Source organism: Sinohyriopsis cumingii, chromosome 10 (assembly GCF_028554795.1).
Source record: "Sinohyriopsis cumingii isolate HCF-2022 chromosome 10, ASM2855479v2, whole genome shotgun sequence".
Taxonomy (NCBI): Eukaryota; Metazoa; Mollusca; class Bivalvia; order Unionida; family Unionidae; genus Sinohyriopsis; species Sinohyriopsis cumingii.
Window position 1 is genome coordinate 124,276,132 of NC_142970.1, and position 144,179 is coordinate 124,420,310.

The 144,179-nt window shown below is 37.8% G+C and overlaps 1 protein-coding gene across 3 annotated transcripts; it reads right to left on the reverse strand.

Annotated features, from left to right (window-relative positions):
* Positions 1–9,308: 9,308 nt before the first annotated feature.
* LOC149791147 (zinc finger C2HC domain-containing protein 1B-like) lies at positions 9,309–93,513 on the reverse strand. Of its 3 annotated transcripts, none has more exons than XM_089973068.1 (9): positions 93,448–93,513; positions 73,740–73,801; positions 68,461–68,583; positions 65,600–65,738; positions 55,433–55,581; positions 51,041–51,203; positions 31,113–31,246; positions 23,568–23,740; positions 9,309–19,280 (listed from the first exon to the last, which is right to left on the reverse strand). In XM_089973068.1, exons 1-9 carry the CDS (start codon positions 93,461–93,463, stop codon positions 19,007–19,009), a joined length of 1,233 nt encoding a protein of 410 aa, XP_089829194.1. In that variant the 5' UTR covers positions 93,464–93,513; the 3' UTR covers positions 9,309–19,006. The 3 variants fall into 3 exon arrangements, with proteins under 3 accessions (XP_089829194.1, XP_089829193.1, XP_089829195.1); XM_089973067.1 differs by lacking the exon at positions 93,448–93,513 and adding an exon at positions 78,354–78,434; XM_089973069.1 differs by lacking the exons at positions 23,568–23,740; positions 93,448–93,513 and adding an exon at positions 78,354–78,431 and having other exon boundaries at positions 19,113–19,280.
* Between the last annotated feature and the right edge of the window lie 50,666 nt (positions 93,514–144,179).

Sequence of the window (144,179 nt, forward strand, 5' to 3'; positions counted from 1 at the left end):
CACGTAACATTGATGTTCCAAGTCCACGATGTGGTGACAAATGTGACATTTTTTCTTTCCTCGACATACGTGTGCCTTGGCAGTATTGGTACATATGCCTTGTCCACAGGTAGGGCACAATCTCAGCAGTTGACAAGCGCATTTCTTCTGTGAACCTTGCGTTTTCAAATGTTGTTGGTAACAGGTAGGGCTGACAAACGTGCGCAGACAAGTTGAACAAGGCACTGGTTCTTCGCTCAAACAGGGTGGAGAGGCCAAACATCCTGGGCATTTCATTCCACAATGCTTGTGTTGCTCTCAATTGTTATAACCATAATCACATTTCTCACAATAATAACTGTATCCCAGGAATCCAGTGATACTGGTAATGGTATCGAAATGTTCATCGTGATGATAAACATGAATGTATTTTCCGTCCTTAAAATCTTGGCCTCGAAACAACAGAGGCCCGCGCATTTCTTGAGGGTGCACTTTTAAGGTGTAGCGTGGAGCTAGGACATCTTGCAATTTTTGCATCTCAGGAATGCCACAGGGTGTGTCTTTGGACAGGCCAGCTTGTTGCAACAAGAGTTCTGCTTCGTTTCGTTGTTTGGCTCGATAGGAACGTTGAATAGTGTTCCAGGTTCTTTTCCATTCTACCGTGTCGTTCTTGTTGGCATAGGTTCGTCCCACCACGATGGCACGGGCTAAACACATCTGGTCATGAGTGTTGTTAATTCGGACGAGACTCGTTTTGGTGCTGCGAGGATCGTCCACCAATAACATCCTTTTGCGTCCAGTCCCTTGAGGAGGAGAGACGTGGGCCATTTTCAGTGTGGCTTTACCATCGGTGATGTCAAACTGGTCATTAGATTGTTGTACGTGTTGAATCTTGTCCATGACTTTGGAAGGGGTTAGTTCTGCGGGTCTGCTAAACTCGATCCAAACAGGGGATTTCAAGCTGTCGTGATCTATGGATAGTGTCAAGCGATCGTCTTCTTTGGCTTGACATTGTCGCTTGAGTGAGCTGAGCAAAGAATCCCACATCTCGGTGATGAACCCTTCTGCTTTCTCCAATGGTACGTCGGACTTGAAATCTTTAAACTTCACCGTGTAGGTGTAAGCCGTGGTTCTAAATTTTCTAAAGGAGCGCTTTTCCGTCTCTCGAATGGAATAGTATTTTTCAGGGTTGACTAAAGGTGACGAACTTGGTTTAGAGGGTTCGGATTCTGGTTCACTCATGTCCTCTTCAAAATCACTGGCATGAATTTGTGCCAAGATTTCAGCTCTGGTACGAGGCGATAGATCACGTTTCTGCCTCTTACTTTCTTCTTCTTTCTTCTCGAATGAATAGGATCGTTTCATCTTGAGTGCAAAACGTCAAATGACTCAAGTTTAAACACCATGGACTAATTTATAGTCATGGCAAACCAGCGTATATAAAAGGGTGTGCGTCTTATCCTTTCACTATTCATTTCACTCTCAAGCCGAGCACAACGATGGAAGAGACTAACCAAATCGAACGTTTCGTCAGAGCTTTGCGAGGGGTCATTAGAAAATTCTCTTCAGACCAGCCCACGGACTACTCTCCTTCCTTTAGAGATAAAAGTCAAGATACTTGCTATATCTGTCAGAAGAAAGGGCATTGGTCTTCAGAGTGCCCAGACCGTCAAAAAAGAAAAAAAAAAACAGGGGCTAAAAAAGACAAAAGTCAAGATACCTGTTATTATTGTAAAGAAAAAGGACATTGGTCTCCAGATTGCCCAAAAAAGAAACAAGAGGAGTCAGAAGAAAGGAGGAATTCTTCAGAAGAAGAGAGGGATTCTTCGGAAGAAGAGAGGGATTTTTCAGAGGAAGAAAGCAGACAGGTGAAGAAAAAGAAACAGGAGAAGAAAAGAAGAAGGGAAGAAAGTGAGGAGGAAGAAGAGGAAAAGAGTGTGACGGTGAAGAAATTCAAAAAACAGAGAGACTAAACAAGGAGGCAGAAGAAGTCAATGAACTTTTTATTAAAGTGTTGTGTTGTGAATTGTGAATTGGATTGTAAAAAATGGATAAAAGAATAAATTAATGATATAAGGTAAGTGTCTTTGAGTTTTGATTTTAAAATAAGAAGCTACACTCACGCACTCATACAAAGACACGTACTACAGGGGTAAAATGGGTTGTTGTGTTTTTTTTTTTTTTTTTTTTTTTTTTTTGAGTTTTGGCAAATTGAAAGGCTATCTCTTTTCGAGAAATGTGGGTGGCCCTGAAAAGGGCCTTTTTCTCTTTATGGTGTAGGGGTGAGTTTAAGCAATCAACTTTAACTGCCTTAAGCCTTTGCCACGGCCAAGGCCTACTTCTGGACTGCGTAATGTTGATGATGATTGGGTTGAAATCACTAAGGGTGGTACGGTAGGCTTAGTCACAGGGTTGACGTGTTTAGCTCGGGAAGGTCGTATTCTCTTCGGTCGTAATAAAGAAGTCTGATACATTTGTTTCAGACTCCTTAACTCCGCTAAAATGTCCAACAGTACCGTGACCGTTTGATTTTCACCCTCTTGTTTCTTTGCTGTTGCTGCTACTTCTTCTTGCTGTTGTTGCTGTTGTTTTTTTCTTACCTCTTCTTCTTGCTGCTGTTGCTGTAGGAGAAAAGCTTGTTCCGCTTCCTTTTGTCGTTGTATAAATTTCTCCAATTCTTCTTTTTGTCTCTGTCTAAAATTCTCCACTTGCGGTAATGAAGAAGGTAACGAAGGTTCCGGAACAAATTCTTGCGAGGAGAGAAAATCCACAAAATCCCAATTCACCTCTTCTGAAAGTAAGTCCGGGATCCCTTGGGTGGTCTCCCCTGTTGGTGCACCCCAATGGATCGTTTTCTGAATTTCCATGTTGAATCACTGTCGCATAGATTGACTGCACACAAGCGCTAGCGAATCTATATAGACCAACTGACGTCACAGACTACTCTCTTCGGATTGGATGCGCGCTGACTGAATTTTGTAACGCGTGTTCGGATTGGTCAACAAACTCAATCCGTTTCAATCCTTTCTCCACCTATAAATAAGCGCAGTTCACTGCATTGATTCACCTGTTCTCGTCGCTTCAAGATGTGGACCGATGTGCAATCTTCTACGCTTGTGTCTTCCATGATGTTCCAGACGGACATGCTCATGTATGTCCGATCCAAGTGGACCGTTGTCCACAGGACAAACACCAGTCTGTGGATACGTAGGATCTACGTAGAAAGACAAGGATGCCTCAAAAGAGTGCTGATTTACGGGCCAACAGTGAGACGCAGCCTAAGGACAAGAAGAAGACCAATGCAGTGCCCTTTATGTTAATGGATACATTAACATAAACCCAAAGGCCCTTTTCAGGGCCAGCCATATTTCTCGAAAAGAGAATGACTTTTCAATTGCCTACCCCTTTTTTTCTAACAAAAATTTTAAAAGAAATAAAAAAAAATCCCATATTCAATTCCCCTTGTCCCTAAACAAGCCCAAACTCTATTCCCCATGTTAAATTCCCCTTGTACGTAAAGTGGCCCACGATTTATTCCCATGTTAAATTCCCCTTGTACGAAGATTTGCCCACGATTTTTCGCCATGTTAAATTTCCATTGTACGTAGATTTGCCCAGGGGGGTCTGTAATGCTAATTTCCATTGTACGTAGGGTGCCCCTATTTACTACTCCCGCTGCAGCGACCCTAGCAGGATTGGTTATAACTTCTACATAACCCTGCTGAGAAAAATATTTAGTTTTTAATTCTGGTTTAGATAGATCCTCGACAATATTTTTAACGTCTTGAATCTCAGTACGTGTTTTATCAGCAGACTCCATTGCTTCGCTGATCTGTTTTGGTAATTCCGCGATAACTTGCTGTGTTGCTGTTGTGGCTTCAACGATCTTTTTTGTTGGCTCAGTAATTGGTTTAAGTAACTGTTCTGCACCTGTTGCAAATTCAACTTGTGCTTGCTGACGTGCTTGTAATTTTTCTCTAACACTATCTCGTACAGGAAGAAATTTTTTGATTGCTTCTAGTCGTTCTCGAGCTAGTCTAGCAGAATGTGCTTCTCCGATATTGGCCATTATTATTAACTTAAATTTTTCATTCCACTGATACACTATTTAGTTAAAAAAAATTCCCCAGGAGAGCAGCAGGGAGGCCGGAATATACCTAGCGGTTTTAGCGCGGAACCAACGTAGCAATAAAAATAATAATAAGATGAGTTTTATGCGATAAACCCTTATTTTTAGTAAATTGACACCTTTATTGTCATATTTACTAAAAAATAAGGGTTTGTTTTCCAAAATAAGAGTTATTTTTGTGAATATTATTGATAGAATGGTTGTTTCACGAAAATAATGTGTATGATTCGTCCTCCCTGCTGCTAAAGGTTTTAACATAGGCCCCTTAAATGTACAAGGTATAGTGGGAAAGATAGACCAGATTAAGTTAATGTTGTCTTCCATGGAAAATAATATACATGTTTTAGGACTCACTGAAACCAAATTAAATGCTAACCACAATGATGATCTATTTCACTGTCAAGGCTACAATAAACCATTTCGTAGGGACAGAGAGACAGCGGGGGGGGGGGGGGGGGGTCTTGTTGTATACATTAGGGAAGATGTAAATGTAAAAAGGCGACTTGACTTGGAGTCACATGAAATTGAGAGTATCTGGGTGGAAATTTTTCAAAATAATGCAAAATCTTTCCTAGCTGGTTTCATTTATAGACCACCTTCCTCCAAAGCATTTTGGAATGATAACTTTTTGAAACAAATAGAAAATGTTCTAGCACAGGAGAAAGAAACATATATACTCGGAGATATAAATAAGGACCTTCTCAATACTCAAATAAGGAACAACTGGATGGAATTTATTGAATCATTAGGCCTAGACCAGCTGGTAAATGAGCCTACAAGAGTAACAGAAAAATCAACCACTCTTATTGATCACATTTATACTAACCTACCAGACAATGTGGCTTGTGTTAATGTACCAAATGTTGGTCTTAGTGACCACTATCCTACTTTTTTGACAAGAAAGGTTAAATGCAAGAAAAATAAGAAAAATACACATAAAACGATCACTTACAGATCGTTCAAAACTTTTAATGAAGAACAATTTCTCAGTGACCAATATGAAGCCATGAGGGTGTGGACTGACTTATTTATGGATGTAGTATCTAAGCATGCACCACTGAAAGTACATCGAGTGAAGACTGATATTCAACCTAATTGGCTTACTACTGAAATCCTAGATGCTATGAAAACACAAGACAAATTCAAGGCTATGGAAAACCATGCACAATATAAAGTATGGAGAAATAAAATAACAAGTATGATCAAAAAAGCTAAAAAAACTTATTATCAATCATTGCTTGAAAACAAAAAGAGCAACACAAACTCCATTTGGAAAGTCTTCAATGAACTCACTGGAGGAACGCACAAAAAACAGACAAATAAAATTCACTCACTTCTAGTAAATGACACCATAGTCACTGATGAAACTGACATTGCAAATGTTTTCAATGATTTTTTCATCAACATTACCACAACTTTAAAAGAGCCAGTGATAGAAAACAACTTTAATGAACTGAAAAAGTTCTGCAGCAGTAAAATCTCAAAGGAGGTATGTTTCTCTATCCCACCAGTGTCAAAAAACTTTGTTAAAAAATGTCTCAGTGGACTTGATACCAAGAAAGCTACAGGACTTGATCAGATTGGTCCATGACTCATTAAATCTTCTGCCTTTGCTATTGTAGATAGCATAACATTCATAATTAATTTAAGTATTGCAACCTCATCTGTCCCCAAAATATGGAAAACTGCAAAAGTAACTCCTATTCACAAATCTGGTTCTAAGGATGATGCTGATAACTACCGACCAATCTCAATACTACCAAACTTGTCAAAATTGATTGAAAAACATGTCCATGACTCATTCATGTCATATTAAACCGAACACTTGCTGTTACACCCTAATCAATCTGGCTTTAGACAGAACCATTCCTGTGAGACTGCCTTGATCTCCCTAACCGATAAATGGCTTCAAGCACTTGACCAAGGTAGAATAATAGGAACTGTATTTGTAGATTTCAGGAAAGCTTTTGACATGGTGGATCATGAAATCCTTTTGAAGAAACTGAAAATCTACCAGTGTGATGAAAGAACAATTAGATGGTTTACTTCGTACTTAAATGAGAGAACACAACATGTTTACATAAATAATGTTCTGTCTGAACCTGAAACAATTAGATATGGAGTACCACAAGGCTCAATTCTAGGTCCACTACTATTCATTTTATTTATTAATGACCTACCACTTTTACTAAGAGACTCAATATCATCTACAGATCTCTATGCAGATGACACAACATTGTCAGACATCCAAAACACAAAGCATGAGCTCGAAATTTCTTTACAGAATGCACTAAACAAACTGGAAAACGGGTGCACATGTAATGGCATGGTGGTAAATACTGGTAAAACTAAAATATTACTTATCTCAACACGGCAAAGAAGGACAAATCTTGATAGTGATGAACTATGTCTGACATGAAGGATACAAATCTGCAAATAGTCTGTCATGATAGGCTACTTGGTGTTCTGGTAGATAATAACCTATCATGGACTGAACATATCAAACATACCAGTAAAAAAGTCAATTCAAGTTTATGGCTTCTCAGTAGGATAAGACATTTTCTCCCTGAAAGGTACAGGAAACTATTTTATAACAGTAACATACAACCCTATTTGGACTATTGTAGTACAGCATGGGGTAATTCAAATGATAAAAACATAGCAAAGCTGGCACATCTTCAAAAAAGAGCATTTGGGCTAATATCAATCCAGAAAGAAAGCAAGGAAAGTTTAGCTGGTAGGTTAAAACTATTACCTATTAAAGACCAAATCTGTTTGAGAAAAGCCAAATTAATGTACAGGATATCTCAGAATAGTGCTCCTGAATATTTACAATCACTATTCCAGTATAGGCTACCTGGTAATACTCCCCACCTGCGATCCATGTCTACCAAACAGTATAAAATTCCCAAACCAAATAAGGAGTTATTTAAAAAAAAGTTTCCAATACTCTGGAACTCTGCTCTGGAATAGTATTCCAGCTGAGATTAGAAATGCCCACTCTATTTCCTTCTTCTAAACCCAATATATCCAGTGGCTTCAGAGATGCAGCTTAAATAAATGAATTCCTTTGTATGAGGGCCTCAAGGTAGATTAGTTTTTAGCTAATTGTGTTACCCACTTTAAATAAGGTCATTATTATTAAATACTCTCTCAAATTATATCTGAACCCAGCTGCAAACTCTGATAACAAATGAATTCCAGAGACTAAAGAAAGAATTATTTATCAAGTCCTTTTCTATACACATTTTCATTTTACCTAGATGTTGGTCATTTGAATGCAAAATTTCAATCAAATTGTCAACAAGTCTATTTCTAGAATATTCTGAATTAAAAAAGCTATGATGTCAACATCTTACTTACAACTGACAATCATGGACAGACATTAGCTAAGTAAAGACATTTAAAGTGCAATCTGAAATAATGGACAAAAGTTAAGCACACATTATAGATAAACGTGTCACATGACATCTGAATTTACCATATTAAATACAAGCTTGAAATTGGTGGTTTGGCATGATGTACTTCCACACTTGAAATGTCAATGTCAGATGTGTGCTGCAAAATATTTATGGGACTGGAATTTTTGCTGCTGACAAATTTATATCTGTTACATGACTATGACATGGTTCATGAAGCTTAATGTACAATGGCATTATGGGTGTCCAATAAATTAGCAAGAATCTGCATTTTACTTGACCATACATTAAACGCCTTCATAGTATTACAAGAGTCAGCATTTGGCAATATTATGACAGGTATAAGCATCTGAACAAGACACACAATGCAACACTTTGGACATATCATTGCTTTGTCATTGACAGGTATAAGCATCTGAACAAGGCACACAATGCAACACTTTGGACATATCATTGCTTTGTCATTGACAGGTATAAGCATCTGAACAAGACACACAATGCAACACTTTGGACATATCATTGCTTTGTCATTGACAGGTATAAGCATCTGAACAAGACACACAATGCAACACTTTGGACATATCATTGCTTTGTCATTGACAAGTATAAACATCTGAACAAGACACACAATGCAACACTTTGGACATATCATTGCTTTGTCATTGACAAGTATAAACATCTGAACAAGACACACAATGCAACACTTTGGACATATCATTGCTTTGTCATTGACAGGTATAAGCATCTGAACAAGACACACAAAATGCAACACTTTGGACATATCATTGCTTTAAGCATCTAAATAGCAAAGTCATTGACAGCTTTAAGCAGCTGATGCCATGCTGATCACTGGGATGAATGCAGTATTTTGGCATCTGGCAAGTCATTGACAAGTTTAAGCATGCTGATCACAGGGATGAATGCAGTATTTTGGCATCTGGCAAGTCACTGGCAAGTTTAAGCATGCTGATCACAGGGACGAAAGCAGTATTTTGGCAACTGGCAAGTCACTGACAAGTTTAAGCATCAAATGACATGTTTTATGATAAGGATCACTGTCATATTTTGGCATCTGTCAACCAGTTTAATCATATGATGACTGCAGTAACAGGTTGTTCTTTCATTAAGTATGTATGGATAAGTAAACACAAGTGGACATCTAAAAGTGGACATTTGGTTGTAGAATACATATTGTTAAGAATCTGCAACTGTCTCTCATATTCTGTTGGAGCTGTGGTGGCTCAGTGGTTAGTGTTCCAGACTCACAACTGAATGGGAGCAGGTTTGAATCCTGCCAATGGATCAGCTTGTGTCAGTTATCATGGCGAGTCCTGGGGTAATGCACTTTACTCCAGTTGCATTGGCACTAAATAACCTGATTGTATTGCTGTATCATATAACACCAAACCAAACAGTCCTTTTCTGTATGGCATTATGTACAAGTGACAGTCCTTTTCTGTATGGCATTATGTACAAGTGACAGTCATTTTCTGTACAGCATTATGTGCAAGTGACAGAAAAGTTATTTGCTTATCAAAATTTAAAACTTGTTCCAGGCTGCACGACAATTGATTTTCTTCACCAAAGATGAAGGGTGGGGGTCAAATTGTCTTTACTGATAGTTTATCAACTTTTAGGTCATTCAATTCAATGTTTTGTACTGAAAACATGATCCTAAAACACTTTTACTCCACATGAAGAAAGAGCCCAATAAGAGACATTCTCCATATGAAGAAAGAATTCATACTGAAACAATTATTAATCAATGAAAAAAGATAAGCTTAAAGAAGAACAATCTTTATTGGTTCTGTGTAAATATTTGGTGCAGATAACATCAAGCCAAAATTAAAAGAAACAGAAGCTATGCAAAGCTCAAATTTTCAATAAAAGTTTGTGAACTGAAATAAACTACATACAGACACATAATACATCTCTCTTTTACCAAGTGTGTGACTAACCCTTCCCTAGATAAGTATGCACTCAATACCATACTACTGACATCTTTAGCTCCTGTAAGACAAATATTTTTTCAAGTTGCTTAAGTTTATATTTTGCTGAATTATAATAAATCCTGTTGTTAGTTGAACCAAATCCTGGTGTTGGCTTATAATAAATCCTATTGGTCAACATTTTAGTGACTTAGTTATCCTAAAGAGTGCTCGTAATGACATTTTAGTGACTTGTCTGTCTTAGAGTGTGTTCGTGTTGACACTATTGATTTAGATGTCTTAGTGTTTGTGTTGACACTTTATTGATTTAGATGTCTTAGAGTGTGTTTGTGTTGACACTTTATTGATTTAGATGTCTTAGAGTGTTGACACTTTATTGATTTAGATGTCTTAGAGTGTGTTTGTGTTGACACTTTACTGCTTTAGATGTCTTAGAGTGTTGACACTTTACTGATTTAGATGTCTTAGAGTGTGTTTGTGTTGACACTTTACTGATTTAGATGTCTTAGAGTGTGTTTGTGTTGACACTTTATTGATTCAGATGTCTTAGAGTGTGTTTGTGAAAGCAAATACAACCTTACATATCATCACTGTTCAGACCCCAGTCTCTACATTATTACTTACAAAAATTAAAATCCAATCTGTAACAAAATGGTCTAATTTTATTTACCATAGAGTACATTACCATTTGGTCTAATTTAAAAAAATACCATATGGTACATTACCATTCAGTCTAATTTAAAAAAATACCATAGGGTACATTACCATTCAGTCTAATTTAAAAAAATACCATATGGTACATTACCATTCAGTCTAATTTAAAAAAATACCATAGGGTACATTACCATTTGGTCTAAGTTTTAAAAAATACCATAGGGTACATAACAGTAACACAAGTTTACAGTCCAATAAAGAATTACAGTAATTTATAGAAGGTAGAGCATGTACAGGGGACATATCTGATAATGTGTGACACATTACAATAAACTTTTTGCTGAAACTGCCTTTTTTTAAGGCACAACCTAAATGTCTTTAAGACAGAGATTAATCTAAAAACACATGAACACTGACCTTAATCACTGGTGTGGATGAAGGTACAGACACAGATACCTACACGGATGCCAAAGATGTCTTGCTTCCACTAAGTCAGACTTAAGGTGTGGATGAAGGTACACACATACAGATACCCACACATATGCCAAAGAGATCAATATATCTTGCTTCTGCAAAGTTTATCTTATACTGGAAAAGAACAGCTGGTCCTCAAAAGTACAAACATTAATTTGCATATAAATTAGCAAAACAAAAACTCTCCTCTAATATAAACCATCACCATTATGTTGCATTTATCTTTGTATACCACTGCTAACAGACATGATATCCCACAATACAATGCTCCTGATTTGTTGGTACACTATGTAATAACAAATGTGACATCCCATAATGCACTGACCATGATGTTTGATACACTATGTGATAACAAATGTGACATCCCATAATGCACTGATCCTGTTTTGTTGGCATGCTATGTGATAACAAATGTGTCATCCCATAATGCATTGATCATATGCTTAATACACTATGTGATAACCGATGTGATATCCCATGATGCACTGACCATGATGATACAATATGTGATAACAAATGTGTCATCCCATAATGCATTGATCATATGCTTAATACACTATGTGATAACAGATGTGATATCCCATGATGCATTGATCCTGTTTTGTTTGGTACACATGTCCACCTGAATCTGTGGGCAGTATATTCATACTAATATGTGGGTTCTTGTTGTTCAATTATTAATTTTTCGTGCATAGAAACAAAAAGAATGATGACTGTTCCCAATCTCTCAATAACTAATGACATGTAAATGATGACAGTATAAAGATGTGGCATCACTATAATGTGCCAAATAAAACAGTAAAGATAAACTTGATCAAACAAAAACAAATACTATACTAAAGATATACAGGACAAAATAAAAAATACTAAAAATATACTGGACGGACTACAAAATCACTGTCTGTGGTTACCCAATAAGGTGATGGTAGTCATACAAAAATCACTGTCTGTGGTTACCCAATAAGGTGATGGCAGTCATACAAAAATCAATTGTGTGTATGGGTGAGGGGTTGCTCTCATAAAGTGTGAAAAGTGTATCAGGATATTGTATCTCTCTGACAGTTTTAGCCGTCACTCTACAAAGTATAAGTGAAAAATAATGGTAAAAAATAATTACTGATCCATTTTTCGCTTTGGATATTGTAAAAATAAACGATTTTTACCATGTCAAAAATAAAATCAAAGAAAAACTAATGTCACATGCAAAACAAACCATGTTTTACATATAATTTGAAATAAAACCCCGACTGACATAATTTGAAATAAAAAAAAAGAATGATTTCTAATTTTTGAAAATAAAAAAATCTTTATTATTTTGTCATGGTGAACAACAATCACAGCACAAAAACTGTACATGGACTTTAAAATGTTACTTTTATTTCTTTAAAACTGGACAGTACAAAAATGTTCTTGTTAATTATGTTGGTGTTTTCTTCAAAACTGGACTACAACATTGTTTCTGTTGATTAAATTAGATTACAACATTATTTCTGTTGATTATGCTTGTGTTTTCTTCAAAACTAGACAGTACAAGATTGTTTCTGTAAATTATGATGGTGTTTTCTTCAAAACTAGACAGTACAGGATTGTTTCTGTTAATTATGCTGGTGTTTTCTTCAAAACTAGACAGTACAAGATTGTTTCTGTTAATCATGCTGGTGTTTTCTTCAAAACTAGACAGTACAATATTGTTTCTGTTAATTATGATGGTGTTTTCTTCAAAACTAGACAGTACAAGAGTGTTTCTGTTAATTATGCTTGTGTTTTCTTCAAAACTAGACAGTACAAGATTATTTCTGTTAATTATGACGGTGTTTCCTTCAAAACTAGACAGTACAAGATTGTTTCTGTTAATTATGCTGGTGTTTTCTCATAAAGAGGCCTCATTCTAAGTAAAACTAGTTGTCTGTTTCTTTTGTTTTTGTTTATACTGTTTAACTATCCAGTTATTGACTTCAGTATTGTGTGCAACTACTGTTTAGCCATGCTTAATTACTCTATGACTACCTGTGGGGCACTGTTACTCTATGACTACCTGTGGGGCATTGTTACTCTACGACTGCCTGTGGGGCATTGTTACTCTATGACTACCTGTGGAGCATTGTTACTCTACGACTGCCTGTGGGGCATTGTTACTCTCCGACTGCCTGTGGGGAATTGTTACTCTACGACTGCCTGTGGGGCATTGTTACTCTCCGACTGCCTGTGGGGCATTGTTACTCTATGATTGCCTGTGGGGCATTGTTACTCTATGATTGCCTGTGGGGCATTGTTACTCTACAGTTGCCTGTGGGGCACTGTTACTCTATGACTGCCTGTGGGGCACCACATAGAGAAAATAGCTTCTCAGTTGTTTGCCAAAGTTTTCACCAAGTTTGATTTTTATTCCACTTTCAATAACAAAGTATGCAAACTGAAATCCCAGTGTGTGTACTTATAGTGAGACATCTTGATTAAATGGAATGTACACAAAAGTCAATCAGAAGTTTTCAATTATTTCTGTATCAGTGAGTTCTTTGAAGAATCGGTTTGTCTGGCAGCACATGAACACATTAAAGATCACTAAGTGCTGAGTTAATGAGAGCAAAGTGCTATACCAAGAGAAATACTATAGACACTGTCAACCCAGGCTGATCTAGACATGATTACATGACCTTTGACCTGCAAGTCCTGGATGCTAACCACAGACACAGTCAACCCAGGCTGATTTAGACATGATTACATGACCTCTGACTTGCAAGTCCTGGATGCTAACCACTAAGCCAATGCAGTTCAACATTTGGTTAATTCATCAGAAGAACATATATTTTAATCAAGTAAAAGTAGAAACTGCGCCTCACTTTTAAAAACACATCTCATAAATATGTACCTCTTTACAATCCCCCAGTGGAACAAAAATTAAAAACATTTTTCTTTATATATGAAAACTACTATAACATAAAATATGGAATATGCGATTATTTCATCCCTTTCTGTATTTCATCCAATAATCCACATTGGTTCCTGGATTTCATCCACACTGGTTCCTGGATTTGATCCCATTAGAACATGCATATTATCGAATCCAGACTGATTCCTGGATTTTAGTTTGACTATTCATCACCTTATGCAATTGATATAAATCCCTAGCCCACACATTAAATATATCCATATGTGAACATAAATAAAAATCTATCCGTATACAATAAATATAAAAATCACATCATATGCTTACATCAAAAATCTTAACTGAACTTGGGTACTAATAATATCAGATCTTAACTGCCATCAGAACATGGGTACTATTAATATCACATCTGAATTGCCCTTGTGACATGGGTACTTCTAACATAAAATCTTAATTGCCCTTGCGACATGGTTACTAATAACATCAAATCGCAATTGCCCATGGGACATGAGTACACTAACATCAAATCGTACTTGCCCTTGGGACATGGGTACTAACATCAAATCTTAATTGCCCTTGGAACATGGGTACTACTAACATCAAACCTTAATTGCCCTCAGGAGATGGTATCACAGCAGTATCCAAGAAAATAAGAGACTTTTTCTAGTCAGAAAATATACATATACATCTTTTAGTAAGGATTGTTGTGGTGAAAAAAGCCACAAATAAACAAAACTTTTATGTACATGCAAAATTCAATTGTCTCCACATGATGATATAATTATTTAAAATATTTTAATGAACATTTTCAAAAAACAGTTGAATGATACTGACAACACTGTATAGGTTGATTTATACTGATTCATTAGGAAATTACCTAATAAATGAGGTGTAAGTTGGAAACCCAAAGCATTAAAATGTGATTTAACTGCCGTGTAAGGTGGAAACACAACACATTAAACTGACTTATCTGCTCTGTACAAAGAAAACCCAAAACACTGAACTCTGACTTAACTGTAGTGTAAGATGGAAACACAAATTTAATTTGATTTTATTAAAGGAAACAAAGTACTGAACTGATTTAGCTGTAAGAAAATCCAAAGCACTAAACTCTAATTTAAAAAACAACAAACAATAAATAATACTACAAATTTCACGTCATACTCTTTCAAAATTATCTCCCTTGAAAAAACAGACGCCTCCCTCTAGACTAATAATTTCTAGCTTATTTTCCAAAATGCAAGGGACCATGTAAACAGATACCTTGAAAAATTACATAACTGGCTAAGAAGCTTTATGTCCTGTTCACCTTCTTCAAGACAATATATGGTGTGTATCTAAATGAATTAGGTAAAATACATTGAATTTATGCTGCTGTTCCTACTAGTAACAATTAACCTATCACCAAATGTAGAAATCATCATGTGGTAATACCCTTGGTTTGCTGATAGATCATAGCCTACCAGAGTGATATCCTTTGATTATTGATAAATATTAGCCTACCAGTGCTGATACCCATGGATTATTGATAAATCTTAGCCAACCAGTGCTGATACACTTCGACTGCTGATAAGCATTAGCCTACCAGTGATGATACCCATGGGTTGTTAATAATTACTAATGCTAGGAAATGTTGTAGGCCTTATGTGTTTGTCATGAGTGAGTGAGCAAGTGAGTAATTGATCACGGTGCATGATTCCCGTGCCTCATGAATATTAAAGTCAGTTCCCCACCAGACTAACAAAAACTTCTGGCATTCCTACTCTAGTTCTTGACATGGACAACACCTCCAGTAGTAAGAGTGGTGAAGAAGAAGAGCACTTGTCTTTCATGCAAGTGAAAGACCAGGGATTGAATATAATTGGGAAAAAATATACCCTTCAAGTCTGGTAAGGTATGATTTATATTTTTCTGTGATAAAATTATAAATGCCGATGGGTGGGTTGTACACTGTCTATTGTATCTGTGTTGGTTATATTCTGTATTGTATTTGTCTTGTATTCTAAGTAAGCACTTTGTCTTGTATTCTAAGTATGCACTTTGTATTGTTTTAGGTTTATTTCATACCATTTCATCTCATAATAAATCCCACAATCGACACTGAGTGTTATCATTTCAACCCGATATTAGAGACAGCTCACACTTATGTTATCTAAGGTACAACATTAAGCTTGATGGATATTCTCATCCAATGCCTATAACCAAGGTGACTTAAATTATATAGCATGTACAAATTTCAAATAGTAAAACAAAATTGTAATGAATTTGCAAAGAATTAATGTAAATCCAAACTGGTATAATCAAATGAAACAAATCTGACTTTTGCATTTTTTGGAATGCTAATTAGTCGGCATAGTTAGCTCTGCATTTATGATAGGTTAATTGTATGCCAATAGTAGGCAATTCTTACTGTAACTAACAAAACACTATACGGAGACTGAGCCATGAGATCTGTCATTATGCATTATACCTTGAAGACAGTGAGCTTATGTAGTACATCGGCTGACAGACATCAGATCATGGGTTATGTAGCACATCTGCCGACAGACAGACATCAGATCAAGGGTTATGTAGTACATCTGCTGACAGATAGACATCAGATCAAGGGTTATTTAGTACACCTGCCGACAGACAAACAATCAGATCAAGGGTTACGTAGTATATCTGCCGAAAGATAGACATCACATCAAGGTTTATGTAGTACATCTGCCGACAGATAGACATCAGATCAAGGGTTATGTAGTACACCTGCCGACAAACAAACGATCAGATCAAGGGTTATGTAGTATATCTGCCAACAGACAGACATCAGATCATGGGTTATGTAGTACATCTGCCAACAGACAGACCTCAGATCATGGGTTATGTAGTACACCTTGCAGACAGACAGACATCAGATCAAGGATTATGTAGTACACCTGTCGACATACAAACATCAGATCAAGGGTTATGTAGTACACCTGCCAACAGACAGACATCAGATCAAGGGTTATGTATTACACCTGCCGACAGACAAACATCAGATCAAGGGTTATGTAGTACACCTGCCAACAGACAGTCATCAAGGGTTATGTAGTACACCTGCCAACAGACAGTCATCAGATCAAGGGTTATGTAGTACACCTGCCAACAGACAGTCATCAGATCAAGGGTTATGTAGTACACCTGCCGACAGTCATCAGATCAAGGGTTATGTAGTACACCTGCCAACAGACAGTCATCAGATCAAGGGTTATGTAGTACACCTGCCAACAGACAGACAATCAGATCAAGGGTTATGTAGTACACCTGCCAACAGACAGTCATCAGATCAAGGGTTATGTAGTACACCTGCCAACAGACAGACATCAGATCAAAGGTTATGTATTACACCTTGCAGACAGACAATCAGATCAAGGGTTATGTAGTACACCTTGCAGACAGACATCAGATCAAGGGTTATGTAGTACATCTGCCGACAGACAGATGTCAGATCAAGGGTTATGTAGTACACCTTGCAGACAGACAATCAGATCAAGGGTTATGTAGTACACCTGCCAACAGACAGACATCAGATCAAGGGTTATGTATTACACCTTGCCGACAAACAATCAGATCAAGGGTTATGTAGTACATCTGCCGACAGACAGACAATCAGATCAAGGGTTATGCAGTACACCTGCCGACAGACAGACATCAGATCAAGGGTTATGTTTTACACCTTGAAGATAGTCAATCATTGGATCATGGCTATGTATCAAGCAGAATTTACACTTTACTCCTTGCTGGCTGTCAAATCATATTACAGACTTTAAATAATGTGGACAACAAATGAATCAGAAATTGGAGACAAAAACACAATCAATATGTAATGCTCACATGTGTGGGTACACAGAGGAGGCTTTTAGGGGAGTGGGCGGCAAAGAACATGTGTGTAGATTCCAAATGTATAAAGTGATATTTTCATAAAGTCGATACAGGTATAAATATATTATTCATTATCATAAAGAAGTGAGATCAAGTCTTAATTGCATCACACAAAAAAGCAATACTTCATGTATACACTGAACATAGATATGCAAATTACATGATATTATCTTAACTCAAACTAATGTAACCTAAGATGTGAAGAAAATCTGTAATTTATAGAAGCAATAGATGTAAAAATATTAAAATATGATAAAAATTGATGTAACAAAATTCTGTAACCCAATGTGGAAATGTGAATATTGTAACCCAATGTGGAAATGTGTAACAATATATTGTAACCCATGACAGAAACAGATGTAATAAAAGTTTGAGACATTAAGTCTAAGACACACATGATACACTGTGTGATGATTTTCATATGACATGTACACATCCAAATTTATACCTTTCATAAAAGATAGACATAGCATTATCACTAATGCTTTACCGCAACAAAAGAATATCAAAGGGATTTATAAAAAATTGATGATACAAGAATAAACAGCTTTTGTGTTATTCAGAACAAAAATTAAAACTTTTCAGGATCCTTTATCGAATCAATATACAATATTTCTGACATGATAAGACATTACATTTTGTCAATTTGAGTACAATGAATAGTGCATTATATACCCACCCACTGCATTTTTAACAAATCACAAAGTTTGGGCATGGTTTGTGACACATAACTGTTATTTTGTAGAAAAAGGTTTCTTCTTTTACTGAAAGTGACTAGGTAGATCTTTTGACCTTGAAATTGCCAGGATTCTTCTTACATCAAGTGCAAACCATCCACAAAATTGAGTCCAGATACATGATACACTGAGTCCAGGTACATGATACATTGAGTCCAGGTACATGATACATTGAGTCCAGGTACATGATACATTTAGTCCAGGGACATGATACATTGAGTCCAGGTACATGAAAGAGAACTAATGTTATTGTGCAGAAGCCAAGTTTTCTCTTTTTATTCACAGTGACCTTGACCCCCAAATCAATAGTTCTTCCTTATCTCATCCAGTCTCATAACCGCTTTCTGTGAAGAACTTAATTTACTATGCAGAAAAAATATTGGTGTACAGACAGGCAGACAACATCATGACACAATAAGATGTGCCTCATAGCAAGCATTCATAAAGTAGGGGTTGGTGTTATTGTCAGACAAAGATATCCACTGTAATAAAATTTCTAACATTTTGTAAAATAGGATTATCAATGAATTAATATAAAAATGGGATATTATATTTTGGTCTCTTCTTAACATGTAGGATATTTCTATGTGAACACTATAAATTATGACTAATTGGTAAAAATCATTTTTGTAAAAGATGTATATATTTCTATGACTAAAATGGGAAGCAAGCATCTCAATTAAATTTGGCAAAATAAATCTTGTGCAGTCGTGATCAATTATAGGAATCCACAGTTTTCTGACAAGTCAGATTGTTTTGTTTTTAACTACAGTAGTCTGGGATCAGAGACACTCTGTGTCCATATTAAATAGGTTACATATGTCAGATGTCCATATTAAATAGGTTACATGCTGAGTTTGACGTTTGGTTTTCTATGATATCCTCATCCTTTGGATTCCACACTCACAACAAAACTTAGCTCTGGCTACTGGAAACTTTGTGCCACACTTGTGACATAACCTGGATGCAAGGCTAGATGATAAATGGGACTGAGTGATTTCAGTCTCAGAGTTACTGCTGTAGTACCCAGATCTGGACTCCTTCTGCATGGTGCTGGTAGTACCCCTAGTCTTATTTTTCTTAATATGATGAGATGATGTGGCAGGAATGTGATGGGGTCTACTGCTAGTGCCTTGACCCCCTCCCCTGAAATATGTAGTAAAAATTATTATTAGCAATCTAGTCAAGTTCTTTTGAAAGGATATGTAGTCTTTACTAATTCTAAGATAGTGTATTTACTGTCCTCCTGTCTTTACTTGTATTCTGTGACTGTATACTTACCGTCCTCCAGTATTTACTAGTGCTATAAAACAGTATACTTACCATCCTCCTGACTTTACTAGTGTTATATAAGTGTACTTACCATCGTCCAGTCATCACTAGTGTTATATACCAGTGTACTTACCATCGTCCAGTCATTACTAGTGTTATATACCAGTGTACTTACCATCCTCCAGTCATTACTAGTGTTATATACCAGTGTACTTACCATCCTCCAGTCATTACTAGTGTCTTCACTCCTGTCATTACCGGTATTCTTGTCATCCACATCTCTCTCTTGTGAGTACAAGATAACTGTTCATTCAAATCAGAACTTAGGTAAATACTGTAAACACTGTTACATATCTAGTTTAATATAGATATCTACCATACTTATATAATATACAGATATAATTATTTTATAAAAAGTTTGATGGTCAAATGAAACACAAGTCACCTGGATACAAAATATAAGCATAAATAAACTATGTAATTTCCAACTATCCCCACCCCGACATCTCTCTAAGTGATCTTTCTCAAAGTTGTACATGAAACCCTTATATAATTTACCAAACAAACACAATGTTGAAATCTTCATTTTGAAAATATAAACATTTTTCATTTAGAATTCTTTTATTAAATGATGAAATATAGATTTTTAATGGAATTTATTTTCCTCCTTGTAACTGTTATGCCTTTTCTTTATGTTATTTTGATATTAAATGATGAAATACACATTTTAATGGAGTTTCTGCCTTATAACTTTTAAGTTTTTTTTATTATGACATTATATTTGTATTGCTCCAATCAAATCTAATTAACATGAAATTCAAAATAAATATCAAAATTCCAATAAAATACCAAAATGCACTTAAAATAGCCAATAAAACAAAAAGAACAATCCAAAATTTAAGTACTCAAGAAAACAAAAAGTAAAATCTAAACAAAAAGCTGAGGACTTGTAATGGTCTTCTTTCTAAAAATAAAAGATGACTTGTTAGAGTTCTTTTTCTAAGTCCAAAACATATGACACATTACAGTCCTCTTGTTAAAAATCCCAGACCACTTGTTAAAGTTTTGTTCCATACACAACAGAAGACTTATTTGAGACATCATCTTAAAATAAAAACAGTGGACTAATTTGAGTCTCTTTTTCTAAATCAAAGAAAAAATGTTAAAGTCCTCATCTTAAGATTAAAAAGAAACCTTGTTAGTGCCCTCTTGCTAATGCAAAGCAGAGGACTTGATAGAGTTCATTAAAATGAAACCTTGTTAGTGCCCTCATGCTAACGCAAAGCAGAGGACTTGATAGAGTTCATTTAGGTCAGAAACAACAGATTATTTTATGAACAATGTAACCAGACTATGTTTTGTATTTTATGAACTATGTGACCAGTCTATGTTTTGTATTTTATGAACTATGTGACCAGTCTCTGTTTTGCATTTTATGAACTATGTTTTGTATTTTATGAACTATGTGACCAGTCTATGTTTTGTATTTTATGAACTATGTGACTAGTCTATGTTTTGTATTTTATGAACTATGTGACCAGTCTATGTTTTGTATTTTATGAACTATGTGACCAGTCTATATTTTGTATTTTATGAACTATGTGACCAGTCTATGTTTTGTTTAACAACACATTTAACAAAATAAAAGTTGCTACCTGGCTGAAAATAATTACTGGACAGAAGTTAACATAATTTTGCAGAAGAAGCCTATATATTGGAAAAATTGTAAAAAAAAGAATACTTGAACCTAAAACTATTATTTCACTGTCGATGCACAGGTACTACTGGATGAAAATTGTGAGAACTTATAATGAACATGCACAAGGGAGTTTTGTTTCTCCAAAAGCCTGGTTCTTGAATGCCACCTTGAATGCAAATTATCAGTTGTCTCCCTTTCTTTATGGAGCATTGGTGCAAAAGTGCATCAATCCTTTGCACACAATTCAATCCTACAAGTATAACAATACTGAATTAAGTAAATGTAGAAAAACAATTCAATACCAAGATAGTCACAATCATGAAATAGTGTTGTTCCCAGATTAGTGAGTGTAGAGTGCAGGTTGGCTGTCAAGACAGTGTTGTTCCCAGAGCAGTGAGTGTAGAGCACAGGTTGGCTGTCAAGACAGTGTTGGTTGCCTATCAGGGCAGGATGCTCATTGCTTGTCAATGCAGTGTTCATGTTGCTTCTCAGGGAATGGTTGCCTGTCATGGCAGGATGCTGTCTGTCTGACAGGGCACTTTCTGTGTGGCAAATGGTACTTGAATGGTATGAGACTACATTAAAAAGACCTGGGTTAATTTTATTTTCATCATGTTTGATAAAATTAAATTAAGGTATGGCTTCTTCTTTGCTTACAACTCTTCCCTTTAGTTATATTAAATTAACAAGGCATGACATATTGGTAGCCAGGGCCATTTATGTCATATTGGTAGCCAGGGGCATTCATGTCATATGGGTAGCCAGGGGCATTCATGTCATATATGTAAATGTGTGTGTGTGTGTGTGTGATTTGGATTTGTAAAGCAGCTATAACAATTTTTCAGTCATATTGCTAAAATGTCTGCAGCGTGACAGTTTGTAGTAATATTTAGAACTGGTGGATCATGCCGCTGACATGTAGCATCATGTTCTCCCTAGTCACATATTCCTGACACCAGATCAACCATTCCTAACACTTACCTCTTAATGATGAGTGCCAAGCGTGGCAGCTGCTACTATTATTTTTATATGTCTGTGATATGATTCTGCTGTGGTTTCAACCTGCAACTTTGTGCATCTGCTCTCATGTTAATGAGCAGCCAGAGGCATTCTTGTCATATGCATAGCCAGAGGCATTCTTGCCATATGCATAGCCAGAGGTATTGTTGTGATATGCAAAGTCAGAGGTATTCTTGTCATATGCACAGCCAGAGGCATTCTTGTCATATGCATAGCCAGAAGCATTCTTGTCATATACATAGCCAGAGGTATTGTTGTGATATGCATAGCCAGAGGCATTCTTGCCATATGCATAGCCAGAGGCATTCTTGTCATATGCATAGCCAGAGGTATTGCTGTGATATGCATAGCCAGAGGCATTCTTGTCATTCCTTCATATGCATAGCCAGAGGTATTGTTGTGATATGCAAAGACATTCTTGTCATTCTTTCATATGCATAGCCAGATGCATTCTTGTCATATGCATAACCAGAGGTATTGTTGTGATATGCAAAGCCAGAGGTATTCTTGTCATATGCATAGCCAGAGGCATTCTTGTGATATGCATAGCCAGAGGCATTCTTGTCATATGCATAGCCAGAGGTATTGTTATGATATGCATAACCAGAGGTATTGTTATGATATGCATAACCAGAGGTATTGTTATGATATGCATAACCAGAGGTATTGTTGTGATATGCATAGCCAGAGGCATTATTGTCATATGCATAGCCAGAGGCAATCTTTCATATGCAAAACCAGAGGTATTCTTGTCATATGCATAGCCAGAGGCATTCTTGTGATATGCATAGCCAAAGGCATTCTTGCCATATGCATAGCCAGAGGCCTTCTTGACATATGCATAGCCAGAGGTATTGTTGTCATATGCATAGCCAGAGGCATTCTTGTGATATGCATAGCCAGAGGCATTCTTGTGATATGCATAGCCAGAGGCATTCTTGCCAGATGCATAGCCAGAGGCATTCTTCTCATATGCATAGCCAGAGGCATTCTTTCATATGCATAGCCAGATGCATTCTTGTCATATGCATAGCCAGAGGCATTCTTATCATATGCATAGCCAGAGGCATTCTTGCCATATGCATAGCCAGAGGCATTCTTGTCATATGCACAGCCAGAGGCATTCTTGTCATATGCATAGCAAGAGGCTTTTTGTGATATGCATAGCCAGAGGTATTGTTGTCATATGCATAGCCAGAGGCATTCTTGTCATATGCATAGCCAGAGGCATTCTTGCCATATGCATAGCCAGAAGAACAAGCTGAGGCTCAAGAGCTTAGTAAAGAAATTAAAACCTTTTTTTCCATTTTTAAAATATCTATAAAGAACAAAACAATAATTCAGGAAAAAACAAAAATAAAGCAAAACAAATTAAAAGGATTATCCTCATGCACATAACCAAAACATGCAGTGAATACAAGAACAAGCCAACTAGAAAATACCTCATGGGTGAGGTTTTCTGTCTGAAAGCAGTTGTCGCTATGTTAGAGTTCAAGGTCTGAGCATCCCGGTGATTTTCCACAGTTTGTTGTCTCCTGGTTTGACCTCTGTGAAGGACATGACCTGATTCAACAAGGGTCATGTTGAGATCATCTGCCTCATCATACTTATTGGCCTGGGTTAAGAAAAGGGCCATGATGGCATGTAGTGGTAGAATTATGCTTTACTGGAAGAAGTACACAGATCATGACATCTATTCCATGTTGATATATTGTAACAGTCATTACAGCTGTATATATTTATATAATGTGGCAATTATTACAGTTGTACATATTGATATACTGTAATCATCAATTCATCTGTATATGTTGATATATACTGCAACCACCATTACTGCTGTACATGCTGATATACTGTTACAATCATTACAGCTATATAAACTGATAAACAATAACTATCACTAAAGTTGTACAGATTGATATATTGTTGTTGTTGTTGTTGTTGTTGTGGGGTTTAACGCCATTTTTCAGCACGATAGGCTATACATGGCGGCCAGTATTAATGGTGGAGGAAGAACCCGGAAAACCCCGGAAAGAACCACCGACCCACGAGAAGCTACTGGCAGGCTTTCTCACATGCCCACATTGGCTGAATCTTAGACTCGAACCGCCGCAGACAGAGTGATATATTGTAACTAGGACATTGTAAAGATTGATATACTGTAACTAGGACATTGTAAAGATTGATATACTGTGACTAGGACATTGTAAAGATTGATATACTGTAACTAGGACATCTTACAGCTTGATATACTGTAAATAGGACATTGTACAGCTTGATATATTGTAACTAGGACATTGTACAGCTTGACATACTGTAAATAGGACATTGTACAGCTTGATATACTGTAACTAGGACATTGTACAGCTTGATATACTGCAACTAGGACATTGTAAAGATTGATATATTGTAACTAGGACATTGTAAAGATCGATATACTGTAACTAGGACATTGTACAGCTTGATATACTGTAACTAGGACATTGTACAGCTTGATATACTATAACTAGGATAATTGTACAGCTTGATATATTGTAACTAGGACATTGTACAGCTTGACATACTGTAACTAGGACATTGTACTATTGAGCCTCCTTTCTACCTCTCAGCAATAGACTGTAAGAATTGAATCTATGTTGTACAATTGAGCCTCATTCACTCCTGTTCCTCTCTCCATCTCTCTCTCTCTTTCTCCCCCTCAGCAGCAGACTATGATAATTCCATTTACTGTGAGTAAATAGTTCAAGAAATAAAAATATCAAGCGTAGGGTAGTAGGTGATCCAGTGGGCAATGCCTCTAGTGATAGGGTAGTAGGTGGTCTAAGGGGTAATACCTTTAGTGACAGGATAGTAGGTGGTCTAAGGGGTAATACCTTTAGTGACAGGATAGTAGGTGGTCTAAGGGGTAATACCTTTAGTGACAGGGTAATAGTTTGTCTAATGGGTCATATCTCTGGTGACAGGGTAGTAGGTGGTCTAAGGGGTAATGCCTCTAGTGGCAGGGTAGTAGGAGACAATGTCTCTACTTGCAGGGTAGCAATGGGTCCAGAGGGCAATGCCTCAAGTGGTGGTGAATGCTTTGTTTCTCATAAGCTATATATGTTTGTTTCAAAAAATTCTGTATAAAATTTATATTGATAATTCATATTTCAGTGGGTTTTGTCCTGATAATCTTATGGGTTCCATTCAATCAAAAAGCAAAATATACATGAAGAATCATACTGTTCATTGATATTAACCACCACAATATTTTATTGATATTAACCACTGTACTATTTTATTGATATTAACCACTGCAATATTTTATTGACATTAACCACCGCAATATTTTATTGATATTAACCACCGCAATATTTTATTGATATTAACCACCACAATATTTTATTGATATTAACCACCGCAATATTTTATTGATATTAACCACCGCAATATTTTACTGATATTAACCACTGTAATATTTTATTGATATTAACCACCACATAATTTTATTGATATTAACCACCACAATATTTTACTGATATTAACCACTGTAATATTTTATTGATATTAACCACTGCAATATTTTATTGATATTAACCACCGTAATATTTTATTGATATTAACCACCACAATATTTTATTGATATTAACCACCGCAATATTTTATTGATATTAACCACAATATTTTATTGATATTAACCACCACAATATTTTATTGATATTAACCACCACAATATTTTATTGATATTAACCACCGTAATATTTTATTGATATTAACCACTGTAATATTTTATTGATATTAACCACCACAATATTTTAGTGATATTACTGCAATATTTTTATTGATGTTAATCACTGCAATATTTTATTCATATTACTGCAATATTTTATTCATGTTACTGCAATATTTTTATTGATGTTAATCACTACAATATTTTATTGATATTACTGCAATATTTTTATTGATATTACTGCAATATTTTATTGATGTTACTGCAATATTTTCATTGATGTTAATCACTGCAATATTTTCATTGATGTTAATCACCACAATATTTTATTGATGTTACTGCAATATTTTCAATGATATTACTGCAATATTTTATTGATGTTACTGCAATATTTTTATTGCTATTACTGCAATATTTTCATTGATGTTAATCACTGCAATATTTTCACTGATGTTAATCACTGCAATATTTTATTGATATTACTGCAATATTTTATTGATATTAACCACCACAATATTTTATTGATATTAACCACCGCAATATTTTATTGATATTAACCACCGCAATATTTTACTGATATTAACCACTGTAATATTTTATTGATATTAACCACCACATAATTTTATTGATATTAACCACCACAATATTTTACTGATATTAACCACTGTAATATTTTATTGATATTAACCACTGCAATATTTTATTGATATTAACCACCGTAATATTTTATTGATATTAACCACCGCAATATTTTACTGATATTAACCACTGTAATATTTTATTGATATTAACCACCACATAATTTTATTGATATTAACCACCACAATATTTTACTGATATTAACCACTGTAATATTTTATTGATATTAACCACCACAATATTTTACTGATATTAACCACTGCAATATTTTATTGATATTAACCACCACAATATTTTATTGATATTAACCACCGCAATATTTTATTGATATTAACCACAATATTTTATTGATATTAACCACCACAATATTTTATTGATATTAACCACCACAATATTTTATTGATATTAACCACCATAATATTTTATTGATATTAACCACTGCAATATTTTATTGATATTAACCACCACAATATTTTAGTGATATTACTGCAATATTTTTATTGATGTTAATCACTGCAATATTTTATTCATATTACTGCAATATTTTATTCATGTTACTGCAATATTTTTATTGATGTTAATCACTGCAATATTTTATTGATATTACTGCAATATTTTTATTGATATTACTGCAATATTTTATTGATGTTACTGCAATATTTTCATTGATGTTAATCACTGCAATATTTTCATTGATGTTAATCACCACAATATTTTACTGATATTACTGCAATATTTTATTGATATTACTGCAATATTTTTATTGATGTTACTGCAATATTTTCAATGATATTACTGCAATATTTTATTGATGTTACTGCAATATTTTTATTGCTATTACTGCAATATTTTCATTGATGTTAATCACTGCAATATTTTCACTGATGTTAATCACTGCAATATTTTATTGATATTACTGCAATATTTTATTGATGTTACTGCAATTGTTTTATTGATATTACTGCAATATTTTCATTGATGTCAATCACTGCAATATTTTTATTGATATTACTGCAACATTTTATTGATGTTACTGCAATTGTTTTATTGATATTACTGCAATATTTTCATTGATGTTAATCACTACAATATTTTATTGATATTACTGCAATATTTTATTGATGTTACTGCAATATTTTCATTGATATTACTGCAACATTTTATTGATGTTACTGCAATATTTTCATTGATGTTAATCACTACAATATTTTATTGATTTTACTGCAATATTTTATTGATATCACTGCAATATTTTCATTGATGTTAATCACTGCAATATTTTTATTGATATTACTGCAATATTTTCATTGATGTTAATCATTGCAATAGTTTCATTGATGTTAATCACTGCAATATTTTTATTGATATTACTGCAATATTTTCATTGATGTTAATCACCGCAATATTTTTATTGATATTACTGCAATATTTCCATTGATGTTAATCACTGCAATATTTTTATTGATATTACTGCAATATTTTTATTGATGTTAATCACTGCAATATTTTTATTGATATTACTGCAATATTTTATTGATATTACTGCAATATTTCCATTGATGTTAATCACTGCAATATTTTTATTGATATTACTGCAATATTTTTATTGATGTTAATCACTGCAATATTTTTATTGATATTACTGCAATATTTTATTGATGTTACTGCAATATTTTCACTGATATTAATCACCACAATATTTTATTGATATTACTGCAATATTTTGTTGATGTTACTGCAATATTTTCATTGATGTTAATCACTGCAATATTTTCACTGATGTTGATCACTGCAATATTTTTATTGATGTTAATCACTGCAATATTTTCATTGATGTTACTGCAATATTTTTATTGATGTTACTGCAATATTTTCATTAATGTAAATCACTGAATTATTATTATTTATGTTAATCACGGCAATATTTTCATTGATGTTAATCACTGCAATATTTTTATTGCTATTACTGCAATATTTTTATTGATGTTAATCACTGCAATATTTTCACTGATGTTAATCACTGCAATATTTTCACTGATGTTAATCACTGCAATATTTTTATTGATATTACTGCAATATTTTATTGATGTTACTGCAATATTTTTATTGATATTACTGCAATATTTTTATTGATGTTACTGCAATATTTTCATTGATGTTAATCACTGCAATATTTTTATTGATGTTAATCACTGCAATATTTTTATTAATCACTGCTGCCATATTTTTATTGACATTATCCACTGCAATATTTTTATTGATATTAACCACTGCAAAATTTGTATTGATATTATTGCAATATTTTTACTGTTAACCACTGCACCAATGCAATATCTTCACTGTTAACCACTGCAATATTTTCACTGTTTAAAACTGCAATATTTTCATTGTTCTTTGATTGAAATAAATACCTTAATTCTTTAGCTGTTAAACAGATGAAAAGGAAAATGCATGTTGCAGGTATTAAAATAATATAAAAAATAATGAAAAATAATGTTTTTATGATAAAAACAAAAAGTCAACAATAAAAATAAGGAAAATAGATGGGTTATAATAAATATAGATTTAAATCAGCAATGAAAAATAATCAAGATAAGAAGAAGATGTATTGTGGTGTAGACCTGGGTACAAGATACTGTCGGTCTATTGTATAATACTGTCGGTCTATTGTATAATACTGTGGGTCTATTGTATAATACTGTCGGTCTATTGTATAATACTGTCGGTCTATTGTATAATACTGTGGGTCTATTGTATATGTCTAGTGTAATACTTGTGGGTCTATTGTATAATACTGTGGGTCTATTGTATAATACTGTGGGTCTATTGTATAATACTGTGGGTCTGTTGTATATGTCTAGTGTAATACTTGTGGGTCTATTGTATAATACTGTGGGTCTATTGTATAATACTGTAGGTCTGTTGTATATGTCTAGTGTAATACTTGTGGGTCTATTGTATAATACTGTGGGTCTATTGTATATGTCTAGTGTAATACTTGTGGGTCTATTGTATAATACTGTCGGTCTATTGTATATGTCTAGTGTAATACTTGTGGGTCTATTGTATAATACTGTCGGTCTATTGTGTAATACTGTGGGTCTATTGTATGTCTATTGTGTAATACTTGTGGGTCTATTGCATAATACTGTGGGTCTATTGTATAATACTGTAGGTCTATTGTATATTAATATGGGTCTATTGTATAATAATGTGGGTCTATTGTATATGTATACTGTGTAATAATTGTGGGTCTATTGTATATTAATGTGGGTCCATTGTATATTAATGTGGGTCTATTGTATAATACTGTGGTTCCATTGTATAATACCGCAGGTGTCAAAAACTTACACAAAATAAAGCAAAGACTGATTTATACAAAAAAATGTAAGGAACTAGATTCACTTTCAATAAATGCCTGATATATGTCACTGTGTAGTGTATTATATGTACACCACATACTTTTTAATTGTTGTACTTAAGTCCAGCTGTAAGCAAAATATCTGACATTTTAATAGTCATTGGTATCAACTGAATATATTATCGGTACAAGTTTCTGCTAGCCTTTCCTGTTATATCTTTCTTTCATGATACCCAAACTCCATACCACATGATTTATGGACTCTGTATTCATGATACCCAAACTCCATACCACATGATTTATGGACTCTGTATTCATGATACCCAAACTCCATACCACATGATTTATGGACTCTGTATTGAATTGTGTGTCATGCATGCACTTTTCATGATGTTACAATAATCTTCTTCATGCAGACCAATCTATATCAAATGGAAACAGATGCTAATCTTAACTGGATGAATGAACTCCAATGGAATATGGTGATAAATTATACAAAATTTAAAATTTACATTTTAGAAATTCAAATATATGACTGGTTTCTACTGATACCCCAGGCAGTGTTCTCATGTAAATATTTACATGCAAAACAAATTAAGATTGTTTTAAATATGCACAGGTTTTGGATCTGATTAAATGTTTCTGGAATTAACACATAAAATCTAACATAGTTAATAAAAAAGGGGGGGGGGGGCTTCTACAAAGGGAGACTACCCTATCTAATGACTGACATAAAAGGGGGTATGGGATACAACTATTTTGATGGATCCCTGCAACCTACCTTATAATAAGCTACGTAGGAGCTGAAGAAACAAAATGAAGTCTACAGTATATATTGACAAAATATGTGAGGGTGCATATAATTATAATGCATAACTCTGAAGGGATGTTGAGATTAAACATGACTATTGTATTCATTGGTGGTGATGTGTCGGTGGGTATAACTATAATGGATGACAACTCTATCTATTGACAGTGACATGGGAGAGTGAGTATAACTATAATGGATGACAACTCTATCTACTGGCAGTGACATGGGAGAGTGGGTATAACTAACTATAATGTATGACAACTCTATCTACTGGCAGTGACGTGAGAGTGGGTATAACTGTAATGGATGACAACTCTGTCTATTAGCACTGACATGTGGGAGTGGGTATAACTATAATGTATGACTGAGAAGGAATGCCTAGATCAAACAAGAGCTATTTTATCTACTGATGGTGACCTGTGAGAGCAGGCATAACTATAATCGATGACAACTTGCAGTCTACAAACCTGTTGCTGAGATAGGCTTGAGCTGCCTGCAGGGCGCCCTTTGGGTCCAGTTGAGCCAGTGGTGGCTGCAGTTTTACCACTTCCAGGTGGGGTCCCACGGCCATTACTCACTCCCCCAGGCGTCCTGCTCAGTCCTATATACAGGTAGACAGACAAATAGATTAAGTTCTATAATGCAGTAAATCAAGGGTTTCAAAAAGCTCCAAAAACTAATGTTTCATTTAGCCATCTTACATGCATCATCTCTTCCAACAAGCATGGTTTTCTGATGTACACTTGATCATTCAACCAAGCTAACTTTAGGCTAAGTTTTAAACTTTTAATACATGAAATTCTAACAAAACAATTTACCTTGATTAAAGGCATAAATCAAAGACCTAACCAGAAAGATAACATACATGCACAAAACTCTAAACTTGAATAGAAGCATGAAGCAAAGCACCCAATAAATCACATTCAACCTTTAAAATGCCATTTTTTGTGTGGCTAATTTAGAACTCATACTCTGTATGACCTCCAGGCTATCTGTATAAAAAAACAAGATATGGTCTACTTCAATAATTATCACAATTTCCAGTTGGCATCATTGTGAAATAAATTTTAAATTTGTAACCATTTATTTAAATCAGTTGACTTGACTGCAAAACAAGTCTGATTTGAATCTGACAAATGGTAATTCACAGAATTAGACTTGTAGATAATTAGACTAGCACCCTGGTGAAGTACCATATTCAAGTGTGAAGCACCATATTCAAGTGTGAAGTACCATATCAACTGTGAAGTACCACATTCAAGTGTGAAGTACCATATTTAAGTGTGAAGTACCATATTAAGTGTGAAGTACCATATTCAAGTGTGAAGTACCATATTAAGTGTGAAGTACCGTATTAAGTGTGAAGTACCACATTCAAGTGTGAAGTACCATATTAAGTGTGAAGTACCATATTCAAGTGTGAAATACCACATTCAAGTGTGAAGTACCATATTCAAGTGTGAAGTACCACATTCAAGTGTAAAGTACCACATTCAAGTGTGAAGTACCATATTTAAGTGTGAAGTACCACATTCAAGTGTGAAGTATCATATTGTGAAGTACCATATTCAAGTGTGAAGTACCATATTAAGTGTTAAGTACCATATTAAGTGTGAAGTACAGTAAAACCTGTCTTGAGAGACCACTGCTATGAGAGACCGCCTGTCTTGAGAGACCAGGTTCTCCATGTACAGATTTAGAGATTATATATTGTTATAACCTGTTATGAGAGACCACCTGTCATGAGAGACCATTATGTTTTGGCAGAAGGGGTGGTCTTTCAAGACAGGTTCCACTGTACCACATTGAAGTGTGAAGTACCATATTAAGTGTGAAGTACCATATTAAGTGTTAAGTACCATATTCAAGTGTGAAGTACCATATTAAGTGAAGTACGATATTCAAGTGTGAAGTACCATATTCAAGTGTGAAGTATCATGTTTTTAATTGTACATTGTCAGTGTGTAGATAGCAAAGGCTGAAAATAGCAATGGATGATGGATATTTTGCACTTGTTTCAATGGTGGCTAAATTTAACTGTGGATTAGCATCATCTATATAAATGTAAAAGGTCTCCATGCTAAGATGTCTTCTAACAAATTAATGAAATCTGTATAAATGTAAAAGGTCTCCATGCTAAGATGTCTTCTAGCAAATTAGTGAAATCTGTTCAGCAGATTAGAAAAAGGTGACAGTAAAATTAAAGAAACTCTGGTTCTATAACTTTTCTCTTTTTAGTAAAGTTGGTTATATTTGTCTGTGGATTGGCATCATCTGTACAATACTCTGTTCATTGGCATCATCTGTACAATGCTCTGTAGATTGGCATCATCTGTACAATGTTATGTAGATTGGCATCATCTGTACAATACTCTGTGGACTGGCATCATATGTACAATGCTCTGTGCCAAGTTTGGTTTCTACTGGTCAGACGGCTTTTAAGAATTTGAAAATAGCAATAGCTGACAAATGCTTGTCCAAAGCCAGATGACATACAACAAAGACCATGCCATGAACTCACATGGTCTTATAGCCACATGACACTCAACACCGTGCCATGAACTCACATGGCCTTATAGCCACATGACACAACACTATACCATGAATTCACATGGCCTGATAGCCACGACACAACACTATGCCATGAATTCACATGGCCATATAGCCACATGACACAACACTATGCCATGAATTCACATGGCCTTATAGCCACAACAGCCAACACCATACCATGAACTCACATGGCCTTATAGCCACATGACACAACACTATGCCATGAATTCACATGGCCTTATAGCCACATGACACAACACTATGCCATGAATTCACATGGCCTTATAGCCACATGACACAACACTATGCCATGAATTCACATGACCTTATAGCCAAATGACACCCAACACCATGCCAGGAACTCACATGGCCTTTTAGCCACAAGATACTGAACACCATGCCATGAACTCACATGGCCTTATAGTCACATGACACCCACACCGTGCCATGAACTCACATGGCCTTATAACCACATGACACAACACTATGCCATGAATTCACATGACCTTATAGCCAAATGACACCCAACACCATGCCATGAACTCACATGGCCTTTTAGCCACAAGACACTGAACACCATGCCATGAACTCACATGGCCTTATAGCCACATGACACACAACACTATGCAATGAACTCATATGGCCTTATAATTAGATGACACAAAACAAAGACCATGCCATGAATTCATATGGCCTTATAGCCACATGACACATATAACTATGACATGAACTAACACGACCTTATAATTAGATGACACATAACACCATGCCATGAAATCACATGGCCTTATAGCCACATTCATGTGATTTAGCTAAAGTCCCACTATCCAGGTGAGATTACTCTAACTGCCACCTTGGTGGGCAGAGATAACGTTTGGCTTTTAAGCTAAAAGATTTTAATCTGGGAGGGCTGGATTTGTGAGATAATAGTAGTTCTCCTACGGTATTATGATTATGTAACATATTTGAAGAAGAAAAGGCAAAATGCTTATATACAAGTTCAAGCTGTTTCTATATACATGGCACTCTTTTTAAAAGTCTGAGTTCTCAGGTTTAATGCAATCATGAGATGCATTCCACAGCAAACAGGTTTAATGTCATCATGGGATGCATTCCACAGCTAACAGGTTTAATGTCATCATGGGATGCATTCCACAGCTAACAGGTTTAATGTCATCATGGGATGCATTCCACAGCTAACAGGTTTAATGTCACCATGAGATGCATTCCACAGCTAACAGGTTTAATGTCATCATGGGATGCATTCCACAGCTAACAGGTTTAATGTCATCATGGGATGCATTCCACAGCTAACAGGTTTAATGTCACCATGAGATGCATTCCACAGCTAACAGGTTTAATGTCATCATGGGATGCATTCCACAGCTAACAGGTTTAATGTCATCATGGGATGCATTCCACAGCTAACAGGTTTAATGTCATCATGGGATGCATTCCACAGCTAACAGGTTTAATGTCATCATGGGATGCATTCCACAGCTAACAGGTTTAATGTCATCATGGGATGCCACTGCAAACAGGTTTGATGTCACCATGAGATGCATTCCACAGCTAACAGGTTTAATGCAATCATGAGATGCATTCCACAGCTAACAGGTTTAATGTCATCATGGGATGCATTCCACAGCTAACAGGTTTAATGTCATCATGGGATGCATTCCACAGCTAACAGGTTTAATGTCATCATGGGATGCATTCCACAGCTAACAGGTTTAATGTCATCATGGGATGCATTCCACAGCTAACAGGTTTAATGTCATCATGGGATGCCACTGCAAACAGGTTTGATGTCACCATGAGATGCATTCCACAGCTAACAGGTTTAATGCAATCATGAGATGCATTCCACAGCAAACAGGTTTAATGTCATCATGGGATGCATTCCACAGCTAACAGGTTTAATGTCATCATGGGATGCATTCCACAGCTAACAGGTTTAATGCAATCATGAGATGCATTCCACAGCAAACAGGTTTAATGTCATCATGGGATGCATTCCACAGCTAACAGGTTTAATGTCATCATGGGATGCATTCCACAGCTAACAGGTTTAATGTCATCATGGGATGCATTCCACAGCTAACAGGTTTAATGTCACCATGAGATGCATTCCACAGCTAACAGGTTTAATGTCATCATGGGATGCATTCCACAGCTAACAGGTTTAATGTCATCATGGGATGCATTCCACAGCTAACAGGTTTAATGTCATCATGGGATGCATTCCACAGCTAACAGGTTTAATGTCATCATGGGATGCCACTGCAAACAGGTTTGATGTCACCATGAGATGCATTCCACAGCTAACAGGTTTAATGCAATCATGAGATGCATTCCACAGCTAACAGGTTTAATGTCATCATGGGATGCATTCCACAGCTAACAGGTTTAATGTCATCATGGGATGCATTCCACAGCTAACAGGTTTAATGTCATCATGGGATGCATTCCACAGCTAACAGGTTTAATGTCATCATGGGATGCCACTGCAAACAGGTTTAATGTCACCATGAGATGCATTCCACAGCTAACAGGTTTAATGTCATCATGAGATGCATTCCACAGCTAACAGGTTTAATGTCATCATGGGATGCATTCCACAGCTAACAGGTTTAATGTCATCATGGGATGCATTCCACAGCTAACAGGTTTAATGTCATCATGGGATGCATTCCACAGCTAACAGGTTTAATGTCATCATGGGATGCCACTGCAAACAGGTTTAATGTCACCATGAGATGCATTCCACAGCTAACAGGTTTAATGTCATCATGGGATGCATTCCACAGCAAACAGGTTTAATGTCATCATGGGATGCCACTGCAAACAGGTTTAATGTCACCATGAGATGCATTCCACAGCTAACAGGTTCAATGTCATCATGGGATGCATTCCACAGCAAACAGGTTTAATGTCATCATGGGATGCCACTGCAAACAGGTTTAATGTCACCATGAGATGCATTCCATTTCTAACATGTTCCTTCCATTAATTACTTCTTACAACAAACAGGTGTCTAGCATTTTTTACACTGCCCAGCATGCATGGGGATGGCAATGATATCTGGCCTATTTTACAGATCCCAGCTTACATGGGGATGACTGATATCTGCCAAACTTTACACTGACTAGCTTGCATGGGGATGATAATGATATCTGGCAAACTTTACACTGACTAGCTTACATGGGGATGATAATGATATCTGGCAAACTTTACACTGACTAGCTTACATGGGGATGATAATGATATCTGGCAAACTTTACACTGACTAGCTTGCATGGGTATGAAAATGATATCTGGCACACTTTACACTGACTAGCTTACATGGGGATGATAATGATATCAGGCAAACTTTACACTGACTAGCTTACATGGGGATGATAATGATATCTGGCAAACTTTACACTGACTAGCTTGCATGGGGATGATAATGATATCTGGCAAACTTTACACTGACTAGCTTGCATGGGGATGATAATGATATCTGGCAAACTTTACACTGACTAGCTTGCATGGGGATGATAATGATATCTGGCACACTTTACACTGACTAGCTTACATGGGGATGATAATGATATCAGGAAAACTTTACACTGACTAGCTTGCATCGGTATGACAATGATGTCTGGCCTATTTTACATTTTCCAGTTTGCATGGAAATAATAAGCTAGTTTAAAAACAAAAAGAACCACTACAAAGTTAAAAGTGATACAGATCCTAATGTGAACTTGCACTACTACAGGTGGAAATGAAAAAGGTGTAAATTAGTAGAATTAAACTATTTAAAGATGGTATCAAGAAAAACACAACACATATATAGGAAATACTAAACACTATTCTGCATTATAAAATCTATTTATGTTTAAAAAACTCTTTTTGTTAAATAATTTTTGTGAAATTTATAAGACACTGACACTACTAACAAATGTAAATAACATAATTATTATGTATATATATGGACTGTTATGTACTGAGGACCCGTGAAACATTTTAAATAAAATAATTTAAAATTTCATCAATTTAATAAATTAAAATTGTCAACCCAAAAATTTAACAGATGTTTGCTTCTAACATTAAAACTTCAACTCCCTGCCTAAAATTTAACATTGGTACAAAATTTTGTATCTGTTCAAGAATAATAGTTTTGCAAAATTGAACACTTGAGTGTTAACAATGGGTTTTTAAGTCTGTAACAATGGGTTTTTAAGTCTGTAACAATGGGTTTTTAAGTCTGTAACAATGGGTTTTAAGTCTGTAACAATGGGTTTTTAAGTCTGTAACAATGGGTTTTCTAAGGTTTAAGTCTGTAACAATGGGTTTTTAAGTCTGTAACAATGGGTTTTCTAAGGTTTAAGTCTGTAACAATGGGTTTTCAAAGCTTAAGTCTGTAACAATGGGTTTTCTAAGGTTTAAGTCTGTAACAATGGGTTTTTAAGTCTGTAACAATGGGTTTTCTAAGGTTTAAGTCTGTAACAATGGGTTTTTAAGTCTGTAACAATGGGTTTTCTAAGGTTTAAGTCTGTAACAATGGGTTTTCAAAGCTTAAGTCTGTAACAATGGGTTTTCTAAGGTTTAAGTCTGTAACAATGGGTTTTTAAGTCTGTAACAATGGGTTTTCTAAGGTTTAAGTCTGTAACAATGGGTTTTTAAGTCTGTAACAATGGGTTTTCTAAGGTTTAAGTCTGTAACAATGGGTTTTCAAAGCTTTAGTCTGTAACAATGGGTTTTCTAAGGTTTAAGTCTGTAACAATGGGTTTTTAAGTCTGTAACAATGGGTTTTTAAGTCTGTAACAATGGGTTTTCTAAGGTTTAAGTCTGTAACAATGGGTTTTCTAAGGTTTAAGTCTGTAACAATGGGTTTTCTAAGGTTTCAGTCTGTAACAATGGGTTTTCTAAGGTTTCAGTCTGTAACAATGGGTTTTTAAGTCTGTAACAATGGGTTTTTAAGTCTGTAACAATGGGTTTTTAAGTCTGTAACAATGGGTTTTCTAAGGTTTAAGTCTGTAACAATGGGTTTTTAAGTCTGTAACAATGGGTTTTCTAAGGTTTAAGTCTGTAACAATGGGTTTTCAAAGCTTAAGTCTGTAACAATGGGTTTTTAAGTCTGTAACAATGGGTTTTTAAGTCTGTAACAATGGGTTTTCTAAGGTTTAAGTCTGTAACAATGGGTTTTTAAGTCTGTAACAATGGGTTTTCTAAGGTTTAAGTCTGTAACAATGGGTTTTCAAAGCTTAAGTCTGTAACAATGGGTTTTCTAAGGTTTAAGTCTGTAACAATGGGTTTTTAAGTCTGTAACAATGGGTTTTCTAAGGTTTAAGTCTGTAACAATGGGTTTTCTAAGGTTTAAGTCTGTAACAATGGGTTTTCTAAGGTTTCAGTCTGTAACAATGGGTTTTCTAAGGTTTCAGTCTGTAACAATGGGTTTTCAAAGGTTTAAGTCTGTAACAATGGGTTTTCTAAGGTGTAAGTGTAGCAATGGGTTTTCTAAGGTTTAAGTCTGTAACAATAGGTTTTCTAAGGTGTAAGTCTGTAACAATGGGTTTTCTAAGGTGTAGATCTGTAACAATGGGTTTTCTAAGGTTTAGGTTTGTAACAATGGGTTTTCTAAGGTGTAAGTCTGTAACAATGGGTTTTCTAAGGTGTAAGTCTGTAACAATGGGTTTTAAAGTCTGTACCAATGGGTTTTCTAAGGAGTAACAATAGGTTTTCTAAGGTTTAAGTCTGTAACAATGGGTTTTCTAAGGTGTAAAATCTGTAACAATGGGTTTTCTAAGGTGTAAGTCTGTAACAATGGGTTTTTAAGTCTGTAACAATGGGTTTTTTAAGGTGTAAGTCTGTAACAATGGGTTTTCTAAGGTGTAAGTCTGTAACAATGGGTTTTTAAGTCTGTAACAATGGGTTTTCAAAGCTTATGTCTGTAACAATTGGTTTTCTAAGGTTTAAGTCTGTAACAATGGTTTTTTAAGTCTGTAACAATGGGTTTTCTAAGGTATAAGTCTGTAACAATGGGTTTTCAAGTCTGTAACAATGGGTTTTCTAAGGTGTAAGTCTGTAACAATGGGTTTTCAAAGCTTAAGTCTGTGACAATGGGTTTTCTAAGGTTCAAGTCTGTAACAATGGGTTTTCTAAGGTTTAAGTCTGCAACAATTGGTTTTGAAAGCTTAAGTCTGTGACAATGGGTTTTCTAAGGTTCAAGTCTGTAACAATGGGTTTTCTAAGGTTTAAGTCTGCAACAATCGGTTTTCAAAGCTTAAGTCTGTGACAATGGGTTTTCTAAGGTTCAAGTCTGTAACAATGGGTTTTCTAAGGTTTAAGTCTGCAACAATCGGTTTTGAAAGCTTAAGTCTGTGACAATGGGTTTTCTAAGGTTCAAGTCTGTAACAATGGGTTTTCTAAGGTGTAAGTCTGCAACAATCGGTTTTGAAAGCTTAAGTCTGTGACAATGGGTTTTCTAAGGTTCAAGTCTGTAACAATGGGTTTTCTAAGGTTTATGTCTGCAACAATCGGTTTTCAAAGCTTAAGTCTGTGACAATGGGTTTTCTAAGGTTCAAGTCTGTAACAATGGGTTTTCTATGGTTTAAGTCTGTAACAATGGGTTTTCTAAGGTTTAAGTCTGCAGCAATCGGTTTTCAAAGCTTAAGTCTGTGACAATGGGTTTTCTAAGGTTCAAGTCTGTAACAATGGGTTTTCTAAGGTTTAAGTCTGCAACAATCGGTTTTCAAAGCTTAAGTCTGTGACAATGGGTTTTCTAAGGTTCAAGTCTGTAACAATGGGTTTTCTAAGGTTTAAGTCTGTAACAATGGGTTTTCTAAGGTTTAAGTCTGTAACAATGGGTTTTTAAGTCTTTAACAATGGGTTTTGTAAGGTGTAAGTCTGTAACAATGGGTTTTGTAAGGTGTAAGTCTGTAACAATGGGTTTTGTAAGGTTGAAGTCTGTAACAATGGGTTTTCTAAGGTTAAAGTCTGTAACAATGGGTTTTCTAAGGTTTAAGTCTGTAACAATGGGTTTTCTAAGGTTTCAGTCTGTACCAATGAGTTTTCTAAGGTTTCAGTTTGTAACAATGGGTTTCCAAAACTCAAAACAACCTGAACTGGACAATGTGAGTAGAATTAGATGATTTTTCAAATTAGCACCATTAAAAGCAACCATTAAATGACAGAACCAATAAATTGTTAAAAGTACCATTAAAAACAACCGGTAAAGAATAGAGCCAATAAAGTGTTAAGTACCATTAAAAACAACCAAATACCAAAATAAAATGGAAAATAATTAGTAGTGGGATTGGAATGATACTCAATAAATCAACTGTTCAATTTCTATATGAAAAAAACCCAAAACAATTTCAACATTTTTACCTGTTTCATAGAAAAGAAATGTACATTTTAATTAACAAGCACACATCTGCACAATTCATTATCAATGAAATAGCTATCAGCAAGTACATCATTAAATTTATTAAATTCAGCAAGTACATCATTAAATTGATTAAATTCAGCAAGTACATCATTAAATTGATTAAATTCAGCAAGTACATCATTAAATGGATTAAATTCAGTTTATACAACAACTGACACATGTGTAGGAGACTACAAAATTATTTCTTGCTCATGTATATACCAAAGTACAGGGCTTCTATCATAAAAAACTTCATGTATGTACCAAAGTACAGGGCTTCTATTATAATAAACTTCATGTATGTACCAAAGTACAGGGCTTCTATTATAACAAACTTCACGTATGTACCAAAGTACAGGGCTTCTATTATAACAAACTTCATGTATGTACCAAAGTACAGGGCTTCTATTATAACAAACTTCATGTACGTACCAAAGTACAGGGCTTCTATCATAACAAACTTCATGTATATACCAAAGTACAGGGCTTCTATCATAACAAACTTCATGTATATACCAAAGTACGGGGCTTCTATTATAACAAACTTCATGTATATACCAAAGTACGGGGCTTCTATTATAACAATCTTCATGTATACACCAAAGTACAGGGCTTCTATTATAACAAACTTCATGTATACACCAAAGTACAGGGCTTCTATCATAACAAACTTCATGTATATACCAAAGTACAGGGCTTCTATTATAACAAACTTCATGTATACACCAAAGTACAGGGCTTCTATTATAACAAACTTCATGTATATACCAAAGTACATGGTTACTATTACAACAAACTTCATGTATATACCAAAGTACAAGGCTTCTATTAAAACAAACTTCATGTATATACCAAAGTACATGGTTACTATTAGAAGAGGCATCATCAGGAAAAGTAAAAAATATATGCCATTTATGGACCTTTTATAAGGAAGTTTTGGACATTTTAATTTAGATCTGATCTAACTTTTAGCTAATACATTGCTATGTATCATGCTATACTGATACCTTTTAGTATGATGTAAATATAACACAAAAATGGAAACAAATATTCTTGCATTTAGAGGTATTTCTAGAGGATATGATTTTCTGAACAATACAAATCACTAGGGAGATGGTACGAGAATTTCAGCATCAGACAATTACAGAAAAGTGTCAGCTGTTGTGGAAATAAAAAAAAACAAAATAAAACAAGAGCACATGAACCAGGTCCTCTTGGCAATGATACACTGATGTAAAATATAACATGGTCCATAGCACTGCTACTCAATACAATTTGACCAATAACAATGTTGCTCAAAATGAAATGGCCTATAACACTGCACCTTAATATGACATGACCGATTACACTGCTACTCAATATAACATGTCCTATTACACTGCTACTCAATATAACATGACCGATTACACTGCTACCCAATATAACGTCTGATTACACTGCTACTCAATATAACATGACCGATTACACTGCTACTCAATATAACATGACTGATTTACACTGCTTCTCAATATAACATGTCCAATTACACTGCTACTCAATATAACATGTCCTATTACACTGCTATTCAATATAACATGACCGATTACACTGCTACTCAATATAACGTCTAATTACACTGCTACTCAATATAACATGTCCGATTACACTGCTACTCAATATAACATGTCTGATTACACTGCTACTCAATATAACATGTCCGATTACACTGCTACTCAATATAACATGTCCAATTACACTGCTACTCAATATAACATGTCTGATTACAGCTACTCAATATAATATGACTAATTACACTGCTACTCAGTATAACATGTCTGATTTCAGATACTCAGTATAACATGACTAATTACACTGCTACTGAGTATTACCTGTCTGATTTCAGCTACTCAGTATAACATGGCTAATTACACTGCTTCTCAATATAACATGACCGATTACACTGCTTCTCAATATAACATGGCACATAATATTGATGTTCAATAACCAAGTCCAATTGAGGGAATCTTTCCATAGTGCAGTTGTGGATTATATTTTATATTCATTTAAATTCTGTTTTCAACAATGCTCAGACATAAATATAAACACCTGTTCTCTCTTAAGATTTGGAAAGACAAAATAAATTTTAAAAAATGATAAAGGGGTCATACGTGAGTTGTCTCCCCTGCAAGACTCCAGGGTTGCATTTTCATTGCCAAGAAGGCCTGTCATATACTACAGCCTAGCAAGCTGTGCACATAACTGCTTGTGTGACACTGTGCTTAAGTCAGGGCTCACAATGTTGGATCTGTACTAGCCCCAGTCCTGGGTCTGCTATAATCAAGTCAGGGCTCACAATGTTGGATCTGTACTAGCTCCAGTCCTGGGTCTGCTATAATCAAGTCAGGGCTCACAATGTTGGATCTGTACTAGCCCCAGTCCTGGGTCTGCTATAATCAAGTCAGGGCTCACAATGTTGGATCTGTACTAGCCCAGTCCTGGGTCTGCTATAATCAAGTCAGGGCTCACAATGTTGGATCTGTACTAGCCCCAGTCCTGGGTCTGCTATAATCAAGTACATTTCAGTTGGAGTAGGCATGTCAATGTTTTATAGTCTGATCACTGACAACAAGATAAACCAATCCAGAACAAAATGGCTCAATACCTTGCAATTTAAATTGATAAAAAAGGTTGACTGGAACTAAAATGTAGAATTTCTTGTAATACCAAGGATTCTTCGGAATGAGGTATCTTGCCTTTCAACATCATGTATAAACAAGAGCTCTTCAGGATTAGGTGTCCTGACAGACAACACCATGACTTCTGTGTATTGCAGAAAGGTGAGATAAAACTCACAAAGACAACACCTGGACTTAGGACTTCATCACTGCATTGATGAGTGGTGTCTTATACTAAGTACCTCATCAGAGGACTTCGTTCATCAGCCTACATCTTATACAGAGGACTTCATCAGACTATATCTTATACAGAGGACTTTTACTAAGGTACTCGTCAACTTATTTTTTATACTAAGGTGATATCATAGATTTCATTTATATTATAAGCCAAGTGTTGTCATGGATCTTGTTGCTATTATAAGGCAAGTGTTGTCATGGATTTCATTTCTATTATAAGCCCAGTGTTGTCATGGATCCCATTTCTATTATAAGGCAAGTGTTCTCATGGATTTCATTTTTAGTATAAGGCAAGTGTTCTCGAGGATTTAATTTCTATTATAAGGCAAGTGTTGTCATTGGTTCCAATGCTATTATAAGGCAAGTGTTGTCCTGTATTTCATTTCTATTATAAGGCAAGTGTTCTCATTGGTTCCAATGCTATTATAAGGCAAGTGTTGTCAGGGATTTTATTTCTATTATAAGGCAAGTGTTGTCATTGTTTCCAATGCTACTATAAGGCAAATGTTGTCCTGTATTTCATTTCTATTATAAGGCAAATGTTGTCATTGGTTCCATTGCTATTAAAAGGCAAGTGTTGTCATGGATCCCGTTTCATTGTATCATTGACTTCATTGCCTCACTGTAAGGTTGTATACTCAATGGCTCCCATGGACAGCATTACAGTAATGAGGGTGCATGTGTTTTGGTAATCTTTAGAGTTTATAACTGTAACTCCAATACAACATCAGGCATATGGGACAATACAGTATAACAACTGTGGTCTGACTTACAGCACAATGACTACAAAATACTATGGGTATAATGTAAGAGCAGTCTATCATCATTTTTGCCTTGTAGAACTGTGACCTGTTTTGGCCTATAACTGTTAGTGACCCCTAGTTTGTGGAGGAAGGAGTCTGATAATTAGGGTGTGATAAAGAATGAATACCTGTACAGATCATTTCATGAATCTCATAAAAATTAAATTGATAAGAACTTTAAAAATTGCTTAGTTCCTTAAATTTAACAGTGGGCATCATTTAAATAGTTCTGAATGTACTGGTCCTGATTTGACCATTCTTATTTGCTGAAAGCTATAACCTAGTATCATCTTAGACTGGCAGACTCTTTATATCTCCCACAAGTCCTAAAATATAGAGTAATGATTTAAAACAACAAGCCACTAAGCTTAACTGAATGGCTGAAACATTTTTTGTTTCTTTTGGTTGCTTTTATTTTCATCCACATACAAAACTCATGATAAGTCATACTAAAAATTGGAATGTAATGTCAGTAATCTCTAAGTATTGTATCCACAAGATATGATAGGCAACACTGGATACCCAGTGTCATGATATGATAGGCAACACTGGATACCCAGTGTCATGATATGATAGGCAACACTGGATACCCAGTGTCAAGATATGATAGACAACTCTGGATACTTAGCATCAAGAATAATTGATATCAAACCCATCATGTGTCTGACCCCTTCCCCTCCATAATGGTAGCAAACAAGCCATCTGATTTAGTATACCTTGTCATAATACAGCACAAGAACTGGATTTGGCAGTGCTGCCTTTTGTCTTATCTGAACAAAAATGAATATAGAAAATACTTGTAATAATGTAATAAACATTAAATAATATATATAGAATAACTGGAACAGTAATAACCAAACCCATAAATGTAAAGAAAAACTGTTATCAACAAATGTGTGAAGAGGGAATTGGTTACAGTAAGAACCATCTCACATGCTGAATTCCATTTTTCAAAGAATACTATATTATATTTTGTATTTCTTATACTTTAAACTAAAAGACCATATCCTGCTTACATTTTAAACCCAAAACCCTTCCCTTACATTAAAAAAAATACAAATAAGTTGCATATCAAAGCAAAACTTGAGTTGTCATGGCATTAGGGCTATAACACATCAGGTGCAGCAGATTAACACAGACATGTTGAATGTCAGCAGACTAACAGACATGTTGAAGGTCAACAAATTAACACAGACATCTTGAAATGCAACAAAATTACCACAGACAGGTTGAAAGTCAACAGATTAACACAGACTCTTGAAATGCAACAAAATTACCACAGACAGGTTGAAAGTCAACAGATTAACACAGACATCTTGAAATGCAACAAAATTACCACAGACAGGTTGAAAGTCAACAGATTAACAGAGACATGTTGAAATGCAACAACATTACCACAGACAGGTTGAAAGTCTGGTTACCATATACATAGGTTGAAAGTCTAAAGATCAACACAGGTTGAAAGTCAACTGGTTAACACAGACAGGTTGAAAGTCAACTGTTTACTATATACATAGGTTGAAAGTCTAAAGATTAGCAAAGGAATGTTGAAAGTCTAAAGATTAACAGAGGCATGTTAAAAGTCTATATATTAACAAGTATGTTAAAAGTCAAACCAAAGAAATACTGGTATGCATTCCTCATCATTTCACAAGGACAACTGCAAATAAAAATCTTATGTCAGTTGATTTACTCAAATCTCATAGCCCAGTACATGAAAGAACCCACATATGAAATTATGCTGCTACATGGACAAGTATGAAGTAATGAAGTTATACTGATACATGGAACAATATCCAAATATCAAAGGTATGGAGTTATACTGCTACATGGAACAATATCCAAATATCAAAGATATGGAGTTATACTGCTACATGGAACAATATCCAAATATCAAAGATATGGAGTTATACTGCTACATGGAACAATATCCAAATATCAAATGTATGGAGTTATACTGTTACATGGACAAGTATCAAGGTATGGAGTTATACTGTTACACTGAATAATATCCAAATATCAAAGGTATGGAGTTATACTGCTACATGGAACAATATCCAAATATCAAAGGTATGGAGTTATACTGCTACATGGAACAATATCCAAATATCAAAGGTATGGAGTTATACTGTTACATGGAACAATATCCAAATATCAAAGGTATGGAGTTATACTGCTACATGGAACAATATCCAAATATCAAAGGTACGGAGTTATACTGCTACATGGAACAATATCCAAATATCAAAGGTACGGAGTTATACTGCTACATGGAACAATATCCAAATATCAAAGGTATGGAGTTATACTGCTACATGGAACAATATCCAAATATCAAAGGTATGGAGTTATACTGCTACATGGAACAATATCCAAATATCAAAGGTATGGAGTTATATTGTTACATGGAACAATATCCAAATATCAAAGGTATGGAGTTATACTGCTACATGGAACAATATCCAAATATCAAAGGTATGGAGTTATACTGCTACATGGACAAGTATCAAGGTATGGAGTTATACTGTTACATGGAACAATATCCAAATATCAAAGGTATGGAGTTATACTGCTACATGGACAAATATCAAAGGTATGGAGTTATACTGCTACATGGAACAATATCCAAATATCAAGGTATGGAGTTATACTGCTACATGGACAAGTATCAAGGTATGGAGTTATACTGTTACATGGAACAATATCCAAATATCAAAGGTATGGAGTTATACTATTACATGGACAAGATTCAAAGCATGGGATTATCGTGCTGCATGGACAAGTATCAAGGTATGGAGTTATACTGCTAAATGAAGAAGTAATAGAGGTATGGAATTTTACTGCTTTTCTCTTGGTCATGCAGATATAAGACCAATCTCAGTATACCAAAGACTGTGTTGACTTTTGGTCATGCAGATATAAGACCAATCTCAGTTTACCAAAGACTGTGTTTAATTTTGGTCATGCAGATATAAGACCAATCTCATTATACCAATGACTGTGTTGACTCTAGGTCATGCAGATATAAGACCTATACTATAGTATGCCAAAGACTATGTTGAATTTTGGTCATGCAGGTATAAGACCAATCTCATTATACCAAAGACTGTGTTGACTCTAGGTCATGCAGATATAAGACCTATACTATAGTATGCCAAAGACTGTGTTGACTCTAGGTCATGCAGATATAAGACCTATACTATAGTATGCCAAAGACTGTGTTGACTCTAGGTCATGCAGATACAAGACCTATACTATAGTATGCCAAAGACTGTGTTGACTCTAGGTCATGCAGATATAAGACCTATACTATAGTATGCCAATGACTGTGTTGACTTTTGGTCATGCAGATATAAGACCTATACTAGTACTCCAAGGCCTGTTTCACCTCTCTGCCACACCAACTAATGTTCATATAAGGCCTTTATTATCTCTTAGTCATACAAATTAATGACCTATTTTAGAATTCAAAAGCCTGTGTTGTCTCATAGCCAAAAGGATTAATGCTTAAATTAGCCACTAAGGCCTTTATTATCTCTTGGTCATTCAAATTAATGGCTTATTTTAATACTCTAAGGCCTGTGTTGTCTCATAGCCAAAAGGATTAATGCTTAAATTAGCCACTAAGGCCTTTATTATCTCTTGGTCATACAAATTAAAAACCTATCCTGTCTTGTTTCTATGCCAAACATTTTTTGGTGTAACATTAAGAACATCCTAGAAGGTTATTTTCCATAAAGTAGTGTTGTTTTTGTTTGTTAATTGTGACCTGCAGTCAAGTAGAAGACTATATAATCTTGTTAATAGAACAAATAAACATTCATACTTAAGATTAAGCAGAATCAATTTGTATTACTGTTGTGTTCAGTATTCATTTGGGCTGGAATTTATTTCTTCAAATTATTGTTTTCAGTGATTATTTCCTCTGGAATGTAGAGGGTTCATAAAAGAATAATATTCATTGAAACATTCACTGGGATTTATAACTAATTCAAGCCTGGAATTATATTACTGTGTTTGAACAAAAGACTGCTGACACATCAACATTATACAGGCCATCATAGACACATCAATATTTCAGTGCTAGACTTAATTTGAGTTTCCATTAAAATTTATTTAGGATTTTATATTATTATGAATTGTGTCTCGAATTCTTGAACTGTTTTACAATTTAATTTACAATACTGTAAGTTCTTTTTTTTCACTTTCACTTTGTGTTCTATGGAGAATTTTTTTTAAAAATTTTACCAAGCTTGTTGATTTTCATTCTTACTTATTTTAAGAGCATATACTCCTAACAATATGGACTTAGCCATTCTAGCCAAGCAAAAGGAGGTGGACTTTACTACTGTGAACCAAGGAAAAGATGTTGGCTTTGTTAATTAATATTGTTCACTTTCATTGATGGAACTGCTGATTACTTGTAATGTTAAATGAAAAGTATTTATGCAATAAATTTAATTCATCTCATTGGTGAGTGATAAGCAGAAAATTAAATGTTCCAAAAACATTAATATTTCTATTATCCTCAAGCAAAGGTACTGTAGTCAAGTCTCCACACATTAATATTTCTATTATCCTCAAGCAAAGGTACTGTTGTCAAGTCTCCACACATCATTAAATATTTCAATAACCCTCAAGAAAATGTATTCCTGTAAATTCTCCAAATATCATTAGCATTCCTATAACCCTTAAGCAAAGATATTGTTGTCAATTCTCCAAATATCATTAGCATTCCTATAACCTTCAAGCAAATATATTTTTGTCAATTCTCCAAATATCATTAGCATTCCTATAACCCTCAAACAAAGATATTGTTGTCAATTCTCCACACATTATCATTCCAATAACCCTCAAGCAAAGATATTGTTGTCAATTCTCCAATCATTATCATTCCAATAACCCTCAAGCAAAGATACTGTAGTCAATTCTCCACACATTATCATTCCAATAACCCTCAAGCAAAGATATTGTTGTCAATTCTCCAATCATTATCATTCCAATAACCCTCAAGCAAAGATATTGTTGTCAAGTCTCCAATCATTATCATTCCAATAACCCTCAAGCAAAGATATTGTTGTCAATTCTCCAATCATTATCATTCCAATAACCCTCAAGCAAAGATACTGTAGTCAATTCTCCACACATTATCATTCCAATAACCCTCAAGCAAAGATATTGTTGTCAATTCTCCAATCATTATCATTCCAATAACCCTCAAGCAAAGATACTGTAGTCAATTCTCCACACATTATCATTCCAATAACCCTCAAGCAAAGATATTGTTGTCAAGTCTCCAATCATTATCATTCCAATAACCCTCAAGCAAAGATATTGTTGTCAAGTCTCCAATCATTATCATTCCAATAACCCTCAAGCAAAGATATTGTTGTCAATTCTCCAATCATTATCATTCCAATAACCCTCAAGCAAAGATACTGTAGTCAATTCTCCACACATTATCATTCCAATAACCCTCAAGCAAAGATATTGTTGTCAATTCTCCAATCATTATCATTCCAATAACCCTCAAGCAAAGATACTGTAGTCAATTCTCCACACATTATCATTCCAATAACCCTCAAGCAAAGATATTGTTGTCAATTCTCCAATCATTATCATTCCAATAACCCTCAAGCAAAGATACTGTAGTCAATTCTCCACACATTATCATTCCAATAACCCTCAAGCAAAGATATTGTTGTCAAGTCTCCAATCATTATCATTCCAATAACCCTCAAGCAAAGATATTGTTGTCAATTCTCCAATCATTATCATTCCAATAACCCTCAAGCAAAGATACTGTAGTCATTTCTCCACACATTATCATTCCAATAACCCTCAAGCAAAGATATTGTTGTCAATTCTCCAATCATTATCATTCCAATAACCCTCAAGCAAAGATACTGTAGTCAATTCTCCACACATTATCATTCCAATAACCCTCAAGCAAAGATATTGTTGTCAATTCTCCAATCATTATCATTCCAATAACCCTCAAGCAAAGATACTGTAGTCAATTCTCCACACATTATCATTCCAATAACCCTCAAGCAAAGATATTGTTGTCAAGTCTCCAATCATTATCATTCCAATAACCCTCAAGCAAAGATATTGTTGTCAATTCTCCAATCATTATCATTCCAATAACCCTCAAGCAAAGATACTGTAGTCAATTCTCCACACATTATCATTCCAATAACCCTCAAGCAAAGATATTGTTGTCAATTCTCCAATCATTATCATTCCAATAACCCTCAAGCAAAGATACTGTAGTCAATTCTCCACACATTATCATTCCAATAACCCTCAAGCAAAGATATTGTTGTCAATTCTCCAATCATTATCATTCCAATAACCCTCAAGCAAAGATACTGTAGTCAATTCTCCACACATTATCATTCCAATAACCCTCAAGCAAAGATACTGTAGCCAATTCTCCACACATTATCATTCCAATAACCCTCAAGCAAAGATATTGTTGTCAAGTCTCCAATCATTATCATTCCAATAACCCTCAAGCAAAGATATTGTTGTCAATTCTCCAATCATTATCATTCCAATAACCCTCAAGCAAAGATACTGTAGTCAATTCTCCACACATTATCATTCCAATAACCCTCAAGCAAAGATACTGTAGTCAAGTCTCCACACATTAATATTATTATAACCCTCAAGCAAAGATATTGTTGTGATTTCTATCAGAGACAATATACTACATTACTACAAACCTGATTTAGAAGCAGGAGGGGCTTTAACACTGCCAGCAGCAGCAGTAGTCCCTCCTCTGGTTCCAGGACTTGGACCACCTCGCCCTGTGCTGGAACCCATTGGAGAGCTAGTGGTATTCCCTGATCCAGTCATGCCACGCCCCTTTGGCTTAGGTGGTTGGTACTGTGCATAAAAAGATGTAAGATGCATTATTTAAGATAAATTTCCAGGTCATTTCCAGGATGACATTGAATTTTTCAAGGTTCTTATATTAGCCTAACCCTAACCCTAACCGATTACTGAATGGAATTATAGGATATTTTTGTTTATAAATTATGCATTTTTCAAATCAAAAGATGTTTCTATATCAAGACTCCCCAAAAACATCTGAGTCATATATATATGGCCATGCATAAACCAAAAAATGTGTCACAAGTCTGACTACTGTATATTCCTATAAATTGGCATGTAAAATCAATTCCATGCACAGAATAAAAGTCTAACTTTGCTAAACTGCATTATGCTGGTATGAGGAAACAAAACATAATGGACATAAATTAGCTTTGTATTCTTTCAAACCTTTAATTTTAAAGAAAATCTGAATAATCAGATGTCAATCAAGATAGCAATCTACATGCATGTTATAAAAAGCAACATTTCCTATCATAGTATAAAAAACAATAAATGCAAAGTAAAGAAAAAAGCCGAATTAACCTGCAGCAAAACCCTCCAAAACAAGTTTTTATTCAAACCTAAACTCCTTAAGACAATTTGATTAAAAAATAAATCATTTAAAAAGACTTAAAGAGTTCATTTAAGTTTTGACAAAAGGAACTTCAAAATATATACTACTGTACAAACAACGATTTATGTGTCTGCAAAATCAACTTGTCTATTTGTAATATAATAAACCAATCCCTAAATCTGTATTGATACTTCAAGCTTCATGTCACAGTGTAATAACTGAGATTTGAAATCAATACTTAAAGTTACATATCACAGTGTAATAATTGAGATTTGAAATCAATACTTCAAGCTACATGTCACAGTGTAATAACTGAACACCAATGTTTAGCTCAGAGATTCATTTTAGATTACAAATTTGACTTACTACTCTAACTGTAAGGAATGAGACCATTTCTGTTCCTGGTCTCCTCCAAACATTTCCACCCCATTGTTCATATTTGGATATTTATGATGGGTTGTGGGGTCAGAGCAAAATGACAAATGAAAAATCTGAATTCATCACCACAGCGTTAGCAGCAGCAGCATATGGTAGCAGCTTCACAGCAGGCCTTGCAAACTTCAACGATGTTACATTGTCATACCAGCATGACATCAATAGGAAAATTATTTATTATCTCAGAAATTGTAAGTATTATAAATAGCCTTTAAGAAAGAGGAGACAAAACTACAGCATTGATGAAACCTGACCTGGTACATGCCATTTGCATTGGTAGTCATATAGTCACATGACTACACAATTCTCTTAACCTGTGACACTAAGGTCCAATAGTCATGTGAAATCAACAACAAAACCCTTGCTAATGTTATTGTACAAAAATATTAAATAAAAGTCACATACCGTTTGCAAAAAAACAGGAAAGGACATATAATTCTGAACATATTTATTCTGAGAACAATGACCAGAAGGCCATATCAACAGGAAAGGACATACAATTCTGAACATATTTATAAAGGATATACAATTCTGAACATATTTATAAAGGACATACAATTCTGAACATATTTATTCTGAGAACAATGACTAGAAGGCCATATCAACAGGAAAGGACATACAATTCTGAACATATTTATAAAGGACATACAATTCTGAACATATTTATTCTGAGAACAATGACCAGAAGGCCATATCAACAGGAAAGGACATACAATTCTGAACATATTTATTCTGAGAACAATGACCAGAAACTAGTTGCAGCAACCTGGGAAGAGCCAGATTCATCAAGCAGAGATGACATGTCCACAAATGCAGTCATATGATACAACAAAAGCAGTGCTGACACGTGCTTGTTGTTGTTGTTGGAATAAATATATACAGAGTTTAGTTTTCTTTGTTTCTTTTAATAACAAACAATATATGACTTTCATTTAATACTTTCTGAATTTTTCTACATTTTAAACAGATATTGTTGATATCACAAGGCTACTGGATCTATGATGTCATAAACATGAAGGTTGCAAGATTTTTGTACTTATGTGACTTGAGATGAAAGTCAAATTTCACCAAGGCTGTGGTTTCATCTCATCTGTGTGAGGATTAAAAAATAGGTAACAATTGTAATACTTGTAGTTTCTGAGAAAATAAATGATTTTCCTATTGATCTCATGCAGGCAGGATTCGATGTAACAGTTTAAAGAATTAAAATGAAATGTCATATCAAACTGCATTATGTTTATCGAAACAATTTTGCTACAAGTATACCCAATAAATGTTACAATAAATTTTACAAAATAAATGTTACAATAACTTTTACAATATAGAAACAAAGCAGCAGTAAATTAAAGTAAATCACGTGAGAGGACTGTGTCCAGATGCACGGCATCAAAGATTTACTTTGTCTGTTCTTCTGTCTAGCGCACTGTCCGTTTTTAAATTGCTGATGATCATACAATATCTGCAAATTGGGTGAGGAGGAACCACAACAAAATATCATCACAATGAATGAATGTGAGTAATAAGTTTGTAGATGTGAGTAATAAGTTTCTAGATGTAACCTAGAAGCACCATATCTTCGTCAAAATGGCTGCATTTATATTTACATTTATATTTACATCTAAATTCATTTACAAGCAGATAAAATATGATTACCTTCCTTATGTTATTTTTCTCAATAAAACACAAGTTATATACTTTTTGTCATAGGATTCAGAAAGTACCAATATGAAGGAGGCCAATATTGCAGAGATATTTTTATGAATCAGAAATAAACACAACACCAAAAGATTATCTGGCAGTAAAGTACAGACAGAAATATTGACAGACAGACAGATATGGAGAAAACGTAAACTATAATGTGACTAGTGTCTGACCTCAAGCCTCTCACAAATACAACATTGTAGTGTGACTAGTGTCTAGACACAAGCCTCTCACAAATACAACCCTATAGTGTGACTAGTGTCTAGACACAAGTCTCTCACAAAGACAACATTATAGTGTGACTAGTGTCTAGACACAAGCCTCTCACAAAGACAACATTATAGTGCGACTAGTGTCTGGACACAAGCCTTTCACAAATACAACATTATAGTGCGACTAGTGTCTGGACACAAGCCTTTCACAAATACAACATTATAGTGCGACTAGTGTCTAGACACAATCCTCTCACAAAGACAACATTATAGTGTGACTAGTGTCTGGTCACAAGCCTTTCACAAATACAACCCTATTGTGTGACTAGTGTCTGGACACAAGCCTTTCACAAATACAACCCTATTGTGTGACTAGTGTCTGGACACAAGCCTTTAACAAATACAACCCTATAGTGTGACTAGTGTCTGGACACAAGCCTTTAACAAATACAACCCTACTGTGTGACTAGTGTCTGGACACAAACCTCACAAATACAACCCTATAGTGTGACTAGTGTCTGGACACAAGCCTTTCACAAATACAACATTATAGTGCGACTAGTGTCTAGACACAATCCTCTCACAAAGACAACATTATAGTGCAACTAGTGTCTGGACACAAGCCTTTCACAAATACAACATTATAGTGCGACTAGTGTCTAGACACAATCCTCTCACAAAGACAACATTATAGTGTGACTAGTGTCTGGTCACAAGCCTTTCACAAATACAACCCTATTGTGTGACTAGTGTCTGGACACAAGCCTTTAACAAATACAACCCTATAGTGTGACTAGTGTCTGGACACAAGCCTTTAACAAATACAACCCTACTGTGTGACTAGTGTCTGGACACAAACCTCACAAATACAACCCTATAGTGTGACTAGTGTCTGGACACAAGCCTTTAACAAATACAACCCTATAGTGGGACTAGGGTCTGGACACAAGCCTTTAACAAATACAACCCTATAGTGCAATTAGGGTCTGGACACAAGCCTTTCACAAATACAACCCTACTGTGTGACTAGTGTCTGGACACAAGCCTCACAAATACAACCCTATAGTGTGACTAGGGTCTGGACACAAGCCTTTCACAAATACAACCCTATAGTGTGACTAGGGTCTGGACACAAGCCTCTCACAAATACAACCCTATAGTGTGACTAGGGTCTGGACACAAGCCTTTAACAAATACAACCCTATAGTGTGACTAGTGTCTGGACACAAGCCTTTAACAAATACAACCCTATAGTGTGACTAGTGTCTGGACACAAGCCTCTCACAAAGAAAACCTTGTACAAGGCATTTGTAACATACAGTGGTCCTGGTTTGGAATTTAGCAGCCTCCCTTGAATCTCCTGTTGGTTTGAAGACACTACGTTTCTGTTGCTCCTGGCAGAAAGCAATGTGCCGCTCAGCAGCCTTCTGGTTAAATCTTCTCCCACACTCTGGACATTGCACATAATCTGTGTTGATAAATAATAATAATAATAATAATAATAATAGAGTTAAAACTGCCATAAAGATCATGTTTAAAGCAACAACCTTTATTAAACCGCCCATTTTCATAGTCATATAAACCAGTCCTACATTAAAGTTCTAGATACCAGTCCTATATACCACTGACTTAAATACCAAAATCTTATATGCCATATATACCACTGACGTATATACCAAAATCATGTAAGCCATACTCCTATATATTAAAATGCAATGAACCTGTTTACAGGAAAAACCTGTCTGCAAAGGAGATTTGTATCATTTCCCATTTCATGGTTGCTTAAGACAGTTTCAGTTATAATAATAACAAGAGGTCCAAGTCCAACTGATATCACTTATCTGGGTGGCTGACATGTCATCTTGTGCAACTCTATAAGTTGCAAGTAACATTGTTCCATTTGCATTAAAAATTCAGAATTAGTGATTGAAAATGCCTAATTGGTTGGCCTCTTGTGACCTTCAAAATCATAATGAGGCAAGCAGAAAATGATACAGACAACTTCTACTTACAAATATATACCATGTTTCTACTTACAAATATATACCATGTTTCTACTTAACAAATATATACCATGTTTTACACAAAACATTTGCAGTATAATCCCTTTAATTTACAACATAATCCCTTTTTGGATTGTGTGATTGATAAAATTCAATTCACTAAATAATCCCTTTTTGGATTGTGTCACTGATAAAATTAAATTTACTGCATAATCCCTTTTTGGATTGTGTCATTGATAAATTTCAATTCACTGCATAATCCCTTTTTGGATTGTGTCATTGATAAAATTAAATTCACTGCATAATCCCTTTTTGGATTGTGTGATTGATAAAATTCAATTCACTGCATAGTTCTTTTTTGGATTGTGTGATTGATAAAATTTAATTCATTGCATAATCCCTGTTTGGATTGTGTGATTGATAAAATTCAATTCACTGCATAATCCCTTTTTGGATTGTGTCATTGATAAAATTCAATTCACTGCATAATCTGTTTCTGGATCATGGTGTTGGAAGTTTTTTTCATTAAGTTACAATCTTACAATGTGACTTATTATGGCATAGTACATATTTCAAATGCCTAAAACATTAATAGATATCTACTGAACAGGAATTAATAGCAAGGATTATTCATTGAATAGGAATTAATAGCAAGGGTTATTCATTGAATAGGGATTAACAGCAAGGGTTATTCATTGAATTGGGATTAATAGCAAGGGTTATTCATTGAAAAGGAATTAATAGCAAGGGTTATTCACTGAATAGGGATTAACAGCAATGGTTATTCATTGAATAGGAATTAATAGCAATGGTTATTCATTGCATAGGAGTTAATAGCAAGGGCTATTCATTGAACAGGAATTAATAGCAAGGGTTATTCATTGAATAGGGATCAACAGCAATGGTTATTCATTGAACAGGAATTAATAGCAAGGGTTATTCATTGAATAGGAATTAATAGCAAGGGTTATTCATTGAACAGGGATTAATAGCAAGGGTTATTCATTGAATATGAATTAATAGCAAGGGTTATTCATTGAATAGGGATTAATAGCAAGGGTTATTCATTGAACAGGAATTAATAGCAATGGTTATTCATTGAATAGTGATTAACAGCAATGGTTATTCATTGAATAGGAATTAATAGCAAGGGTTATTCATTGAATAGGAATTAATAGCATGGGTTATTCACTGAATAGGGATTAACAGCAATGGTTATTCATTGAATAGGAATTAATAACAATGGCTATTCATTGAACAGGAATTAATAGCAAGGGTTATTCACTGAATAGGGATTAACAGCAATGGTTATTCATTGAATAGGAATTAATAACAATAGCTATTCATTGAACAGGAATTAATAGCAAGGGTTATTCATTGAATAGTGATTAACAGCAATGGTTATTCATTGAATAGGAATTAATAGCAAGGGTTATTCATTGAATACGAATTAATAGCATGGGTTATTCACCGAATAGGGATTAACAGCAATGGTTATTCATTGAATAGGAATTAATAACAATGGCTATTCATTGAACAGGAATTAATAGCAAGGGTTATTCACTGAATAGGGATTAACAGCAAGGGTTATTCATTGAATAGGGATTAACAGCAAGGGTTATTCATTGAATATGGATTAACAGCAAGGGTTATTCATTGAATAGGGAGTGAGCAGAATTGTACTGAAAGGAGATTAGAGTGTAATTGAAAAAAGCATCAGATTATTTATAATAATCATGTCATGTCTGACACAACTGTCAAGAATCATCATTTAATATGTTATTAAAATTCCCTATTTGTAGCTCCCTAAATCACCTTTAACCAAAATCCCTATTTGGACTTCACTAGATCATTTCTAACTGCAACCCATATATGGAGTTCCCTACATCACCTTTAACCCATATACCTATCTGGAGTTCCCTATATCATCTTTACCCCAAACACCTATCTGGAGTTCCCTATATCATCTCTAACCCAAGCCCCTATATGGAGTTCCCTATATCATCTTCAACCCAAACACCTATCTGGAGTTCCCTATATCATCTCTAACCCAATCCCCTATATGGAGTTCCCTATATCGTCTTCAACCCAAACACCTATCTGCAGTTCCCTATATCATCTCTAACCCAAGCCCCTATATGGAGTTCCCTATATCATCTCTAACCCAAGCCCCTATTTGGAGTTCCCTAACTCATTTCTAACCCAAATCCCTATCTGGAGTTCCCCATATCATCTCAAGCCCAAATCCCTTTTTAGAGTTCCCTAAATCATATCTCCGCATACAGCCTATTCTCAAATTCACATGCAAAGGACCTTGACCTTCATTTTATTCTTTGGATAGTTTTATACTAATAAAGCATCAGACTTTTATACTAATAAAGCATCAGAGTTTATACTAATAAAGCATCAGAGTTTTATACTAATAAAGCATCAGAGTTTTATACTAATAAAGCATCAGCCATATGTGCACTTATCATAACTGGACCAACAGTAGTTGTACCGCGGACTAAAATTATGGTAGCTGGACTGATAACAATTTTACTGCTTACTACATTTATATTAATATGACTGACAATAATTGTATTGCTGACTAAATGTGTGGTAAGATAAACACTAATGGTACTACTGACTAAATGTATGGTAAGATACACACTAATGGTACTACTGACTAAATGTATGGTAAGATATAAACTAATGGTACTACTGACTAAATGTATGGTAAGATACACACTAATGGTACTATTGACTAAATGTATGGTAAGATACACACTAATGGTACTACTGACTAAATGTAAGCTAAGATATACACTAATGGTACTACTGACTAAATGTATGGTAAGATACACACTAATGGTACTACTGACTAAATGTATGGTAAGATACACACTAATGGTATGATTAAATGTATGGTAAGATATACACTAATGGTATGATTAAATGTATGGTAAGACATACACTAATGGTACTACTGACTAAATGTATGGTAAGATACACACTAATGGTACTACTGACTAAATGTATGGTAAGATACACACTAATGGTACTACTGACTAAATGTATGGCAAGATATACACTATTGGCACTACTGACTAAATGTATGGTAAGATATACACTAATGGTACTAATGACTAAATGTATGGTAAGATACACACTAATGGTACTACTGACTAAATGCATGGTAAGATATACACTAATGGTACTACTGACTAATGGATGGCAAGATATACACTATTGGTACTACTGACTAAATGTATGGTAAGATATACACTAATGGTACTACTGACTAAATGTATGGTAAGATACACACTAATGGTACTACTGACTAATGTATGGCAAGATATACACTAATGGTACTACTGACTAATGTATGGTAAGATACACTAATGGTACTACTGACTAAATGTATGGCAAGATATACACTATTGGCACTACTGACTAAATGTATGGTAAGATATACACTAATGGTACTACTGACTAAATGTATGGTAAGATACACACTAATGGTACTACTGACTAATGTATGGCAAGATATACACTTATGGTACTACTGACTAAATGTATGGTAAGATACACACTAATGGTACTACTGACTAACGTATGGCAAGATATACACTAATGGTACTACTGACTAAATGTATGGTAAGATACACACTAATGGTACTACTGACTAATGGATGGCAAGATATACACTATTGGTACTACTGACTAAATGTATGGTAAGATATACACTAATGGTACTACTGACTAAATGTATGGTAAGATACACACTAATGGTACTACTGACTAATGTATGGCAAGATATACACTAATGGTACTACTGACTAATGTATGGTAAGATATACACTAATGGTACTACTGACTAAATGTATGGCAAGATATACACTATTGGCACTACTGACTAAATGTATGGCAAGATATACACTAATGGTACTACTGACTAATGTATGGTAAGATATACACTAATGGTACTACTGACTAAATGTATGGTAAGATATACACTAATGGTACTACTGACTAAATGTGTGGTAAGATATACACTAATGGTACTACTGACTAAATGTATGGTAAGATATACACTAATGGTACTACTGACTAAATGTATGGTAAGATACACACTAATGGTACTACTGACTAAATGTATGGTAAGATACACACTAATGGTACTACTGACTAAATGTATGGTAAGATATACACTAATGGTACTACTGACTAAATGTGTGGTAAGATATACACTAATGGTACTACTGACTAAATGTGTGGTAAGATATACACTAATGGTACTACTGACTAAATGTATGGTAAGATACACACTAATAGTGCTACTGACTAAATGTATGGTAAGATATACACTATTGGTACTACTGATTAAATGTATGGTAAGATATACACTAATGGTACTACTGACTAAATGTATGGCAAGATATACACTAATGGTACTACTGACTAATGTATGGTAAGATATACACTAATGGTACTACTGACTAAATGTATGGTCATTGGACTGCTGGCTAATGTTATGACAGTTGGACTTACAATGGTTGTGCTGCTGGCTAATGTAATGATAGTAGGGCTTACAATGGTTGTACCGCTGGCTAATGTTATGATAGTTGGACTTACAATGGTTGTACTGCTGGCTAATGTTATGATAGTTGGACTTATAATGGTTGTACTGCTGGCTAATGTTATGATAGTTGGACTTACAATGGTTGTACTGCTGGCTAATGTAATGATAGCAAATACAGCCACAAATACAGGCAACATATTTTTTTAAATATTAAAAAATCTATATCCTGGCCAATTATTTATCAATTTTTAAAATTTAAAGTGTATTGTGGTCAGATTACTGTAATCTATGTACTGATTCTATATTCTGTGGATTTAAAACACTTATTTAAAACATCTCCTCATCCCCTAGGCAGAACTCCCATGACGTCAACATACAACCACACAACAGAAGTTAAATCTGTACTGTGCAGAAGAGCACAACCAAAAACAATATTTTATTGAAATGTAAAAAGCATTTTATAGCAAATACCAAAATTATCAAGTCTGTTTGGAAAATCCCCAGTCAGCATTGTTTAATATCAAAACTAAAGTTCTAACATCATAAAACAAACACAGCAGGAAAACTTTATTGAAGAATGTTAGCTAATTTCTAACTTTGCTTCTGCAGCAGCTCTCAGCACATGACGTATCTCCTTCTGCAAATCTGTATGCCTAAAATCATCTTGACATGAAGCTGAGCAAATCTTTTCAAAAAGTTCTTGAATCTGATCCGAAGTGACAGGAAATCAACTTTTAAGCTGATGGAGCTGGATTAAAAACTTGTAGTTGATGACGTTTTGCTCTTGTTGCTCAATGGCTATTTTTCTCCCTTTGCCCTTTTTAATCAACCACATAGACATACGGTGGAAGTCTTCATTCTCTGTAAAAGTGCAAATCAGCACAGTTAATTATTTATAAGACCTGAATCAGTGTAAGAAACTGAATTTTTTTTTCTGCCACAGTTTGGAACTTAAGGTCTATTACATTGTTAAAATATTTATCAAAATTTTAAGTTATTTTTGTATGTTCTAGATTGAGATCTTCAGGTTGTATAATTTTAGATGTGAGCACATTTTGTTTTGTTTGTTTTGTTTTATTTATACATAATACCAAATCATAACATTGCTTGGGAGGATGGAAATGTGTTTTTTATTATTTATATAGCCAAGAAAACAGACAGACAGACACACAGACAGACAGAGATTGATTACTATTGGTGTATAATAACAGTATAAAAGTGTTGATTTCCCAGAGAGACCAACTAAAAATAACAATGAAACATCAACCAAGACTAATTTTGATGAAAACAACAGAATGAACAGATATGTTATAAGAGAGAAACCATCTTTCGTTTATGAACGTCCAATAATTGTAAGGAAATGAAAGAAGAAAAAACCCATTACTCAAAATATTTATGAACAGAATGATTAATTATTTACTCATTTTACTAATTCATCAAATCAACATAGGCAGTTATTTGTTTATTAAAATTACATCACTCTCACAGTCATGGAATGCAGATATGCTAACACGTGGTAATTGTGAACTTCCTGTCATAGTATACACACATTTTATCAGAGTATCTTACTTACTTCATTAAAATATGATAAAAAAATTGCATAAAAATATTCATAAATGTTTGGAAAAGCAAGGAAAACCATACATACCAATGTGCTTTGCAAATTCTCACACGAGACCAAAATCTGGATCACCTGTTGATGTGCAGTCAGCCGTTTAATTCAGAATCACCCTGCAGTGCGCGACTCGAGACATTTGAATATGACCTTGCAGTTTACATGCTTGTGACTGGCTGCCTTTAATGAGACCTTGAAGCCATGCATGTCATTAAATTCAGAGAAAATTGGGCTTTCCAGCACAAATAGATATCAATTTTATAAAATGGCCAAGATATTTTGCAGGAAAAATTAACCTATTTTTTGAAAGCTTACCAGAAAAAGTTAATTTAAACATATTTTTCAAATTTGTATGAAAATAAAGGCCGTTCACTGCTCTACAATGTGGTGTTATTTTTAGGCGTTGACACTGTGACTTTGGAGTTTGAATGGAATTTCCCTAGAGAATTTGATATCTCTTACTTTCACTGTGAGGCATTCAGCTGACCGAATCGTGCTCAACAATGAAACTGGCTTTGTTAGATGCAAATTACTGTTCATTAACTTATTTTCATCAACAAACCAATCAAACAGTTAAAAGGAGCAAGAAATGAACGTTATTTCAGCATAAATTGTAATATTGGTGATGCATCTACAATAACGATATGGCAGGTAGAAAATGATAATTTTTACAGAGCTCTGTTGAAAGTGCTACATGTCTTAAGGGAGGTTGCCAATACCTAACTCTACGATCTTTATGTAACAGAAAAAAGCAAACCCAAGTCAGTAAAATCAACAAAGAATTTACTTCCCTAGAATACGAAGTGAAAATTCAAAAGACATTTATAGTTTGTTCTGAATGAACTCCAATAGTTCTGAATGACTTGATGTCTCACAATGATATAATCCAGAATGTCTTTTGATGAGACCTCAATAATTCCAAAGTAGTGTTTTAGTCCAAAAATCAATGAGAACTTTGTAATTCTAATGAATAATTTTAACAAATCATTCCTCTCTAATTATATATGAACACAACTATAAATGATTCCACAGACCAATCAAAAACCAGGCATGAATAAATGTTTAGCAAATACCTATATATAAATACCTCACTTGACCTGGGACACAACATATTTTCTGGAAAATTAATGGAAAATTACACCAAATTATCAACAAGTTCTCTTGCAAAACATTCTAGCCTCATAAACAAGGTTAGGCCTTTAACTTCAATTTTAGAAAATATCATTAAAAAACATGATGATAGTCAGGGAGTCAGAAACACTACCCTCAATCATGTACAAGATCAAACACACAATGTAAATTAAATATACATAAGAGAACAATGCCAGCGTGACCTAGATGTCTCTATATGAACAATGCCAGTGTGACCTAGATGTTATTACATGAACAATGCCAGTGAGACATAAATGTCTCTATATGAACAAAGCTGGTGTGACTTAGAGGTCTATATGAAAAATGCTGGTGTGACCTAGATGTCTATATGAACAATGCCACTGTGACCTAGATATCACTATATAAACACTGTCAGTGCGACCTAGATGTCTCTATATGAACAATGCCACTGTGACCTAGCTGTCTCTATGAACAATGCCACTGTGGCCTAGACATCTATATGAACGACGCCATTGTCACCTAGATGTCTCTATATGAACAACGCCATTATGACCCAGATGTCTCCATATGAACAATGCCACTGTGACCTAGATGTTTATATGAACGATGCCATTATGACCTAGATGTCTCTATATGAATGATGCCATTATGACCTAGATGTCTCTATGTGAACAATGCCATTATGACCTAGATGTCTCTCTATGAACAATGCCAGTGACCTAGATATCTATATGAATGATGCCATTATGACCTAGATGTCTCTATATAAACACTGTCAGTGCATTTTAGATGTCTCTCTATGAACAATGCCAGTGTGATCCAGATGTCACTACATGAACAATGCCAGTGTGACCAAGATGTCTTTACATAAACAAAGCCATTGTGACCTAGATGTCTTTATATAAACACTGTCAGTGCATTTTAGATGTATATGAACAACGCCAGTGTGACCTAGATGTCACTACAGGAACAAAACCAGTGTGGTCTAGAATGCCACTGTGAAGTTCATGTCTCTATATGAACAAAGCCAGTGTGAAGTGTGTATAATTTGGATTTTTAACATAGCTTTAACAATTTTTCAGTCATATCACTACGATGTCTGCTGTGTGTCAGTTTATAGTGATGTCTAGCACTGGGGTTTCATTCCACAGACATGTAGCATGATGTCCCACTCACTCACATTATCCTGACACCAGGCCAACCAGTCCTAACACTAACCTCTTAATACTGAGTGCCAAGCGAAGCAGCTGTAGTACTATTTTTGTAAGTCTTTTGTATGACTCAGCTGGGGATGAAATCCATGACCTCCCGCTCCCAAGACAGATGATCTAACCACTAGGCCACTGGAGCGGTCCCATTGTGAAGTAGATGCCTCTATATGAACAACACCAGTGTGGTCTAAATGTCTTGATATGAACAATGCCAGTGTGGTCTATTTGTCTGTATATAAACAATGCCAGTGTGGCCTATTTGTCTGTATATAAACAATGCCAGTGTGGTCTAAATGTCTGTATATGAACAATGCCAGTGTGGTCTATTTGTCTCTATATGAACAATACTAGTGTGGTCTAAATGTCTAGATATGAGCAAAGCCAGTTTCGTCTATTTGTCTGTATATGAACAATGCCAGTGTGGTCTATTTGTCTGTATATGAATAATGCCAGTGTGGTATATTTGTCTGTATGTGAACAATGCCAGTCTGGTCTATTTGTATGTATATGAACAATGCCAATGTGGTCTATTTGTCTGTATATGAACAATGCCAGTGTGGTATATTGTATATGAACAATGCCAGTCTAGTCTATTTGTCTGTATATGAACAATGCCAGTGTGGTATATTTGTCTGTATATGAACAATGCCAGTGTGGTCTAAATGTCTTGATATGAACAATGCCAGTGTGGTATATTTGTATATGAACAATGCCAGTCTAGTCTATTTGTCTGTATATGAACAATGCCAGTGTGGTATATTTGTCTGTATATGAACAATGCCAGTGTGATCTATTTGTCTGTATATGAACAATGACAGTTTGGTCTATTTGTCTCTATATGAACAATGCCAGTGTTATCTAGATGTCTTTATATGAACAATGGGAGACATTTATCTGGATTGATGCTGGAGGGATTGGATATGTTTGGGGGGACATTTACGATGGGCAATGCAAAGGAGTGTGGGGAGGGGCACATTTACCTGGGTTGATACTGGGGGGTGGAGGTGGTGGCAGTGGTTCTCCCATATCCATGGCTCTTTGTACTCCTTTGGCTCCACGAATTGCAGCAATAAAATCCTGATGTTTTTGACGCCAGTGTGTCTTGGGTGGCTCAATTTTCTGAAGAAAACAAAATTAATTAAAAGAAATAAATGCATATCCTAAATAAACCATATATACATTCTGGTACATTTTTGAAGTCCACTTTTAAGAACTGACATGAACTTATTTTGGAAGAAGAAAAATCCATTATGGAGCTTTTTGGTGTAGTAATTCCTCTAAAGTTCTTGTAAATAATTTCTTCAGCAGGTGAAAGAACAAACATCTTCAAAAAGTTAAAAAAAATATAAAGGGCTTTTTGCTAAAGTGACTTGTAAATTTAAAGGACTTGCACAGAACTGATTGTTCAGAAATTACAGAAACATAATTTAGCACAGAAAAGACTTTGAAATTATAGAGACATAATTTGGCATAGAAAAGACTTTGAAATTATAGAGACATAATTTGGCATAGAAAAGACAGAAAAATCATAGAGACATAATTTGGCACAGAAAAGACAGAAAAATTATAGACATAATTTGGCATAGAAAAGACTTTGAAATTATAGAGACATAATTTGGCATAGAAAAGACAGAAAAATTATAGAGACATAATTTGGCATAGAAAAGACTTTGAAATTATAGAGACATAATTTGGCATAGAAAAGACAGAAAAATCATAGAGACATAATTTGGCACAGAAAAGACAGAAAAATTATAGACATAATTTGGCATAGAAAAGACTTTGAAATTATAGAGACATAATTTGGCATAGAAAAGACAGAAAAATTATATAGACATAATTAGGCACAGAAAAGACTTTTAAAAAAATACTGAATAATTAAAAGGAAGGACTTGGAGCTCTATTTAAAATCTTGCCATTTATATTCTGATAATATATCCAAATTATTAAAGACAAATAGCACTATTATTCATATTAAAACAAATAACAATGTTATTCATATCAAAGACAAATAACAATGATATTCCTATCAAAGACAAATAACACTATTATTCCTATCAAAGACAAATAACATTATTATTCCTATCAAAGACAAATACCATTATTAATCCCATCAAAGTAAAATATCACTATTATTCCTACCAAAGACAAATAACACTATTATTCCAGTCAAAGACAAATAACATTATTATTTCTATCAAAGACAGCTAAGCAGTAGAAATTGCTGACCTCATACTGATCATGGTTTTGTGTCTATGTTTCATATAATATAGCAATGGATACTCAGTCACATGACCTGTGATATAACAAGGATTCTGCAAAACATGTCTCACTTGAGAACTGTGTGGCAATGACAGGTCTCACCTAAGAACTGTGTGGTAACAACATGTCTCCCCTACTAATTGTGTGGTAATGTTATGGCTCACCTAAGGAATGTGCAGTGCTAACAGGTCTCACATGAGAACCATGTGGCAACGATAAAACTGAACTGTATGGTACTAGCTTGTCTCACATGAGAACTTTGTGGTAATGACAACTTTCTGCTTATTATGAAGGTAAGACAGTAAACCCAAAACAAAGCAGGAAAGACACTAAACCCCAATATTGCAGGCAAGACACTAAGAAGAACAACACAGCAGGGAATAAGCTTTAGGTATTTACTGATCTTATGCACTAGTTTCAGTTGAATAGAGTAAATGATGTAGAAAATATAAATAAAATTTAACACAGAAACTTTTAACAATTGCACCCACCACCACCAACTAAAAAGAGCATGGACTGCCATTAACATGCATAACTTGTTGTAATTGATGACTGAATCCTGTAAACAGACCATGTCTACTGTTTTATGATGATGAATCCTGTAAACCACATGTGTCAAACTCAAGGCCCGCGGGCCACATCAGGCCCGGCGTACAATTATATCTGGCCTGAGAGAGAATTTTAGGCAAAAGTATTTTTTAATGGCCCTGCGATATAAAGTGCAAATCAAATTCCCTAATTAGCATCCTTGCCAAACATCAAGCTCTGACAAATTGGCATAAGAGCGAAAATGGGTATGCCAATGATTTTTATTATTAAAACTTTTTTCTGTTTTAATTTATATTAATGTTTAAAAAAGGTTTAATTTTCCGTTTACTGAATGTTTATCCTGTTCGGCCCGCAACCTTACGTGTGATTTGAGTTTTGGCACGCTGAGCGATTGAGTTTGACACCCCTGCTGTAAACAGACCATGTCTACTATTTTATGATGATAAATCCTGCAAACAGACCATGTCTACTATTTTATGATGATAAATCCTGCAGACAGACTATGTCTACTATTTTATGATGATAAATCCTGCAGACAGACCATGTCTACTATTTTATGATGATAAATCCTGTAAATAGACCATGTCTACTGTTTTATGATGATAAATCTTGCAAACAGACCATGTCTACTATTTTATGATGATAAATCCTGCAGACAGACCATGTCTACTGTTTTATGATGATAAATCCTGCAGACAGACAATGTCTACTGTTTTATGATGATAAATCCTGCAGACAGACCATGTCTACTATTTTATGATGATAAATCCTGCAGACAGACCATGTCTACTGTTTTATGATGATAAATCCTGCAGACAGACCATGTCTACTATTTTATGATGATAAATCCTGTAAATAGACAATGTCTACTGTTTTATGATGATAAATCCTGCCAACAGACCATGTCTACTGTTTTATGATGATAAATCCTGCAAACAGACCATGTCTACTATTTTATGATGATAAATCTTGCAAACAGACCATGTCTACTGTTTTATGATGATAAATCCTGGAAACAGACTCTACCTACCTTCTTCTGGGCAGCTTTAATCTGCTTAAGGGTAAGATCGGTACCATCAGCTCTCTGTTTGGATGAGTCAAACACCTTTCTCTTTGGATTTGCCAACTTTTTACAGGCTGGCTCATGTTTGGCCTATGAAGGAGAGGTATAATAATAATAATAATAATAATAATAATTTATATATAAATTAAGAGTTACTCATTCAGTACTTGCCTATTATTTGAGGCCTCCTCTACCATTTAAAATTTATTTTTAAACTTCACTAAAAAAAGAGTTGAATATGGAACTCTGGTCCATCTGCAGATTGGCTGTGTATTTGGACACTATGTTTATTTGGGCAATGTAGGTATATTTTTGCACTGTAAGTTTATTTTGTTATTTGGTGTTTTCTGGCATATTAACTTATGATATGTTATATATTGCTAAAAACAGTTAAGTGTCCTAATATACCACAATATTCAGGCTGTTTTGGCCCAGAAAGGATTCAAACCCAAGCTCTTCTTATTGAAAGCCTGGATTCAAAGAGACTAATAAAATTGTATGCCAATGCCAACATAATCTTTCTAATACTAACTGAACCTCTTTATACTGTCTACCTCCATCAAACAGTGTCTGGTTTAGGAAAGTTGTAATAAATAATACACTAACCTATCATAATCTATTTCATCTACTCAGAGTGTTAGTTGTTATATTTCTATTCTATTTTTTCTTCAGCTTCAAATTACAAATAGCCCAATTTAATCCCTACAGTGTACTATTCCATTAATTTAAACAACTAATTTCACTGAAGTTTAAGACTACTATATTCTACATAATTTTTGCATATATGTTAAGGAAAATAAAATATAAAACATAGCAAGAGACACAAGTAGGCCTATGATTGCTCCCCAGGCCGATATCTACCTAATAGTACAATGCAAGAGCAGGTGACCAAGAAATGTATGTAAATTGGATGCTTTCTGTTGAAATTTCTTCATTGTATTGACACCAATGTTATGAAAACAATTGTTTAATGTATTACAAGTTGTTGTACCTTCATCCACATTTGATCACACATCAGCAATCAGTTGTCTAATACTGAAAGACCCCTTTGCCAGGAAGCTTGAGTCAAACTTTGTCAATGTGTTTGGATTTTCAGTGATGGCAGTTATATTTGATGGCAGAATGGCACCCTTTTATAAATCCAATGCATAGCATAAAAGGACTCTAGGGCATATTTGATGGTAGACTGGCCTCATATGCATAGCATAAAAGGCCTCTAGGTCTTATCTGATGGTAGACTGGTCTCAAGCATAGCATAAAAGGCATTTAGGTCTTATCTGATGGTAGACTGGCTTCATATGCATATCATAAAAGGCCTCTAGGTCATATTTAATGGTAGATTGGCCTCATGCATAGAATAAAAAGCCTCTAGGTCATATTTAATGGTAGACTGGTCTCATATGCATAGCATAAAAGGCCTCTAGGTCTTATCTGATGGTAGACTGGCCTCATGCATAGCATAAAAGGCCTCTAGGTCTTATGTGATGGTAGACTGGCCTCATGCATAGCAGAAAAGGCCTCAAGGTCTTACCTGATGGTAGATTGGCCTCATATGCATAGCAGAAAAGGCCTCTAGGTCTTATCTGATGGTAGATTGGCCTCATATGCATAGCAGAAAAGGCCTCTAGGTCTTATCTGATGGTAGACTGGCTTCATATGCATAGCAGAAAAGGCCTCAAGGTCTTATCTGATGGTAGACTGGCTTCATATGAATAGCAGAAAAGGCCTCAAGGTCTTATGTGATGGTAGATTGGCTTCATATGCATAGCATAAAAGGCCTCTAGGTCTTATCTGATGGTAGACTAGCCTCATATGCATAGCAGAAAAGGCCTCTCGGTCTTATCTGATGGTAGACTGGCTTCATATGCATAGCAGAAAAGGCCTCAAGGTCTTATCTGATGGTAGACTGGCCTCATATGCATAGCATAAAAGGCGACTATGTCTTATCTGATGGTAGACTGGCTTCATATGCATAGCATAAAAGGCCTCTAGGTCTTATGTGATGGTAGATTGGCCTCATATGCATAGCATAAAAGGCCACTACATCTTATCTGATGGTAGACTGGCCTCATGCATAGCATAAAAGGCCTCTAGGTCTTATGTGATGGTAGATTGGCCTCATATGCATAGCATAAAAGGCCTCTAGGTCTTATTTAATGGTAGACTGGCCTCATATGATAGCATAAACGGCATCTAGGTCTTATCTGATGGTAGATTGGCCTCATATGCATAGCATAAAAGGCCTCTAGGTCTAATCTGATGGTAGATTGGCCTCATGCATAGCATAAAAGGCCACTACATCTTATCTGATGGTAGACTGGCCTCATGCATAGCATAAAAGGCCTCTAGGTCTTATGTGATGGTAGATTGGCCTCATGCATAGCATAAAAGGCCTCTAGGTCTTATGCGATGGTAGACTGGCCTCATGCATAGCATAAAAGGCCTCTAGGTCTTATGTGATGGTAGACTGGCCTCATGCATAGCATAAAAGGCCTCTAGGTCTTATGTGATGGTAGATTGGCCTCATGCATAGCATAAAAGGCCACTATGTCTTATCTGATGGTAGACTGGCCTCATGCATAGCATAAAAGGCCTCTAGGTCTTATGTGATGGTAGACTGGTCTCATGCATAGCATAAAAGGCCTCTAGGTCTTATGTGATGGTAGAATGGCCTCATGCATAGCATAAAAGGCCTCTAGGTCTTATCTGATGGTAGACTGGTTTCATGCATAGCATATAAGGCCTCTAGGTCTAAATTGATGGTAGATTGGCCTCATATGCATAGCATAAAAGGCATTCATGCCTGAATGCTTACTATCAAGTTTGGTCAAATTATATTCAGAGACTTTAGAGAAGTAATTGTTTAAAGTTTCTGTTTTCGAAATGGTGGTCATTCTCAATGTAGATTGGGGCAATTTGTACCAACTTGAAAGACCTTAATGCTAAGATGCTTTCTGTCAGGTCTGGCCAATTTTTATCAGTGGTTTTGTAATTAAAGTTTTCTTCTATTATATTTAGTCACAACTGCCAAATCTGACTGCAGATTGGAATCACTTGAAGAAGCCTTAAAAAGTCTTTAAGTTAAGATGTTTTCTGTCAAATTTTATTCAGCATGCAGTTGTGAAGAGGTCTTTAATGGCATATATGTATGTATAGTGTACTGTTTAATGGCACGTATGTATGCACAGTGTTATGTTTAATGGCACGTATGTATAGGGTTAAATGGCATGTATGTATGTACAGTGTTTAATGGTATGTATGGACAAGGTTTAGTGGCATGAATGTACAGGAATTAATGACATGTATGTACAGTAATTAATGGCATCTAGGTATAGGGTTTAATGGCATATATGTATATACTGGGTTTAATGCCATGAATATACAGGAAATAATTGCATATATGTATAGGGTTTAATGGCATGTATGTATATAATGGGTTTAATGACATGTATGTACAGGAATTAATGGCATGTATATATAGGGTTTAATGGCATATATGTATATAATGGGTTTAATGAAATGAATATACAGGAAAATAATGGCATGTATGTATGTAAAAGGTATCAATATCAGGTCATGTTAAATTGACCATCTGCTTCATCAATTACAGCTTTCATATTTCTAAAAAAAGTCAATAATTTATCTGGAACAAATTATTTATAGCAACCATCCCTAATATGAATAGATTGTGTGGATGGGGAATTCCAAAGGTCATGACATTTTAATAGTGCATGTCAGATCTATGCTACGTGTATGAGAGAAGATAATGACTTGAATTAGATTAAAGCACACGATGTCAACAGATAAAAAATAATACATGATGTAAGTCACATGAGAACCAGCAGCCAGGTGCAGCTGTAAATGAAAGATTAAATAACTCCAAGGAATGATTCATGTAACCTTACAATAACAAAATAAGTTTGTCAATGTTAGTCAATTACTGTGTGTCATTTATATTTAACTTAAGAAAATCCAGTGCATAAGGGACTACGTCCATGGTTGCTGTGTGATGCAATTTATCTTTCCTTTAGTGAAATTCTTTTCTTGGTAGATGAAAATTAAAAATAAAAACGTAAAAGTTAACAAAACTTTTTCTAACATCAACAGACTTAAAAGAATAAAATATAAGTGCCATAATTCCCCCATAATAAACCACTTCAACAAAATGCCTAACCCTAACCCTAACCCAAACCATGCCCAGTTCAACAAAATGCCTAACCCTAACCCAAAAGATAGCATCTTTAACAAAAGCCTAACCCTAACCCAAAATACTCTGTGTGATTAGGATTTTAAAAAATATTTCAGTCATATTGCTGTCATGTCTTCAGTGTGGTAGTTTATAGTGATGCCTAGCAGACATGTAGCATGATGTCCCACCCTGTCACATTATTTTGACACCAGGCTGACCAGTCCTAACACTAACCTCTTAATGCTGAGCGCCAAGCAAGGTAGCTGTTAGTGCTATTTTTGTAAGTCTTTGGTATGACTTGGCCGGGGTTCGTACCCATGACCTCCCACTTCCGAGGCAGATACTTTAAACACTATGCCACTGGAGTGGTTCAATAATGCTAAACCAAAGCCTCTAAGTGACTGAGAGTTTCTCTGATTGTTTTTTTTTTTTGTTACTGGATTTTTGTTGTCATTAGTGGGTTTCTTTTTCAAGTACGCGCAGAGTTTACCCGCATAACATCTCATTGAGTTCATTCACCCGCTCTGCTGCTATAAATAAATCAGTCTCTCAACCAAATATTTTCTCAAGACCTATACCGTATCTTGTTCTGGTATCATGTAAATTTATAGCAGAGAACAGACTTTTTTATAAAACGCCAAAGCCGAGAATTTCTCTAATCAGGTTAGTTTATTTTGTTACTCTATTTTTGTCAATTGTGAAGGGAGATAACTCTGCAAAGACTACACAAAGCGGTTAAACACAACCTTAATAAAAATTTTCATTGTGACCTTGTGTCCAAGGTCATATGGACAAGCAAGAATGTTGAATATACTGTTTTGTATAAAGTCATGCCAAGTACGACAGGAATCTATCAAGAAGCGTAAGAAATATATGCAAATGCAAAACTTTAACTAACATTTAAAATGGTTGATGCCTATATTTTGTTTCCCACTAAAGTGGATTTTGTAGCAGGACACAATCCAGCATAGTACTTTACTTTTTTAGGTACTTGTAAATGGTTTATCTAAGCAGGAGTGCCTCGACATTCCAATATATGACAACTCAGAAAACTTACGAGAGACTCTGGAACAAACTTCCTGCCACACACACGGCAAGGTTTTCTGTTGTCTGGGCCCCCTAGAAAGAAGAAGAATATAAATTAATGAATATCAAATTACCAGGTGTAATACCTTAACAGCCAGTAACTTGAACAATGTTATAAATGTGTATCATCAACATGCAGTAACCAATAATACATATATGTGTGATGAAACTGTAAACAAATAATATATATGTCTAATAAATCAGTAACAAAACAACATATATATATATATATATATATATATATATATATGTGCAATAAATCTGTAACCAAACAAGAGATATATGTGTAATAAACTTTACTGAGTAATGAAACTGTAACCAAAAATAAATATGCTTGTATCCAATGAACACTATGCAAGGCAATGTCATTTGGTAGTATGAGTACTTCCTATTATGTCGTTCCATGTCATACAGTGACTGATGATACACACAATGTTGTTCCATATGTTATACAGTGACTGATGATACACACAATGTTGTTCCATATGTCATACAATGACTGATGATACACACAATGTTGTTCCATATGCCATACAGTGACTGATGATACACACAATGTTGTTCCATATGTCATACAGTGACTGATGATACACACAATGTTGTTCTATATGTCATACAGTGACTGATGATCAGTGTATCCCCCAGGGGTGTAAAACTGAGGGTACAAAATTCCGCTAGGTGTCAAAACTGGGGGTCAAATAAAAAATGTGGGGGTAAAAAATGTACTGACAAATTTTCATACGACTCGTACTTTTTCAGCTTGAGATTGGATATTGTAACTTGCACAACATACTCTCTCTCTCTCTTTCTCTAAACATACAAATACACCAACATGCACAGTTAACAAACAAATGCATTGTCCATTCAAAGAATAATTTATTAGTTCATTTTTCTTTTAAAGTCGTACTTTTAATAGTCTCCTCAACAATATTATAGCCCAACACATTACATATAAAAATATGCAATGACCCGCTGACTTCGTAATCCAAATAACGCATTTGTCTCTGCAAGTTTACTGATTTCTTTGTTGTGAAATAATGTCTTAGGTTATAATGTGTTCTCCAGATATCTTATGGTGAATGAGGGCCTATTTTTAAAAATTTTAAAATCCTGTCATGAAAGGATTATTCACTTTTGCAGTCTTTGCAATGACATCATCAGAAGTCACACCGGTAATCATAATGAATATTCCAGTCAAGGGAATAATTTTCTCCATTTTTCATTAAAGTTAGATCCACAGTTACTCTTGCGTTCTGCTTCTTTCACTTTCTTTGCTAATGCTTTTTAGTGCATGATGTTTTAATCTGGAGATCACTTTCTAGTGCAATGAGCCTTGATGTTAAATACCTAGAACAGCTTGCTGAACTCGATCAAAATCACGAGAAGCTTGCGAGATTAGGGGAAGCTACTCCATCATAACATTGCCTATGCTAGTCTGGTTCATTGTTTTATATGTTCCCTGAGATGCACTTTGCTATACAAATAGATGAGCGCAATGCAGGGGGAAAAACAAAGCAGGGAACCAGTCAATGCCTATATGCGAAGTATATACGATGCCATCCATCTTCCAATGCATTGGGTATTAAATAAATCATGATCATATTATGAAAATCCTTTGCATCAAAAAAACGCACGGTAACAAAATGTGTGCGTCAATTTTCTCCAGCGTGCGTCCCTGACACACAAAATGTGCGTAAAGGGAAACACTGCTGATGATACACACAATGTCGTTCCATATGTTATACAGTGACTGATGATACACATAATGTTGTTCCATATGCCATACAGTGACTGATGATTCAAAATGTTGTTCCATATGTTATACAGTGACTGATGATTCAAAATGTTGTCCCATATATCATACAGTGTGTGATGATACACACAATGTCGTTCCATATGTTATATAGTGATTGATGATACACACAATGTCGTTCCATATGTTATATAATGATTGATGATACACACAATGTTGTTCCATATGTTATACAGTGACTGATGATACAAAATGTTGTCCCATATATCATACAGTGTGATGATACACACAATGTTGTTCCATATGTTATATAGTGACTGATGATACACACAATGTTGTCCCATATGCTATACAGTGTGTGATGATACACAAAGTGTTGTCCCATATGCTATATAGTGTGTGATGATACACACAATGTTGTCCCATATGCTATACAGTGAGTGATGATACACACAATGTGACTGATTATATAAAATGTTCATATGTTTAGGACTCCTTATGTCCTCTACTAATTATCTGCACCAATTACTGTGACTTTATATTGCTTGTAATAATTAACCCCATAATAATTATCCATGCCAATTAAGATACATAGCTAAACTGTGTAAAAGTCAGCGTATGTAATCAAAATCTAACACACTGATGTGACTAGACAGCTTCCAAAATCTGAATTAACAGGTTGTTCTCCTCTGATGTTGAATGCTTTCTCATTACTACCATGATTGAAAACAACATTAGGGGGCAAACCAATGAATTGATTAACCAAGCTTTAAAAATTCAGATTTCAAGCAACTCATAAAAAAATAAGATTACGCTGAGAACAGCACATTATTTTCTCTTCCCATATTTAATAGTCTGCTATGTAATCTATGAGAATCCTGATGACCTTGACCTTTGGTCAAGAAATGTGATCTTTTACTAACCTGAATGTGCAGAAACCATTGTTTTATTATCAGGCTTACCATGGCCATAACCTCTGACTGATCAAATCCAGACTTTAAAGGTTTCTTTTATTGCCTAGAATTTTATTCTGCAAAAAACCCATTTTCTGAGTCCCAATGATTTTGACCTTTAATCCCCATATCATCAGACTTATTTCACGCCTAAAGCACAAGCCCTGTATAAACTTTAATAAAGAATCTGACGTTATTATGCACAAAAAAAGAACATGGGGGGGGGGTATATTTGACCTTGTGCTTCGGCCTTATGACCCCAAAATTAACTGGCTTTTATGCTTCTAAATGTGCAAGCTGCCTACAAATATTGGTGAAGGTACATGTTGATAACTGATATATTTGTGCAGAAATTATTTTTTGTCTTCCTGTCACATTGAGTGTGACCTTTGAACTTTCACCCAATAATGAAAAGGACTTTTCCTTACCCCAAGTGTAGGCCATCCAAAATGTGTTTGGATCAGGCCTACGAAGAAGAACAGATATTATTATGTGGAAACCATTTTCTTCTTTCCAATTTTACAAAGCATGTTGTCTTCACTCTTTTCTGTTACTTTTTTTAAGAGCATAGACTTGTAATAATAGCAAGACACCGTCATTACATAGTACACTCCATCTTATGGCAAACATGTACAATTAATTGTCTTGACTAACAGCAATCCATAATTGTATCCCTGTCAATGACTGACAGCAATCTATAATTGTATCCCTGTTAAATAGCTGGCTTTCTCACAGCTAGCCATCTTTTACCATTCAAGCACTTCTGAAAATCAATCTTAACTGCTGATGTGTGCAGCAAAACCATCAAACACTGAATTACAGCTAATACCTTGATTCTGTGCAATGGCCTGTAATAGCTATAGAAAACAAAAAATGTAATTGAAAAAACCGTGGATCAACCAAATGACCCAGTTCATTAGCTACTGGCAAAGTTTTGGTGGAAGAGCCAAATCAGCAGACATGCAGTTGAAAAGTCCAATCTCCATTCTGGAACATTCCTTGTTTTATCTTGAATTATGGCAAGACACAACTTAATTGCATGACAGATAACACCAATGAGACTGAAGTATGACTAGGGATCACCACAAAGACTGAGAATTGTTGATCATAGATAACACCACAGAGACTGAGAATTGTTGATCATAGATAACACCACAGAGACTGAGAATTGTTGATCATAGATAACACCACAGAGACTGAGAATTGTTGATCATAGATAACACCACAGAGACTGAGAATTGTTGATCATAGATAACACCACAAAGACTGAGAATTGTTGATCATAGATAACACCACAGAGACTGAGAATTGTTGATCATAGATAACACCACAGAGACTGAGAATTGTTGATCATAGATAACACCACAAAGACTGAGAATTGTTGATCATAGATAACACCACAGAGACTGAGAATTGTTGATCATAGATAACACCACAGAGACTGAGAATTGTTGATCATAGATAACACCACAGAGACTGAGAATTGTTGATCATAGATAACACCACAGAGACTGAATAGTGTTATCATGACAATAATACATGTACATGTAGCTAGCATCATCAATACTGTTATACAACATTATTACAGTATGCTATATTGTCTACAGCCTGATAAATAATACATCCTGATAATAATAATAATAATAACACATGTACATGTAGCTAGCATCACCAATACTGTTATACAACATTATTACAGTATGCTATATTGTCTACAGCCTGATAAATAATACATCCTGATAATAATAATAATAATAACACATGTACATGTAGCTACCCCAAAGCATCAGTATGAATAACATACAACATTAACCCAATAAACAAGTTCTCAGTAAACAGCCTTAAGTACAAAATGAATATATGAAAAGAGTTAACAAACCTTTCACTTGAACAGCTTGCATTTCACTCATGGCTCTAAGATATTAGATTTCAAAAATAGACTGAAGTAGCCAAAGCCTTGCAGCTTGTGAAATAAATTAAACCAAACCTTAATACATATGTTGCTGTTGATGTGCATAACAGCATTATTGCCACCAGGATGCCTATGAATTGATTTGCCCCAAGAGTGCCTAGGAATTGATTTGCACCCAGAGTGCCTTGCCCCAAGAATGTCTAGAAATTGATTTGCACCCAGAATGTCTTGCTCCCATAGTGCCTAGGAATCGATCTGACCCCAGAGTGCCTAAGATTGATTTGTCCCCAGAGTGCCTAGGAAATGATCTGCCCCAGAGTGCCCAAAAATAGATTTACAGTCCTCTCTTATTTTATTGAGGATCTCAGGGAAGATATGACTCAATAAGAAAAACAGAACTGTCTGATTTATCCACTATATGCAAATTGTTGTTATTAATAACTATCACCATTGCTTTATTATTCGAATCATCAAAAAAATAAAAGATCTCTAATGATTTAGAATATTATATCTAATGATTTAGAACATTATATAGTAGTCAGTAGTCCAACTCATCCTGCCCTATCAGTTGAGAGAGCATAAAGCGTGTTCCTATGATGTCATGCATGCATGCATACATACATACATACATGCAGATGTTATAACAACTATACCCAAACATTTAAATTTCACCTGCTGCCTGGTTTATTTTTTAAATACCTGTCCACTGAAACAAATATATGCAATACAATGTATGAAACCTACAACACGATTATATCGTATGAACAGATTACAAATGTTTGTAGACCACTCACATGAGATACTGAACTTCAAGTGTCAGGTTCTTTCCTCGGTGATGCTCTCGAAAAAAGTCAATGGCTTGTAACAGTCTGTGTCTTCCCTATCATTTTCAAGGTTATCATCAGTTCTACATACTGAGTAAAAACAGTCAATAGCTTGTAACAGTCTGTGTCTTCCCTATCTTTGTTATTCCATATCATTTTCAATAGTTTGTAACAGTCTGCGTCTTCCCTATCATTTTCAATAGCTTGTAACAGTCTGCGTCTTCCCTATCATTTTCAACAGTTTGTAACAGCCTGCGTCTTCCCTATCATTTTCAAAAGTTTGTAACAGTCTGTGTATTCCCTATCATTTTCAATAGTTTGTAACAGTCTGTGTATTCCCTATCATTTTCAACAGTTTGTAACAGTCTGTGTATTCCCTATCATTTTCAATAGTTTGTAACAATCTGTGTATTCCCTATCATTTTCAATAGTTTGTAACAGTCTGTGTATTCCCTATCATTTTCAATAGTTTGTAACAGGCTGTGTCTTCCCTATCATTTTCAATAGTTTGTAACAGTCTGTGTATTCCCTATCATTTTCAATAGTTTGTAACAGTCTGTGTATTCCCTATCATTTTCAATAGTTTGTAACAGGCTGTGTCTTCCCTATCATTTTCAATAGTTTGTAACAGTCTGTGTATTCCCTATCATTTTCAATAGTTTGTAACAGTCTGTGTATTCCCTATCATTTTCAATAGTTTGTAACAGGCTGTGTCTTCCCTATCATTTTCAATAGTTTGTAACAGTCTGTGTATTCCCTATCATTTTCAATAGTTTGTAACAGTCTGTGTATTCCCTATCATTTTCAATAGTTTGTAACAGGCTGTGTCTTCCCTATCCTTTTCAATAGTTTGTAACAGTCTGTGTATTCCCTATCATTTTCAATAGTTTGTAACAGTCTGTGTATTCCCTATCATTTTCAATAGTTTGTAACAGTCTGTGTATTCCCTATCATTTTCAATAGTTTGTAACAGGCTGTGTCTTCCCTATCATTTTCAATAGTTTGTAACAGTCTGTGTATTCACTATCATTTTCAATAGTTTGTAACAGTCTGTGTATTCCCTATCATTTTCAATAGTTTGTAACAGGCTGTGTCTTCCCTATCATTTTCAATAGTTTGTAACAGTCTGTGTATTCCCTATCATTTTCAATAGTTTGTAACAGTCTGTGTATTCCCTATCATTTTCAATAGTTTGTAACAGTCTGTGTATTCCCTATCATTTTCAATAGTTTGTAACAGGCTGTGTATTCCCTATCATTTTCAATAGTTTGTAACAGGCTGTGTCTTCCCTATCATTTTCAATAGTTTGTAACAGTCTGTGTATTCCCTATCATTTTCAATAGTTTGTAACAGTCTGTGTATTCCCTATCATTTTCAATAGTTTGTAACAGTCTGTGTATTCCCTATCATTTTCAATAGTTTGTAACAGGCTGTGTCTTCATTTTCAAGGTTATCATCAGTCCTGGTCCCAAATTGAAAAAAGCTTTTCATTGATCATCTGTCAAAACACCCATCTGCATTTTGTATATTTATGCTATAAGTGAGTTTAAACTGAAAGAGGATTTACACTTTTTGATATATTACATATGTGTATTTACACTATACCAGGATTTATAAGTTCTGTTATTTTACAAATGTGTATTTACACTATACCAGGGTTTTTAAGTTCTGTTATTTTACATATGTGTATTTACACTATACCAGGGTTTTTAAGTTCTGTTATTTTACATATGTGTATTTACACTATACCAGGATTTTTAAGTTCTTCTTGTTGTTGTGGGGTTTAACACCATTTTTCAGCACGATAGGCTATACATGGCGGCCAGTATTAATGGTGGAGGAAGAACCCGGAAAACCCCGGAAAGAACCACTGACCCACGAGAAGCTACTGGCAAGCTTTCTCACATGCCCACATTGGCTGAATCTTAGACTCGAACCGCCGCAGACAGAGGTGAGATGGCAGTGATCCGTAACGAAGAGCGCTTTAGACCACTCGGCCACTCGGGCCCCTTTTAAGTTCTGTTATTTTACATATGTGTATTTACACTATACCAGGATTTATAAGTTCTGTTATTTTACAAATGTGTATTTACACTATACCAGGGTTTTTAAGTTCTGTTATTTTACATATGTGTATTTACACTATACCAGGATTTTTAAGTTCTGTTATTTTACATATGTGTATTTACACTATACCAGGATTTATAAGTTCTGTTATTTTACATATGTGTATTTACACTATTCCAGGATTTATAAGTTCTGTTATTTTACATAATTACACATTAAGAGGATTTACACTAAGTAGGGCTACACTGCAAGAGGATTTACACTAAGTGGGGCTACACTGCAAGAGGATTTACACTAAATGGGGTTACACTGCAAAAGCATTTACACTAAATGGGGCTACATTGCAAGAGCATTTACACTAAGTGGGGCTACAGTGAAAGAGGATTTACACTAAATGGGGCTACACTGCAAGAAGATTTACACTAAATGGGGCTACACTGCAAGAGGATTTACACTAAATGGGGCTACACTGCAAGAAGATTTACACTAAATGGGGCTACACTGCAAGAGGATTTACACTAAATGGGGCTACATTGCAAGAAGATTTACACTAAATGGGGCTACATTGAAAGAGCATTTACACTAAATGGGGCTACACTGCAAGAGCATTTACACTAAGTGGGGCTACATTGCAAGAAGATTTACACAAGTGGTGCTACACTGCAAGAGAATTTATACTAAATGGTGCTACACTACAAGAGCATTTACACTGCAAGATTCACACATTTTAATATTCATATTACATGTCTTTCCGTGATTTACACAGCCAGATTGTTATGGAATGATTTACCATATATATATCCACAGATGTACAGCCAGATTTCTATGGAATGATTTACCATATATGTCCACAGATGTCCACACAGCCAGATTTCTATGGAATGATTTACCATATATGTCCACAGATGTCCACACAGCCAGATTTCTATGGAATGATTTACCATATATGTCCACAGATGTACACACAGCTAGATTGCTAAGGGATGATTTACCATATATGTCCACACAGCCAGATTGCTATGGAATGATTTACCATATATATCCACAGATGTCCACACAGCCAGATTGCTATGGAATGATTTAACATATATATCCACAGATGTACACACAGCCAGATTGCTATGGAATGATTTACCATACATACCCACAGATGTACACACAGCCAGATTGCTATGGAATGATTTACCATACATACCCACAGATGTACACACAGCCAGACTGCTATGGAATGATTTACCATATATATATCCACAGATGTCCACACAGCCAGATTGCTATGGAATGATTTACCATACATACCCACAGATGTACACACAGCCAGATTGCTATGGAATGATTTACCATACATACCCACAGATGTACACACAGCCAGATTGCTATGGAATGATTTAACATATATATCCACAGATGTACACACAGCCAGATTGCTATTTAATGATTTAACATATATATCCACAGATGTCCACACAGCCAGATTGCTATGGAATGATTTAACATATATATCCACAGATGTACACACAGCCAGATTGCTATGGAATGATTTACCATACATACCCACAAATGTACACACAGCCAGAATGCTATGGAATGATTTACGGTACCATATATATCCACAGATGTACACACAGCCAGATTGCTAAGGGATGATTTACCATATATATAGCCACAGATGTACACAGCGAGATAGCCAAGGGATGATTTACCATATATATCCACAGATGTACACACAGCAAGATCGCTATGGAATGATTTACCATAAACATCCATTGGCCCGTTTGCTAGGTCCCAGTTATAAAGTCATGTATAAACTATAATCTACCTGTTTTGAAAATAGTACCGCGACCATAATCTCTTATGCAAGGTTACCATGACCTGCTGAAGACCAAGAATCTTCAATCGGCACATGACTTTTCATGTACGTGTTACAGCTTAGTTCTTAGTTCAGATGGAAGCCCGCAGGGTGGTTGGGGGTTGGGGGTGAGCAAGACGTGTTCTCATCCATCCCCACGTTGACAGTGAGAGGGATATTGTCTGCTAAGTTCGATTGGATCGGTTCAAAGTGATATCCAGTCAGAATTGAGATAGAGGGTGTGATTACAATTTAGATCTGAATTGTAACTTGTAACTAGCAAGCGAAAAGTTAGTTCTCCTTGGAAGATTGCTGAAAAAAATAGGATTACTCTGAGAAAGCTACTTGTAATTTGGTGGTAAAACAAGAAAACAGGGTTAGGATTAATCAAACAGGAAACAAAGCTCTGAAAAGGAAGCTTTTTAGGGGACAGAACTTCTGGTTCAGTTGAGTCACGATTCTCTAAGAGGTGGAGATGGAAGTGAGACTAGCAGAGCAGTTGGAGTCGATCAAAGTCTAGTCGGTGGAGAGAAGGTGTATAGAAGAGAGGAGGAGGAGGAAAAGGAGTCGAGGAGAAAGTGGAGAAGGAGGAGAAGGAGTATAGAGAAGTCGAGGAGGAGAAGGAATTTGTAGAAAGTCTGGAGGAAGTGGAGAAGTAATTGGGAGGAATAGGAGAGAAGAATACACAGATGAGCAGAATACAAGGACAGGTGGAAATCTATCTCACACTACTAATCAAGTGATGCAATAGGCTATGACAGGATCGAGTGGAAGGAAGAGTACTTGGGAAATTTAAATCATTTGGCTACTGAATTGTTATTAAATTATTCAATAAATTTCACTATTTTTGTATATTTAATGATTTAACCATCAGCACTGCTGATTGGGAGCTCGGAGCTTTACATCTATCTTTTACTAAGTTAACTTCCAACCAAAATCGAGCCTAGGTGGGACTACTATAATAATTTAAATACCCTTCACATCCATAGATGTACACACAGCCAGATTCCTATGGGATGATTTATCATATATATCCATAGATGTGCACACAGCAATAAATATCCATAGATGTACACACAGCCATAAATATCCATAGATGTACACACAGCCAGACTGCCAAGAGATAATTTACCATAGATGTACGCACAGCCATAAATATCCATAGATGTACACACATCCATAAATATTCATAGATGTACACACAGCCAGGTTGCCAAGGGATACTTTACCATAGATGTACACACAGCCAGATTGATAAGGGATGATTTCCCATACACATGTATATCCGAAGATGTACACAGCCAGACTGCTATGGAATGATTTATCATATATATCTACTGATGCACACACAGCCAGATTGCTAAGGGATGATTTACCATAGATGTACACACAGCCAGATTACTATGGGATGATTTACCACAGATGTACACAGTCAGATTGCTATGGGATAATTTACCATATATGTCCATAGATATACACACAGCCAGATTGCTGCTGGATAATCTACCACAGAGAACCACAAAAAAGTTGCTGCTATTAATCACATATCTCTAATGGGCTTCAAAATAATGGTCTAATTAAGCCTAAATGTGCTGTTAGTAAATTCCATTGAAATTCTTTTATCCAACTTATTTGGGAGAAAAAGAGAAAAACTGTAAAACTAAAAAGTTTTTAGTCTTGCATGGTGCACGATGCACATTTTTTTTTTTTACTTGATGATGGACCTAAATCAACAATTAACTGGAAAAAATGTAGTAACCATGCAAAGCAGTGACATGTTTCAGGGTATATTAATAGAGTTCCTATGTATCTATCCTACTGGTTTAGTATCAAGTTAAAAATAGTGTGGTACCCTCTAAGTTCATTTGCCTATCCATCCATAACACTGTATTGGAACCCCCTAAAGTGATGGCTGGAAACTCACTAAACTTGTTAAATACTGTTTCCCATATTGTAGATATTGGTAGACACAGTTTTTGATATTGTAGCCATTAGTAAATACAGTTTCCCAAATTGTAGCTATTGGTAAATACAGTTTCCCAAATTGTAGCTATTGGTAAATACAGTTTCCCAAATTGTAGCTATTGGTAAATACAGGTTCCCATACTGTAGACATTGGTAAATACAGGTTCCCATACTGTAGACATTGGTAAATACAGGTTTTGATACTGTAGACATTGGTAAATACAGGTTCCCATACTGTAGACATTGGTAAATACAGGTTCCCATACTGTAGACATTGGTAAATACAGGTTCCCATACTGCAGACATTGGTAAATACAGGTTTTGATACTGTAGACATTGGTAAATACAGGTTTTGATACTGTAGACATTGGTAAATACAGTTTCCCATATTGCAGACATTGGTAAATACAGTTTCCCATACTGTAGACATCTGCATGCTTAGTACCATACTTAGTTTTATTTCCACCACCAATGCCCTACCCTCCCCCACCCACAAACCTATTGGGAAAGATCAAATGTCAAATATAAAACAATTTTATTCACAGTGAATATTTTACTTTTTTTTAGACCAAACTTCCAGTAACACTAAAGTTTAGAAATAAATATTTAAAAAAAAAGATTATATCAATATGAATTTGTTATAATTTCATGAAAATGAATGATGATCAGACAAGCTTGATAACAGATGGAACATATACATACAAAGCCCAGAAAATGTAAAAAATATCTAACATCAAACTCCTGTGCTTGAGAACTTCTAAACAAAATTAAGTTTAAAACTTTCATAGGGGAGGTAACTTCCATCAATCTCATTATTATTTATTACATTTGATAATGATATAGAAAAAAAAGGAAGATTTGAAAAAATGTTTAGTAACCTTCTCTCTGAATAGAAATTACCAGTAATATTATTTCAAGTGTTAAGTTTATATATGTAAAGACAGTGTAATGAAAATCAGGAAAAGGTAATAGGTCTATGATCAGTTACCTCCCATAGATATATTTCAGATGCACCTCTTTTTGAAAGACTTTGACCAAAGTCATATATGTAATGGATTTTGCATTGTATCCTCTTATGTACCTGGGGACTGTTTGGGGACAGAGTGAGTTGTACCATGGAGGGAGTTGAATTGGGGGTGGAAACGGAGATAGTGTAATATGCAATAAAAGCATAGGGATTAGTGAAGGCAAGCCATCGTAATTGCTCGTCTTATTTATGTTGATTGAATGCACTGTCACTAGCTCCATCTGGATTTGTAAAGATTACTTAATGTAATTATTTCCAACTTACTTTATTCTATACTTTTTGGGTACAAATGGGTTCTAAAGCAAGAGTTAGAAAGTAACAATACAAAGTAACCTAATCAGTTAAGTTCAACTGACTAATTGATGATACTATGGTAATGAAGTTTACACAGGGGGACTAATTTTTGTTGTGTGAAATCTGATATTTCTTCACATGCTTTTGAAACATCTGGTACCAGACTTTTCAAGATGATTATACATTTGCATAATGACAGTGCAACATGTTAAATTTTATATTATAATAATGACACTAACATCTCAAACATGTTATTATGATGACACTATGTCTAATTTTAAGCTGCAATAATGAAACTTTAAATCGTAGGTTACTAGAATGAAGTTGCTATAGGCTTAATGTCACTTTAACACTTCAAATCGTAGGTTACTAGAATGAAGTTGCTATAGGCTTAATGTCACTTTAACACTTCAAATCGCAGGTTACTTGAATGAAGTTGCTATAGGTTTAACGTCACTTTAACACTTCAAATCGTAGGTTACTAGAATGAAGTTGCTATAGGCTTAATGTCACTTTAACACTTCAAATCGTAGGTTACTAGAATGAAGTTGCTATAGGCTTAATGTCACTTTAACACTTCAAATCGCAGGTTACTAGAATGAAGTTGCTATAGGCTTAATGTCACTTTAATACTTCAAATCGTAGGTTACTAGAATGAAGTTGCTATAGGCTTAATGTCACTTTAACACTTCAAATCGCAGGTTACTAGAATGAAGTTGCTATAGGCTTAATGTCACTTTAATACTTCAAATCGTAGGTTACTAGAATGAAGTTGCTACAGGCTTAATGTCACTTTAACACTTCAAATTGTAGGTTACTAGAATGAAGTGGCTGTTAGTTTAATGTCATTTTAGACTATATTTGGTGACCAGTATAACTGATGGAGACTATATATGGTGACCAGTATAACTGATGGAGACTATATTTGGTGACCAGTATAACTAATCGAGGCTATATTTGGTGACCAGTATATATACCAGGTATATGGTAACCAGTATAACTGATGGAGACTATATTTAGTGACCGATATAACTGATGGAGACTATATATGGTGACCGGTATAACTGATGGAGGCTATATATGGTGACCGGTATAACTGATGGAGACTATATTTGGTGACCGGTATAACTGATGGAGACTATATTTGGTGACCAGTATAACTGATGGAGACTATTTGGTGACCAGTATAACTGATGGAGACTATATATGGTGACCAGTATAACTGATGGAGACTATATTTGGTGACCAGTATAACTGATGGAGACTATATTTGGTGACCAGTATAACTGATGAAGGGAGAAGGTGAGAATACCCTGAATAAGAACCCACAGGAAAATACTGGCAAACTTTCTCACATATCCACATTGGTTGAGCCCTGCTACTCAAGCCCATTTAGACAGAGGTAAGCTATCACTGATTAGTAAAGGTGAATGGTTTAAATCACTCTACCACCTGGGGCACAAGGTTACTTTAACATGTCAAATATTAGGCTGGGATAATTACTTTGTAATATGTTAAATTTTTTATACAATAACAGGTAAAAGTCTATGTTACTATGATGAAAATTTAATGTCAATTTTAGGTTACAATAATGACACTGTATAATGTTAAATTTAGGTTACTATAATGATGCTGTAAAATTTAAATTTAGGTTAAAATAATGACACTTTAAAATGTTAAATTTAGTTTATAATAATGACACTGTAAAATTTAAATTTAGGTTAAAATAATTACACTGTAAAATGTTAAATTTAGTTTATAATAATGACACTGTAAAATGTTGAATTTTGGTTACTATAATGATGCTGTCAAATGTAGAATCCACAATTTATGAGCATTTGTAAGTAATCTAATATATACATATAGATATGATACAACAATGAATAGCTTTGCAGAGTCCTGCTTCTCAAGTCGGTGCTATAAGCATGTGACGGTTTGAAGATAAGAAGTGTCTCTCATACTTCAAAGTGTTCAGAACCACTGGCCTTTAGCCTATAAACTATAAGATATTTCAAAGTAGCAACACATTTAAACATAGATACCTGTATATTTATTTTATAACAATTCAATCATTATATGACCAAGGATAAAAGGTAAATTTGAATCAAGTTGAGGTGTTTGATCAACATAAGCCTGGACAAAATAAAAATTGTCAGCAACTGCACTTGCAGTGATGTATTCATTGATCACTGGATTCATCGTGATGTATTCATTGATAATTGGACTCATGGTGATGTACACATGACTCAGTGCAAAGTGTTCGTTGATCACTAATAATAATAATAATAATGACCTTATTTAAAGAGGGTAACACAATCAACTAAAAACTAATCTACCTTGAGGCCCTCATACAAAGAAATTTAATCCATCTCTGAAGCCACTGGATATATTGGGTTTGGAAGAAGGAAATAGAGTGGGCATTTCTAATCTCAACTGGAATACTATTCCAGAGCAGAGTTCCAGATTATTGGAAACTTTTTTAAAATAACTCCTTATTAGGTTTGGGAATTTTATACTGTTCTGTAAACATGGATTGCAGGTGGTGAGTATTACCAGGCAGCCTATACTGGAATAGTGATTGTAAATATTCACAAGCACTATTATGGGATATCCTGTACATTAATTTTGCTTTTCTCAAACAGATCTGGTCTTTAATATGTAATATTTTTATCTGACCAGCTAAATTTTCCTTGCTTTCTTTCTGGATTGATATTAGCCCTAATGCTCTTTTTTGAGGATGTGCCAGCTATATACTACTTACACAATACATACCTGCCAGGTATATACTACTTACACTATACATACCTGCCAGGTATATACTACTGAACAATATACATACCTGCCAGGTATATACTACTTACACTATACATACCTGCCAGGTATATACTACTGAACAATATACATACCTGCCAGGTATATACTACTTACACGATACATACCTGCCAGGTATATACTACTTACACAATACATACCTGCCAGGTATATACTACTTAACAATATACATACCTGCCAGGTATATACTACTTACACGATACATACCTGCCAGGTATATACTACTTACACAATACATACCTGCCAGGTATATACTACTTACACAATACATACCTGCCAGGTATATACTACTTACACGATACATACCTGCCAGGTATATACTACTTACACGATACATACCTGCCAGGTATATACTACTTACACAATACATACCTGCCAGGTATATACTACTTAACAATATACATACCTGCCAGGTATATACTACTTACACGATACATACCTGCCAGGTATATACTACTTACACAATACATACCTGCCAGGTATATACTACTTACACGATACATACCTGCCAGGTATATACTACTTACACGATACATACCTGCCAGGTATATACTACTTACACAATACATACCTGCCAGGTATATACTACTTACACTATACATACCTGCCAGCTATATACTACTTACACAATACATACCTGCCAGGTATATACTACTTACACAATACATACCTGCCAGGTATATACTACTTAACAATATACATACCTGCCAGGTATATACTACTTACACGATACATACCTGCCAGGTATATACTACTTACACAATACATACCTGCCAGGTATATACTACTTACACTATACATACCTGCCAGGTATATACTACTTGCACAATACATACCTGCCAGGTTAACTAGAGATATATACTACATATACCAGATTCTACCAGACAAGTAAAATATGGCAACTAGGGGTGAAATAATTCATTAATATACTGAGCAATGAACTGTATTGATACACATAACAAATTTGAACGCTACACTACTTTTGTCACACAGCGACATGTGTTAAACTGAATTCTCATTGGTAGTTATTGTTTGTTCCGGTTCCAAGTAACCACCAATCACCAAATGAGGTAGCTTATGGACTCCATGGTAATCAAAGTATTGGCAAAGCAAAAGAGAAACTTGCAAACAAGTTGATCATTAATTGTTCTGGAAAGTTGTAAAAACAGATGCTGTGTGAATCACTAAATTTTTTTTTACAAATTTGTGCACTTGGAGCTTTGATACAAAATAACTCTGTAAAATTGACTGAAAGTACGTCAACATTTACTTGATGCAGTGTAATTTTTATTTAACCTTTTACCCGTAATGTAGTGCTTTTCACGACATCATTTGCATCTGTAAATGTAGTGCATTTCATGCCCTTATTTGCATCAGTAAATGTAGTGCTTGTCACGACATTAGATGCATCAGTAAATGTAGTGCTTGTCACGACATTAGATGCATCAGTAAATGTAGTGCTTGTCACGACATTAGTTGCATCAGTAAATGTAGTGCTTGTCATGACATTAGTTGCATCAGTAAATGTAGTGCATTTCATGCCATTATTTGCATCAGTAAATGTAGTGCTTGTCACGATATTAGTTGCATCAGTAAATGTAGTGCTTGTCACGACATTAGTTGCATCAGTAAATGTAGTGCTTGTCACGACATTAGATGCATCAGTAAATGTAGTGCTTGTCATGACATTAGTTGCATCAGTAAATGTAGTGCTTGTCACGACATTAGTTGCATCAGTAAATGTAGTGCTTGTCATGACATTAGTTGCATCAGTACATGTAGTGCATTTCATGCCATTATTTGCATCAGTAAATGTAGTGCTTGTCACGACATTAGTTGCATCAGTAAATGTAGTGCTTGTCATGACATTATTTGCATCAGTAAATGTACTGCTTGTCACGACATTAGATGCATCAGTAAATGTAGTGCATTTCATGCGATTATTTGCATCAGTAAATGTAGTGCTTGTCACGATATTAGTTGCATCAGTAAATGTAGTGCTTGTCACGACATATGTTTTTTCTGGTAGGCATCTGCTTTTCTTTGAGAATTAATGTTTGTTAAATTAATTTGATACCAACATTGTCAGCATTATGTCATGTTTTGAGCCTTGCATCAATAAAGTTTTAGAAATGCACATTTAAAATACCCCAATGGTTGACTCCCAATGCAGTTCTTCTTCAGACAATATTTTTTCTTGTTAAATACTTGCTGGTCAATGATAGTTATGAAGACAATCATTTTTAAAGTTATGATATAGATTATTGAAGATGGGAAAGTGTTAATGTAGATTCCAGTGGGTGATATTGGGCCCCAAAAATGGTGTCACATACAGATCAAATGCACATGCTGATGGACAAAAATTGAAGTCATGCTGGTCAATCACCATTTCAGTAAATAAATACAAAAGGCAGAATACCAATCCAAATTAATATACCAACAATTTCAAATGAGAATGTATTTTATTTCTTTGCTCTGCGAGATCATGTGTTAAAAACCGTATATTCTGGATTATGATACACTGAAATAAATAAGAATGACAAAATCAAATTAAGAAGATATTTACTTCATCAAAATACCTGTCAGGCAGCAAAAGTGAGTCCTGCATCTGATTAAATGGAGCAGCCTTAAATTGCCTAGAACATTCAATAAAAATCACTGAAAAACTAACAGGTAGTCTGTTTGAAAGTATTTCTGTTATCTTGTCATGGACAAGAATTGTACATAAAAAATAGATACTGAGCAATATGTATGCTGTAATCTGCATACTCCAAATACATCCAGTAAATCGACTGCTTTGGTGGTTTAGTGGTTATAGCATCCGCCTTGGATGTGGGGGTAGTGGGTTCGATCCCTGGCTGAGTCATATCAGCGAATTATAAAGCATTAAGAGGTTAGTGTTAGGACTGGTTGGCCTGGTGTCAAGATAATGTGCCTGGGTGTGACATCATGCTACATGTCTGCAGCATGATGCCCCAGTGCTAGACATCACTATAAAATGCCACATTGCAAACATCGTAGCAAATTTTTTTTTAAAGATATGTTAAAAATCCAAATCACAAACACACACATCTGGCAAATCACATAAAAGGGCACCAACTACCACTAACAGACCTTTTAAAGATGGAAAGACCATCAAGTTTATATGTGTATTTATAATGTATTGTATTGTGGGCTGTGTGTATCAATATGTGGCACAGGTGTATTGTTTCACCCCTAATGGTAACCAATAAAAAAAATACAAAACCACTGTAACACTACTATAGGACGGGCCCCCGAGTGACCGAGTGGGCTAAAGCACTCTCCGTTATGGATTACTGCCATCTCACCTCTGTCTGCGTGGGTTCGAGTCTAGGATTTGGCTAATATGGCTATGTGAGAAAGCTTGCCAGTAGCTTCTTGTGGGTCAGTGGTTCTTCCCGGGTTCTTCCTCCACCATTAATACTGGCTGCCATGCATAGCCTATCGTGTGCTGAAATATGGTGTTAAACCCCACAACAACAACTATAGGATTAATTGTAATGTAATCATTGGTCATTGTGTGAATACTCTTTGCTGTAGTAGGTACACGACTGTAATGTGAGAAGTCTTTGCAGAATTCAGTGCTTCGTTGCCATACCAATAGACACTGTCGTTAATATACCCTAGTCATGGATAATGTGTATACCCCAGCCTGTGTAATTAACTGAGACCGAGTAAAGTTATATAATGAGATTATTCCTCCTAGTCCAATCAGGATTATGATTAAAATAGGACCCTGGTCCAGTCTGGCCATAAACAGGTTCATACCTTCACACAGCCCCTCCCCCACCCCTTCTCTTATGAAACTTTTGAAAGGTGAGAGCAAAGTTTATCACTAAGCATATAATTTCAATTTATTATGACAATTGTCTTATTGCTAAATTGATATAATAATTATCTAAAGGAGAAATAGTAATATAATTTGCGAAATATTATCAGCACTTGTCATAGCCCGTCAATCTTAACCCTGTTTATGGTGTGGCCCTTAGCTACCGGCCCACACATGCAACATCGTAACGCACGCCTAACAATATCTATTTCCATACATATTTCCCCAAATCAATCGAATAATATCTAAATTTGTACAGCAAGTGACAACTATCTTCTTGTCTACTAACTAAGTTTCCTACAGTAATCAAGAAAAAAAATTCAAATTATAATAACAAGATCACTGCTGTTTACCTTTATACTCATCCATCTTGGAACGCCGTTCTTGACTGGAACGTTCCGAATCATGCAATAAACTACATTTTATACCAATTTTGTGTAACCCAGTCTGTCTTCAGTCCCCAGTGAACATGTTCGATGTTTTAAAAAGACAATATTTTGTTATTTTTCTATTTTTTGTTCCTAATTCGCCACCTAGTTTTTCCTTGTAATTCATCAATTCATTAGCTTGTTCTCTCCCATCGACTATCTCTTTCCAGTTTGCAAATTCTGTACTGACCAGTCTAAGCATGACGATGACGATCATGAATTCTCTCTCTCTCTCTCTCTCTCCACATGTGCTCGACGCGAGCTTGATGTTAAGAAAAAAAAAAAAACAAAAAAAAAAAAAAACAAAAAAAAAAACAATCATCTAAAGGGAAAAAAATCATACAGAGTGACAAAAATACCTTAGATTACCCCGATGACCCGTTCTGACATAGGACCCTCTGTATCATAATACTTGTTATGATACAGAGGGTCTTATGTCAGAACGGGTCATCGGGGTAATCTAAGGTATTTTTGTCACTCTGTACGATTTTTTTTCCTTTAGATGATTGTTTTTTTTTTTTCTTAACATCAAGCTCGCGTCGATCACCTGTCTCTCTCTCTCTGTTTCAGGTATCAAATATAACATGAGTTGCCAAGTGTTCAGTCATGTTTATTCTTGAAGCTTGTAATGTATCTATCAGATTTTTTTGTTAATGAGCAATTGTATATTTGCAAATATATGAAAGTGAATGGTTTTTTTGTATGTTCCACCACCCCCCCCCCCTTCGATTTTAGTCAAAAGTACAAAGTCCTGACGCCGGTGGCTTTTAAATAGCTAATAAATTTTTCTAATTTTGCAGTGTTAGCAGCAGGGAGGGCGAATCCTACAAGCTACTTTTCCGAGACACCCCATCCACTGAAACTATTCCCGATAGAAGCGTTATTTCCATGAAATAACACTTTTATTCAGAAAACGAGACAAAAAAAAATGTCCTTGAAAATGCTTTGTATTTCCGCTGATATAACGCGAGTTACTTCAATAAATCCGACTCGTATCCGACATAATTTCCACGGTGGGGTATCATCGAAAAATCAGGTGTAGTTTGCGCCCCCCCTGCTGCTCTGGGAAGACGAAGATTTCCAAGGAAACATTTTTATGTTAACCATACAATGTATCAAGTCCGATACGGTATCGTGTCCGCGGGTCGTGAGTAGTGAATGGGGTCACCCTACGTACAATGGGAATTAGCATTACAGGGACCCCTGGGTCAATCTACGTACAATGGAAATTTAACATGGCGAAAAATCGTGGGTCAATCTACGTACAAGGGGAATTTAACATGGGAATAAATCGTGGGTCACTCTACGTACAAGGGGAATTTAACATGGGATTTTTTTTTAAATTTTAAAAAAAAATTTTTTTAAAAAAAGGGGTAGGCAATGGAAAGGCTATCTCTTTTCGAGAAATATGGCTGGCCCTGAAAAGGGCCTTTGGGTTTTTTCTTCTTCTTCTTTTAACTTCTTAACTTCTTCCACCATCCTCTTATTTTGTCCATCATTCCTTTCTTCTTTTTCTTTTTCTGTTTCCGGCAACCAGTCCGGGTGGCCCATGGCCCGGAACTTCTCTTGGATTTTCATCCAGTTTGTGTTCAGTTTTTCGAATTCATCCCTTTTTTTCTATTTTCTTCTTCTTTTCTTTCCTTTAACCACTTTTCTTTGATCTTCTTGACCTCTTCGGTCAGCACATTCCTCATTAGTTCTTCAGCTTTCTTAAGTTTTTCTAACCCCCACTTCGCGAAACACCAATCTGTCCATTCTACAATGTCTTCTAGAAAGCACCTTGCACTCGTCACATGATCTATCGCTTCTTTTAACTTACCCACTTTGACATACGGTGGGTTAATTAAACCTCTGATTCTCTTCTCCTCATCCTGTATCATTTCTTTTACAATATTTACGGATAAGTGGAGGCTGGTTACTTGTCTTGAGACGAAGTCTTTTGTCACTGCATACCTCCATTCCTGTTCAACCCTTTCTACTACACTCAATCCATCTACCATCCAATACCAACTTCCCATAAGATCGTTATATAAAGCTGAAGCTGCTGGCATCTTCTTGTTTGCTTATTCCGTAGAATGGGTTCCAATGGCCAACACTGTTAGTTTTATACTCAAAGCGCGAACGTGAAGGAAAACATCCCCTAAAAACATAAAAGTGATCTTACCTAGATCATGACCCAACAACGCGCGGACGTGAAGGAAAACATCCCCCTACTTTCTCATTTCATATAATAAAACCCTAACTTTACTCTTCACATACGCTAAGAAACCCATAATCTACTATTCACACAGACATACCTGAGCTCTTGCAAACACAAACACACAAACACACAAACGCATACCCTCACACTATCTTAAAAAAGAGTTAGTGTTTATTTTCACACTACTCTACCTACTCACATTGGCAAATTAATAGTTATTTCTTTTCTAGACTATTGGGTAGCCCTGAAAAGGGCTGTTTTTTTAAACTCCAGATGCACCTATCTAATGGTTGCACCTTCCTGGCCTGGCGCCGCACACGCATCTTCTTCCCCAGTCTTCTTTCACCTTTCTTCTGGGGAGCGCAGAGGGAGGATGATTCGCTTCAGCACCCCAATCCTCTGTTTCAGGAATATTAAACGACATCATCTCTTCTCTTTTCTTTTCCTCCTCTTCCCTCTGTCTTCTCTCCTCTTCTTCCTTCTTTATTCTTGCTTCTTCTACTATAGCCTCCGCTGATAGTTCGTTTACTATCCGCCTGGCATATTCCAGGTGCATCTGGAGTTCTAACAGTTTCACTATTCTGCTAGTCATTCTTCTGGCTGTGTTGATCAATCAACAAGGGTAGCTGGACTGCCGAACGAGTTTCAATTTATACTGAAAGCGCGGACGTGAAGGAAAACATCCCCCTAAAAACATAAAATTCATCTTACCTAGATCATGACCAAAAAAAACAACAACAACGCGCGGACCTAAAAGAAACACTCGCTCACTTTTTATGCTACCCATCACTTCAATAGACTATCCACATACTCAAAGCAATCCAATCTAACCCCAAATATACACCTCAAGCAGCCCAAAAAAAACAAACTAACATCATTTTAATCTACTATCCACACCAACCTACTTTATCACTTACAAACACAAACACACCAACACATACCCTCAAAATTTTTAAGAAAGAGTTAGTGTTTATTTTCACACTACTCTACCTACACACATTGGCAAATGGATCATTACTTCTTTTCTAGAGTATTGGGGTAGCCCTGAAAAGGGCTGTTTTTTTTTTGCTATGGCATTCTTTTTTAGTTTCTAAGAATGCGATGTCCTCTGAGGATAGACTTTCTGGCGATAGGTCTGCTTCTTCGGAAAGAGAAGAAGAACTCTTTGGTGTCAATACGACAATCGACAAAGCCTCTGTCAGCTTCAGGTTGTTGCTGCTGTTGCTGTTGTTGCTGCTGTTGCTGCTGTCTCTGAAGTCTGTACTTCTCCGTCCATTCTTCTTTTTCCCTGTTCACTTCTTCTCTGAAGAGCTCTTCTATCAGGTCTTCAGTGATTTTTAACATTCTCACATTCTCTATTTCTTCTGGCTTCGGTATCAGACTGTGTCTGACCCTATGCAAATTCACGTAGGCTTCGTTGAGCTTAGCTAGTTTGGAGCACATCTTCTTAGGAGGATGAGTCGACAATGGATGGCTAGACTGGAAACAACCCCGGTTATTATAGTGAAAGCGCGGACGTGAAGGAAAACATCCCCACACGATTTTCGATTCGCAACGTTCAGTGATTGTCATGAGAGGGATAGTAAGAAATGAAAGAGCATCAATTCAACATTCTTATAGCTAAACAAAAGACAAAGGCATTTTTTCAAAACACAACATTTTTTTATTCAAAAATCACTTAACACTAAACAACAACTCTAACATTTTTAACAATAATCCAACACTATAACATCAAATAATTTTTTCAAATCACAAACTTTTTTCTCAATGGACAATCTACTTTAAACAGGGCTGACAACGTTGTGAATGAAATTGTGATTTCCACTGTTGGAAATCATTAGGCCATTGATGGACACTACGTTTCCTAGCTTGAGACAAAAGATAAGCATAATGGTCACAAAACCATCGATCTACTTTCACATCGTTTCTAGCAGAAGAACGAGGATCAAAATGAGTCACTAAATGTTCTAAGGAATAGCCCAGGCTGCGATGATGCAGAAAATACACACAGTACTGTCCACACACCAAGGAATCTGTGCCTTGTAATTTCACGTTATTGAATCGGGTGGTTTGAGCATTTCTTCTCATAAAGTCGATGATATCGTCTTCCAAAGGGGGCAATCCGTACGAATCGAAATATTCCACACATCCTTCTTGAGGAAAGTAGACGGCTACCCAGTGGGTTCCTGGGAGATGACTTTCGTCCGTGTTGATCACGTAAGCTTGATGGTCTTTAGGTTTGCGATGAGGGAGTTCATCTTTAGCACAGACGACAGGATTCCAAGAAGCCGTATACGAACTATGGTTCAAAAGGTAATAAAGTTCCCAGGTATCCATTGATTTGTGTTTTTTTTCTTCTTCACAGGTAATAATAAGTCGTCAATTCGATCCTGACTTTTTGCTTGAAAATGTCTGACGAATAAACGGTTATTCGTTCTGTTTCCTCACTCTGATTCAGGAGAGCTTCGATACGATGGATCTCTTGAGTGGTTAATGGTGGACAAGAATGTTCACGCAAGTCTTTATACCACTGGTGCAACACGTCTTTGTTTGAGATGAGACTCCAAGCTTCGTCCAGATACTCGTCCAATTTTTCTTCTTGACTCAACATCAGGCATTTATCGTGTTGAATTTGACTGGGATGATCGTTTTGACATCCATAACAATTTTTCTTGATCAATTCCGTCATTTTGTCGACCAAGTATTTGGCAAAACAGGAGACTAAATGGGCTTCTTGTTCTGGCCATCTCGACTTCATCATGACAATTTCTTCGTCTTTGTCTTGGGATTCTCCTTCCACGGTCTCCTCACATTTCATGTCCAAAGTTTCTTCACTAGGTAAAGAGGGATAACAGTCTTCCATGGCTTCTAGTAATCTAGAATGACTTCTCTCAAACTGTTGATTTCTATCGTATTGTCAAATTCTGCATACAGGATCACGTTCAACGTTGGATCAGCAGGGTCTCGATTTGCAAACTGAATTTCCACACGAATCTGGCCAGATTTTATAGGGTGGAAATGTCCCTCGTCGCTGCCTTGGTCTGGAGTGAAATCAAAGGCCCACAAAGCATAGCCTCCTGCATAATCTTCGTACGTAATACCGTGACTGGTATTGGTTCCTAACTGTCCGGTGGCTTCGTACAGGGACAAGTACGATCTCAAGTAATTGTTCTGGGCAAAGTTAGGCTCAAAGGGTCGTGTACACAAGGTCTTGCCGTCACGACTGACTTCGATTTTGGACACGCTAGAGTGTCGAAACTCAAAAGGATTTTCGTTATGAAGTCCATTGAAAGCTGAATTCCTGACGATACCAACGATCAAACGCTTGGGTAACTGTCCTTGGAACAGATGATCTTCGATCATGGATCGCTGTCCAACAGGAATGGTGAACGTTTTCACTTCCACACGTCTTATGGGATACTTGGCGGTCGTTCTGCTCAACGTCTGACTGATGTCGTTTCCCACTTTAGGTAACACTTCCACACGGCGTACGTAAAGTCTGGCTTCTTGGATAACAGTTTTGTATTCGTTGGCATGGGCCATCAAATGGAAAGCGGCAGTGCTACGATTCAGTCTCAGGCGAATATCAACTCCGTTCAGTAAATACTTTTCTTGTAACCACATGTCCAAATGCAAACGATCCATCAGTTCTAAACTACGTCCTTGCAAAATTTTAGTTCTACGTGTGTTAAACCCCACATTGTGAGGATTGTCATCTTCTGTCAGGGCTGTGTCGCTAAACGTGCCTGCACCTGCCGTGTCAGGTTTCCATACCACGCAAGCATCCAGATGAGTATTCTTGGCTTCTTTTCCGTACGTCAAGAGATTTTCCAAGTAGGCACGATATGGGTAAGTATCCATGCTGCTGCTGACCAGTTTGTTATTCAAGTACAAGTCCACTTCGCTGAACAAGGAATGCATGAAATTGTTGACGGGCGCTACCCTATCATTGGCTCCAGGATTGGTGTTGTCAGTTTTGATCACTTTGACTTTCAAATACAGGTAACTGCTATTCAGATCGATGTAATCTTCGGGTTGTCCTTTGATTTCGAACTCGATGGGAGCGGAATCCGTCAAAGAGGAGACGGGATGAAATTCCACCCACTGGGATTCTTGCATCGTCATCATGGTGGGGGGCATGGCAAACATATCCAGTTCCGTCTTGGAACAAGCACATGACTCTCGGTGCATCATTTTTTCTGTGTCTCAATAATCGAAAACGTCTAAGTCTCGAACGGTTCTTCTTTTCTTGGCTTTTCTAGCTTGAAGTCTGGTGAAAGGGTGTTTTCTTCGTCGTCTCTTTCTGCCTTGTCCTTGCTGAATGCCTGACTCGGTAACGTGCAGGGCATTTATAGGTGTGTCTCGTCGGCCCAAAATGTCTTTACCCGTTTGCAGCAGGACATTTTTGCCTGCCCTCATGAAGGCTTCTTTAGGGTTTTGTTTGTCGATGATGACGTTTTGGAGAAATTCTTTGCCTTGTGTCAGTGCCGCATCTTTCAAGGCGTGCAATCCGCGTGTCACCATCGGTTTCAACACCGGGGCCACCGAACGAAAGGCCGATTTTAACATATCTCCTAAACCGTGTCCTCGCTGTCGTGCAACCCCTTGGTACACTGGATACATGACTTGCTTACGAATCGTGAGAGAACCGTTTTCGAAAATGGAGTTTCACCGTGACTTTTCCTTTGGTGAATGGAATATTTTGTCCCAAATCTCCTTTTATAGTAATGTTGACCGTGTCCAAATACGACTTGCTGACCGGCAAATAATGAGGATGGACAAATTCGCGGTGAACGTGGTAAGTGTTTCCACCTTCCTCGTCAGCGTTTGCGGCAGAATCCACTTTGAAAGGAATGACACGCAGTAACGGCACGGAGGTGTGTCCCACCACGTTGTATTCCACCACATCGGAGTACACGAACATCAAATTCAGTCCTTGGTTCAGTTCTACTGGGGTACGAAATAACTTGCTAAAAGACTCGTTGTCGTAAACGATGGGTAATTCGTTGTTCTTGAGTATGCTCATTCTCAGGTTCATGTCTCCGCCCAACATGTCAAACAATTCAGGACAAAATAAAATGGACATGATTTTACTCCGCTCAAATTTCATCGAGAAGCGACGAGCTGTTTTGTGGTACTCCATGGTGACACTTTTGTTAACATGCTCCAAAGCTTTCAGAAACACGGCATTAAACCTGGAGGCTATGGTGCTGACCAAATGTTGACCACTAAAATAATAGCCTGGGGAAATGAAAAAGTGGTAGGTCCACTTTTGAGTTTTCTCATTATAGGTTTTATTGTCATATATGACTTTCTTATTCAACTCCTGTTGCAATGACTCGTCATGAACTTCCACATGAAAAAAATTTTGATTGGGAAGGACATTGAGGACTTGGGTCGGGTGAATGATTTCCACTAAAGCCACTTCCCAATGGGCTTCGTGATCTAAGGGGATGGCCTGAGGTAATTTGGCCGTGTAACAGCACAACGTGTTGTGGGGAAACACCTCCATGGAACTGTCACTGGGTAAGGTTAAGTAAAATTGGTTTTGGTGACTCATAATTCCAGAGTTCTGTGGCTGTCCGAGGGAATATTAGTGGATGTCAGAGGCGTGTCTCCGTCCAAAATGGGGTTCTGGTTGTGGTTGTGGTTGGAGTGGTGACTGGCACTGGCACTGGACACAACGTTCCCGTTCGAGGAGAATTTGAGGGAGGGATTGGGAAGCAGGTAACCGATGCAACTGCTCAATAAAATGGTCCACAATTGTTTGTCTCCTTGTTGCAAACTCAAATTGGCGATGGCTGCCCCGATGACACAATACACCACGAAGATTTGGCAGAAAAAGACGATTTGCGTTTTAGGCACACGTTCTCCACACCACACCCACAAGGGTTGTTTTTGTAAATCTTGCACAGAAGAACTAGGGGAAGAAGGACTGGTCGACGTAGCTGCGTCTGCTGTGTGAAAGGGCATGATGGTCACTTCTTCTTTTTATAGTCGATGACTTGCGAAGCGTCGATCCAAGAATCGAAACTGGGTGGATATCCTTTCCAACGTACTTTGACTTCTTTGACACGTCGTTTGCCCACTTTACGGGTTCTGCGTTCGAGAATGCTTTCGATGTCGTACACGTCGTCTTCTTTTTTGGTGACACGTTGTAACTCGGGCAAATAAAACGTTCCTTTGAGTACTTCTCCGTTCATGTCTTCCAATTTATAGACGGCAGGATGACGGCCATGTACTCGTCCAGTGACGCGAAACAGTTCGGTCGTCCAGTTAGGTAAGTAACCTTTGTCGAAAGTGCGTTTGGTTTTGCCAATGCGCACCCAATCTCCCACGGTCAACTCTCCACTTTTCTTGGGGACAGCCCTCGTCGGGGACGTACCGAACAGGCGCTCGAACACCAGCACTTCGTTGTCGGGAGTCACGTCTTGCGGGGCACGTCCGATGCTTCGATGGTAAGATTGGTTGTACGCTTGCACCAGGTGCGGTAAGATGTCGATGTACTTCAGAGTGTGGTGATGCGTAAAATATTTCCACATGCGTTCTTTCAAAGTACGTTGAAAACGTTCCACGATACTGGCTTTGGTTTCGGGATTCTCGGTGGTAAAAAAATGAATGTCACGTTTCTTTAATTCTTTTTGGAAAGCTTGGTTCAGAAATTCGGTGCCTTTGTCCGTTTGCCATCGAAGAGGGCGACGACCGCTTTGTTTCAACACCCGTTGCAGGGCTCGCACTAACTCGCTGCTCGATTTGGAAGTCAAGGGCACGACCCAGGCAAATTTGGAAAAGACGTCGATGACACAAAACAAATATTTGTAGCCGCGATTGTAGCTGGCCAAATGAGAGACATCGGCTAAATCGGCTTGCCATTGATGATCGATGCCTTCCACTCGGGTGCGACTTCTGGCAAACTTGCGTCGAATGGGTTTGTGTAAAGTGTAGGTAGCTTGTTCTTGTAACCATCGTTGCACTTGAGGTAAACGGAGACTTTTCAGTCGAGTTTTGGCAGCACGATACAATTTTTGAACTCCTGCGTAACCTGCAGGATGGGAGGGATCGTAGTAAATGCTGGCTAAGACTTTTTCCATTTTTTGTGTTGGTTGATGTGTTAATAAGGCACCCACTCTTGGAAGAGGCTACTCTTTTTCTCTTGGGGTATTTTCTTGGATTGCAAGGCTTTGCGTGTGCGACCAGCAATAGGTGTCGAAGAGGAGGAGGATGTCTGTGCAGGGGATATCGGTTCTTGTTTCACTTCTGTCTTCACTTTCTTTTTCTCTTGTGATGAAGAAGGGGTGGCCATCATCTTTTTAATCCATCCAATTCTGGAGGTAGGTGGTGTTGTTAACTTGCGTACTTTTTCTGGTGGAGTTAGAAACCCTTCCTCTTCTTCTTCTCCTTTTTCTGTCTTGACCACTGGTACTGGTACTGGTACTGGTGATGGTGCTGGACTTTTCATCAAGGTCTTAAAATCTTTCAGAGTGGGTAGAGCTGTTTCGTCTAAAGCTTTCTGGTGAAAGAGTTGCAATCGTTGCAAGAGTTGACCGTACTTTTGCGATTTTTCTGTTTCGGACAAATCTTGGCGATCCATCAAGGACTGCAATTCGTGTTGTAACTGGGACATTTCGCTCAAATTGGGATTGGGAGGTAAATGCGGGGTGCGTTGTTCTTGCCACCGATGGTATTCCATCCATCGTTTGTAAGGCACTAAAGCTAGTTTTCGTCCTTCCATGGGGTTGTCAGGGATGAATTCTGAGATCTTGGGACTTCCGAAGGCCTTTTTATCTTGCTCCCATCAGTCCTCCCAACATGGTTCCCAAGACTCCTTTTAGTATGGGGCCTAACAAGAGAGGTAAAATGCCTCCACGTTGGACCAACATCTTCTTTTTTTGACGAATGGGAATTTTCTTTTGAACCATTTTCCGAAGAACGTGACGATGTTTGCCTAAGCATTGTTTCTGGTGTTTGGACAAAGGGATCGTGCCTTTCAAAACGTTCAAACAACATTCGCACACGGTATCGATGACCTCTTTGGAGGCCGTTTGAATGAGTTTTTTTCGTAGGGGTGGAGAAGCTTTGGACAGGACAGATAACAGGTCCCCATGTTTGGCTAAACGTGGTGGCAGTCCTTTCCTTTTTTTTCCTTGGGGTTTTCTGGAGGGTGACATTTTTGCTTGTGGGTTCCGGGACATTCACCGAACAGACACTAACGTCGATGACTTAACGCACACCCTTTTATCTTTTTTTTCTGGGACTATCGCTTTGTCATAAAGGTGACAATGTTTTTCCGAAAATCGCCAAGGAATCCTCCCCTTTGTTGACGCCTCTTTTTCTTGGAACGACTGTGTCTTTTTTTAGGGTAACGTCGATGCTTGGCTAAGCGCTTTGTCGGATGACGCGTCTGCCTTTGTCTCTTTCTTTTGTGGCTTCTTGGAGGTGACATCTTTTACAAGTTCACTGATACCCCCGACTTGGTCACAGGTCTTTTTATACTGGAACTCGTCGCCACTGATTGTCTTTACGTTTTATCAGTTTGAGGACAGGCATGACACGTCGTGCAGGGGTACGTAACGGACTAAATCGAGCCAGTTCTTGCTTGGACAAATCCAGTAAACTTTGTAACATGCCCGATCTTTCATGGACTTTGATTTTGGGAGAAGGTACTTTGTGAGCAGCAGCCACTGCCGCTAAATTGGAAGGTCCTGCCACTGGGGAAGTTCTTTTGGGGGTCATCAACGGAGAAGTTCTTGGTGTGATCAACGTCTCCAAGTACTCTTCAGTTCCTGGTGACATCAACGGAGAAGTGGACAAACGTGAGGCTGCCGGAGACGCTGTGGCAGGTCGTGGCTTGCGAGTGTAAGGTTGCGTCCTGGCCGAAGTGCCTCTCTTGCGACTAGTTTTCTTCTTCTTCTGTGGACTTTTCTTTTTCTGGGGACTTTTTCTCTGTTTCTTTTTCTGGGGGCTTCTTTTCTTTTTCCGGGGTGATGGTGGTGGTGTCTGGTAAGAGGAGGGTCCTGCCACTGGAGAAGTTATTCTTCTTGGGGACCTGGTCTTTTTCTTTTTCTTCTTGGGGCTTCGTTGGACTTTTGTCTTGGGGATAACTTTGGGGGCATTAGGATCCCATCTTAAGAGTGAGCGAATGATGACCCCTCCTAGAGTACCGCTCCCTCCAGGTTTCAAAATGATTTGTTTTTTGGTTTGAGTGTCGATGCGGGGATCGGCCAGTTGGACCAAAGCGACTTTGTTTCGATCGAAAAAGCGTTGGGTTTGATGAGGAATCTGAATGATTCCTTGGAGTAATTGACGTGCCGTCACCGTGAACCATCGTAAGACTTCTTTGAGACTAGCTTCTAAGACACGGGCTCGTGTTTGTGGATCTTTTTCTCGGCTGATGCCATACAAGGCACGAATCAATTTGACGGGAAGATGCGACTGAAGGGACGTCATGTTCACACTGTGTGAGACAGACGAAAAAGGGTCTGAGGTTTTTATAGATTTTTTTCATGGGGAGTGAAATGAAGTCGAGGACGGAGACGTGTACAGGACAGGCCCTCCGTCTTGGCACCAGTGGTGAAACAAGTGGGTACGAAATCGCAAATCCTCGGGAGTCGTAGGTTTCAAATCGACGAGTAAATAGGCGTGTGGCATTTGAGTGGCATCGTCGTACGCCTGAGTCAGCCAAGGCGTTCCTAACTGTTTGGCTAAGACTTGCACTTGCGATTTATCTCGAGGGCTTTTAAACAAGACCACGTAATGCGCATTGAGACTGATGGTGCGATGGGCTTTACTTTGTTGAAACAAATTTTGGGTGATGTAAACGACACTGGCATTACGGTGATGCCCTTTGCGCGTAAACCACAATTTAATTTCTTCTTCGTCTTCTCCTAACATGTCGTCGAAAATGACCAAATGGGTTTGACGGGAGTCAGAGACGATGCCGTCGTCTTCTTTAGGAATGCCTTCCACAAACACGATGGAATCGCCTTGACTTTCTCGCAAGAGGCTGTACGCCGATTGCCACTCTTTGTAACACCACACGATCCGTTGAGGGGGCCGATCGATCAAATGATGTTTATGTTCGATCAAACGTTTGACGAATTCGGTTTTGCCTGAAACGCTAGGTCCAGCAATGAGCATGTTAAAGGGATGGCGAAGATACAAAGCCTCCCAACTGGCACGATCTAAGTGTTCGTCGATGACTTTGACAGTAGAGGAAGAGGGAGCAGAGACAGCAGAGGTAGCCATGGTATGAGAAATGTCACTTGTGACACGAAAAAACAAACAAGACAAGAGTTTATATACTTTTTCAGAACACGTTTATTGAATGTTTCAAATATGAACACGAAAGACAAAAATACATACAACCCAAATAGTGATGTACAGGAATATAAAACACAGCAAAGCGATCAAAGTGGAATATAAACAAGTGTCTGTACAACATGTTTTGGTTAACCAAGATGTCCTAGGGACAGTGTGTAATGTTCTTACAGTCTCTACATGAGGTATTGTCACACAAGTGTCCTCCCGGAATGACCTTTCAGGCATGTCCATGACAGTCCTGTCCTGAAGCGAGTGGTTGTTCTCGGTGACGGGTTCTTCTGGCACCGTCACTAACACAGGTTGAAAAGTAACTTTTTTCCTTGAACAACTCTTGTGCATACTGGGCCACTTCTTGGGTCCAAGCCTCAAAACCCCCCTTTTTCCAATCACGAACATCTGTCCAATGAGGGTGTAAGTCACAAGCTACACACACATCGTCATACACGTCTTGGGTCGCTAAAAGTTGACGAATCTTTTTTTCCTGTTGAGGTCGAGAAGTATCCAGATGAAAACGCAAGGCTTTGAGCAAAAGAAGTTTTTCGTGACCATTTAAGGCCATGGAGGTGGTAAGTACTGATCGTAAAGAGTCCACAAAGAATCGGCTGGTAAACGAAATCCCAGAAAACAAGTCACTAAGACACACACCACTTGTCGTCCAAAATTGAATGGATACAGTTCTTGTAATAATTGATGGTAATGATCCACGGTTTGAATATGGTCATTGAGTTCCTTCCACGGAATCTGTTGGATGACATGTGACATAAACCGTGGCATGGCAGCCTGTTTTTATATTCTCTTTTTTTCGGATGCAATAGACGTACTTTCTAGCCAGAGATCTTCGTTCTCCAGTAGGGAATCTAAATCTTGCATACTGTAACCGAAACGTCAGAGTTCGTTTAGGTGTTTCCTCTTCCTCTAAGTAGATTCCACGTAAAATATGTTGGTAATCCTTTAACTTGTCTTCCTCAATGTATTGCTGTAGGTGAATCTCGAAGTAACCATAATTATGAACATGTCGATCATTAGCGACCTCAAAGTTTTGAACAATGTCTGACCATTGAAAGAATTTCTGACGAATCAGTTCTCTTATACCATTCAAGTACCAGTGGTTAAAGATCTGGTGACGTATCGGATGCAATTGTTCTTTACGTTTCACTTGTATTTTCACCAGCTCTCGGTAAATGCGTTCTCTCAACTCCACAGGCAAAGCACGAATGTTCTCTTGTAAAGTATCCATGAATAGGTCATACTAAATCCTCTTTGGTCTGACACAAGAAATGTACTCTTTGCACAAACATGGTTTCACTTCAGTGTCGAATTTAAATCGTTGAGTCACTAATCTACACATTACAATTCGTTCAGAAGTTTCCTCTTTCACCAAGTTGACATTGTGTGAAAGATGTTGGTAATTCGTTAACTCTTCCTCTGGAATTCGATGCAATACGTTTACAATGTAGTAGATAGAATCGTCAATACCAAACCATTCCTTTTTATAACCAGGAGGTCGTTGATCAATGTCTGTCCAATGGAACACTTTCAATTGAATCAGTCCTTGTATAGCCTTCAGGTACCAGTGGTTCAAACACCGGTGACGTATCGGATGCAATTGTTCTTTACGTTTCACTTGTATTTTGACCAGCTCTCGGTAAATGCGTTCTCTCAACTCCACAGGCAAAGCACAAATGTTCTCTTGTAAAGTATCCATGAACAGATGATTATGGTAAGAAGTTACTTCAATGTCTCGGTCCCACTAAAGGCAAGTAATGACAATTCGGTGACCATCGAGCATGTTCTACGTAGGCCGAATCTTGCGGTTCCCAGTGGTGAAGTGACACACCGCAACTGAAGCACTTGACTTTATCTCCTTCGCCCAAGTAGAAAAATCCGGCTCTGGCTAATTCTTCGGGGGTCGGTCCTCCCAGATACTTTGGCCATTTTCCTTTGAACGATTGAAGACGATTTTCAAAGTCACAGTATTCCGACGAACGCACAGGAAACGAATATTCGTTTTTCACAGGTTCGTTTCGATGAGGGTTGAGTGAAATGGGTAGGAGTTTGCTCAGGGCTGGATGACATCCGTAGGGAGGTAAACGTGAAGGTCGACATTCCCCTTTAAAACGAAACCCAGTAAAATGTCCAAGAGGACGAGCAGCATCGCTTTCGCATCCCACAGGTTTGACACGCACAGCATCACTTTCCATGACAGGGGTAGGGGCACTAAAGTTCCCATGATGCTTTACGGCATCGCTCAGGTCACAAGGTACAGCATCGGTCCCATCGCAAGGCTCACAATCGCACTCGTCTGCAAACTCCGTTACGCAATTACAATGGTAACCACATGGACAATCGCAGTTTCCTTCCGGACATTTTCCGTCGCAATGCATGGGTCTTATCCATCCAATATTAGTCACACTAGAGGAAGATACAACTTTTTTACAATCCCCAAACTGGAACGATGTCTCTTTCAAAGTATTCATCTTGTTAGCTCGGTCTTGGTAGTCACAATGAACTATCGATCTTGACCATAGCCCCCTTTTTATACTAGTCGCAATGCAGTCTCCAGTTTGTACATCTTTCCTTTTTTACGTTTTTTATGTCTTGTTTCGGAAGGTACCGTCTCTAAGGTACCGTCAACATTGTACCGTAGTGTAATGGGTGGAAAGGCCATAGAAAGGTAAGGGCAGTGCGGAGACCATCGAGTATGTTCCAGAATAGCTGAATCTTTATAGATACATAGATCCATTCGTAACTTCAGTCCGCAAGCGAAACACTGTACCTCGTATCCCAATCCTGACTCAGGTCCCAAGTAGACAAATCCTGTTCTAGCTAAAACATGCGAAGAAGGTAATCCTTCCCTATCCGTAGGCCATTTCTGAAACGTGTCCAATCGACGGGCACAATCACAATAGTCAGGTAAGAAGACTTGAAAATGGTAGGGTTTGAACTTGGAGTTCTCATCGGTTTTCTCACTCGATTCTTGCTGTGGCGAAGTCATCTTTCTGGTGGGTGGCTATCCTCTTACAACCAATGTTTTATACCAACGTGTCCATACGGTAAGGTGAAATGATTGGGAAGTCGAACTCGCTTCTGGTACACGATTTGATAGACTTTTTCCAAAGGTCGACTGACGATGTGGTGAGTGGGTAAACGTACAATCTTGTTCGGTTGGTGAGTGGTCACTTTAAAGTTTCCATCCTCTCCCGATTGCAAGGCTTCTTTCAATACCCCAAAGTTGACCACTCGACTGGTACGATAATTCAGAGTCAGTCCTTTCACTTTGCACGTCGTGTGCACTTCTCCTTGTTTGTCCCGGTATTCGTAGCCGTAATTTTTGGGACCGCCACTGACGAAACTTAGAATCTTGTCGTCGGGATGCTCGTCTGTCCAGGCTCCTAAACGGCCTCCTTTGATGTCAGGGTGATGTTGAATCGGGTGATGGATGTAAATGCAACTGTCCGTGTCAAAGTACAGGACGCGTTCTTCTAACAGTTCTAAAGCTTCGTACAATTTTAAGCGAGCATGGGCTGTCACGTAAGCCGCAATGATGACATTTCCAAAAGGGTCGTCTTGTACAAAGTCCAGATCTTCTTCGTAATTGACCAAGATCAAATTCTCTCGAACGATGTCAACATGTTTCATGTATTTGGTTTTGTCGTGAATCATCTGGAAGTAGCGGGAAGGTTCTGTCAAATATTCCGTTTTGGGTAAACACGGTCGTTGTGCCATTTTACCCCACAAGCAATTTAACATCACTTTGGCAAACGATCGCCTGCCTTCGTTTTTCTCGATGTGGTCTAAAGTGATGCCTTCTTGTTCGTAGTATTTCTCTTTGAATTGTATTTGGTCTTCGGGAGTGTGACACCAGGAAGGATAGCCGCTGGCTTCTTGCTTCAGTTTCAAAAAGGCATCCACGTAGTCTGCGAAAATGCCTTTCTGCGTGGGGTCACCCTTGCGGTACTGTTGTGTCTTGGGAAAGTGGCAAATTTCGTACACTTCTAACAGTTGGTATCCCATGTCCAGAGCTTTGAACAATTCCACGCTGACCCAGGTTCCCGTCAAGGCCCGTTCTTCCTGGCTGTGCTGACAAGGCTGGTCTTGGTTGCACGTTTCGGCACAAGTACGGCACAAGGGAAACATCAGTTTGCCTTGACAATGGTGAGGTAAGACGGGATGGTATAGGTTCGTGGGAGGCAAAACTTTGCACTTGATCAAGCCTTCGTATTTTCGAATGTTGACCAGGTCGATGTGTTCCGTCAGCAATTGCGGGTGCCCTACAGGAAAGCGACAATATTTACACACGTAGGGATACAGCGAACACACGTCCAAGTATTTGATTTCTTCTCCTTTCTCTTCGTCGGCTTGGTACAGCAAACAGGTGGCATTGGTCCTTCCTCCGTACAAACTATCCCTCGGGTTCAGCGGGTCCATGAACTGGTAACTTTCCACGAGGCGTTTAAACTCGGGATCGGTTTTCATACGGTGATCGTACTCGTGTTCCCACATTTCCACCACTTGGTATCCTTCCTGTTCTAACTTTAGGCGTCGCTGACAAGTGTCCTGGTACAAGTCTTCCATGGTTCGTTGCAAAAACTGATTTTTAGTACCACGGTCAGGGTAACAGACGGGACATCCGTGAAATAAGCAACCGTTAAACTCGTACACGATCTTGGGGTTTTCTAAGTCCCAGCCATCTACCGAATACGTTCCGATGGTCTTTTCGCCCCCTCCGTTGCGGGCATGCTGAATCCACTTGTCTTCCTTGTCGCACAAGTAATGTAACCAACGTAGGGCTTTGACCGAGTATTGACGCTTGACATAGTGGGTCGTTTGAGGACTGATGACAGCCACGGTCTTTTCAGGCATGAATCGTTGGCGGTACACTAAGGAACACGCTTTGGCAATGGTGCAAGCTTCTTTCAAAGGATCGACCCCTCCGTGTTCCATGAACAGTTCTCGAAATTTTCCACAGCAACGTCGTAAAATGTCCACGTCGGAACGACAATACTTTAACATTTCTTCCTGAAAGTCGAAGGGGTCAGAGGCATGAGCCTGGTACCAAGCGTAGAAAGCTTCTCGTTGTTCGGTACGCATGTTGTCGGGGTCGTAATAGTGAGCCTCAGGTAAATGGGGTAGAACGGCATGTTGATTGGCTTCCGTATTGAAAAAGTGTGGAAAGTACCCTTTAGCCATTTCTGTCATTCCAAACGTTTTAGGCATTCGACTCAAAGGCATGGCCAAGTAACTCATCGAATCTTTAAACTGTACTTGTCCCACTTGCATGAAAATGATTTTGGCTCCGTTCAAAGTCACTTTAGGACGCTCGGTGCCTTGTTCCGTATAGTACCTCAAAAGAAACTGTCCATCGTATCCGGAGAAATTGTGAGCCATCACCGTGGCATGACGATGACAATCTCCGTAACGTTCGATGTCCTCTTGGCTCCACGTCTTGTCGATGGGGTCTAAGACCCATTGTGCAAAATCGGCTAACGTGTTTGGTCCCCGAAAGATTTTTTCACGTCCTCCAGGAATCTTGCTGCAGTGAGGGCAATGACTGAAGATAGGTTCTTGAATGCACTTCTCGCACGCTCGATGAGCCACGCAGAAATTAGGAATGTGAATGCCAGTCTCTTGCATGCATTCGAAATCGAAAAAGATGAAATTGCCTTTCTTCTTGTGACCGTCCTCTTTCTCTGGTGGGGGTTGGTATTTTTGCACGTAGCATTCGTGTTCCAAGTCCACGATGTGGTGACAAATGTGACATTTTTTCTTTCCTCGACATACGTGTGCCTTGGTACTATTGGTACGTATGCCTTGTCCACACGTAGGGCACAATCTCAGCAGTTGACAAGCGCATTTCTTCTGTGAACCTTGCGTCTTCAGATGTTGTTGGTAACAGGTAGGGCTGACAAACGTGCGCAGACAAGTTGAACAAGGCACTGGTTCTTCGCTCAGACAGGGTGGAGAGGCCAAACATCCTGAGCATTTCCATCCACAATGTTTGTGTTGCTCTCGATTATTATAACCATAGTCACATTTCTCACAATAATAAACATATCCCAGGAATCCAGTGATACTGGTAATGGTATCGAAATGGTCATCGTGATGATAAAGGTGAATGTATTTTCCGTCCTTAAAATCTTGGCCTCGAAACAATAGAGGCCCGCGCATTTCTTGAGGGTGCACTTTCAAGGTGTATCGTGGAGCTAGGACATCTTGCAATTTTTGCATCTCGGGAATGCCACAAGGTGTGTCTTTGGGCAGTCCGGCTTGTTGTAACAGGAGTTCTGCTTCGTTTCGTTGTTTGGCTCGGTCGGAACGTTGAATAGTGTTCCAGGTTCTTTTCCATTCTACCGTGTCGTTCTTGTTGGCATAGGTTCGTCCCACCACGATGGCACGGGCTAAACACATCTGGTCATGAGGGTTGTTAATTCGGACGAGACTCGTTTTGGTGTTGCGAAGGTCGTCCACCAATAACATCTTTTTGCGTCCAGTCCCTTGAGGAGGAGAGACGTGGGTCATGTCCAGTGTGGCTTTACCATCGGTGATGTCAAACTGATCATTAGATTGTTGTACGTGTTGAATCTTGTCCATGACTTTGGAAGCAGTTAATTCTGCAGGGGTGCTAAACTCGATCCAAACAGGGGATTTCAAACCGTCGTGTTGTATGGAAAGTCTCAAGCGATCGTCTTCTTTGGGTTGACATTGTCGCTTGAGTGCAGTGAGCAAAGAATCCCACACCTCAGTGATGAACCCTTCTGCTTTCTCTAACGGCACTTCAGCCTTGAAATCTTTAAACTTCACCGTGTATTTGTAAGCCGTGGTTCTAAATTTTCTAGAGGAGCGCTTTTCCGTCTCTCGAATGGAATAGTAATTTTCAGGGTTAACTAAGGGTGATGAACTTGGTTTAGAGGGTTCGGATTCTGGTTCACTCATGTCCTCTTCAAAATCACTGGCATGAATTTGTGCCAAGATCTCAGCCCTGGTACGAGGCGATAGATCACGTTTCTGCCTCTTACTTTCTTCTTCTTTCTTCTCGAATGAATGGGATCGTTTCATCTTGAAAGCAAAAAGTCAAATGACTCAAGTTCAAACACCATAAACTACTTTATAGTCATAGCAGACCAGCGTATATAAAAGGGTGTGTGTCTTGTCCTTTCACTATTCATTTCACTCTCGAGCCGAGCACAACGATGGAAGAGACTGACCAGATGGAACGTTTCGTCAGAGCTTTGCGAGGGGTCATTAGAAAATTCTCTTCAGACCAGCCTACGGACTACTCTCCTTCCTTTAGAGATAAAAGTCAAGATACTTGCTATATCTGTCAGAAGAAAGGGCATTGGTCTTCAGAGTGTCCAGACCGTCAAAAAAGAAAAAAAACAGGGGATAAAAGAGACAAAAGTCAAGATACCTGTTATTATTGTAAAGAAAAAGGACATTGGTCTCCAGATTGCCCAAAAAAGAAACAAGAGGAGTCAGAAGAAGAGAGGAATTCTTCAGAAGAAGAGAGGGATTCTTCAGAGGAAGAGAGGGATTCTTCTGAGGAAGAAAGAAGACAGGTGAAGAAAAAGAAACAGGAGAAAAAAAGAAGAAGGGAAGAAAGCGAGGAGGAAGAAGAGGAAAAGAGTGTGACGGTGAAGAAATTCAAAAAACAGAGAGACTAAACAAGGAGAAAAGAAGAAATTAATGAACTTTTTATTAAAGTGTTGTGTTATAAATTGTGAATTGGATTGTAAAAAATGGAGAAAAGAATAAATGAATGATATAAGGTAAGTGTCTTTGAGTTGTGATTTTAAAATAAGAAGCTACACTCACGCACTCATACACAGACACGTATTAAAAGGGTAACATGGGTGAGTTTTTATTTTGAGTTATTGGCAAATTGAAATTGTATTTCTTTTCGAGAAATGTGGGTGGCCCTGAAAAGGGCCTTTTTTCTTCATGGTGTAGGGGTGAGTTTAAGCAATCAATTTTAACTGCCTTAAGCCTTTGCCACGGCCAAGGCCTACTTCTGGACTGCGTAATGTTGACGATGATAATGATTGGGTTGAAATCACTAAGGGTGGTACGGTAGGCTTAGTCACAGGGTTGACATGTTTGGCTCGGGAAGGTCGTATTCTCTTCGGTCGTGATAAAGAAGTCTGATACATTTGTTTCAGACTTCTTAACTCCGCTAAAATGTCCAACAGTACCGTGACCGTTTGATTTTCACCCTCTTGTTTCTTTGCTGCTACTTCTTCTTGCTGTTGCTGTTGTTTTTTTCTTACCTCTTCTTCTTGTTGCTGTTGCTGTAGGAGAAAAGTCTGTTCCGCTTCCTTTTGTCGTTGTATAAATTTCTCCAATTCTTCTTTCTGTCTCTGTCTAAAATTCTCCACTTGCGGTAATGAAGAAGGTAACGAAGGTTCCGGAACAAATTCTTGCGAGGAGAGAAAATCCACAAAATCCCAATTCACCTCTTCTGAAAGTAAGTCCGGGTTCCCTTGGGCAGTCTCCCCTGCTGGTGCACCCCACTGGATCGTTTTCTGAGTTTCCGTCATGTTGAATCACTGTCGCATAGATTGACTGCACACAAGCGCTAGCGAATCTATATTGACTACGTGACGTCACAGACTGCTCTCTTCGGATTGGATGCGAGCTGACTGAATTCTGTAACGCGTGTTCGGATTGGTAAATGAACTCAATCCGTTTCAATCCTTCCTCCGCCTATAAATAAGCGCCGTTCAATGCATTGATTCACCTGTTCTCGTCGCTTCAAGATGTGGACTACAGTTGAGTCATCCACCCTTGTGTCTTCCATGATGTTTCGGACAGACTTGCTCATGTATGTCCGATCGAAGTGGACCGTTGTCCACAGGACAAACACCAGCCTGTGGATACGTAGGATCTACGTCGAAAGACAAGGATGCCTGAAAAGAGTGCTGATGTACGGACCAACAGTAAGACGCAGCCTAAGGACAAGAAGAAGACCAATGCGGTGCCATTTATGTTAATGAATACATTAACATAAAACCCAAAGGCCCTTTTCAGGGCCAGCCATATTTCTCGAAAAGAGATAGCCTTTCCATTGCCTACCCTTTTTTTAAAAAAATTTTTTTTTAAAATTTAAAAAAAAATCCCATGTTAAATTCCCCTTGTACGTAGAGTGACCCACGATTTATTCCCATGTTAAATTCCCCTTGTACGTAGATTGACCCACGATTTTTCGCCATGTTAAATTTCCATTGTACGTAGATTGACCCAGGGGTCCCTGTAATGCTAATTCCCATTGTACGTAGGGTGACCCCATTCACTACTGTCGTGTAAATTTATTGTCACAAATCCATGCGGGGTTCTTTGAGCGCGACTAAAGAAATTTTTGAATTTATTTATGTCCATATCACCGCTACACCATGTCTGATGAATGTTTCTCAGCGTGTGAACATCAACTCCATTAAACACCGCAAGAAGATTACAGTTGTCTCTAATTACTTTTGGTATTTGTGTGTAACGTTGAGTAACATAAATGACATCGGTGTTTTTATGACGACCCCGTGAAAATATTCTTGCAGGATTTTTTTGCTTGTCCAGCATCACATCATCATACACTACTAGGTTATTTATTTCCCCGTTAAGGTCTTCAACGCTGGGAGCTTCTTCGATATCAGTGATAAATTCAACTACTTCCTCGCCGTCTTCACTCAGCGCTTTTGCACTCTCATTAAAATCTTTTATAACATTATAGCATCGCTGATCATCTGCAGATGGTGCTACCAAATACAGCTTATCCCACTTCATCCACTTCATTATCATGTTCAACAGCAGTTGCGTTTTACCCGATCCTGACGGTCCTATGATGATCATTCTGATAGAATTTGGTAGCACGGAATTATGCTTGACTGGTTCTTTCCTTCGCGTCGCAGAAAAATCAGTGATCTCCATTTGTATATAAAGAATAATAATTATGGATTTATATTGTGTAAAGTGTAAGGCACGAACCCCTACAAACGACATAACAACCATTACAACAAAAAATAACAGACAAGCACTCTCTGGTAAGTGTGCGCGATGTGGCACAAAAAAATTTAGATTTCAAAAAAAAAGCCTGACAAAGTCAGCGGAGGTGACATCGCAGCAACCCTCGGACGACTTCCAGGTACCCCTTGGGCTAAATATCCCGGAGAAAAACATCTTCCGGGATACAATTACTGCGGTCCAGGGACACGACTAGATATCAGACTTGATGAACAATCTAAACCAAAACCGGGAGAGTATCCGATAAACGCTATCGACGCAGCGTGTCACATACATGATGTTGCTTATCGAAGTAAAGATCTACAAGACAGGCATATCGCGGATGTGAAATTAATTCATGCACTAAGCGCCATAAAAAATAAATCATTTAAGGAGTCACTCGCTAATTGGTTAATAAGATCAGCGATGAAATCTAAATTAGCATTAGGCGCTGGATAATTAATAACAATGGAAGCGATTTATTATTCCCCAATCGGATACTGGAGAGGTAACTCAGCAATTAATAAACTCGCCAGCGCAGCAAAAGTAACACGCAAGGTTGCCAAAAAATGGCTGTCAAAACAAGCAATATGGCAAATCTACCTACCACCACCTCGACAAATCAATTTTGCACATTTTGATGTTAGTGTGCCCAATGAAGTTCATCAGGCTGACATACTATTTCTGCCTCATGATACTGTCCGTAGAAAAACATACAAATACGCGCTAACAGTAGTTGATGTTGCTAGTAGATACAAAGAAGCAGAACCGTTAGCGACTAAAACAGCCGCTGAAGTCGCCTCTGCGTTTAAACGAATTTATCAGCGAGGACCTCTAAGCTGGCCACGATTATTACAAGTTGATCCTGGCAAGGAATTTCAGGGCGCGGTATCATCACTGACAAAGCAGCATAACGTTATCATACGACGAGGGCATACTGAAATTCATCGGGATCAGGCAATTGTTGAGCGATTTAATAGAACACTCGCTGAGAGATTATTCGGATACCAGTACGCGAGGGAATTCATTTACGATACGAGATCTCGTGAATGGGTTGCAAGACTGCCAAACGTGATAGCCGCGCTGAATAATGAAATTACCAGAACAACAAACATGAGACCTGTAAATGCAATCACAAAAAAATATATACCCCCCGTCAGTACACGCAGATATGTTTCAACGCAGCCACGGACGCTAGCGTCCCCACTGCTGGGTAATGTCACCGTTAGGTATTTATACGAACCAGGCGAACTAGAAGGAGGAAAAAAGAGAGCAACCGATCCGACATGGAGTGTTACTACACATAAGATATCCAGCATAACAAGATCAACTGGGAGAAACGCAATCTACAGATTAGATTCAACTGCTCCTCAGCGTGGATTCACACGCGAGCAACTTCAGGTGATTCCCACGGATACACAATTACCACCTCGATCACTTAAATAACTGCAGCAACACCTCTGCGTCGATTACACTCAAGACAGGTCAACATCACATTTTCACGCGTATGACCGCGATTACTATCTATTCTATCTACGGTAAATTGCCTTGGATTATTTTTCGAGTACTGCCACAACAATAAACAATTACAACTCGCGCAGTGATTATTCTGCTGTTGTTGTAATTGTATAATAAATGCTTCGTCGAGATCAAACTCTCTGCCATTTTTTTTGTCGCTCTGTTTGTAACCGGCTAATTTCTTTCTTATTGTATCATCAGCGATTGATCTGTTGATGCTGTCGTTGACAACATCATCTAATACAATTCTTCGTAACTGAGCTATCCTTCTTACTCTGGAGACTGCTAAATAAACTAAATTTGACCACTCGATGCGATCATCAACAATCCAAACTGTTGTATCTGAAATAGTTAGTCCCTGCGAACTGTGGATGGTCATAGCGTATCCTAGCGTCCACGGGGATTTGCTCATTTTCAGTGCCTGTTCAACAGCATCAACATCAACTGTGACAATATCATTTAATACTAAATTCTGTTTCTCCGGACCCGACGCAGTCAGGCGCCCTGGAATATCAACATCAATATTCTGCAATCGCGTATCAGCTGGTCTATAACACAACGGCACTACCAGCATGGGAAATTTCTTCTGATGTAACTGAAATAACCGCTGCTGAAGTGTGTCCCTGACTATCTTTCTACTTGCAACAATTAAATCATCTGGTTTCCACGTTTCCCAAAAGTCGCTCAGCTCCGTCTGTGGAATTATTTCACGCATTATCTCACACTGGACTTTATTGGTTTGTAGCCTGATCAACGCCTTAAACTTTTTCAGCGTTTCATCGAGTGCTCTGTGATCGTTAGTTATTTCCTCATAATAATCTGCGAAAGTTTTCAGCCACGTGTGTGGAGATTCACCTGTAAATGGCGGTGGTTGACCATGATCGCCGCACATCACCACTGCGGTATTTTTTTTTAGCAGCCAATCCAGAAACTGTTTTAATGTATCCAACGGCACAGTGTCTATCTCATCCCAGATTATTTTCTCGGGAATATATTTCGTCCCCATTCGTTCAGGTGTCCACGTGCCGCCGCTGTATTTGATAAAACTGTGATACGTGCACGCGTTAACATCCCGTTGTCTCATCTCCCTGGCAAGTCTGTGTGTGGGAGTCAGCACGACCAAGTCAGAACCGCGAAATAATTCAATCGCCCGAGTTGTCTTACCAGAACCACCAGGACCGTTCAGATAAACTGTTTTGTGTCTTGTAACAGGATCGTGCACCGGCGGCGACAACGACGTCGAAGACATTTCTGCGCTGCGATACTCATCCACGATTTCAACGTCAGCTGATTCACAATATCCGTGTAACATTTCATTCTTTATTCTCCACGAGCCCCACGATGGATCATCCGATATAACATTATTCAACACCGCTAAGTGTTTTTTATCAATATAAAATGAATCCGTTGCAACTCTCACTGCGTCAACGGGGAATCGATTAATCATCGACAACAAATTTATGGATACATAAGCTAGCATCGAAGATCTCAAATGTGTGTACTGAGATGATTCTCCGTCGATATAACTAAAAACAGTCTCTAGTTTTTCCCCGTTTGACAGAAACACATCTTCGCGGTTACAGAACATATTGTTTGTGGCTGCATCAGCGACAACAAGATCCAATTCAGCCTTGTCCATGATTAATCGACTGTGATGTTGTTTATGATCATACGCTCCACCTTGAGTGAATTTCCCTATTATTCTTCGTCCTAGATCTTTTGCTGTGCTTTCGTCATTTCTGAGTTTGTTTTTAAGTACTTCAGGAGCTTTCTTGATAATATCGTCGATAGAAGTTTCTGGATATTCTCGTGACCAATCTTCGATGACTTCTTGTGACGTAACCGGAGTTGGCAACCAAACTTCGGTTTGACGACAATAACATATAATCGCTTCGCTGACCGTCAGCGACAACAGTATTCGACTGTCAAGCATGTATCGCAATAACACTATCGGTGCCCATCGCTTCTCAACGAAATGTCTGCCAAACCAAACATAATTCACAACATGCAAATCCTTAGCGAATTTAAACGACGACACACAAGCAAATCCCGTCAGGTCAAAATCAGGCAATGGTCCGTTTACAGCAACTCTTGTCATCGAGTTTGTAACGTGGCCAAACCGTTTAAAATATTCGCTGCATTCTCCACGCCCAAGGAAACTTCCTGGATAACACGCCGTCATGTCCACGGATATCATATCGTGGTAATCATATCGAGTATTCCACAAACCGCCGTGTCCGTATTCAACACAGCTCTGTTGGATATCCGCAAGAAAACTTTTCGGAGTTGGTCTCCATGAATTTCGTTCCCGGGCTACATGCGCGGCAACACCGGGGACAGTAAAACAGTGTCGCAGTAACGTATCAGTGTCCGTCGCATGATATTTTTCTGCGAGTTTTTTCATTTCGTGCTGTAACGCCGCCGTTCTGTATATTTCCCCGTCGGGTCTCACAAACTGATTATATTCTCCATCTTCGCTCGAGAATAACCACACCGACACTGGATCGGTTTTACTTATCCGATGAATACAATCAAACATATTTCCCGAGTAATACTTCACAACACGGTCTCGCGGAAATATCCTAACCTGGTCAGTCCAAGCGTGACTGTTATGATCGATAATATTTATTGAAGCTCCATTGCGATTATATTTTGACTCGTACAATACCGTACCGGTTAACGATGAAACCGTTATAGGAAATCTCAGCGAGCGTTCCAACGCGGCAACATCATTTATTGACGCTCCTGTATCCGCTACTCGTTTAGCCCATTCTGTTATTTTATTTTTTCTGATCTCGGTTAGACCATTTCCACGTGGTGCATTTTTAAAATGTTCCATTACTCGCTCAGCTACACAATTCATCCTTGACTCTGTCAACGGCGACACCCTCATCGGGGCGAGTTTATCGACACTTGGTTTCTTTATCGGATAAATTCCATAAACGACCGCGGTCACAGGATACGCTCTGGCATAATACGGTTTATCAATCCCAACAAGTACTCCCGGGTTTGAGTCTTTGCTCAACAAAATGGTTTTTCCGCGCGGATCAAGAACAGGGTCTAGTTTGTCTCTGATAATCCACTTTCGGGTTCCCTCGTCGTCGACTCCAACAATAAATTTTATCTGCACGAAATATCTTCTATCGTCGAGATACTCAATTATATTACGCGCGATTGTATCGTTGATGGTACCATCAATGATGAAACTCAAGGAGTTTTCACGGGAAACTCTTCGAGGAGAAATGCTTTGCATTTCCGGGATAATTTTATACGAAGACCACGTGTGTGCGGCACCATCACGACGAAACTCTTCTTTGGCATCCTTGATAACACCAATTACCGTTACTAACTCTCTTCGTCGACGATCAGTAGTTAACCGGTCAAGATCGAATCGAGAACCTGCGGGTTTTATTCTGGATAGTCTTTCAAATTCCTCCATTATTATAATTAAGACAAGTATTTAAATAGACAAATATATTATATATAATGAACGGGAACTCAAAGAGTTTCTCATGCAAGTGGATCAAACTAAATTCATCAGCGCCGTGTAACAGACGTTGCAGAGGCGAATACTGTGGACAACATGCTCAACAGGTCCGCGGTGGCAGTCTAGGACCGATACCGTGTATCAGATGCGGCATTGGAGTACGAGGAAAAACGCAATTATGTTCAGCGTGTGGTGGAAAACGCTATCGAGAACTAAAACGGTATTATGATAAAAAATATCCAGCCTCGAACACTCTCTGTGAGCGTGATTACATAAATAAGTTTTCAGGCAAATTAGACAAATGATTTGCTTATAGTATAATGAATCAAGAATTTGTTCCACATCCAACTATTCCAAATTATGAAGCGTCACACGATGGTACAGTCAGACACTGCCAGCGACGGAAACCAATCGGTGTTGTATCCAATACCGGTTATCTAAAATTCCATGCTGGAGGAAAAGATTATCTCTGTCATCGTTTCGTCTATGAATGTTTCCATGGATTGATCCCTAAGGGTCTTGTCGTTGACCACGTTGACGGGAATCCGACCAATAATGCCATAAACAATCTTCGGATGGTCACGCAACGCAAGAACTGCTTACTGGGTAACACAGGTCATTGTAAAACAGTTGGAAAACGGGCTGTTAAGTCTCGAAATACAGAGACGGGCCAAGAAATGATATTTCAATCAATGGCCGCAGCTGGCAAATATTTCGGTATTTGTCAACCTTCGGTACAACGAGTCGCAAATGGGATCTACAAAACAGCATTTTCAAAATCGCTCAAACAATATATTTCATTTTCCTACATACAGCTTATCCTCGACGATAACTCTCATGCAATTTAAAAATATAAAAAATATAATAATATGAATCACGAAAACATAAATGTCATAATTGTTGAACTCGAAAAATTGCAACAGCGTGGTTTTAATATTTTACTAAACGCTGAAACAATTATGTCAGATTTTGAATCGTTGAATGAGCGCGCCGGCAAGAACAATCTCGCCGCGTGTTATAGGTTCATTAAAACATATACAGAATTACGTTTACGGGTCACTTGCGTCGATAACTGACGATCAGGTATCTGAATTCGTTCCACTGTGCGGCGCAGTTGAGAAGATCAGGCTTGGATTGTCACAACAATATGAGACTCGAAAATTAATCAACACCAGGGTACGACGGCTACAAGGTCACATAAAGAATCTTGGAAACGCTAACACTTCCGAAAACTCTTCGAGTTTCGAAAACTCTTCGAGTTCTGACACGGAAGCGCCTACAGGTACTAGTGTTTGTGACTCCGTCGACGAAGTATAAGTGCGTGGAAACGCTATGCGTGGAAAACTCTTTGAGTTTCACACACTGAAAGTGTCTCACGCTTTGTACATTTTCACGGTAAAAAAAAAATAATACATTTTTTTTTTGCCCTTGGAAATTCTTTGAGTTTCTAGGGATGCTTTGCATGAGCGATGCTAGCATCGCCGGAAACGCTAGCGTTTCCAATTTCAGATTTTGGAAATGTTTTACATGAGAAGTCCTTAGACTTCCAGGATTAACTCGAGCGCGGGTGCATCAATACAACAATGAGAATAGTTCATAATCTGTTCTCGTTGACACCAAGCTGTGATCATATGATTTTGCTGTAACTGCGTCAATTGTGACGGAGTTAACAAGAAGTCTTCGTTGCCATACACGTCAACGATTATTTTAACGGGGAAATACTGTTCCGAGAAACTCTTTGAGTTTCCAGAAACGCTAGCGTTTCCAAATGCGGTTTTTATTGCCTCGTAAAGAATTTGCTTATCATGAATATGAACTCGTGCGTGAATGTATTCGCACATTATATACAACCGTTTTTTTTTAAATGCGCGCTAGCACGAGAAACTCTTCCAGAAATGCTTTGCATTTCCAATTTGGAAACTCGAAGAGTTTCAGGACTTCACCAGTAAGTTCACGGAGACAGTCTCGCCACGCAGGTCCAACAAATTCCCCCGTTGGTCGGTGAGTTTGAAATTTATCGTTGACAACCACACGGTATGACACCGCAGATAGACCACATTGATTGGTTCTTGCACAATCAGAAAACCAGGGGGGTCTTTTGGTGTGAACGTATACAGGATAAACCCCTGTTGGGCCGTCGTAGTGTCAGCGCTAGCGCTGTAGCTACCGTCGATGACGTCACATACAAGATTGACCGCGATAACATCTGTGATATTTACGATCCCGGGTGAGATGTGTCTGCCATCCGCGGATGTACTGTTGTCGTGCTTGAGAATAACAGGTTGTGGTTTTGTTCGCGTGTACGCGGCGAAAATATCTTCGAAAGATTCCTCGATGAGATCCTGGACTGATTTTCTCAGCGTGGGCGCGTTATATCCAGGAAGTGTAAAATCTGGAATATCTTCCACGCGGATATTATACAGAGTTGCAAATTTTATTCTTCGTTCCGGGGTAGGATCAATCAGAAATATTTGAATTACTCTATGATTTATAAATTCCATCGCGGATGCGAGTTTGTTTAGTTTTTCCACGGTTGTGATAATTTTATCACGAGAACTGCTTGTAGAAACGCTAGCGTTTCCAGTTCCCGAACTGCTTGCAGTTCCACTTGTTATATCAGAAATATAATCTTGAAAATATACTCGCAACAGTTCTAGTTGTTCTTTATGAAATTGCTTGATCGGATCAAATAACCTAGATTCTATCGCGGTTACGTGCATAAAAGAGAAACCACGGTCGGGGAGGTGCCCGGTTCGGTGAAAACTTAACCCCAACCCGTCTTCGAAGACTAGACTGAAATAAACTCCATCAAATATTGGTGGATTTTGAAGTATACCAAATTTGTCGGTCCGCGGTCTCGCGAAAAGGTCGTGTACTTCTTCTTTCGTGGTCTCGAAATCTGATTTTTCAGGTTTTGGTAGATCCGGTCCGACCCCGGGTTGTTCTTGTGGCCATCCTAATACAGACCTGATTGAGCTTTTATAAATATCCACGGCGTATCCCGGTGTTGAGATTTCAATGACCGTAGACAGCGTTGGTTCGTGCGCGGTCACAGATATTTTGGCTTCCTTGCCGGTGATTCGTTTTATTTGGCGTTGTATCTCATTGTTGATTTCTTCGATCTGATAACTCCCAGTGGGTAGCGTAATTGTATCCCATTCTGGAACGTCATCGGATTTGTTTTTGTACGAGAACACGAACGAATTATTCGGCTGCAAACCGCCAAATGATGCCGACCTGATATTGGGCCAGCTGTGATACACACTGAGCTTTGCTAACGCGATTTCACTCACTGGAATTGGAGTTCGAAAATTAATACCAAATTCTGGTGTCGTCGAGGACACTGAGATCATTGTGGTCCTTACCGGTGTTGTGTTTGTGACTATTTGTTGAAGCAGTTCTTGTGACATTATTTATTTGTTTAGTTTTCAAATAGTCATTGTACGCATCTGACATTAGTTTGAATTCAGAATCTGATATTGACGCAGCGTCGCTGGATTGCGCGTCTAACGATGATGATATCAGCGATGATAATTTCTGATATGCAGTCGTGGCTGTATTTAATTTTGTCGTGTAATCGTGTAATTTCGTGTTAGCACACGAGGATATTTTTTTTGCTATGATGCCGAAAACTCCTGCCGCGGTAGTGGTCGTACAAACACAGATCGTGGCAGCTGTTACCGGAGTGACCGCTGATAATACTACTCCGGCGGATGCAACAACGGCGGATACTGAATAAACCATAACGTCTAACACTGTTATGCGTCTGCGGTATTTTTTTACTTTTTGGGACGTCGCGTCGATGACAGTTTTTAACTCAGATTGCCACTCACGGACTTGATTGTATCTATACGCGGATGCTTCCATTATTACTTTACCCGGTGACCAATTAAGGTGTTTCGGCGACAAATTCCAGACAATACCAGTAATTGACTGTGGCTAATCCTTCCGGATTTTCGGCTTCCAGCGTAAAAGTTTCTTCGGTTCTTTTGTTTATCACCACAGACGCAACTCGGGAAAACTTGCTAGTTAAATCATGTCTGGTAGATATCTTAAATTCTACAGCAGAGAGTACTGTCAGTCTGTATATTCCAGTAACATCTGCAGTATGTGTAATAGTCTTGTTTTGTTGTGACCATGTTTCCCTTCCTGATTTTATCGTACACACAAGGTTTTTTGGGGTTACTCCGGCAGGAATTTTAATTAAATTAAATTTTTCCATTATCTGCGGAATTCCATTTACTACGTTATTTAATGTTTCCTTAATTTCGGTGAGTTTCATACTGACGGCATTAGGTTTCCCGAAGAACTCATCTACGGTGTTAAGAACGTTTCTGCGAAGTCTTCCAAACTGGGTCACATGAACATCATACTCAGCTCGTAACGTGGATAATTTGGTATCTATGACGCTGTCGGCTGTGTCCACATACTGTTTGTTTGCTGCATCGTCGTTCGAGGATGGATCTCTGAGTACGGTTATTTTGTTTCCATTCATGCTGAGTTCTCCTGTCATCGTGTCACCGGCTTTTTTCACGCACTTGTCAACACCTTTATCAATACTGTCTTTGATGCTTGCGATTGATATATTCGAGTCCTTGATCCGGCCGCCATCACTAAATGCAACGAAGTTATCCTTGGTAGCTCCAAGAACTCTGCGAATTATATCATTCCACTTAATGTTGCTCGTTCTTAGTTTTCCTTGCCTGTCTTGGAAAATAGCAACTTCATCTGGGTCAACTCCAGCTATATTCAAAAGATTATCGACTTCATCTCGGGTCGCATATTTTGAGAGATCAACATCCGTGCTTGGTTTGACTTTTCTTGTGAAAGGTCTTCCGTAAATATCTACCATTATTTGTTATTGCTGTTTTTTAAATGCGAGCATGAAAATGCTAAGCATTTCTCGATGCGGTATATTCATGCACTACTCGATGCGGAGACGTTGCTGGATTTCTTGAGATTGCATCAAGAACATTTAAAACCTCGTTCCCACAAATGGGCGGATCAACTAATGTTTGTGTTGGTAGCGTCGACTGCCACACTGGAACATTATAAAATCTGCTGTTGAGAGTGCGAGGCACTCCGCGGACATACCTGAGAAACTCAACTGGCGGTGCTAAACCGTACGAATCAAAATAGATAATTCCACGTGGATCGATCGCGTAAGCAACCCAGTGAGTTCCAGGACCGTCTTTGTTGTCGAGATTGATAATGCCAGTTTCTGGATTATTTGGTCGTTGCGGTAATTGATCTCGCATGAATACACCTCTGAAATGTTTTATACGCAATTTTTTAACAGCATCTAATAAATCAAAATTGCTCATTGGAGACTGCGTCTCACGAAGCGTTTTTAAACCCGTTTTGGGTACCATGATGCCGGAGTTCCTGGTAGTCTTAGACCGCGTCCCTTTTTTTTGTATCCATTTCCGGTTGCCTTTTTAAGTGCCATTCCGGCCGCTGTTCCAACTGCACCGAGTGCTGCGGCTTTTGCTACGGCTGGTGCTGCCGCGGCAATCATCGCCGGTATTGCTGCGAGAAGAGGAAATATTCCACCGGTTTTAGTCATGTCCTTGATAGCTGCAGCAGAGAAATTAAGTCGGACACCGGTTTTTGCTGTTAGTGCCTTATTAAAATGTTTAATCTGAGTATTAGTCAACGACAGCTTGTCTGGACCACCAACAAGTTGATCTCGTTTTAGTGTTATTGATGTCCCGCACGTGCTTGCGTTCTTTGATTGCAATTTCTTCGTTTGACCGGAAGTCAAGGTGACATTAACATGACTGTATGACATTATATTTCAGAAACTAATCTAATTGTTACATGTTTTTGGAAAACATCACATGTTTTCTACGGGAGCGTCAATAACTCTCATTCGTCCGCCAACACCTTCAAGCAGCATTGTTTTGTCGGAGAGTATGACAGCAATCGCTCTGTAACCACCAGCAGGAACTACACCCACCCTAGCCTTAAAGTGTATATCAACGACAGATTGTTTGGTTAGATCAAGATGTTCCAGCGAAAAGTAATAAATCGAATACAGCGTTTTGAAATCCAACTGTGATATCTGTAGACCGGTATCAATATTTTGATCACGCCCCATAAACGTCATCAGACGGTGATACGCACGTGCGACCTGATTTTCTTCAAAATTTATATGAATGTCTTCAGATGGTTCTTGATGTCCGTTTATTCGCAGCGAAACCTCAGTGACGTCACAATTATCAAATACCATTGAATTTTCTTCTCGATTGTTTAATCGATCCATTCCCTGAAGTGCAACGAAAATATGTCGCGGTGCTGATACTCCCTGTTGTGATGCTATATGCCACGTAAAATTTCCAAGAATGTTACTCTGAAAACTATCTGTTGTTGTTGTTAACCATGATAACAGTGATTTACCGCCTGTATCCATGAAAGAGAGTAGCCGTTGCTCTTCAGTAATCGATGGAGACATCACTGGCATCCACAACGCAAGCTTGGATAATACTACTTTACCTTCAGCAGCACCGGCTTCACACCAGATAGCGTCATTGCTGGTACCGTGTCTAACAAGTACAACTGAATGATTAGATCCAAAAATAATTTTTCTGACATTTCTGCAGAATCCAAAGATGTGAGACAGCGGAATTACACATGAGAATCTTCTGTTATTGCCTGATAACATTAATTTACGCGTAGCAAACCCCAGATTGTAATTAGGGTTGGGAAATGATAAATCTTCAAAGTTATCAATAGCAACAGGAGGAGCAGCACGGTTGGTTGGTCGTCTTACAATGCTAGATCTATGATCCGGATGATCAGAATTGTCCTTAGCAAACATCATAGTCGGACCAGCTGATCTGGTGTAATCATCTGAGTATCGTGCTAATCCCAAGATTGTTGTAGCAACGCCAACATTATCCTGAATCGTTTCAATCTCTCTCCCGTCAATGCTATATGAAGCACTTTTGAACAGCGCCATGATGCCATTATTAACAAAACCAACTCGAACACCAGCATCGTATGGCGTATTAGCGGGAACATTTGTTACAATTTCACCCGTGACTTCAAGAAATGCTTCAGCGGGCAAGAAATATCTACTTGTATCCTGAACTCGCAATTCAATTCGCCCCGACTGATTAGGTACTGTTGCTTCGTAAGAATAATACTGATAATCACGCACTGACTCATCCTTGAGTGTTGGTGCATCCATGTCGAACGCTGGATCAGATATACGTTTAAACATTTTATATAAAATTATTGCCTTCTAAAACGAAATCCACTTCCTGATATCAGACTTGTATTTATTTGTTCGGGTGTTTGGGTTACAAGCTCTGCAAGTTTTTGATTGGCAGCCTGATTTATTATTTTACCGACATCCGCTGGCATAAGTTCAGTACTCGCCAGTTTCACCGGTGGTGGTTTTTTTGATCTGCGAATTAACCGTGACAGTCTGTCCTTGATTGACGCGAATGCCTTCCCGGCGAGATCACCAACAGATCCAAGGGCTTTATCCTTAATGACATCAATAGCTTTCATCGACAATTGTTTTGCAATCGGTAATGCCTTAGGGGCTATTCTTGAAAACAAACCAGTAATTGTATCACCGAGACCATCTCCGTAGGTTGCTCTGTATACTGGTAATCGTGAGTTCACTACGCGGACTGGTAACACGCTAGCGTGTCTGGGTTGAGAATTGTGCACGATCATTTATTTAATTATTATTTCTCTAACTAAATTCACTAGTCGCTGTGGTAACCATCCGTGAGTTCATCAATGAGCCCCCGGTAGATGCTGATATCCATGATGCCACGCTGAAATAGTCGTTGACAGATATCTGCGGCTTCGTTTATTATTTCCGGAGAGTTATTTCCGGCACGTCTTCCTCCGATGAGAACTTCCAACCGTGATACGTCATTGACGATGCTATCAGGACAGATGTGGTCGTATCCGCTGCCTGTTTTCTCTTTTTCTTGTTGTTCTAATTTAGCAATTTTTTTGTCTATTGCGTTAATTTCTTCTCCCTTTTTGTTGTATTGTTCAACTGCGGCTTTGTATGCATCCTTATTTTTCTTACTTCTTTGGTCAAGTTTCCATTTTTCTTCTACATTTTTGTAAAGATCGGATAGCTCCGCCGATAGTTTATATTTTTTTACGAGTAATTTTCCTATTTGTTCGGGCGGCGGAGTGGGCAACGGAATGGACGAGAAATCAGGAGTAGTATAATCATCATCGTCATCGGGAGCACTAGCACCCACGGGTTCACGCGATAAAAATTCAGGTACTGGATCGGACAGTGTCATTTGCTGTTCTAGAGCTTGTGTTTTCTTCGCCGGTATTTTTGCCTGCTTTTTCATTTCCCTTTCCTGTATTTTTGCCTGCCTTTCACTTTCCCTTGCCTTCATTCGTTGGTCTCTTAGTTCCTTATTAACCCCAATTACGCCAGTTTTTATAAAATTATAGGTATCATCAATGCTAGCTATTCGAGAAATGCCTCGGTTTACTTTATAAACATAATCCCGCCACTCACCCTGAGTCATACCCGAGCCAGCTCCTGGTTTTAGAAATTCTTGCCGGTTAGGATAATTTAAGACAATCCAAGCAGAAAACTCCCTAAGCTCATCCATGTTAGTAAGCGGAATATTTTTTATTTCAGTAATACCATCTTCGGTAAATTTATTAATAAATGTTTCCTTAGCAACTGTCACTACTCCGGCGGCACCTGGATCAACTGCGGCACCTGCATCTGCCTGTTGCTGTTTAAGTTCTTCTATTGCTTGAAGTAACCCTCGTTTTGTTTTGGTAGGGTCAGCAGGATCAAGTTTTCCTACAATTGCAGTTTTAACCTCACCAGTAGCTGCTGTAATAGGCTTAAATAATTCCTCCGCAGATGTTGCAAACTCAACTCGCGCTTCTTGTCTTGCCTTTAATTTTTCTTTGACGGAATCACGAACCGGAAGAAATTTTTTAATCGCGGCTAGTCGTTGTCGTGCCAATCTAGTTGTAAGTGCTTCTCCGATATTTGCCATTATTTATTTGTTTACGATTTAATTTCGCCACGGATTTGTGACAATAAATTTACACGACCCGCGGACACGATACCGTATCGGACTTGATACATTGTATGGTTAACATAAAAATGTTTCCTTGGAAATCTTCGTCTTCCCAGAGCAGCAGGGGGGGCGCAAACTACACCTGATTTTTCGATGATACCCCACCGTGGAAATTATGTCGGATACGAGTCGGATTTATTGAAGTAACTCGCGTTATATCAGCGGAAATACAAAGCATTTTCAAGGACATTTTTTTTTGTCTCGTTTTCTGAATAAAAGTGTTATTTCATGGAAATAACGCTTCTATCGGGAATAGTTTCAGTGGATGGGGTGTCTCGGAAAAGTAGCTTGTAGGATTCGCCCTCCCTGCTGCTGTGTTTTATATTGGCAAGTGGGACAGCGGCTCATCACAAGCAGCAGAGAGGGTGAACAGACCACTTAAGGGAAGGGTCACCCTTGTGTTTAGACCAAAAAAAATTAGTGACCCTTCATAGAGGTCAATACCACGTCTACGATTATTGTTTTTCCCAAACAGAATTGTAGACAAACCCTCTCTGCTGCTATCAATCTTCAAGTAATATTTAAGTTCTGATGGTGGTTTTTCTATTTTTGGATTTATGTTCTTTCTTTTTCTGTAATAGTTCATTAAACTTCTGTATCGATCTAAACCGCAATTTTTACAAATCTGATATAATCCTCTAACGCCGTTAGTAGTGAAGGGGGCCACCCTAGGGACAATGGGAATTAGCATTAGCAGCAGAGAGGGTGAACAGACCATAAAATTCCGACAAAACAAATAAAACAAACAAAATAAAATCATCTCGTAGAAAGGTCCAGATTCTTACAAATGAACTTTTCCTTGAGATGTTTTATTTCTGTAATGGCCGATTATACCAATGAAACCCCAGTTCGAAATAGTAGCTGAAAAATAAAGTACTCTACGTGTTTATTTATTCTTGTTTATTTTTTTGACGACCAACGTTAGTAGCAAATGGGGATACCCTAGCCTCAATGGGAATTAGCATTACAGGACCCCCCTGGGACAATCTAGCCTCAATGGAAATTTAACATGGAGAAAAATCGTGGGACAATCTAGCCTCAAGGGGAATTGAACATGGGAAAAGTCTTGGGTCACTCTAGCCTCAAGGGGAATTGAACATGGAAAAAAGTCTTGGGTCACTCTAGCCTCAAGGGGAATTAAACATGGGATTTTTTTAAAAAAATTTTTTTAAAATTTAAATTTAAATTTAAATTTAAAAAAGGGGTAGGCAATTGAAAAGTCATTCTCTTTTCGAGAAATATGGCTGGCCCTGAAAAGGGCCTTTGGGTTTTTCTTCTTCTTCTAACTTCTTAACTTCTTCCACCATCCTCTTATTTTGTCCATCATTCCTTTCTTCTTTATTTCTGATTCAGGCATCCAGTCCGGGTGACCCATAGCTCGGAATTTCTCCTGTATTCGTATCCAGTTATTGTTGAGTTTCTCAAAGCTTTCTTTTCTCTTTCTATTTTCTTCTTCTTTTCTTTCCTTAGTCCACTTTTCTTTGATGTTCTTTACCTCTTCCGTCATCACTTTCCTCATTACTTCTTCCGTTTTTGTCAGCTGGTCCAACCCCCATTTTACATATCGCCACTCCGTCCAATTCAATATCTTTTCTAAGAAGCACCTGACTTCGATGACATTTTCAAGTGCTTCCTTTAAACTTCCCACTCTTGCATAAGGCGGGTCAATCAATCCTCTAAGTCTCTTTTCCTCTTCTTCCATCATTCCTGTTACTATCTCCTTTGCTTCCTTCAAATTATTGAAACAGTCGAGACACTTTTCTAATTTGAATTCTTTCTCTATCTTTTCCATGACAAACGTAACATCTACTATCCAATAATAAATGCCTATCAAATGATTTAGTAACGCTGTTGCTACCACCATTTTCTTTGTCTTTATTCCGTGGAATGGGTTCTAATGGCTAAACTGTTAGCTTTATAGTTAAAGTGCGGACGTGATTGAAAACATCCCCCAAGACATAAAATTGATCTTACCTAGATCATGACCAAAAACAACGCGCGGACGTGAAGGAAAACATCCCCCTACTTTCTCATTTCTTATAATAAAACCCAAACTATACTCTCCACATACGCTAAGAAACAATAAAGTAACCCATAATCTACTATTCACACAAACGTACGCGAGCCGTTACAAACACAAACACATACACTCACGCTATCAATAAAGAGTTAGTGTTTATATTCACACTACTCTACCTACACACATTGGCAAATTGATGGTTATTTCTTTTCTAGAGTATTGGGTAGCCCTGAAAAGGGCTGTTTTTTTGAACTCCAGATGCACCTATCTAATGGCTGCACCTTCCTGGCCTGGCGCCACACACGCATCTTCTTCCCCAGTCTCCTTTCACCTTTCTTCTGGGGAGCGCAGAGGGAGGATGATTCGCTTCAGCACCCCAATCCTCTGTCTCGGGAATATTGTACGACATCCTCTCTCCTAGTTTCTTTTCCTCCTCTTCCCTCCGTCTTCTCTCCTCCTCTTCGTTCTTCATTCTTTCCTCTTCTACTATAGCCTCCGCGGCCAGTTCATTTAACAGGCGCCTGACATATTCCAGATGTATCTGGAGTTCAAGAAGTTTGCTTATTCTGCTATTCATTCTTCTGTTGATCAATCAATAAGGGTAGCTAGACTGCCCAGCGAGTTTCAATTTATAGTGAAAGCGCGGACGTGATGGAAAACATCCCCCTAAAAACATAAAATTGATCTTACCTAGATCATGACCCAAAACAACAACGCGCGGACCTAAAATAAACACTCACTCACTTTTTCATGCTGCCCATCACTATTTTAAAATTTTTAATTAACCACTTCAATAGACTATCCACATACGCAAAGCAATCCAATCTAACCCCAAATATACACCTCAAACACCAAAGAAACATTATTTTAATCTACTATCCACACCAACTTACATAAGCACTTACAAACACAAACACACAAACACACAAACACATACCCTCACATTTTTTTAAAAAGAGTTAGTGTTTATATTCACACTACTCTACCTACACACATTGGCAAATTGATGGTTATTTCTTTTCTAGAGTATTGGGGTAGCCCTGAAAAGGGCTGTTTTTTGTTTGCTATGGCATTCTTTTTTTAGTTTCTAAGAATGCGATGTCCTCTGAGGATAGACTTTCTGGCGATAGGTCTGCTTCTTCGGAAAGAGAAGAAGAACTCTTTGGTGTCGATACGACAATCGACAAAGCCTCTGTCAGGTTCAGGTTGCTGCTGCTGCTGTTGTTGTTGCTGCTGTTGTTGCTGTTGCTGCTGTCTTTGAAGTCTGTACTTCTCTGTCCATTCTTCTTTTTCCCTGTTCATTTCTTCTCTGAAGAGCTCTTCTATCAGGTCTTCAGTGAATTTTAACATTCTCACATTCTCTATTTCTTCTGGCTTCGGTATCAGACTGTGTCTGACCCTATGCAAATTCACGTAGGCTTCGTTGAGCTTAGCTAGTTTGGAGCACATCTTCGTAGGAGGATGAGTCGACAATGGATGGTTAGACTGGAAACAACCCCGGTTCTTAAAGTCAAAGCGCGGACTTGAAGGAAAACATCCCCCACACGGTTTTCGAGTCGTAACGTTCAGTGAGTGTCATGAGAGGGATAGTAAGAAATGAAAGAGCATCAATCCAACATTCTTATAGCTAAACAAAAGACAAAGGCATTTTTTTCAAAACACAACATTTTTTATTCAAAAATCACTTAACACTAAACAACAACTCTAACATTTTTAACAATAATCCAACACTATAACATCAAACAATTTTTTTTTCAAATCACAAACATTTTTTTCTCAATTGACAATCTACTTTAAACAGGGCTGACAACGTTGTGATTTCCACTGTTGGAAATCATTAGGCCATTGATGGACACTACGTTTCCTAGCTTGAGACAAAAGATAAGCATAATGGTCACAAAACCATCGATCTACTTTCACATCGTTTTTAGTAGAAGAACGAGGATCAAAATGAGTCACTAAATGTTCTAAGGAATAGCCCAGGCTGCGATGATGCAGAAAATACACACAATATTGTCCACACACCAAGGAAAGTAGTAAAGGGGGGCACTTTACGTACAATGGAAATTAGCATTACAGACCCCCTTGGGGCACTTTACGTACAATGGAAATTTAACATGGCGAAAAATCGTGGGGCACTTTACGTACAAGGGGAATTAACATGGCGATAAATCGTGGGTCACTCTACGTACAAGGGGAATTAACATGGCGATAAATCGTGGGTCACTCTACGTACAAGGGGAATTAACATGGTGATAAATCGTGGGTCACTTTACGTACAAGGGGAATTTAACATGGGAATAGAGTTTGGGCTTGTTTAGGGACAAGGGGAATGGAACATGGGATTTTTTTTAAAAAAATTTTTTAAAAAAGGGGTAGGCAATTCAAAGACTATCTCTTTTCGAGAAATATGGCTGGCCCTGAAAAGGGCCTTTGGGTTTTTTCTTGTTCTTCTTCTTTTAACTTCTTAACTTCTTCCACCATCCTCTTATTTTGTCCATCATTCCTTTCTTCTTTTTCTTTTCTGTTTCCGGCAACCAGTCCGGGTGGCCCATGGCCCGGAACTTCTCTTGAATTTTCATCCAGTTTGTGTTCAGTTTTTCGAATTCATCCCTTTTTTTTCTATTTTCTTCTTCTTTTCTTTCCTTTGACCACCTTTCTTTGATCTTCTTGACCTCTTCGGTCAGCACATTCCTCATTAGTTCTTCAGCTTTCTTAAGTTTTTCTAACCCCCACTTCGCGAAACACCAATCTGTCCATTCTACAATGTCTTCTAGAAAGCACCTTGCACTCGTCACATGATCTATCGCTTCTTTTAACTTACCCACTTTGACATACGGTGGGTTAATTAAACCTCTGATTCTCTTCTCCTCATCCTCTATCATTTCTTTTACAATATTTACGGATAAGTGGAGGCTGGTTACTTGTCTTGAGACGAAGTCTTTTGTCACTGCATACCTCCATTCCTGTTCAACCCTTTCTACTACACTCAATCCATCTACCATCCAATACCAACTTCCCATAAGATCGTTGTATAAAGCTGAAGCTGCTGGCATCTTCTTGTTTGCTTATTCCGTAGAATGGGTTCCAATGGCCAACACTGTTAGTTTTATACTGAAAGCGCGTACGTGAAGGAAAACATCCCCTAAAAACATAAAATTGATCTTACCTAGATCATGACCGAACAACGCGCGGACGTGAAGGAAAACATCCCCACTTTTCTCATTTCATATAATCAAACCCAAACTATACTCTCCACATGCGCTAAGAAACAATAAAAAAACCTATAATCTACTATTCACACAAACATACCTGAGCTCCTACAAACACAAACACACAATCACACAAACACATACCCTCACATTTTTTTAAAAAAAGAGTTAGTGTTTATATTCACACTACTCTACCTGCACATTGGCAAATCGATCGTTATTTCTTTTCTAGAGTATTGGGTAGCCCTGAAAAGGGATGTTTTGTTTGGAACTTCATGGACACCTGGTTAATGGTGGCACCTTCCAGGCCTGGCGCCACATACACATCTTATCCCCCAGTTACTTTTTACCTTTTGGGGGGAGAGAGCAGAGGCAGGATATGTCGCTTCAGAATCCCAATTTTCGCTCTCTGGGATTTTGAAATTTCTTCTCTCCTTTTCCTCCTCCTCTTCTTTGTTTCTTCTTTCCTCTTTATATCTTCTTTCTTCTTCTTCTTCTTTATATCTTCTTTCCTCCTCTCTTATCCTTCCCTCCTCGACAATGGCTTCCGCGGCCAGTTCATTTAATATGCGCCTGGCATATTCCAGATGCACATGAAGCTCCAACAGTTTCTCCAGTCTCGTGTTCATTTTTGGTGTTGATCAATCAACAAGGGTAGCTGGACTGCCGAACGAGTTTCAATTTATAGTGAAAGCGCGGACGTGAAGGAAAACATCCCCCTAATAACATAAAATTCATCTTACCTAGATCATGACCAAAAACAACAACTCGCGGACCTAAAAGAAACACTCACTCACTTTTTTATGCTACCCATCAATATTTTAAAAATTTTTATAAATCACTTCAATACACTATCCACATACGCAAGGCAATCCAATCTAACCCCAAATATACACCTCAAACAGCCCAAAAAACCAAACATCATTTTAATCTACTATCCACACCAACCTACTTTATCACTTACAAACACACAAACACACAAACACACAAACACATACCCTCACATTTTTTAAGAAAGAGTTAGTGTTTATTTTCACACTACTCTACCTACACACATTGGCAAATCGATCGTTATTTCTTTTCTAGAGTATTGGGGTAGCCCTGAAAAGGGCTGTTTTTTTTTGTTTTGCTATGGCATTCTTTTTTTAGTTTCTAAGAATGCGATGTCCTCTGAGGATAGACTTTCTGGCGATAGGTCTGCTTCTTCGGAAAGAGAAGAAGAACTCTTTGGTGTCGATACGACAATCGACTAAGCCTCTGTCAGCTTCAGGTTGTTGCTGCTGTTGTTGCTGTTGTTGCTGCTGTTGCTGCTGTCTCTGAAGTCTGTACTTCTCTGTCCATTCTTCTTTTTCCCTGTTCATTTCTTCTCTGAAGAGCTCTTCTATCAGGTCTTCAGTGATTTTTAACATTCTCACATTCTCTATTTCTTCTGGCTTCGGTATCAGACTGTGTCTGACCCTATGCAAATTAACGTAGGCTTCGTTGAGCTTAGCTAGTTTGGAGCACATCTTCGTAGGAGGATGAGTCGACAATGGATGGTTAGACTGAGAACAACCCGGTTCTTAAAGTTAAAGCGCGGACGTGAAGGAAAACATCCCCCACACGGTTTTCGAGCCGCAACGTTCATGAGAGGGATAGTAAGAAATGAAAGAGCATCAATCCAACATTCTTATAGCTAAACAAACCACAAAGGCATTTTTTCAAAACACAACATTTTTTATTCAAAAATCACTTAACACTAACCAACAACAACTCTAACATTTTTAACAATAATCCAACACTATAACATCAAACAATTTTTTTCAAATCACTAACATTTTTTTCTCAATTCACAATCTACTTTAAACAGGGCTGACAACGTTGTGAATGAAATTGTGATTTCCACTGTTGGAAATCATTAGGCCATTGATGGACACTACGTTTCCTAGCTTGAGACAAAAGATAAGCATAATGGTCACAAAACCATCGATCTACTTTCACATCGTTTCTAGCAGAAGAACGAGGATCGAAATGAGTCACTAAATGTTCTAAGGAATAGCCCAGGCTGCGATGATGCAGAAAATACACACAGTACTGTCCACACACCAAGGAATCTGTGCCTTGTAATTTCACATTATTGAATCGGGTGGTTTGAGCATTTCTTCTCATAAAGTCGATGATATCGTCTTCCAAAGGGGGCAATCCGTACGAATCGAAATATTCCACACAGCCTTCTTGAGGAAAGTAGACGGCTACCCAGTGGGTTCCTGGGAGATGACTGTCGTCCGTGTTGATCACGTAAGCTTGATGGTCTTTAGGTTTGCGATGAGGGAGTTCATCTTTAGCACAGACGACAGGATTCCAAGAAGACGTATACGAACTGTGGTTCAAAAGGTAATAAAGTTCCCAGGTATCCATTGATTTGTGTTTTTCTTCTTCTTCACAGGTAATAATAAGTTGTCAATTCGATCCTGACTTTTTGCTTGAAAATGTCTGACGAATAAACGGTTATTCGTTCTGTTTCCTCACTCTGATTCAGGAGAGCTTCGATACGATGGATCTCTTGAGTGGTTAATGGTGGACAAGAATGTTCACGCAAGTCTTTATACCACTGGTGCAACACGTCTTTGTTCGAGATGAGACTCCAAGCTTCGTCCAGATACTCGTCCAATTTTTCTTCTTGACTCAGCATTAGGCATTTATCGTGTTGAATTTGACTGGGATGATCGTTTTGACATCCATAGCAATTTTTCTTGATCAATTCCGTCATTTTGTCGACCAAGTGTTTGGCAAAACAGGAGACTAAATGGGCTTCTTGTTCTGGCCATCTCGATTTCATCATGATCACTTCTTCTTTTTCCACGGTTTCCTCACATTCCATCTCCAAAGTTTCTCCACTAGGTAAAGAGGGATAACAGTCTTCCATAGCTTCTAATAGTCTAGAATGACTTCTCTCAAACTGTTGATTTCTATGGTATTATCGAATTCTGCATACAGGATGACGTTCAACGTTGGATTAGTAACAGTGGGGTCTGGGAATTTAAACTGAATTTCCACACGAATCTGGCCAGATTTTATAGGGTGGAAATGTCCCTCGTCGCTGCCTTGGTCTGGAGTGAAATCGAAAGCCCACAAAGCATAGCCTCCTGCGTAATCTTCGTACGTAATGCCGTGACTGGTGTTGGTTCCTAACTGGCCGGTGGCTTCGTACAGGGACAAGTACGATCTCAAGTAATTGTTCTTGGTAAAGTCAGGTTCGAAAGGTCGGGTACACAAGGTCTTGCCATCGCGACTGACTTCGATCTTGGACACGTTGAAGTGTTGAAAGTTGAAAGGATTTTCACCGAAGGCTCCGTTGAAGGCTGAATTCTTGACGATACCAAGGATCAAACGTTTGGGTAACTGTCCTTGAAACAGATGATCTTCGATCATGGAATGCTGTCCAGCAGGAATGGTGAACGTTTTCACTTCCACGCGTCGTATGGGATACTTGGCGGTCGTTCTGCTCAACGTCTGACTGATGTCGTTACCTACTTTAGGTAACACTTCCACGCGTCGTACGTAGAGTTTGGCCTCTAAAATTTTGCTTTTAGGAATGCCAGCAGTAGTATCAGCCAACAAATGGAAAGCGGTACTGCTGCGATTCAGTCTCAAGCGGATATTGACCCCGTTCAGCAAATATTTCTCTTGCAACCACATGTCCAAATGCAAACGATCCATCAGTTCTAAACTCTGTTCACCTAGGATTTTCTTTCGTCTTTCCACAAAGCCGTCATTGTCTTTATCTAGTTCGTCAAACGCCTTCGCTTCGTCAGGTTCCCATAGCACACAGGCATTGAGATGAGTATCCTTGGCATCTATTCCGTACGTCAAGAGATTTTCCAGGTAGGCACGGTAAGGGTAAGTATCCATGCTGCTGCTGACCAGTTTGTTATTCAAGTACAAGTCCACTGAGCTGAACAAGGAATGCATGAAATTGTTGACGGGAGCTATATTCTCAGTGTCTTCTACTGCTTTATTATCCTTATCTAGAACTTGGACTTTCAAGTACAAGTAACTGCTATTCAGATCGATGTAATCTTCGGGTTGTCCTTTGATTTCAAACTCGATGGGAGCGGAATCGGCCAATGAGGAAACGGGATGAAATTCCACCCATTGGGATTCTTGCATGGTCATCATGGTGGGGGGCATGGCAAACAGATCCAGTTCCGTCTTGGAACAAGCGCAAGACTCTCGGTGCATCATTTTGTTCTGTTCTTTCTCAATAATCGAAAACGTCTAAGTCTCGAACGGTTCTTCTTTTCTTGGCCTTTCTCGCTTAAAGTCTGGTGAAAGGGTGTTTTCTTCGTCGTCTCTTTCTGCCTTGTCCTTGCTGAATGCCTGACTCGGTAGCGTGCAGGGCATTTATAGGTGTGTCTCGTCGGCCTAAAATGTCTTTACCCGTTTGCAGCAAGACATTTTTGCCAGCCCTCATGAAGGCTTCTTTAGGGTTTTGTTTGTCGATGATGACATTTTGGAGAAATTCTTTGCCTTGCGTCAGTGCCGCATCTTTCAAGGCGTGCAATCCGCGTGTCACCATCGGTTTCAACACCGGGGCCACCGAACGAAAGGCCGATTTTAACATATCTCCTAAACCGTGTCCTCGCTGTCGAGCAACCCCTCGGTACACTGGATACATGACTTACTTACGAATCGTGAGAGAACCGTTTTCGAAAATGGAGTTTCACCGTGACTTTTCCTTTGGTGAATGGAATATTTTGTCCCAGATCTCCTTTTATAGTAATGTTGACCGTGTCCAAATACGACTTGCTGACAGGCAAATAGTGAGGATGGACAAATTCGCGGTGGACGTGATAAGTGTTTCCACCTTCCTCGTCAGCGTTCGTGGCAGAATTTACTTTGAAAGGAATGACACGCAGTAACGGTACAGAGGTGTGTCCCACCACGTTGTACTCCACCACATCGGAGTACACGAACATCAAATTCAGTCCTTGGTTCAGTTCTACCGGGAAACGAAAATACCTTGCAAAATGCATGTCGTTGTCAATCTCTGCCATTTTAATTTTTTTGGTCTGCTTATCCGTGACCAAATTGAGGTCTCCACCCAAAATATCATACAATCCAGGGCAAAATTTAATACGTATACTTCTTTCCTCACTATCAAATTTGATGAGTAGACGATGAGACTGTTGATGGTACTCGATGGTGACACGTTTTTTTGCTGTGGTCAGAACTTTGTCAAAGGTTGCATAGAATTTGTCAGCGATGGCTTCCACCAGATGTTGACCACTAAAATAATGGCCTGAGTTAATTTTAAAGTGATAAACGAAAAGAGGAGGAGAAGAGTCATTGCTGCGGGGTAATAGGTCCTTTGCAAGATGTGAGTTATGTTGAGGACTGCCCGTCATGGTTTGCTGCAGTGCTGGGTCCAAAATTTCGATGTCAAAAGTGTTTTGAGTTTCAGTGATGTTTTTGATTTGTGTAGGGTGAATCATTTCCACTAAAGCCACTTCCCAATGGGCTTCGTGATCTAAGGGGATGGCCTGAGGTATTTTGGTCGTGTAACAGCACAACGTGTTGTGGGGAAACAACTCCATGGAACTATCACTGGGTAAAGTTAAGTAAAATTGGTTTTGGTGACTCATAATTCCAGAGTTCTGTGGCTGTCCGAGGGGTTACTGGATGTCAGAGGCGTGTCTCCGCCCAAAATGGGGTTCTGGTTGTGGTTGTTGGAGTGGTGACTGGCACTGGCACTGGACACAACGTTCCCGTTCGAGGAGAATTTCAGGGAGGGATTAGGAAGCAGGTAACCGATGCAACTGCTCAATAAAATGGTCCACAATTGTTTGTCTCCTTGTTGCAAACTCAAATTGGCGATGGCTGCCCTGATGACACAATACACCACGAAGATTTGGCAGAAAAAGACGATTTGCGTTTTAGGCACACGTTCTCCACACCACACCCACAAGGGTTGTTTTTGTAAATCTTGCACAGAAGAACTAGGTGAAGAAGGACTGGTCGACGTAGCTGCGTCTGCTGTGTGAAAGGGCATGATGGTCACTTCTTCTTTTTATAGTCGATGACTTGCGAAGCGTCGATCCAAGAATCGAAACTGGGTGGATATCCTTTCCAACGTACTTTGACTTCTTTGACACGTCGTTTGCCCACTTTACGGGTTCTGCGTTCGAGAATGCTTTCGATGTCGTACACGTCGTCTTCTTTTTTGGTGACACGTTGTAACTCGGGCAAATAAAACGTTCCTTTGAGCACTTCTCCGTTCATGTCTTCCAATTTATAGACGGTAGGATGACGGCCATGCACTCGTCCAGTGACGCGAAACAATTCGGTCGTCCAGTTAGGTAAGTAACCTTTGTCGAAAGTGCGTTTGGTTTTGCCAATGCGCACCCAATCTCCTACGGCCAACTCTCCACTTTTCTTGGGGACAGCCCTCGTCGGGGACGTACCGAACAGGCGCTCAAACACCAACACTTCGTTGTCGGGAGTCACGTCTTGCGGGGCACGTCCGATGCTTCGATGGTAAGATTGGTTGTACGCTTGCACCAGGTGCGGTAAGATGTCGATGTACTTCAGAGTGTGGTGATGCGTAAAATATTTCCACATGCGTTCTTTCAAAGTGCGTTGAAAACGTTCCACGATGCTGGCTTTGGTTTCGGGATTCTCGGTGGTAAAAAAATGAATGTCACGTTTCTTTAATTCTTTTTGGAAAGCTTGGTTCAGAAATTCGGTGCCTTTGTCCGTTTGCCATCGAAGAGGGTGACGACCGCTTTGTTTCAACACCCGTTGCAGGGCTCGCACTAACTCGCTGCTCGATTTGGAAGTCAAGGGCACGACCCAGGCAAATTTGGAAAAGACGTCGATGACACAAAACAAATATTTGTAGCCACGATTGTAGCTGGCCAAATGAGAGACATCGGCTAAATCGGCTTGCCATTGATGATCGATGCCTTCCACTCGGGTGCGACTTCTGGCAAACTTGCGTCGAATGGGTTTGTGTAAAGTGTAGGTAGCTTGTTCTTGTAACCATCGTTGCACTTGAGGTAAACGGAGACTTTTCAGTCGAGTTTTGGCAGCACGATACAATTTTTGAACTCCTGCGTGACCTGCAGGATGTGAGGGATCGTAGTAAATGCTGGCTAAGACTTTTTCCATTTTTTATTTTGTGTTGGCGTGTTAATAAGTCACCCACTCTTCGGTGATGCTACTTTGGGTGCGTCGAAAGGGTGGTTTGGAAACGGATTTACGTGTCCGATGGGCTACGGGAGTAGAAGTCGAAGGTAGTGGTGCTGGTGGTGGTGGCAATGGAATGGCTTTGGTTTTCTTTCCTTTTTTCGCTTCTGGTTTCCCTTCTTTCTTTTTCACTTCTGTCGAAGGAGGCGTGGACATCATCTTTTTAATCCAAGCTTTCATTTCTTCTCGTTGGGGTGTGGGGGACGGGGTCAACAAGGATGCTGCAATCTTACTCGAAATGGGAGCTGCTGACGGTGTTTGAAACACTTCGCGCATCTCTTCGTCCTCAGGTCTTTGTGGGGTAGCATCTCTGGTGACCCTTGGGGATGGTAGTGGTGGTGGTAATGATGATGGTGCTGGACTTTTCATCAAGGTCTTAAAATCTTTTAGAGTGGGTAAAGCTGTTTCGTCTAAAGCTTTCTGGTGAAAGAGTTGCAGTCGTTGCAAGAGTTGACCGTACTTTTGCGATTTTTCTGTTTCGGACAAATCTTGGCGATCCATCAAGGATTGCAATTCGTGTTGTAACTGGGACATCTCGCTCAAATTGGGATTGGGAGGTAAATGCGGGGTGCGTTCTTGCCACCGATGGTATTCCATCCATCGTTTGTAAGGCACTAAAGCTAGTTTTCGTCCTTCCATGGGGTTGTCAGGGGTGAATTCTGAGATCTTGGGACTTCCGAAGGCCTTTTTATCTTGCTCCCACCAGTCCTCCCAACATGGTTCCCAAGACTCCTTTCAGTATGGGGCCTAACAAGAGAGGTAAAATGCCTCCACGTTGGACCAACATCTTCTTTTTTTGACGAATGGGAATTTTCTTTTGAACCATTTTCCGAAGAACGTGACGATGTTTGCCTAAGCATTGTTTCTGGTGTTTGGACAAAGGGATCGTGCCTTTCAAAACGTTCAAACAACATTCGCACACGGTATCGATGACCTCTTTGGAGGCCGTTTGAATGAGTTTTTTTCGTAGGGGTGGAGAAGCTTTGGACAGGACAGATAACAGGTCCCCATGTTTGGCTAAACGTGGTGGTAGTCCTTTCCTTTTCTTTCCTTGGGGTTTTCTGGAGGGTGACATCTTTGAGTCTTTAGGAGCACCAAAAAACACTGATACCCTACTCGGTCACAGGCCTTTTTATACTGGAACGCGTCGCCACTGATTGTCTTTACGTTTTATCAGTTTGAGGACAGGCATGACACGTCGTGCAGGGGTACGCAACGGACTAAATCGAGCCAGTTCTTGCTTGGACAAATCCAGTAAACTTTGTAACATGCCCGATCTTTCATGGACTTTGATTTTGGGAGAAGGTACTTTGTGAGCAGCAGCCACTGCCGCTAAATTGGAAGGTCCTGCCAGTGGGGAAGTTCTTTTGGGGGTCATCAACGGAGAAGTTCTTGGTGTGATCAACGTCTCCAAGTACTCTTCAGTTCCTGGTGACATCAACGGAGAAGTGGACAAACGTGAGGCTGCCGGAGACGCTGTGGCAGGTCGTGGTTTGCGAGTGTAAGGTTGCGTCCTGGCCGAAGTGCCTCTCTTGCGACTAGTTTTCTTCTGTGGACTTTTCTTTTTCTGAGGACTTTTTCTCTGTTTCTTTTT

Excerpts from the sequence above, each read along its gene's own strand:
- LOC149791147 (XM_089973067.1), bottom strand. The coding sequence starts at position 78,384 with ATGAGTGAAATGCAAGCTGTTCAAGTGAAAG. Across the intron at positions 73,802-78,353 it reads GCAAGCTGTTCAAGTGAAAG|GGGGCCCAGACAACAGAAAA; the intron begins GTTTGTTAACTC and ends TCTTCTTTCTAG. Across the intron at positions 23,741-31,112 it reads CAAGCCTATCTCAGCAACAG|GCCAATAAGTATGATGAGGC; the intron begins GTTTGTAGACTG and ends TTCTTAACCCAG.